The sequence below is a fragment of the Tachypleus tridentatus genome, chromosome 6, assembly GCF_004210375.1.
Source record: "Tachypleus tridentatus isolate NWPU-2018 chromosome 6, ASM421037v1, whole genome shotgun sequence".
Lineage (NCBI taxonomy): Eukaryota > Metazoa > Arthropoda > Merostomata > Xiphosura > Limulidae > Tachypleus > Tachypleus tridentatus.
Genome location: NC_134830.1, coordinates 7,882,903 through 8,027,081, shown reverse-complemented (window position 1 = coordinate 8,027,081; position 144,179 = coordinate 7,882,903). Strand labels below are relative to the sequence as shown.

The window sequence follows — 144,179 nt, the reverse complement described above, 5'->3', positions numbered from 1 at the left end:
GTATAGTGTATAATGTAAAGTTTTGTTACTTGGTAAGTTGAAGGTACAGTGTATAATGTAAAGTTTTGTTACTCGATAAGTTGAAGGTATAGTGTATAATGTAAAGTTTTGTTACTTGGTAAGTTGAAGGTACAGTGTATAATGTAAAGTTTTGTTACTTGATAAGTTGAAGGTACAGTGTATAATGTAAAGTTTTGTTACTGGATAAGTTGAAGGTACAGTGTATAATGTAAAGTTTTGTTACTTGGTAAGTTGAAGGTACAGTGTGTATAATGTAAAAGTTTTGTTACTTGGTAAGTTGAAGGTACAGTGTATAATGTAAAGTTTTGTTACTTGGTAAGTTGAAGGTACAGTGTATAATGTAAAGTTTTGTTACTGGATAAGTTGAAGGTATAGTGTATAATGTAAAGTTTTGTTACTTGGTAAGTTGAAAGTATAGTGTATAATGTAAAGTTTTGTTACTTGGTAAGTTGAAGGTACAGTGTATAATGTAAAGTTTTGTTACTCGATAAGTTGAAGGTATAGTGTATAATGTAAAGTTTTGTTACTTGGTAAGTTGAAGGTATAGTGTATAATGTAAAGTTTTGTTACTTGATAAGTTGAAGGTACAATGTATAATGTAAAGTTTTATTACTTGATAAGTTGAAGGTATAGTGTATAATGTAAAATTTTGTTACTTGGTAAGTTGAAGGTATAGTGTATAATGTAAAGTTTTGTTACTCGATAAGTTAAAAGTATAGTGTATAATGTATAGTTTTGTTACTTTGTAAGTTGAAACTATAGTATAACGTTTTATTACTCGGTAAGTTGATAGTATAGTGTAACGTTTTGTTACTCGGTAAGTTGAAATTATAGTGTAACGTTTTGTTACTCGGTAAGTTGATAGTATAGTGTAACGTTTTGTTACTCGGTAAGTTGAAACTATAGTGTAACGTTTTGTTACTCGGTAAGTTGATAGTATAGTGTAACGTTTTGTTGACTCTTCTCTGTTGTTATAACTCATCAGAAAACAAAATGTATTTACGTACAATAAGTGGGTTATGACACATTGTACTTGTAATGACTTTTATTTGTGACAAGTCGGTTACATGATCTGTAGACTTACCAGATGTCTCTGACCACAGATGGCCTATAGCATGCTGTTAAACAGTTAACGAACTAATTGACGTGTTAAACATGGATTGTGCCGTGTATTCCTATACAAAATTCTAGAACTGAGTGATAGTATTTATTTTACTTTGTCTGTCGAGCAAAAGTTTCGCACGTGCTCTGACCACCTGTGTAAGAAGCAAACAGATGGCAGGTAGGTGAATCTGTCCCATATCGAGACCTGCAAACGACAGTCTGGGGAAATCAAACAATACGGCGTAAGATAAGACAAATTGAAATACCTTAAAGAAATTTTAAACCCAAATCTCTACTCAAATCAGTATAGATGTTTATAACCACGTGATACTAGTGTGTGGGAGACAGAATTGTAAAAGGTCAACCTATCATAATAATACTCAGTTTTTGAATGTTCTGATAATGCGCGTGTACCATACTATCTAAAATATGTTTTTACGAATACTTTGTATTGTCAAGCCTTTAATTATAGTTTTAATACCAATACCAGCCGTCTTGAGAACACATTTTTACTTCAATCGGGTTTCTCGTCACGAATTACGAGTACTTTATTTCAACAGACGTAGACAAAATGGTGGATGTAAACATAGTTTAGTAGACATTTTTACAACAACAAATTAAAGGCTTATGAACGTTTTGAAAAGTCTAATATTAGGTCTTAAGAAAACATTATAAGTTGATTTATTGGTAGTTATTAAGTAAGTTTCGCAAATAACCATACTAAAGTGAGAAACGAACACAAATTAGGTGTTAATTTTTCCCTTAATCGAATATACGCTGTAATTAAAAAGGCTTAATTAACGTTAGGCATAAGACAATTGAGCATATATAGTTCGGTATCTTCGATTATTCCAGATACCCTGTATTTATAGGAATACTGTTGTAATAAAGATACAAATTTCATTCAAGTGTTTTGCTTGTCACTGCTAGTAATATATTAATATTTTCATTCCTTTCACGTGCTTCGTGCGAGAACACGGCGAATACGTGAAAATTAATGCGAACGAAAAATACGATATCCTTGTTTTGAGGTTCTCCGGGTCTCTAAATATTTGTTAATAATCATATAATGAGATTCAGTGTTTGTGTGTCACGTAACTCCTAAACTTCTAAATAGAGCCAAACGAATCGTCCCGGCCACTTTTTTGAACCCCTCAAGCAACCCCGGGTATTTTGCAGAAATTTTTTACGGGGATTCCCCGAAAGCGAACCACAAATTTAGAACACATAAATATGTATTCTTAGTTATTACCGTTTCCAACTTAGTTAAAGAACTTAAAATTGCTTTACAGGGACCTTGTAAATGTGGGCCATGGGCCTACAGGTTCACTAGTTATACAGAGAAACGATTGTTTAACAATATTAAATTTTCAGGTACCAAGTTATCATGCGTGAATTCTACAAGATGTATGCAGGTGGTACACTTACAGGAATATTTAATAGCCACATTAAGAAACCAGCTAGTTTTTACAACACAGATGTCAGGTGCTATACCTAAATAAAAGATATATACACAATGTTGTGATATCTTTAAGAATTAGTGACAACTAATAAACCAAATCAAATCAGATATTGTTAACTGCCTGTGTATGTTTGTACCCACCTGATCTTTAGAGAGTAATAAACATATTGGTGTAAACTACTGTCGTCATCTCTGATTTACACATTCACAGCGGTAATCATAAACGACTAATGATACTCACCCCTAACGACTGGTTGTTTGTGATTCGTGGTTTAACTCTGCTGTAGAAAACCGTTGGACATAATCCTCCGTATTTCCACAGGCGTGAGGTTGAGATAATCAAAAGGTGTTAAACACGGTGATGGTCAGTCACAGCATGAGGTGGAAGTTTGGAAAGAGGCCACATTAGCGTTGTGGAATTCCTTTCTATTATGGTATTTTGCTCGTATTATCCGCCAGTTCTGTCACTTACTCTCTGACCACTGGTCAATTACAACGATTTGATTAGCATTAGTTACCATAGAGCTTTAACGTTTAAAAATATTTTAAAATTAAGAAGGAATTGAAGTAAAGAATCTCACATAATAACATTCTGCTGCTTCTAATGGCTGACCTTGACGGCCTGGAAGCAGAAAGAAAAAGAACTGCGAAAGGTAAGACTGCAAACTCTCATCATTATAGTTGTATAAAATTACTTATAGGTTATCTGTTAAAGTACTTTGATGCCCAGAACTTCACTAAACGACAGAAAAATAATATTAAATATAGAAGTTTTGTTTATTGGCAATTAGTTAGCAAGAATTCATGATGAATCATATTGAACGAATGTCAAAACACTTACAATAAAACTACGAGTTGGCACGTGGTGAATTTTAAACTTTGTTACTGCGCATGCGCACCCGTTATATTCTGTGATAGCTTGGTTGTTTCGAATTTCAAACAAAGCTACACGAGAGCTATCCGCGATAGCTGTCCCTAATTTAACAGTGTAAGACTAGAGGGGAGGCAGCTAGTCATCACCACCCACTGCCAAATTTAGGGCTACTCTTTTACCAAAGAATAGTGGGATTGACCGTTACATTGTAACGCCCCCACGGTTAAAAGGGCAAGCATGTTTGGTGTGACGGGGATTCGAACCCGCGACACTCGGATTACGAGTCGAGTGCCTTAACCACCTGGTCATGCCGGGCCCTGTGATAGCCACGGGAGCTTAGTGAACTAAATTAACCTGATTCTTTTATTAAAATTCTTCAGATTTATTATTTTTTCTTATTCTCATATTTGTTATATGGTTTTCATGGGGAGTACACATTTTGCCTCGAAGTTCCTTTTATTAAATAGTATTGAATTTTAATTAGGTTGTTAAAATGAAACCACGAGTTTCACTAACAGTTAATAATTTCAGGTTTGATACTTCAGTTAAAGGAGCTTTATCGTTAACCCTAAAATTATGTTAAAGGAGTTTTATTACAAAAACCTGAGGCTCCCTCCTTAGGAGTTTTATTACACAATCCTGAGGCTACCTCCCAAGGAGTTTTATTACACAAACCTGAGGCTACCTCCTAAGCATAAACAGTTAAATATGTTGCTTTAAATATTTAACTTTTTGTTTACATGTTTACTGTTTTTTTGGGAAAAGAAAAGAAAATGAGAAACGGTAGGGGGCGCTTCTTGTAAAGTTATATGTGAAAAACAAAACATTCGGATACGAGACAGTTTCAATGTGAATGTACAGTTAAAATAAGAAATAAATATCAATTTAATATATTTAATTTACTTTTATTTATTTTATTCTAGATTAGAAAGAGCAGGACTGAAAAACGCCGACGAGAAAGAATAAACCAGAGTTTAGCGGAGTTGAAGGATATTTTGTGTTTGGTGAACCCTAACGAAATGTGTGAAGTAATGTCTTTATTACCTAGAAGTTTCTTGTTTCTGCCTAACACTGCGGCTTTAACAACATGTAGCTTTGCGCTTAACTTCAAACAAACAAAGAAACAAAAAATAATAACTTCTACTCACAGCAAGCTACCCATACTGGACATAACGAAACGTAGTAATAAATATAGCCGATTTAATATACATTTCTTACCTATAGTGGTTAGAATAGATCAATTCATCACTTGGGTACCTTCCTTCTTAGCGACGTTTTCGGCCGTAATCCCAGTAATATTACATAAGTTTTGACCAGCTTAGAAGATTTATGGTAGCCCTATATTCATAATTCCCATTTTAAAAATCCACAAACTTTTTTTTTTCATTTTTCTCTGTGAAATAAATGTAAACATCAAATAGTTTTAAAATAACATAACGTTTTGGGACAATATTGGACTTATTGGTTCATCTCAGCTGTCCCTTTCCCCAAGTTAAACCAAAACTATCCGTAAACGTATTTTAAAAAAAATTCTAAAGCGAGCCATTCTCAGTGATGTCGAGAAACCCACTTGTTGAGAAATTTATATGCAAAAACGGCTCGTTTGGGTTGAGAAAATATTTTACATAGAAGAGCGAACAACGTTTCGACCATCCTAACGATGACCGAAGAAGGTCGAAACGTTGCTCGCTCTTCTATGTAAAATATTTTCTCAACCCAATCGAGCCATTCTCATTGATATACTTGTCAAACATATTTCTTAAATTCACTTAAACTTACTATCTCCACAACATCCAAAGGAAATCCATTTCGAAGGCCAACCATCTTCTTATCAAAATGAAATATCTTAGCTGAAGATGCTCCTACCCTGAAGAAAGATAATGTATCAACACTATCAATATTCCTTAAACATTTCAGTCAGATCCCCATAACTCTCCTGTTCTCCTTATACGACAACCCTTTCATCCAAGGCAACATTCTAGCGACCCTCTTCTGAACCCCTTCCAACAGTTTAATGTTCTTCCTAAGCCAAGGAGCCCGAGACTGAACACAGTGGGCCTGGCATGGCCAAGCGCGTGAGGCGTGCGACTCGTAATCCGAGGGTCGCGGGTTCGCGTCCGCGTCGCGCTAAACATGCTCGCCCTCCCAGCCGTGGGGGCGTTATAATGTGACGGTCAATCCCACTATTCGTTGGTAAAAGAGTAGCCCAAGAGTTGGCGGTGGGTGGTGATGACTGGCTGCCTTCCCTCTAGTCTTACACTGCTAAAAGAGGGACGGCTAGCACAGATAGCCCTCGAGTAGCTTTGTGCAAAATTCCAAAACAAACCAAACAAACTGAACACAGTATTCCAAATATGACCTAAATAGTGACCTGTACAATGAAATTATAACCTATTGACACTTGTATCCGATATTTGTGTAGATACACCCATTTGCGTCACCACTAGCAACAGCACATTGCTTGGATGGCTTTAGAGACTGATCAACCATTACATTAAAATCACTTACTTTCATTACGCTGTTAAGACTATTGCCATTTAAATGATACTTGTAATTCAAATTAGGACAACCAATATGTCATGCATTTGTCATAATTAAACCAGATCTTCTATTTATTTGCCCAACTCACTAAATGATCTAAATCCTTTTGTAAATCACTAGCATCCTCTTCACAGCCAGCAACACCGAAAACCTTAACATCATCTGCAGAAGTAAGTAATTTATTGACAATTTCTTCCAGTTATGGATGTAAATCAAAAAGAACAAAGGTCCTAAGACTGAGCCCTGAAGTACCACACTTGTAACATTAATCTAGTTTGATTGAAGTCCATATGTAAAAACCGTCTGCTTCCTTCCATCCAGCCACTCTTTTACCTGATTTACTAACTTAACCCGCGCCTATAGAGACAATTTCTTTACAAGACTTTCATGTAACACCTTGAAAATCCAAATACACCAAATCTAATTCTTACCCTCAGCCACATAAGCATATGTCCATTCTGAAACATATTTTATAATAGAACGGGATTTTTTTACTTAAATTTAGAAATTTGATATGCAGGTGTGAATCCACCCGAACTTATTATTTTTTGTTTTTGAATTTCGCACAAAGCTATTCCAGGGCTATCTTCGCTAGCCGTCCCTAATTTAATAGTGTAAGACTAGAGGGAAGGAAGCTAGTCATCACCACCCATCGCCAACTCTTGGGCTACTCATTTACCAACGAATAGTGGGATTGACCGTAACGATATAATGCCCTCACGGCTGAAAGGTCGAGCATGTTTGGCGTGACGGGGATACGAACCCGCGCTCCTCAGATTACGAGTCAAGTGCCTTAACCATCTGGCTAGGCTATGCCTGGCCATGTATTTCTTATAACCTCATCTGTCCCTTAGAATAATGTTTATAATTTATAATTTAGTTACAATCCTTTGAATAATGTCATGCCATTACGTCATGATGTCTTCGTGACAGACGTCTTAAAGTTACACCACGAAATTAATTCAAATGAGATTATTTTTATATTTCTCAACAAAATGTTCTTTAATTCCCTTTAGACATCAACTTATACCAGTAAACGAAGGGCCGACATGCTGGAAAAGTTAGTTGCCCACTTGAAAGATCTTCATACAAAATCCTGTTCAGGTATAACAAACGAAAATAATTTGTTCGTGTTATCTGTCTTCTCGATTTCGGACTTAAACTTTAAAACGAAAAGGGTATTTTAAGAAGAATATATAACAATCTAATGTTTGCTGTCTTCTAACTTAATTTGTTTTAAATGTTTGAGACTTGTGGATTTATTAATGTTGTTTGTTCCATTACAACTCGTGGTAATAAGAAATTAGCCATGTCTCATTATTCTGATTTGCAATGATTTTGACATAAAACGTTTTATCTTAACAGTAAATATCACATTCGTGGTCATCACTTTGAGAGCATAATTTGCGACTATATTGTCTTATCATACATTTAATAAAGGGAACAGATTATTTTAATAACCAAACTTAGTTGGTATTGTGTCAATAAACTTGTTTGTTCCCTGTAGAGGTCAGCACCATGCCTGAAGCGCCAGCTGGTGAAGGTTTTATTATTGGCTACAGGGAATGTATGACTGAGATTACTCGTTTTTTGTCAGCTAATGAGTATAGATGCTCTTCTGAGTTCATGACCCGTCTGTTTTGTCACCTGAATAGAAGGCTTCATGAAAACAACAAACGTTGCAGTGGCGACTCGACGAACCAGATAGAGGACTTGCTCGTGATGTCAGATTCTCGCCAAACACAAGTAGAAATCTCCAGAGAAACAGAACCAAATCGTAATGAATTGCCGCTTAAGAACGCCGTTATTGGTCCTGGAGTTTTTTCTAGTGGTTATTATTTTTGGCCCGTGTACAACAGTGACACGTCATCTGGCGATTTTATTGGCCGTCATCCTGGAATTAAAATACCTTTCAAAAAGGACTTGGGTTCGAGTCAAAACGAAATTGTGAAGAATAATAATCAAGAAAATCCCCAAATAATAAAGATAAAAAATGTTGAGTGTAAGAATCAGGCTGATGGAGAAACAGTATGGCGCCCATGGTAAAAAACAAACGATATTCATATAGCTGCCATCATAAAGTGAACTGATAATGTAGCTAAAGAAACCCATGATGCAGTTCCAAATATAATTCATTATGTTCACCCGCTTGAGTTCGTTATTAAACCTTAATATTAGGTGTTGAAAACGATATCAGAGTTTCGATGAAAAAATTCAGAAATCTTACGAGAAACAAACTTGTTTATTAGTGTGGTATTCAAGGTGTGTGTGTTTTTGTGTTTTTCTTATAGCAAAGCCACATCGGGCTATCTGCTCAGCCCACCGAGGGGAATTGAACGCTGATTTTAGCGTTGTAAATCCGGAGACATACCGCTGTACTAGCAGGGGGCTTATTTAAGGTAAATATAGGTTTATTTACTGACGAAGAAATACGCACAGATACTCCTAGGATACGTTCTTGTACAATGAAGTGAAAAATGGATGAATATTTCTGTGAAATTTAATAAACTAAGAATGTCCTGAATATGTTTTCAGTTTTGTTTTTGAACAAAATTGCCACCTGATTCATATTAAACACTTCGAATACATACTGCATGTACTTTTACGAGAGAGTAAACTTTATAATGGTCTTAGTTTACAAAAACAAAGGATGAACTTCCGAGTAATAACAATCTTTTCTTTGTTACAGGAAGTAACAACATGTTCTGTACACTCTTTATTACATGTAGCAACAATATGTTATTTACACTCTTTATTACATGTAGCAACAATATGTTCTTTATTACATGTAGTAACAATATGTTCTTTATTACATGTAGTAACAATATGTTATTTACACTCTTGATTACATATAGTAACAATATGTTATTTACACTCTTGATTACATATAGTAACAATATGTTCTTTATTACATGTACCAACAATATGTTATTTACACTCTTTAATACATGTAGCAACAATATGTTATTTATATTCTTTATTACATATAGTAACAATCTTTTCTTTGTTAGAGGTAGTAACAATATGTTATTTACACTCTTTATTACATATAGTAACAATCTTTTCTTTGTTAGAGGTAGTAACAATATGTTATTTACACTCTTTAATACATGTAGCAACAATAATTTCTTTGTTACAGGTACTAACAATGTGTTATTTACACTCTTTAATACATGTAGCAACAATAATTTCTTTGTTACAGGTACTAACAATATGTTATTTATACTCTTTATTACATATAGTAACAATCTTTTCTTTGTTAGAGGTAGTAACAATATGTTATTTACACCTTTAATACATGTAGCAACAATAATTTCTTTGTTACAGGTACTAACAATGTGTTATTTACACTCTTTAATACATGTAGCAACAATAATTTCTTTGTTACAGGTACTAACAATATGTTATTTATACTCTTTATTACATATAGCAACAATAATTTCTTTGTTAGAGGTAGTAACAATATGTTATTTACACTCTTTAATACATGTAGCAACAATAATTTCTTTGTTACAGGAAGTAACAATATGTTATTTACACTCTTTAACACATGTAGCAACAATAATTTCTTTGTTACAGGTACTAACAATATGTTATTTATACTCTTTATTACATATAGTAACAATCTTTTCTTTGTTACAGGTAGTTTGTTTGTTTGTTTGTTTTTTTTAGAATTTCGCACAAAGCTACTCAAGGGCTATCTGTGCTAGCCGTCCCTAATTTAGCAGTGTAAGACTAGAGGGAAGGCAGCTAGTCATCACCACCCACCGCCAACTCTTGGGCTACTCTTTTACCAACGAATAGTGGGATTGACCGTCACATTATACACCCCCACGGCTGGGAGGGCGAGCATGTTTAGCGCGACGCGGGCGCGAACCCGCGACCCTCGGATTACGAGTCGCACGCCTTACCCGCTAGGCCATGCCGGGCCATTACAGGTAGTAACAATATGTTATTTGCACTCTTTATTACATGTAGTAACAATATGTTCTTTGTGCTCTTTATTCCATGTACTAACAATCATTTCTTTGTTAAAGGAAGTAACAATATGTTATTTATACTCTTTATTATATGTTGCAACAAGCTGCTAACAAAATGTTATTTACACACTTTATTACATGTAGTAACAATCTTTTATTTGTTACAAGTAGTAACAACCTTCTCTTTACGCTCGTTATTACAGGTTGTAACATTCTGTCCAAAGTGACTCGTTATCTAAAACAGATCTGTACATCACACAGTCAACTTCTGTAAGCTGTCAAAAGGTCTACTTGCTGAACTCTCAGTTCATGTAGTTTTAAAGGAGACTTTATTCTTGAATATATGTAAACGTATGCAATATTTTTTCTCATTTATTTCTTGTTAGTATGATGTTCCCTTCGATAAAAACTAACTTCACTACAGGGGTAACTGTTGTTTTCCAAGTATAAGCCAGAACACTATCCGAGTTAATTCTAAAGTTCCCGGCAATGTGTTAACCTAGCTGAATATAATGAAACGTCTAACTCAGTGTGGGGGCGGCCAATGTTTACGTTATGGTTAGCGAGCTAGCGCTACAAATCGGAATATCTCAGGTTTGAGACGTGAACTCTATTATCCTTTTGAAAGGGTCAGGTATAGATATATGTAATGGAGGGTGCTGCTGACTGTCTCTTTAGTCAGGGACCTATAAATGCAGAATTAAAGGCAACTATGCTCGAATCCGAAGAATCTTTCGAACGAAAAAGAACCTCGTGGACCCTCATAGTCATGAAGGCCTGTCTTCGGAAACAGATTACATCCATGTACAAAAGATTAGGGGCGTAAATATAAACACGTGTAAGTTACTGAAACTGAAAACAACGTAGTTTACAATTAACCTAACATTCAGTGTTGCTTATTTTGTCTTTAATGTGTAATGTGAAAACTATTTGTTTACTGGCGAGAACCCTATAAGGATGAACGTTACTCATTTGTAAAAACGGCTGGTATTGGTTGAAAAATATGTATGTAAAAACGGCTGGTATTGGCTGAAAAAATTTTTATGCAAAAGAGCGAACAACGTTTCGACCTTCTTCGGTCATCGTCAGGTTCACAAAGAAAGAAAGAGGTAAGTAACCGATAGCTGACCACATATTTGAAAGGGGTTGTGTAATTGAGTGTAGGAATGTAGAGGGCGTGCTTAAATGTTTGATTATATTTATTAATATAGATATAAAGGTGTTCCTTTGTATTGGTTTATTTTGAGCTTGAGTTGTTGTATAAGTAAGACTTCTTTAATTTTACGTTTGTTTATGTTTGTTTCTTTATTTAGTATTTGAATGTTTTCCATGGTTATGTTGTGTTTATTTGATTTGCGGTGTTCAAAAACGTGTGAAGGTGACTTTTTATGTTCTTTGAACCTGGTTTCCATTTTTCTACTTGTTTCTCCAATATAGAAGTCGTGGCAGTTATCACATTGTATTTTATAAATAATGTTGGTGTGGTGTTTGTCACTGTAGTTTTTACATAGTATAGACCTCAGTTTTGTGCCTGGTTTTTGAATAAATTTGGTATTAAGTGTAATTTTTACATATATATTTTTCTTTACAAGTGGGTTTTCTCGTTATCACGGATGAACGATGCTGATTTCGAGAAACAAATAATTCTAGCTTTTTCTGATCTGTGTGATTCTTAGCACTAAAAACTGAGAGGCTAAAATAGTTTTGGATGAGTAGAGAAACCCTTTGTTAGTATATGTCAGATTTTACTACTCTATGTGCTATACATACACAATATACCAACTACTTTATGTGGTATACATACACAATATACCTGTTAATCTATGTGGTATACATACACAATATACCTACTACTCTATGTGCTATACATACACAATATACCTACTAATCTATGTGCTATACATACACAATATACCTACTACTCTATGTGCTATACATACACAATATACCTACTACTCTATGTGCTATACATACACAATATACCTACTACTCTATGTGCTATACATACACAATATACCTACTACTCTCTGTGTGCTATACATACACAATATACCTACTACTCTATGTGCTATACATACACAATATACCTACTACTCTATGTGCTATACATACACAATATACCTACTAATCTATGTGCTATACATACACAATATACCTACTACTCTATGTGCTATACATACATAATATACCTACTAATCTCTGTGGTATACATACACAATATACCTACTAATCTCTGTGGTATACATACACAGTATATCTACTAATATTTGTGGTATACATACACAGTATATCTACTAATCTCTGTGGTATACATACACAATATACCTACTAATCTCTGTGGTATACATTCACAGTATACCTACTAATCTCTGTGGTATACATACACAATATACCTACTAATCTCTGTGGTATACATACACATTATACCTATTAATCTCTATGGTATACATACACAATATACCTACTAATCTCTGTGGTATACATACACAATATACCTACTAATCTATGTGGTATACATTCACAGTATACCTACTAATCTCTGTGGTATACATACACAGTATACTTACTAATCTCTGTGGTATACATACACAATATACCTACTAATCTCTGTGGTATACATTCACAGTATACCTACTAATCTCTGTGGTATACATTCACAGTATACCTACTAATCTCTGTGGTATACATACACAGTATACTTACTAATCTTTTTAGTATACATTCGCAGTATACCTACTAATCTCTGTGGTATACATACACAGTATACTTACTAATCTCTGTGGTATACATACACAGTATACCTACTAATCTCTGTGGTATACATACACAATACACCTACTAATCTCTGTGGTATACATACACAGTATACTTACTAATCTCTGTGGTATACATACACAGTATACCTACTAATCTCTGTGGTATACATACACAATACACCTACTAATCTCTGTGGTATACATACACAATGGCCCGGCATGGCCAAGCGCGTAAGGCGCGCCACTCGTATTCCGAGGGTCGCGGGTTCGCGCCCGCGTCGCGCTAAACATGCTCGCCCTCCCAGGCGTGGGGGCGTTATAATGTGACGGTCTATCCCACTTTTCGTTGCTAAAAGAGTAGCCCAAGAGTTGGCGGTGGGTGGTGATGACTAGCTGCCTTCCCTCTAGTCTTACACTGCTAAATTAGGGACGGCTAGCACAGATAGCCCTTGAGTACCTTTCTGCGAAATTCCAAAACAAACAAACAAACAAAATACATACACAGTATACCTACTAATCTCTGTGGTATACATACAGAGTATACCTGACTGAATCTGTAAGAGAATTCCCGCAATGTTAAAACTGACAGAAGTCGGGTTATTGTTGGTAAATCTAGGTTTTACCAGTAAACTCTAACCTGAGAGTGAACGACTTTAGAATCACGTGCATTTCTCTATCTCAACGTCTGATTGGCGTCACCTGCGCCAGTGTGCGCGTGGGGGTTATCTTGTTGCGGAATTAAACACTAGCACGTGGCGAAGCGAATTTGAAATGTCTTGGCGGCGTCTTTCAGTTTCCGCTGTCTTTTGTTGACTTCATTCTTAACAATACGCAGACTTCACAAGAAGTTCAACGGAAACTTCGTGTCTCTTCGTTGACTTCCTAACAAAATTTGTTATACTACTATTCGAACTCTGGCTGTACAATCCATTATCAACACGTTCACATTTTGTATTTACATATATGGTAATATCGTGGATAATTCTTTAACACGGTTCATCATTAGATAGCTTATCAAATGAATCTTTAACACGGTTCATCATTAGATAGCTTATAAAGTGAATCTTTAGTTCGGATTATCTTTAGATAGCTTATCAAATGAATCTTTAACACGGTTCATCATTAGATAGCTTATGAAGTGAATCTTTAGTTCGGTTTATCTTTAGACAGCCTTTCAAGTGAACCTTTAATATGGTTCATATCATTAGAATGCCCTTCAAGTGAATACTTAATATGATTCATCATTAGAATGCCCTTCAAGTGAATATTTACCACGGTTTATCTTTAGACAGCCTTTCAAGTGAATCTTTAATATGGTTCATCATTAGAATGCCCTTCACGTGAATGTTTAATATGGTTCATCGTTAAATAGCCCTTAAAGGAATCTTTAATATGGTTCATCATTAGAATGCCCTTCAAGTGAATGTATAATATGGTTCATCGTTAGATAGCCCTCAAAGGAATCTTTAATATGGTTCATCATTAGAATGCCCTTCAAGTGAATGCTTAATATGGTTCATCATCAGACAGCCCTTCAGGTGGATCTTTAGTACTGTTCATCATTAGACAGCTCTTCAAGTGGATCTTTAGTACTGTTCATCATTAGACAGCCCTTCAAGTGGATCTTTAGTATTGTTCATCATTAGACAGCCCTTCAAGTGGATCTTTAGTACTGTTCATCATTAGACAGCCCTTCAAGTGGATCTTTAGTATTGTTCATCATTAAACAGCCCATCAAGTGGATCTTTAGTACTGTTCATCATTAGACAGCCCTTCAAGTGGATCTTTAGTATTGTTCATCATTAGACAGCCCATCAAGTGGATCTTTAGTACTGTTCATCATTAGACAGCCCTTCAAGTCAATCTTTAGTACTGTTCATCATTAGAAAGCCCTTCAAGTGGATCTTTAGTACTGTTCATCATTAGACAGCCCTTCAAGTGGATCTTTAGTACTGTTCATCATCAGACAGTCATTCAAGTGAATCTTTAGTACTGTTCATCATTAGACACCCCTTCAAGTGAATCTTTAGTACTGTTCAGCATCAGACAGCCATTCAAGTGAATCTTTAGTACTGTTTATCATTAGACAGCTCTTCAAGTGGATCTTTAGTCCTGTTCATCATTAGACAGCCCTTCAAGTGGATCTTTAGTACTGTTCATCATTAGACAGTTCTTCAAGTTGATCTTTAGTACTGTTCATCATTAGACAGCCCTTCAAGTGGATCTTTAGTACTGTTTATCATTAGACAGCTCTTCAAGTGGATCTTTAGTCCTGTTCATCATTAGACAGCCCTTCAAGTGAATCTTAAGTACTGTTCATCATTAGACAGCTCTTCTAGTGGATCTTTAGTACTGTTCTTCATCAGACAGCCCTTCAAGGGAATCTTTAGTACTGTTCATCATCAGACAGTCATTCAAGTGAATCTTTAGTACTGTTCTTCATCAGACAGCCCTTCAAGGGAATCTTTAGTACTGTTCATCATCAGACAGCTCTTCTAGTGGATATTTAGTACTTTACATCATTAGACAGCCCTTCAAATGGATCTTTAGTACTGTTCTTCATCAGACAGCCCTTCAAGTGAATCTTTAGTACTGTTCAGCATCAGACAGCCATTCAAGTGAATCTTTAGTACTGTTTATCATTAGACAGCTCTTCAAGTGGATCTTTAGTCCTGTTCATCATTAGACAGCCCTTCAAGTGGATCTTCAGTACTGTTCATCATTAGACAGTTCTTCAAGTTGATCTTTAGTACTGTTCATCATTAGACAGCCCTTCAAGTGGATCTTTAGTACTGTTTATCATTAGACAGCTCTTCAAGTGGATCTTTAGTCCTGTTCATCATTAGACAGCCCTTCAAGTGAATCTTAAGTACTGTTCATCATTAGACAGCTCTTCTAGTGGATCTTTAATACTTTTCATCATTAGACAGCCCTTCAAGTGGATCTTTAGTACTGTTCTTCATCAGACAGCCCTTCAAGGGAATCTTTAGTACTGTTCATCATCAGATAGCTCTTTAAGTGGATCTTTAGTCCTGTTCATCATTAGACAGCCCTTCAAGTGGATCTTTAGTACTGTTCATCATTAGACAGTTCTTCAAGTTGATCTTTAGTACTGTTCATCATTAGACAGCCCTTCAAGTGGATCTTTAGTACTGTTTATCATCAAACAGCTCTTCAAGTTGATCTTTAGTACTGTTCATCATTAGACAGCCCTTCAAGTGGATCTTTAGTACTGTTTATCATTAGACAGCTCTTTAAGTGGATCTTTAGTACTGTTCATCATTAGACAGTTCTTCAAGTTGATCTTTAGTACTGTTCATCATTAGACAGCCCTTCTAGTGGATCTTTAATACTTTTCATCATTAGACAGCCCTTCAAGTGGATCTTTAGTACTGTTCTTCATCAGACAGCCCTTCAAGGGAATCTTTAGTACTGTTCATCATCAGACAGTCATTCAAGTGAATCTTTAGTACTGTTCATCATTAGACAGCCCTTCAAGTGGATCTTTAGTACTGTTCAGCATCAGACAGCCATTCAAGTGAATCTTTAGTACTGTTCATCATTAGACAGCCCTTCAAGTGAATCTTTAGTACTGTTCATCATTAGACAGCTCTTCTAGTGGATATTTAGTACTTTTCATCATTAGACAGCCCTTCAAATGGATCTTTAGTACTGTTCTTCATCAGACAGCCCTTCAAGTGAATCTTTAGTACTGTTCAGCATCAGACAGCCATTCAAGTGAATCTTTAGTACTGTTTATCATTAGACAGCTCTTCTAGTGGATCTTTAATACTTTTCATCATTAGACAGCCCTTCAAGTGGATCTTTAGTACTGTTCTTCATCAGACAGCCCTTCAAGTGAATCTTTAGTACTGTTCATCATCAGACAGCCATTCAAGTGAATCTTTAGTACTGTTCATCATTAGACAGCCCTTCAAGTGGATCTTTAGTACTGTTCATCATCAGACAGCCCTTCAAGTGAATCTTTAGTACTGTTCTTCATCAGACAGCCCTTCAAGGGAATCTTTAGTACTGTTCATCATCAGACAGTCATTCAAGTGAATCTTTAGTACTGTTCATCATTAGACACCCCTTCAAGTGAATCTTTAGTACTGTTCAGCATCAGACAGCCATTCAAGTGAATCTTTAGTACTGTTTATCATTAGACAGCTCTTCAAGTGGATCTTTAGTCCTGTTCATCATTAGACAGCCCTTCAAGTGGATCTTTAGTACTGTTCATCATTAGACAGTTCTTCAAGTTGATCTTTAGTACTGTTCATCATTAGACAGCCCTTCAAGTGGATCTTTAGTACTGTTTATCATTAGACAGCTCTTCAAGTGGATCTTTAGTCCTGTTCATCATTAGACAGCCCTTCAAGTGAATCTTAAGTACTGTTCATCATTAGACAGCTCTTCTAGTGGATCTTTAGTACTGTTCTTCATCAGACAGCCCTTCAAGGGAATCTTTAGTACTGTTCATCATCAGACAGTCATTCAAGTGAATCTTTAGTACTGTTCTTCATCAGACAGCCCTTCAAGGGAATCTTTAGTACTGTTCATCATCAGACAGCTCTTCTAGTGGATATTTAGTACTTTACATCATTAGACAGCCCTTCAAATGGATCTTTAGTACTGTTCTTCATCAGACAGCCCTTCAAGTGAATCTTTAGTACTGTTCAGCATCAGACAGCCATTCAAGTGAATCTTTAGTACTGTTTATCATTAGACAGCTCTTCAAGTGGATCTTTAGTCCTGTTCATCATTAGACAGCCCTTCAAGTGGATCTTCAGTACTGTTCATCATTAGACAGTTCTTCAAGTTGATCTTTAGTACTGTTCATCATTAGACAGCCCTTCAAGTGGATCTTTAGTACTGTTTATCATTAGACAGCTCTTCAAGTGGATCTTTAGTCCTGTTCATCATTAGACAGCCCTTCAAGTGAATCTTAAGTACTGTTCATCATTAGACAGCTCTTCTAGTGGATCTTTAATACTTTTCATCATTAGACAGCCCTTCAAGTGGATCTTTAGTACTGTTCTTCATCAGACAGCCCTTCAAGGGAATCTTTAGTACTGTTCATCATCAGACAGTCATTCAAGTGAATCTTTAGTACTGTTCTTCATCAGACAGCCCTTCAAGGGAATCTTTAGTACTGTTCATCATCAGACAGCTCTTCTAGTGGATATTTAGTACTTTTCATCATTAGACAGCCCTTCAAATGGATCTTTAGTACTGTTCTTCATCAGACAGCCCTTCAAGTGAATCTTTAGTACTGTTCAGCATCAAACAGCCATTCAAGTGAATCTTTAGTACTGTTTATCATTAGACAGCTCTTCAAGTGGATCTTTAGTCCTGTTCATCATCAGACAGCCCTTCAAGTGAATCTTTAGTACTGTTCTTCATCAGACAGCCCTTCAAGAGAATCTTTAGTACTGTTCATCATCAGACAGTCATTGAAGTGAATCTTTAGTACTGTTCATCATTAGACACCCCTTCAAGTGAATCTTTAGTACTGTTCTTCATCAGACAGCCCTTCAAGGGAATCTTTAGTACTGTTCATCATCAGACAGCTCTTCTAGTGGATATTTAGTACTTTTCATCATTAGACAGCCCTTCAAATGGATCTTTAGTACTGTTCTTCATCAGACAGCCCTTCAAGTGAATCTTTAGTACTGTTCAGCATCAGACAGCCATTCAAGTGAATCTTTAGTACTGTTTATCATTAGACAGCTCTTCAAGTGGATCTTTAGTCCTGTTCATCATTAGACAGCCCTTCAAGTGGATATTTAGTACTGTTTATCATTAGACAGCTCTTCAAGTGGATCTTTAGTCCTGTTCATCATTAGACAGCCTTTCAAGTGAATCTTAAGTACTGTTCATCATCAGACAGCCCTTCAAGTGAATCTTTAGTACTTTTCATCATTAGACAGCCCTTCAAATGGATCTTGAGTACTGTTCTTCATCAGACAGCCCTTCAAGTGAATCTTTAGTACTGTTCAGCATCAGACAGCCATTCAAGTGAATCTTTAGTACTGTTTATCATTAGACAGCTCTTCAAGTGGATCTTTAGTCCTGTTCATCATTAGACAGTCCTTCAAGTGAATCTTAAGTATTGTTCATCATTAGACAGCCCTTCAAGTGGATCTTTAGTACTGTTCTTCATCAGACAGCCCTTCAAGTGAATCTTTAGTACTGTTCATCATCAGACAGCCATTCAAGTGAATCTTTAGTACTGTTCATCATTAGACAGCCCTTCAAGTGAATCTTTAGTACTGTTCATCATTAGACAGCCCTTCAAGTGGATCTTTAATATGGTCACTGTCAGACAACCGTTCAAGTGAATCAGCACTTCTTTATGCAAGATTTAAAGAAATATAAGACGGAAGTTGTAAATTTTAAGTGTCTTAAGTTCTTATAGAGAAACAGTGAATTACTTGGAAGCACATAAAATACAAACTCTATCTTTGTTAAGTTATCACGCTAGATATATAACACAGAAACGCTCACTTCTGGCCTAGTTAGCATAGCTAATTATATAACACAGAAACGCTCAGTTGTGGCTTAGTTATCACGCTAGATATATAACACAGAAACGCTCACTTCTGGCTTTGTTTGCATAGCTAGATATATAACACAGAAACGCTCACTTCTGGCCTAGTTAGCATAGCTAGATATATAACACAGAAACGCTCACTTCTGGCCTAGTTATCATAAGTAGATATATAACACAGAAACGCTCACTTCTGGCCTAGTTATCATAAATAGATATATAACACAGAAATGCTCACTTCTGGCCTAGTTATCACGCTAGATATTTACCACAGAAACGCTCACTTCTGGCATAGTTAGCATAGGTAGATATATAACACAGAAACGCTCTCTTCTGGCCTAGTTAGCATTGCTAGATATATAACACAGAAACGCTCACTTCTGGCCTGCTTGGCATAGCAGCTGTAAAGGCTCAGTAACAAGTGGAATAAAAGTTGTTACGAAGCTATTTATGAAGTAATGATTTACTGAGTTATAAATTTCATATTTCTGAGAAGAATGAAAGATATAAGTAATGTAATTCTCTTAAAGGTTAAATTGTCCCTTTACAAAGAAACTTAAAATATGAGATGATGAGCAAGGTTATACCAGTACAGAAACAACAGTAACGAGTTGATGAAGTTGCTTCACCTCGAATTATAAAAAGTAAAAGCTTCTGAGAGATATATATATATATTGTAAATGCTTAATATTTCCTAAGATAGCGTTTATTTATAAATCCTCCCTCAGAGTGCTTTTTTTAAAACGATCTAACTGCCCTTAGTAGCACAATGGTACGTCTGCTGATTTACAACGCTATAAACCAGGTTTCGATACCCCTGGTGTGATTACTTACAAACAACAACATCTAACCACCTAGCGGTCAGGACTGTAACCACTACCACATTTTTTTATTTTTTTTAAATTTCGGAATTATAAATATGCTTCATGTTTTATACATTCCTTATTCAAGTGGTTATTGAAAAACTTATATTCACTTTTCGATTTCCATTATACCTATTTCAGTACAGTATATTTCCGTGGTTTGCTTAGTGTAGCAGACTCAAGTATTGATACAAAGTAAGAGACATTCCCAACTGTTACATTACAAGTCGTAAATATTCAGATTTAAATGTTTCATTTATACAACTATTTCTTGGAAATCAAAAGTTGTAAATATCTTATTTATTTTTTAACTTGGATGCAGTCTTTTGAAGGAAATATCAGTTTGTTTTTGTTTGGTGCCGTTTTTATGTTGATACAACTTAATGTAAGAGAAATATTTTCTTGTTTTTTTCTACCTCTTCTGAAAAACGGCTGTGTGTTTAAATGATTTCAGTTTATAAACAGAAGGAACGAAACATTTGAGAGTGGTAACTCATATTGTAGCGTGCTGCCATCTAGCGAATAATACTTTAACAAATAGCAAGGTAGGCACGATAAGCGAGCGCCCTGTACGCCGCAAGGAATGGAACTCCGGATTTTGACTCTCTGTGTTTTACAATTTACCACTTATCGTTCTGTACAATACATGTTCAATATCTTGTAACTATGTTTAATAAAAATTTAGGTTAATTTAAACAATAAAGTTGTGGAGAACCAATAAATATTCCACAGATTTTTTTTTATTTTTATGGTATGTGCTTCAAAGAAATTCGTCAAAAACACGTTTTAAAATTAAGTTTTTGTTTTGTTTGTTGTACATATAAACTAGGTTATCTGCGATGTACACACTGCAGAAATTGAGTTCAAATTTTAGCCTTATAAGCCTTCAAATTAGTGGGAAAGGTGGAACCATTAAGATAACTGTTTACCCTGAAGAATATTCAATCACCCTAAATAGCATAGGATTCAGTTCCACCATTAGCCTGTCGAAAACAAATATTTAAAAACCATTTCTTTACTGTTACTTTAATTAGTTACCAGCCATTTAATGTCAAATTTATGAATTAATCTTTCTCAGTGGAGCCCAGGCGGCTGAGTGGTAAGCTTCTGCATTTATAACACTAAAAATGAGGATTGGATACCTGCTGTAAACAATCGAGATATCTCATTGTATAGCTTTGTTCTTAAACACGTACAGATAATCTTTCTTATTAAGTAAATCTCCGGTTTCTTTTAATGTAAAGTATAAGATATGTAATGTAAGCTTTCACTACTCCTACCCAGTACGTCAGCAAGATAGTAATACAAAAAACTGAGTTTCGATACCTACACTGGGCAGGGCACAGACAGCCCATTGCGTGGCTTTGTGCTTTACAATAAATAAACACAACAAACACTTGTTAAATCTGTCTATATATATCATATCAGAATTCTATGTTATAATAAGTAAATTATAATAATAATTTGGATAACAGTTCTTAACAAAAACACATAGCAAGTTACAGTACATAGCAAGTTACAGTACATAGTATGTTACAGTGCATAGTATGTTACAGTACATAGCAAATTACAGTACATAGCAAGTTACAGTACATAGTATGTTACAGTACATAGCAAGTTACAGTACATAGTATGTTACAGTACATAGCAAGTTACAGTATATAGTATGTTACAGTACATAGCAAGTTACAGTATATAGTATGTTACAGTACATAGCAAGTTACAGTACATAGTATGTTACAGTGCATAGCAAGTTACAGTACATAGTATGTTACAGTACATAGCAAGTTACAGTATATAGTATGTTACAGTACATAGCAAGTTACAGTACATAGTATGTTACAGTACATAGCAAGTTACAGTATATAGTATGTTACAGTACATAGCAAGTTACAGTACATAGTATGTTACAGTACATAGCAAGATACAGTACATAGCATGTTACAGTACATAGCAAGTTACAGTACATAGCAAGTTACAGTACATAGTATGTCACAGTACATAGCAAGTTACAGTACATAGCATGTTACAGTACATAGAATGTTAGAGTACTAAATGCTAGTTATGGTAAATTAATGTAGTTCATGAGTCACTCTCGTCTCACCTACTTGTTCTAATGCACGTGGACATCTATCTTTCAGCTCCAGGTTACAATCTGGTGGTTCTGCAACACCATATTAATCACCACCTATGGTCTAAACTTGTTGACAAATTTGTTAAAATGATAAGGTTGCTACTGTTAAGCTCACAGATCAAGTTATAGTACAATCCTCACGTCTTTGTGATAATTCGAAGATATTAGTTATTTTGTGTTGTAATAATTACTAATTTAACTGTGTCTTGAAGATGTGTGTGTGTGTGTTTTTATGGCAAAGCCATAAAGGGCTATCTGAAGAAGAATCGAACCCCTAGTTTGAGCGCTGTAAATTCGAAGACTTACCGCTGTCCCACAGCGGAACATGTCTTAAAGAATGTGGCTAAGAAGAGTCATTAGGTGGCGTTATTCTTTGATTCAAAATGTGAATGACCGATACCTAAGCTTCCGAAACATTTAAAACAAGTATATAATAAATGTTTGTGTAAGAATGTTTTATTAAAATGATATTAAAATCATAAGTAAGCACATGGAAAGTTGTGGAAGCAGTTAGGGGCTCGAACTTCGAGACACTTCAACAAGTTCAATATTTAGCAAATTGTTAAACAACGAGTTACACGGCCCGGCATGACCAGGTAGGTTAAGGCGTGCGACTCGTAATCTGAGGATCGCGGGTTCGCATCTCCGTCGCACCAAACATGCACGCCTTTTCAGCCGTAGAGGCGTTATAATGTGACGGTCAATCCCACTATTCGTTGGTAAAAGAGTAGCCCAAGAGCTGGTGATGACTAGCTGCCTTCCCTCTAGTCTTACACTGCTAAATTACGACACGGCTAGCGTAGATAGCCCTCGTATAGCTTTGCGCGAAATTCGAAACAAACAAACGAGTTAGGAAAAGTCTTAGCTAAAACAATGTTCGTTAGGTTGCGATGACATAAGTTTTAGTTCACATTGTTTTGCAACAGTTTTAAGGCAAATATTCTAACTTTGATACTCACCTCAAAAAAAAAAAAAAAAAAAAGAAATCGTACATGAGAAATTTGTTCTGTTGAATGTAGGTAACCAATAGTTACCATCTTGTTATATCCCAGCTTCTGGGGTTCTTCTCGTATCTATAACCCTCAGTTTGCAGACTAAGCATTGTTTTGGATTAACGCAGGATCACGTTTTGCTGCTCATTGATGTCCTAAATACTGTACGATTTTTAGAGAACAATGGAAGCTCTCAAGCAATTCACGTTACATATTTACTGTATTGAGCTGCGAAAGGAGAGTCGTAGTTTAGTGACATGAAAGCGTTATAAAAGTGAGAGTCAGTCTTATTATTTGACTCGAACAGCCAGATGAAACTCTTGTGGTGATGGGTATTACTGCTTTTTTTCTCGAGTAAGTGAATCGTGGTCAATCATTTTTAGTACAATACACAAGTTGAATTGTCTTCACTTTCTTATATTTAGTTTCAATAGTAGAATTTTGTGACAAACTACTAGAGGAGTGACTGCTTTGGCCATTCCTAATTTTGAAATGGTAGACTATAGGTAACACAACCCACCACCAGCTCTTAACTTAATTAATTTTGTTAAACGAAACGATAGAATTTGATTGTTAATCTTATAACGTACTCCTAGACACAACTGCAGGGTTGTTTTTTTTTAACTTTTGGTGGCAGTGAGATACGGACCCGAGACCTTCAGATCCACAATCTATACCATAGGTCTACGCTTGGCCTGCTCAAGTTTAGATGATTGCTTTTAGAATTTTCCAAATGCACTACGTACGAGACAGATAGATGTGATTACTATTTCAGAATATTATTAATTGTAATTTTACCTACAGTAATGTACTTGGAGGTGTAGTACATTTGTCGATGTTATACAGAGAATTATGCAAAAGGACAGCAAGATTAATCTTATACAATCTTATAGCTTCATGCTGTAGCTCATGGGTTTAGAAGAGTCTCCTCGTATAAGTAGGTTTCAGTTTGAAAATGAGAACATTTTTCTTAGGGTATCGTTTTGGAAACCATTGCTGCCCTAACAGCTTCGCTATATCTTTTTTTCTTAGGAAGAAAATTGAAAGCTTTGAAAGAATTAACCTTACCTGGTTATTGTATTGAACTGTGAATCAAAAGTTGCGATTTATTGAAGCGTTATAAGTGTGAGAGTCAATCCGTTATTTGGTTCAAAAAGCTAGAGAAAGCTCTTTCGTTGATGGGTATTGTTCATTGGCCATTTTTCTTCATGTCAGTATTTTAAAATTAGGCATAGCCACACAAGAATTTAAGGGCCTCTGACCTGACTATTTAGACCAGGTATCATCCAAGTACCATATTCCTCTTCTTATCATATTTGAACGCTATGATGCTCTATACCACAAGTTGGGCTGATGTCTTAAGTGTTGTGACAGCTAAAATGGCCCAGATCAGGACATCAAATGAACAGACATAATATCAGCTTTCTGTGATACAGCTAATCTCTACTTCTGTTTCCACAGTCCCTCATTCCTTCTTGTGCAAATGGCACAGGTAATCTACAAACACATCCAAGTGCTTGGTTGGAGTAGGCCTAGTGGTTGGCTTGACTCTTCACCACGTTAAGCCATCTGTACTGTGGCTGTGTTTCATTCTCCAAGCTACACTTATATCAGGTATTCAATTACATCAAAAGGCAAACTATCTAAATTCAAATCAGGCACTGCATCACACATTTCTGGCACCACCAGTTTCAGGTAGTTAACTGCCTGAGATTCCTTAAGAAATGTTTCAGGTCCTTCATGACTAGGCCTGGCAAGGTTTGGCAATAAGGGCGTCCGACTATCAATCCTCGTCATCGAACATGCTCGTCCTTTCAGCCACAGGGCGATATAATGTGGTGATCAATCTCACTATATGTCGGAAAAAGAGTGGTCAAAGAATTGGTAGTGGATGGTGTTGACCACCTGCCTTCCCTCTAGTCTATCACTGATACATTAAGGACATTAAGTCCTCGTGTAGATTTGCGAAAAATTCATAAAAGACCAAACCTCTGTGACTACCCTTTCAGATAATGGGGGTGAACACTCTAGGCTTTGCTGAAAGTCTGCTTCCTTCCTTGGAGTCGCATGATCACTGATGATTAGTCACTGCTGTTTCATCTGCTGGTAAAACAACTCTTGCTGATGGCTGCCATCCACCAGCATAACCATATGTCTGGTCCTTGGAACCTCACAGTTTCATCGTCCACCACTTCCCCTTGGGAAGGTCCACTTCTCATCTACTAGTGAACCAACTTATACCGGTGAAGTTCATCCATCAATGGCGCCTTCCCCTCTCTCTTTTTGTCTTCCCTGTGAGAGGCGTCAAACAGACGTGGGGTTCTGGTTGACTAGTCAGCGAGTACCTACAAGTTATATAGATACTGTCCACTCAGTATCAGATACTCTATGTTGCGCGCCAACCCTCAGGCGTCCAATGAGAAGGAACGTTATTGGCCCTTTTGGCACATCAGACATCATCCATTTCCCTTCATGTGCTCGTGACTGTGAGATGATGACTTCTGTGTGTTTTTGCACTATTATAAAAAGTTTGAAGACACAGGAGAGAGTTCCTTCTGATGCTAACCATCCTACTTACAGGCCACGCCGTCTCAGTTTCCGACTAAACTTCCTTCAGCTTGTACATCATACACGCAGTAGATAAAACTGTTTCTTTGTAAATACAAACCTGTAGTCCTTCATGTGGTGTGAACTCAGAAAGAGCAACAGCTCTGCAACAGTAATACCCAGGACCAACATTTCTTCTGCTTACTCCTCTTTATCATTACTTAGAAATTTCCAGAAATATCCAAAAGATATTATGTCACAGAGTGCGGGCTTGTTTCTCTCTTTGAACTCTAGTCGAGACCGTCAACAAGAGAGATACAATTCTAAGAAAGGTACAGAGCAACAGCTTTTATTTATCAAACATTAAACAAGGGCACGTTTTTGCAAATGTGGATAAACTTTTAATATATCTTTTAACAATTCAATGTGAGCTAGATATAAGAAAAAAAAACTTTAATACTAAAAAAACAAACCTGTGTAATACCAAGATAACACGAAGTTAATTTTACAGTTAAACCTACAAGAGAACATGCCTAATAACCAATTAGTTGACTGGTATCTGGTGAACACCAGAGTAAAGGAAAGTTGGTTGTCTATTTGAGATTCTTTGCTTCCAAACTGAACTGAAAAATAAACCAGAAATCAACAAAAATTTCGAAAACTGTACTGGTTAAATAAGAGAATAGCTAGCATTAACACACGGGACCGTTTCTCTTTTTCAATTGTTTGGTTTTTTTCTAAATGAAGAAAATCATATCTGCTACTTCGATTTCCTTTGCTCTGTACTGGCTGGCCGTTACGTTTGTCTATTCATGGTCAACGTATTAGAATAGAAACAGCAACTTATCAGTTACACCATTCTAAGTTCCTGGACTTTGTTTGTTTAAGTGCAAATCCACACAATGGGCAAACTTGTGCTCTGTCCACCACGGGTATCGAACCCCGGTTTTTAACGTTGTAAGTCTACAGACATACCGCTGAGCCACTGGGGGCAGCACAAAGCTACATAATGGGCTTTCTGTGCTCTGTCCACCACGGATTCGAAATCAACGTTTTGGAGTTAAAACTTAATAGATTTACCACTGAACCACCAGAGGAGATCTAATCAAATTTATATTTTATAAATAAATATAATTTTAAGTAACTATTAATTAGCTAATTAATAATTAAGTGAATATTTTTTTATATTACTCATAGCTACATTATGTCGCGGTCTGAGTTCTTTAAGTTAGATAATATGCAATGGCCCGGCATGGCCCTATGGTTAAAGCGCTCGACAGGCCTAACTACTCTTACATTTATACTTCCATCCACCACCTAGCGACAGTTTAAACAATCATAACAGCAAAGAAAAAAATAAAATCAAACGCATTTTATTTTGAGAAAAGTGCAAAGTGAAAAACAATAAAGTTTTTGAACTAATATTCTCTTACCCCAATATCTGCACGAACTTATTAATGGTTGTTGTTATTGGTGTTTTGAATTAAGAACAAAGCTACACAATGGGCTATCTGTGCTCTGCTCACAACGGGTATCGAAACCCGGTTTTTAACGTTGTAAGTCCGCCGACATACCGCTGAGCTACTGGGGAGCGGTACAAAGCTACACAATGGGCTATCTGTGCTCTGCCCACCACGGGTATCGAAACCCGGTTTTCAACGTTGTAAGTCCACAGGCATACCGCTGAGCCACTAGGGAGCAGCACAAAGCTACACAATGGGCTTTCTGTGCTCTGCCCACCATGGGTAGCGAAACCCGGTTTTTAACGTTGTAAGTCCACAGACATACCGCTGAGCCACTGGGGGCAGCAAAAAGCTACATAATGGGCTTTCTGTGCTCTGCCCACCACGGGTATCGAAACCCGGTTTTTAACGTTGTAAGTCCACAGACTGAGCCACTGGAACCTGAGTTTGATGCGTCAAGATGTGATACTAATTAAAGGAAGCGGAACGAATCTTACTAATTCCAAAGACGGAAGTAAAAATTTTATTACCTCGTGAGTAATGAGCTGAGTATGAAAAACGCTGATTCAGCTTCAACACGCATGCGTAAACGTCCCCATAACAGGATTTATTAGAAGGCGGATTATTACTCTCTTAATTTGTTCTCGATTGTTAACTTCTTTTGTGGACTAAAACAAAAAGTCACTGAGGTTGGAAAGCTTTCATTAGTTCGCGATCGGATCGAAAGAAAATAACAAATCCTGGAAGTCGGTTAAGAACAGCCATTTCAGCGCCGATAGGTTGCAATTACATTGGTCTGGACTATTTCGGCGAGCTTTGGTCAGTAACTAAAGGCCCGGCATGGCCAGGTAATTAAGGCACTCGACTCGTAATCCGAGGTTCGCGGGTTCGAATCCCCATCACACCAAATATAGTCGCCCTTTCAGCGGTGGGGGCGTTAAAATGTGACGATCAATCTCACTATTCGCTGGTAAATGAGTACCCCAAAAGTTGACGGTGGATGGTGATGACTAGTTGCCTTCCCTTTTGTCTTACACTGCTAGCTCAGATAACTTTCGTGTAGCTTTGCGCGAAGTTCAAACCAAACCAAAAAAGAAAAACGAATGATATGTGAGTAACACTAAGTGTCATTAAACACGTGTCATCTAGTGTCATACTGTATAGAAACCGCAAAAGAGGATCATATACATGACCACGTCATTGTTACACACTTATAAAACAAATGTTTCTTTGATTTACATTTGTTTCTGAAACCCCTGTTTCACTTACTACAGTTTAATCATTTTAAAACACATACTGTATGACTTCTCAGTTTATTTTTGTTTTCTTACAATGGTTCATCTACACTGGAACTGAAAATTTGAACCTGAACTGCACCCTATTCGTTTGTTTGTTTGTTTGTTTTTGAATTTCGCGCAAAGCTGCACGAGGGTTATCTGCGCTAGCCGCCCCTAATTTAGCAGTCTAAGACTAGACGGAAGGCAGTTAATCATCACCACCGACCGCCAACTCTTGGATTACTCTTTTACCAACGAATAGTGAGATTGACCGTTACTTTATAACTGGCCCCACGGCTGAAAGGGCGAGCACGTAACTTTACAATCCGTGGAGCCGTTACAATGTGACACGTAACTTTACAATCCATGGGGGCGTTACAATGTGACACGTAACTTTACAATCCGTGGGGGCGTTACAATGTGACACGTAACTTTACAATCCGTGGGGGCGTTACAATGTGACACGTAACTTTACAATCCGTGGGGGCGTTACAATGTGACACGTAACTTTACAATCCGTGGGGTCGTTATAATGTGACACGTAACTTTACAATCCGTGGGGGCGGTATAATATGACACGTAACTTTACAATCCGTGGGGGCGGTATAATATGACACGTAACTTTACAATCCGTGGGGGCGTTATAATGTGACATGTGACTTCACAAACCATTAGCAAGTGAATTATCTTGATTTTAAATTGCTAGCACACGTGCACCATGGCGTGTTCCGCACACTTTGTTACGGATATAAAGTAGATTGAAGTCTTTTTTTTTTTATGCAAGAGGTCCATTAAATTTGTCTGGATGGCTGACCCTAATATAATCCTTCTTCCTCTCGGTCTGTTTCCGACTTGTTTAATGACCTGAACATGTTTATATTAAACATGTTTTAATATATATTAAAACATATATATATTAAACCTGAACAATATATATTAAACCGAAAGAAACATAAATAATCAAATAAATATAAAATATTAAATCCGTTACAGTATTTCTCAAATTACGTCGTATAATCTAAAACTTACGCTTTCAACGGCTAAATAGAAAGAAACACCAAAACCCGATTGGCCTAAGTTTTACTACTGAAACTTTACCATAAAGTTTAAAACCTGAAAATTAATTTCATTAACTGAGATTAATGTCAAAACGTTTGGAAAAAGAAAAGAAAAAATATAAAGAATATATAATAAAACTGAAATAGTTCACAAAAATCTAATAAAAACATACGAATTGTGATGACTCATGTTTTTGGAAACTTGCCAAGAACTTAGAAATATCTACGTGAAGCTAAGTATATACCTACACTAAAACGTAAAATGATAAAGACAAATGGGTGTCAAACCAGCCCCCGTGATCGTTGGGAGTAATACATAAATATTTAAGCCAACAATATTAGGTGATAGTGGCCCGGCATGGCCAGGTGGTTAAGGCACTCGACTCGTAATCTGAGGGTCGCGGGTTCGAATCCCCGTCACACCAAACATGCTCGCCCTTTCAGTCATAGGGGAGTTATAATGTGACAGTCAATCCCACTATTCCTTGGGAAAAGAGTAGCCCAAGAGTTAGCGGTGGGTGATGATGACTAGCTGGGACGGCTAACGCGGATAGCCCTCGTGTAGCTTTGCGCGAAATTCAAAACAAGCCAAACCAGGGTTATAGTCGTGTCGCTAAGCGATGCAGACTAGCGGAGTGTAACCATACATCTGGCTTTTACATATAGTGATTTGAGTAACAATAGACCTTAAACATTAGTTAAGTTTACACTACAAATAACTTCAGAACAGGTCAGATAGCGTTAATATTAACTTAACAACAAGTCACATGGTACCACCAATAACTTAACAACTAGTTAGATAGTACTATTAATAACTTTGCAACTATTCAGATAGTAGTACCAATAACTTGATAATTAATCAGGTGGATGGAGAGATAAGCAAACTGACAGACGCAGGTGAATATAGATAGACAGAATCAGGACTAAAATAGATCACTGACATTCCGGTTTAGTTATATATTTATAACACTAGTGAAAGACGTCTATCTCTCTATGGCTTTGGAACGCAACAAATATGAGAAGCAGTGTGTATGTTTCTAAAGTAAGACTAGGAATAGACAGGATATAATAAAACTGTTCACTAATTAAACCATAAAACTGTTCACTAATTAAACCATAAAACTGTTCACTAATTAAACCATAAAACTGTTCAATAATTAAACCATAAAACTGTTCACTAATTAAACCATAAAACTGTTCAATAATTAAACCATAAAACTGTTCAATAATTAAACCATAAAACTGTTCACTAATTAAACCATAAAACTGTTCAATAATTAAACCATAAAACTGTTCAATAATTAAACCATAAAACTGTTCACTAATTAAACCATAAAACTGTTCACCAATTAAACCATAAAACTGTTCAATAATTAAACCATAAAACTGTTCAATAATTAAACCATAAAACTGTTCACTAATTAAACCATAAAACTGTTCAATAATTAAACCATAAAACTGTTCAATAATTAAACCATAAAACTGTTCACTAATTAAACCATAAAACTGTTCACCAATTAAACCATAAAACTGTTCACTAATTAAACCAGCTGAGCTGCAACAGTTTTCAAATATTTGAACATTAGTTCTTTCAAACTTGATTACCTCAGTTCTGCTTCACAAGTTGATTTAAATCACTTATCAGTTGCAACAAACTTGATTACCTCAGTTCTGCTTCACAAGTTGATTTAAATCACTTATCAGTTGTAACAAACTTGATTACCTCAGTTCTGCTTCACAAGTTGATTTAAATCACTTATCAGTTGTAACAAACTTGATTATCTCAGTTCTACTTCACAAGTTGATTTAAATCACTTATCAGTTGTAACAAACTTGATTACCTCAGTTCTACTTCACAAGTTGATTTAAATCACTTATCAGTTGTAACAAACTTGATTACCTCAGTTCTACTTCACAAGTTGATTTAAATCACTTATCAGTTGTAACAAACTTGATTACCTCAGTTCTACTTCACAAGTTGATTTAAATCACTTATCAGTTGTAACAAACTTGATTACCTCAGTTCTGCTTCACAAGTTGATTTAAATCACTTATCAGTTGTAACAAACTTGATTACCTCAGTTCTGCTTCACAAGTTGATTTAAATCACTTATCAGTTGTAACAAACTTGATTACCTCAGTTCTGCTTCACAAGTTGATTTAAATCACTTATCAGTTGTAACAAACTTGATTACCTCAGTTCTGCTTCACAAGTTAATTTAAATCACTTATCAGTTGTAACAAACTTGATTACCTCAGTTCTACTTCACAAGTTGATTTACATCACTTATCAGTTGTAAGAAACTTCATTACCTCAGTTCTACACTACAAGTTGATTTAAATCACTTATCAGTTGTAACAAACTTCATTACCTCAGTTCTGCTTCACAAGTTGATTCACATCACTTATCAGTTGTAAGAAACTTCATTACCTCAGTTCTACTTCACAAGTTGATTTAAATCACTTATCAGTTGTAACAAAGTTCATTACCTCAGTTCTACTTCACAAGTTGATTTAAATCACTTATCAGTTGAAATAAACTTGATTACCTCAGTTCTACTTCACAAGTTGATTTAAATCACTTATCAGTTGTAACAAACTTGATTACCTGAGTTCTACTTCACAAGTTGATTTAAATCACTTGTCAGTTGTAACAAACTTGATTACCTGAGTTCTGCTTCACAAGTTGATTTAAATCACTTATCAGTTGTAACAAACTTGATTACCTCAGTTTTTCTTTACAAGTTGACTTAAATCACTTTTAAGTTCTATCAAACTTAGGTATGTCAGTTATTTCTTGGTAGGTTGAATTAAATGTCTTGTCAGCAGTATCAAAACTCGTCAAAAGTTTCTCTGAGTTTACATCGAAAGTAGGAAAAACAAGTGTTACTTGTACTTACATTGAGAGTTTGTTTGTCCTGTCTAGATGTTCTATACTTGTATAGTGTACACTATACAAGTATTACTTGTACTGACATTGAGAGATTTTTTGTCCTGTCTAGATGTTCTACACTTGTATAGTGTACACTATACAAGTATTACTTGTACTGACATTGAGAGTTTGTTTGTCCTGTCTAGATGTTCTATACTTGTATAGTGTACACTATACAAGTATTACTTGTACTGACATTGAGAGTTTGTTTGTCCTGTCCAGATGTTCTATACTTGTACTGACATTGAGAGATTTTTTGTCCTGTCTAGATGTTCTATACTTGAATAGTATACACTATACAAGTATTTCTTGTACTGACATTGAGAGTTTGTTTGTCCTGTCTAGATGTTCTATACTTGTACAGTGTACACTATACAAGTGTTACTTGTACTGACATTGAGAGTTTGTTTGTCCTGTCTAGATGTTCTATACTTGTATGGTGTACACTATACAAGTATTACTTGTACTGACATTGAGAGATTGTTTGTCCTGTCTAGATGTTCTATACTTGTATGGTGTACACTATACAAGTATTACTTGTACTGACATTGAGAGATTGTTTGTCCTGTCTAGATGTTCTATACTTGTATAGTGTACACTATACAACCTTTTCTCCAATATAGAAGTCGTGGCAGTTATCACATTGTATTTTATAAACAAGTAGAAAAATGGAAACCAGATTCAAAGAACATAAAAAGTCACCTTCACACGTTTTCGAACACTGCAAGTCAAATAAACACAGCATAACCATAGAAAACACTCAAATACTAAATAAAGAAACAAACATAAACAAACGCAAAATTAAAGAAGCCTTACTTATACAACAACTTAAACCCAAAATAAACCAATATAAAGGAACGCCTTTATACCTATATTAATATAATAAAATAAATAAAATTATATATTCAAACATCTAATACCACCCTCTACATTCCGACACTCAGTTACACAACCCCTTTCAAACATGTGGTCAGCTTCCGGTCAGTTACCTCTTTCTTTGTGAACCTGACGATGACCGAAGAAGGTCGAAACGTTGTTCGCTCTTCTATGTAAAATATTTTCTCAACCCAAACTAGCCGTTTTTGCATATAAATTTCTCAACAAGTAGGTTTCTCGACATCACTGATTATACAAGTATCACTTCTACTGGCATTGAGAATTTGTTTGTCCTGTCTAGATGTTCTATACTTGTATAGTGTACACGTAAGCTCTTGTTCTCGAACGAACTCAAGTTTAGTCGCTCATCGGTATGCTTGACAGTTTTTAAGCCCAAAATATGTGTTCGATCCTCGTTGTAGGCATACCCCCTATATTTCGTTGTGTAGCCTTGTACTCGAGAATCATTAAACAATATGTTAAGTGAATATTATCACACTATTCATTATTACTTTACTAAATGTTTAATATAAAGTTTATGAACTCAATATGTTTAAACTTAAAATATGGTATATACTGACTGACGGTTAGAATTACTTTGTAGGAAGAGGTAGTGGATAATGTAGCGATGGTAGGGTTACTTCCTGTTATCCAATTTCAACATCCAGCTCTTACTATCAACTTACAGTGTGTTTCACGTTATTAATGAATTAACGGTCATAAGCCGTAGAAGTTGAAAGATCACGGGTCAAAGTAGGAGATACGTACAACTCAAATAATTGTTGTTCATATCAACTTTATGGTGGCTGTTGGAGATGAAGCGTAAGGTGCGATTGTGCATTACTACAATAACGTAGTCTGTTTTTCATTACTTTCCTCCGTAGAGAGTATCAGAGCACTTTCTAAGATACATAAAACGTTTTTCTGTCCCTTCCCACGTGGTGTCTGTTGCGTTAGAGGATATTTAATAAGTTTTTGTTTTCGTATAAGAATGTGACGCCATCTATGAATAAAGTTAACACTCCTCAAAGATAATAAATGTCCAATAACAGCAGTAATTGGAATGGAGGGGGTTATGAGCCCCCATTAACATGCCCCTTGTTCAAAATCATCATCCCACAAAGTATGAATGAGAATAGCCCAGCAACCTAGGAGTAGTTAGATAACGGACAGACAAGCAGACATACAGGATTTGTTTCTGCTTTATATAGAAAGTTTGCAAGAAGTTATTTATCTTTAACTTATCTAATTTATATTATATTAGCTGACTTGATTTTTCCAGAGATCAGTCATGTTATTGAAATTATAAGTTGTCAGTTGTTTTTTTTTTGGGGGAGGGGTTTGGGTATTTCCAATAATGTGTTTAAAGTTTGACTGTGTGGGTATTTGGGTATTGATGTTGTTAAATACCCAGGAGGGTCAGGTACATTTGACCTCTTCCTCCCTCCCGAACGATTATAGCGTCTGTCTTTAGGGTTTTTTTTTGTTTTTTTTTAAAGCTTTGGGCCAGAGTAAAAGTATAACATCATACTCAGGTCCATTTCAGGGCTCAGTCCATGCATGGACGAACAAGAAGTTTTTTTTGTTGTTGTTTTTTTCTTCATTTAATTTTTTCCATATATATTTTTTTTGTATTTTCATATATATATTTTTTTGTATTTTTCTCCTTTTTCTCAAATGAGAGAATGCTACTACTACCTGTAGTAACACACACACACACACACACAAAAGAAAGTAATAATTATTATTATTATTCAATAATTCAAAAAGAGATTTAAAAAAATGATTAAAAAAGAAAATAATAATTATAAAAATATAAAGAAACAAGGACTAAGTGTCTAGTGCATAGTGGCCAGCTTGTGTTACATTTCTTAAATATATGTTAAACGGGGAGAGGTATTTAGGACCATTTACATCATGTACGTGATATCTGTCGAGATCACACATTAAGTCATTTTTATGCCAATTCTTATTGAAATATTTTAGAGAATTATGCAAGAGTCTTTCAGCTATTGTATCTATGTTTGCATACTTGTGCATGAATGTGGTTGAGGTGCTACGTGGTACTTTATATGCTGAAGTTAGTACAGAATTTTGTATACGTTGAAGTTTCTGTACATGTGTGGGTGCTATGTTAATCCAGGCAGGTGATGCATATTCTATTGTTGGTCTAATGTACGTTTTGTAGATTTTAAGTATGTTGTCTGGTGATGTTCCTTGGATTTTACCTGAAAGACTTCTTGCATAGTTTGCTCTTTTCCAGATTCGTATCAGTACATTTTTAATATGTGGTAACCACGTTAATTTTGAGTCATAGGTTAGACCTAGAAATTTAGCAGAAGTGTGTTTAAATCTTTTGATTATCTTTGTTTTTTGAATTTCGCGCAAAGCTACACGAGGGGTATCTGCGCTAGCCGTCCTTAATTTAGCAGAGTAACACTAGAGGGAGAGTAGCTAGTCATCATCACTTACGTGAACTACTCTTTTACCAATGAATAGTGGGATTGACCGTCACATTCGAACACACTCACGGCTTAAAGGTTGAGCATGCTTGGTGTGATAGGGACTCGAACCTGCGACCTTTAGATTACAAGTCGAGTGCCTTAACCACTTAGCCATGCCGGGTCACATGAGTGGTTATCTCATTACAAGTGCTTGTACTATTTTTCCAACGTTTGCTACACTGTATAATTTTTGTTACTTCTATAAAAATACACAATTAACTAAGGATAATAAGTTCTGTGTACGTGTTTGATGTTCCTGTGAACCGTAGGGTATGCAGATAGTACTAAAATTCATTACTTAACTTTAAGTTCCAAAATATATAAAATATCCCATTTAGATCCACAGGAGGGTACATCATGAAATCTATTTAAATACATCTTCACACACGTATCGTATCAGTTACTTGATATCCCTAGTTTGTGTTTTATAATTAACCAACTCTTTAAATTTACTATATTACGTGTTTCAACAGTCAAAAGTGGTTATTCAAAACTTAATTTAAAATCTAAATTTGCTGACAGATGACAACGCCCCCTACAGGCAATGTATACTTGATATTTCAGAGACCACTATATATTTGCTATACGTGTGTGCTATTTAAAATCTAAATTTGCTGACAGATAACAACGCCCTCTACAGACAATGTATACTTGATATTTCAGAGACTACCATATATTTGTTGTACGTGTGTGCATACATATATATATACATACATGTGTATGTGCTTTTTCCCATTTTTATTTTTTTAGGGGAAGAGGTAATTTTGTCATGATAGCATTCGTATCTCGTTCTTTGTCCAGATGGAGACATTTGGAAATGCCTGGAATATTTCTGGAAATAGTTAACATCTACAGATGTTATCCCTCATTCTACTATGGTTAGCTGTGCTTGAATATGTTAAAAAAGAAAATTCAGATAGGCATAAACATTTATAACCGTTTTATGAGTGCGTATATAATTTCCAGATGAAAGGTTCAATTCGGAAACGTCTATTTTGGCAATGAAAATGTTAAATCACTTTCCCTTTATCTGTTTTAAGTTGTTACGAGTTTTTTTTCCGTAATATTTGTAATAACTGTGCTGGAAAATTTTTAAACATTATTTTATGGTGTATCTACAGTTACATAATTATTGACTTTTGTTTTTTTCCTTTGTGATTCAATTTATATTATTCTCATATTTTGTAATAGGGTGACTATTCGTTCTAGTTTTGCTGGGACAGTTCCAATGTTTGGTAGTTTGTCGCAGAGTCCCGATTTTTCTCGGGACACGCAAAACGTCAGGGTTTTATGATAAGGGCTTTAAACTGTCAGTCACGTCGAACCACCCACTTACTCATTGTTGTAACATATAGTATCCAGGCTCCAAACTCTCTCGAAATGTTCAGTCCGCGCGTGGTGAGAAACCTAGGTCTGCACAGTTTTTTAGACATATTTAATACACTTTGAAATAGTGTAAAAATTAAATGAGTTTAAATGAAATAAAAGTTAAATTATTTTATATTTATAAAATCCGTTCTGAAATTAGGGTCAAGGACTAGGTTGTCCCGATTTTTGGTTTGGAAATCTGGTTGTCCTGCTTTATATAAAAAAAAACTCTAAAAGGGGACATCTCTGTGAGGTATCTTGAAAAACTTTTAAAATATTATTTTCACTTTAAAATAAGTATTTTGAGACCAATGAATTACATTCTTTTAAGTTTACAACTAAAATTCCATTAGATTTTTGCTAAGAAAAGTAAATGATTTTTTTTATGGAAAAGGTATAAAAAAATACAGTTACAAGAACCTGCGAGTATTGTAACAAAACTCCGTTTGATTGACGTACCGTTATCAAATAACATACAAACATGTACTCTTGATCTCTGTAATACAGTAACTTAGATGTGTCGGTAAACATAGACCGTGAAAGTTGTGTCAAGCCATCTTGGCTTGAAGTCAACGTTTAGCTAAAATTAGGTTTCAGATTTTAAATATATATGTTCTGTACAAAACTATGTTTTCACACTTTCACTTACACAGTTTGGAACATTTTAGTAATTATTGTTATATATAAAGGATGCAAACGTATCCTTTTCAACAGACTAAAAGTTTACAATGTCCAATATTATTTCATTTCTAACTGATTTCTCTAATACTAAGTAAACCGTTTCTAAAGAACTGTCCCACATCTCAGCAACCTTCCTAATTAATTGTTTCATATGAGAACCACCTTTATAAAGAACTGTCCCACAGCTCAGCAACCTTCCTAATTAATTGTTTCATATGAGAACCACCTTTATAAAGAACTGTCCTGCAGCTCAGCAACCTTCCTAATTAATTGTTTCACATGAGAACCACCTTTATAAAAAACTGTCCCACAGCTCAGCAACCTTCCTAATTAATTGTTCCATGGATGATGTGCTTTCATAAAAATTGCGCCACAAGTCACAACCTTTTTAAATAATTGTCCTATATGTCAACCATATTTTGAAATAGCTGTCTCACTTGTCAAGTGTCTTCTCAACAAACTTATCCAACGGTAAACTCTCTTCTTAACAATCTGTACCTTTGGTCAACTGTATTTCTAACAAGTTGCCTCTCTGAACAGCTGTATTTATAAAGAAGTATACTACGGATCAACAACCCAGTTTAAAACTGTAACAGTATAGCTAACATCTACAACAGGGATGAACGGTTTCTCTACAGAACCACTTGATTCGACCACGTTATTCATTGTTGTAAGAACTTTCAAGAAACATTCTGTTCTTTCTAACGTTTCATTGACCATGTGACATCTGTATATCTTTTGTAATTAATATCTTCTCAAGTCGTTTTTATTTATTTACAGATGCACTGGAGATATCGGGTGTACTTTACGCAGGATTGTTTCTATAAAAGTGCACGCTCAACTCTCTCATGCAAGAGACACAGCACGCTCATCTCCCTCGTGCGAGTTCAAACAATTAAAAAATCAAAATCAGGAATAGCATCAAAAATTGCGTTAACAATTAAGATAAATTATTTAAACTAATCAGCCTTATAAGTAAACATCACAAACAATGAACTATACAATTAAGAACTGGTTTTAACATGTTTATATATCAGCTAATGAAGAAAGTGTTATAATGTAGAAACAGAAAACTGTGAGACACAAACCCATCTAATCAGTTCATTAGTTTTCCTTCATATGAATCACAAAAATTAGTTATGGATTAGGCTTCTGAAGTGTCACACTTCTAAAACTCGTGTCACAGAGAGACTGTTAACAATAACAAAGGTTTACACTAAAGTGTTTATTTCCACTTCTATAAACCCTAGGAATGTTCGTGGGCTCTCCTATGTACGGTCTAACTGTAACTTAAACAGATACAGCGTCTACGGACAGCAGGACCCTCCACCTAGATATAAAGAGGTCACAGACTTGTATGGAGACACCAAAATGCTAGAAAACGACTTTTTAATGGAGCAGATAGTCACTAAAAAGTTGTCGTAGAGCACATAATAAGTGTAATACTTATCAAAGTCGCAAATCCACGTTTAATGATTAAACTGGACCAATAATCCCGTTAAAATATCAGATACATTTAATACTTTGTCTTACTTCGGGTAAGAAGCTAACTAAAATGTATGTGTACAGAAACTAGAACCTAACTACAATCTAAAATACAATATATCTGTACAGAAACTAGAACCTAGCTCACTAAGTTTTGTCAGAGTGTGTTGTTCCTATTAAACCTAGTTGGAGTAGTTATTTTGATTTCACGTTCGGTTGTTGCTTCTGTGAAAAATAGATTATATTTGATATTGTAGTTAGATTATGGTTGAAATACATTGGTTGATCTATTAGAACGTTGTTCAATAGATTTAGATAGCATGCACAATAGTATATTTATAAAAACATTTGTTTGGTTGGTTTAAATAAAAGCCACGCCACATTGAGGTGTCTGTTACATCCACAGCAGGGACTCGAACCCCACATTTTAACATTTTAACTTACCACTGCCCCACCAAGGAACCATTTGGTTGGTCGCTCACCTGTCTCATAGCTAGTGTGTCATTTATAATGCTGATTGGCTTAGAACGTAATTTCAGGATACTGCAAGTTTATGAAAAGTCTCATCCGGGTAATTAAAGTAAAGCATCACCGTCTGTGCTGACAATCGCCAGTGTTTACTTTGTAGATTAGACTGGGAGCACTTTATCTAATTATGAAGGCAGCTTTGTTTACAAGACAGCGAGAGACTGAAAAAACACACTGCTGAGTAATCAGAGTCTGGATTGTGTTTCAACCTGTGTTTACACAGAACATGGGGTAAACTTTCATAACAATATAATGTTCAAGGTATGGATCCCGTGTTGGTTTATAACAGTGAAACGTCGCTTTTAAAAATTATGGAGTGATTGTTGTTTTGTGAAATAACAATGTATAATAAGAACAGAGCAAATAAATGTGAGTAACAGATTACACGTAGTATTACACTTAATAAAAACTTAAGTTCCACAGATATGCAACAAGGTAAATATACAAGTGTCAAATATTTTTGTAACGGTTTCTATTGTTGGTTTATTTTGGGTTGTTTGGTAGCAGGAAGAATGTGGATCCTTGTTTATTTAATATCAATGAAAGGTTTAAATTTCTTCAATCACAAGTTTTACAAATCAGCTTAACTTATGTCTAATTTCACAGCAGAAGCTAAGAGAACAATTTCACTTACCTGCTAACTTCTTTCAATATAAAAACCACACAGCTTATTTTGTATTACTTCATCACAACACGTGTTCACTACTCAGGAACTGGTGGACAATATGGACAAATTAATTATCTCAACAGTCAACTCTCAATCAGTCACCTACTTTAGCCTCAGTAGCGAATTTTACTGTTCAAATCCTTTCCCAAACTTTGAAGAAATCTCTAATCATTAAATCATATGACATAAAAACCTATTCTGGCCTAGCAACAATATAATTCTTTAAACCGAAAAGCAAAGACTATAATGCTGCATGCCTGTCACAATGATATTACACGAAGAAAACAATGGTGCACTAAACTTAAACGTCCAAAATTAACAATAAAGTAACTCTTGATAATCTGTAGACATCAAAACAATCATCAAATCATAAATGAAATCAAAATGTTCGTTAACCAAACGAAATCTTTCTTTCTTTGTTTATTGTATCTGATTGTCCATTCATCCACATGTTTTGGTAGTATTCATTTCCCTAAGTCACCATTCATCCACATGTTTTTATTCATTTCCCTAAGTCACCATTCATCCACGTTTTTATTCATTTCCCTAAGTCACCATTCATCCACATGTTTTTATTCATTTCCCTAAGTCACCATTTATCCACATGTTTTTATTCATTTCCCTAAGTCACCATTCATCTACATGTTTTGGTAGTATTCATTTTCCTAAGTCACCATTCATCCACATGTTTTGGCAGTATTCATTTCCCTAAGTCACCATTCATCCACATGTTTTGGTAGTATTCATTTCCCTAAGTCACCATTCATCCACATGTTTTTATTCATTTCCCCAAGTCACCATTCATCCACATGTTTTGGTAGTATTCATTTCCCTAAGTCACCATTCATCCACATGTTTTGGTAGTATTCATTTCCTAAGTCACCATTCATCCACATGTTTTGGCAGTATTCATTTCCTAAGTCACCATTCATCCACATGTTTTGGTAGTATTCATTTCCCTAAGTCACCATTCATCCACATGTTTTATTCATTTCCCAAGTCACCATTCATCCACATGTTTTGGTAGTATTCATTTCCCTAAGTCACTATTCATTCACATGTTTTGGTAGTATTCATTTCCCTAAGTCACCATTCATCCACATGTTTTGGTAGTATTCATTTCCCTAAGTCACCATTCATCCACATGTTTTTATTCATTTCCCTAAGTCACCATTCATCCACATGTTTTTATTCATTTCCCTAAGTCACCATTCATCCACATGTTTTTATTCATTTCCCGAAGTCACCATTCATCCACGTTTTTATTCATTTCCCCAAGTCACCATTCATCCACATGTTTTTATTCATTTCCCGAAGTCACCATTCATCCACATGTTTTTATTCATTTCCCCAAGTCACCATTCATCCACATGTTTTTATTCATTTCCCCAAGTCACCATTCATCCACATGTTTTTATTCATTTCCCTAAGTCACAGAATGAAATTGTTCTCTTTATTAACACTTGAAGTTTTGTCGCTAGGAGAGTTATTTTCCGATAAATGACCGAGGCGATCTACCTACTAGTGGCTCCATCTCTGCTGATACTCTTGAAGTAGTCTCTCAAAAATAATTTCGGGTTTTTCAGTAAGTTTATTTACTTTCAGGAAAACCTTATTCAAAGTCTCTGGAAGTATAAAATAAAGTCATAACTTCCGTCTTCCTATTTTTGACGTAAAGGCCTTTGATAAGTCCTAACGAATCCTATCTTACACCGGCTATGTTTAAGTTAGCGAATGAATTATTTGAATAATTCGACAATAATAATGCAAAGCGTAGTGCATTTAACGATAACATACCCATTTTTTTTCTTCAACTACAGTTTAGTTTAACTAATGGTCGCTGATATTACTCAAGTTCAGAGTAGATGCTAATAAAACAACTCTACAAAAGTTGCAGCATGTGTAGCTCTAACTAGATGTCCACATGATAACAGCGCAGTCTCTCTGCATGTGTGTGACCCCTTGTGAAACTAAACAAGTTTTACTTTGTTTAATTCACTAGCGCAGTTAAGGTGACACTGACAAAGTGAACGTTCTTAGCAGCCAGACTTGAAAGAGAACTTGTAAAGAACAAACCAAAAGTGTCCAGTTCTAGAAAGTGGAAAGATAATTTATGCTAGTGATGAATAAGATGATAATTTTGAAAAGTGGAATACTTAGGTCTGTAAGGTTATATGTAGGGTAAAGAAAGCTTTGCACATAGGGTACGTGTGTTTGTGTTTTTCGTGAAGCATAGCCACTTCAGGCTATCTGCTGAACCAACCGAGGGGAATCGAACCCCTGATTTTAGCGTTGTAAATCCATAGACTTACTGTTGTACTAGCGGAGGCGAAAAGCGTATGTACTATATTAAATTTGAAATTATTTTTCATAATATTATTATTGAAGATTGTTGAAAAATTGTCAGTGTTCTACATTTCACTTGAAAATAAATTGTTTAAGACACAAAATAAAAATGTTGTGCTTAATTTGTAAAAATAAAAATCTCTACTCAAAGGTTTGCCCTCCATTGGTCCAGCAGTATATCCGTGGACTTACGCTGCTAGAAACCGGACTTAGATACTCGTGATGGGCAGTTCAGTGTACTTTAGTGCTTAATAGCAAACAACAACTCGTAAATTTATCAGTGTTCTAGTTTTCTGTATAAAATCTTCGAAATTTAGACATATCGTAACAAATCTAGTGAGTTGTGATGTGTACATATCGTAACAAATCTAGTGAGTTGTGGTGTGTACATATCGTAACAAATCTAGTGAGTTGTGATGTGTACATATTGTAACAAATCTAGTGAGTTGTGATGTGTACATATCGTAACAAATCTAGTGAGTTGTGATGTGTACAAGAGTTTAGTGATGTCGGAGTGCCACTTTCGCACCTAAATTTGAATCCAAGTCCTGACACTTCAAAAACCAAAAATATGTATACAAAAACAAGTTATTCAGTCTACATCCAAAAGTGAGTGTCTTTTACAACCAAACTCTCAGTGTAAGAAAACACTTTAACTGTTTGTGACCTTTTGAGTATAACTACTTAAACTTTCTTAGATCGTCACACATACACTCTGTTCCTCTCCCTCAGAAGCTGGCATAAGGCACCATACGATCATCTATCAGGGCGTTAAAATGGTTAAATTGTTCTTTTATCACATTTCGCATAATTGTTAAGATACACAAATATGAGTTTAAAACATTTAACAAAAACATTTACAATTATATTGTGTATTTAAAATGTACACATTTGTAAAAAGATTATTTTTAACGTTTTCCTCAGCCAATATTCTACTCTCTAATTATTCGTCATGACAGGACAGACGGTGTGCAAAGCATTATAAAAGTGAAATTTGTTAATACTGTTTTTAACACTGAAATTGATTCATTTGTTTGTTTTGAATTTCGCGCAAAGCTACACAAGAGCTATCTGTGCTAGCCGTCCCTAATTTAGCAGTGTAAGACTAGATGGAAGGCAGCTAGTCATCACCACCCACAGCTAACTCTTGGGCTACTCTTTTACCAACGAATAATGGGATTGACTGTCACATTATAACACCCCACGACTGAAAGGGCGAGCATGTTTGATGTGATAAGGGTTCGAATTCGACCCTCAGATTACGAGTCAAGTGTCCTAACAATATTACCATACCGGGCCAAATCTGATTTTAAGAACTATATCGTCCTTAAATGTGATTTAAAAATATATTTGGTCATTTGATCACAAAAAAAAAAAAATCTATATTTTCAGGATTTTATTATATTATGGGAAGGTAACACCACTCACAGCTACTACCAAGGAACAGTGGGATTAGGCGCACATTATAAAGTCCGCATGACTGAAAGGGAGAACATGTTTGGTATGATGGAGGATTCGAACCCGCGAATTGCAAGTTAAGCGCCCTAACCACCCGTCCATGCCGAGACCCACTGAAGTTAGAGATGAGTAAAAGTATAAATATATATATTACCTAGTTGTAATACTGAGCATGCTCAGATGGTACAGTAACGTAATACTGAGCATGCTCAGCTGGTACAATAACTTAATACTGTAGGCTTTCAGTCAGTAGAGTTACGTAATACTAAGCATGCTCAGCTGGTACAGTCAGTAGAGTTACGTAGCACTGTAGACCTTCAGTCGGTACTTTATCCCGCAGATTTTAATGTATTCTTTAGAGCTTTTAAAACCTACGTTAAAAATGTCCAATTACACATATTTATCAAGATAATTTCGTCCACTCATAATGGACGGTTAATTAACTACTAGACAGACGAGTTTGAAACGTTCCAGCTATAGCGGAAGTTAGCAGTAACTGTAAAAAGAAAGTATGGATTAGTTGTGAATATATGTATATATGTATGTGACTTGAACCTTCTGAGATAAACTGGCTCCTTGAAGCATCCAGTTCAAAATGCTATGGTTTGTAATAGAAAATTAAAGATTCGCCTCGGCAGGTTTGGACTCTATGGCGTATATGTAATAGTTATATCACTGTGGTGAAATTATTAAATACAATGTAAAGTTAGGTTCTAACTTAACGCTACTAATTTTTCACCTAGTTTCTATGGTGATTGAACGCCCTCTAACGGCTTCGTACTGTCCGAGTCACCACATCAATTTCCACAAAAACGAGTCATTCAGATTTCATAAAGTTAAGCGCAACATAAACATCTTTCGTGCGTAGAAGAAACTGAAAATATTGTCCTCGTGCGTGGAACCCACGTGACGTAATGAATAAGTCCAGCCTCTGTTTCCCATCCCTGAAGATCGAACGCTTTGGAAATAGTGGCACATCTATCGTGGGATCTAATGAGGAAAAAAAAGACGTGTCTACTTTTGTAGAATTGATATGTGGTAACGAGTGCGCTACATTTTAAGTATCGTGCGGAAACTGACGATTATTAATCTGTGACACTGACACGTTGTGCAGTAATAACAAGTTGTATAGAGCTGTTAAAATGTAGCTTATTGCAAATTGTAAACCTAAAACTGTACCTTTAACTGAAATGTATAACATTTAAGTAAAGTAACTCTCACGCCTCGACAGGCACATAAGAAATTAAGTGTCTCTATTGTTATTTTCAGTAATGATTTGAACAAATAGAAAATTGTATCAACAAATGACAGACACGTCAAATGTCCCAGTTCTGAAAGAGGTATATTTTTTGGAGTTGATACAAACGATCAACCTACGAGATATTCTCAAAATTATCACAGGCTAATCACAAACCGAGATATTCAAGAATCAACTGATGCATGAGAGTCCCCGTATAAACGACACACTAGAACGAGTCACTCGTGTAATGTTTTCGATATTCTAGTCAAATCGCTAGGAGGTGTGATGAAACAAGCGTTGATTCGAAACCCGAATGAATCTAATTAAACCCTAGTTTCTGCTGCCACCTTAACGTGTATAATTAATAATTGGACATTTCACAACTACAGCAGTGGTACTGAGGAAAAGGAATCAGAGAAAGGTTCTTACTTATAGGAAATTAAAATGTGCGCTTTGAACGACTACGAAATTTCTGTCTCCATCTATAAGCGTTATGTTCTGATATGGATCGTTGCGTGTATGTTGAACCAATCAGCTTACTGCCAAGGTAAGTACCATTTTCCAAGTTGCTTATTACATTTCTACAGGGTGTTCAGAAAGTCACTGTGCACTTATATATTTATTAACAGACATGTTTCAATATAGAATACAGGAGGTAAGTATGAATGACAATTATAAACAATGTTGAAAGTGACCCCCACTGGCATCAATACAGGCTTGGATCCTTCTTATTTTGTTTCTAAACACCACTATCAGTTGCTGGCTTGAAATAGACTAAATAAAATATGATTACAAAACTGCACAGTCACTTTCTGAGCACCCTGTACAAGTTCACGGCTAATCGGTCTAGTACCTAATACATCGACCTCAATACCTTCAATAATTTTACAATCACTGAACAAACTGAGAAATACATACGTCACTGGCAACTGAAAAACTAACTCAGTATTTCTCGTGTTCATAAAGTAAACTTTCTTCTTTTTCTCTCTATACATTCTGCAGAATCTCTCGATCACTAATATTCACAAATATTCCAGATATTCTACGACTATGTTTTAAACTTATTTGACCTTAATGTCATGCGCCCTCTATCTAACATCTAAATTACAAAATTGAAAATATAGTTCACAACAGTATTAATTATTCATTATTTTCTATTTATTATGATAATTACTTTAAAGTATCACTCTTGAATATAAATTTAGAATCAACCCAAATCTTTTAAGCAAGCTGATCTTTTAGAGGCATTAATAGGATTACGGCCAGGGATATCGATAGCAGCGAAGATTACCAGCCAATGAACATCGGAAGTCCCATTATAATCATTAAACGCCTTAAGCTATTACATGCTCCTAGACAGAGTGTTATAACAAACTGGCTCAGTAAGTTTATTTACTCAACTAATCTCAAGTTCTGATCTACGCAGCAACTTTGTTTTGATCAGAAGATGTTGATATTTGGTCACTAATTATTCCTAAGTAACCATTAATGTATCTTCAAATAAACAACAACAGTTTAGTAAATAAATAGAACTTAGAAGCATTATTCAAAATCTTAACTTATTCCAAAATTCATAACCGATCTAGAAAAATAAAGAAAACAATTAGATAGAAAAACAGACAGTGTAGCTGAGTATATCTTGCTCCAACTCGTATTTATATATACACTGAATGCCAGTGCTGGAAACCGTCAGATATTTCTGTCTTATGATTTACTGATGTCAAGTAGTTATGGTATTTATTATTTCTAGATAACACATTATGTTAGGATGGAAATAGCAGCATGTCACCTGGCGCGTGGAACAGGGAAGCAAGGTCGATGTGTTAAACCACATTCTACTATATATACATGTTAGTTACGACTTACCCGAGTATTCCATCTCAGATTCACAAGGCCCGGCATGGCCTAGCGCGTAAGGCGTGCGACTCGTAATTCGCGGGTTCGCGCCCGCGTCGCGCTAAACATGCTCGCCCTCCCAGCCGTGGGGGTGTATAATGTGACGGTCAATCCCACTATTCGTTGGTAAAAGAGTAGCCCAAGAGTTGGCGGTGGGTAGTGATAACTAGCTGCCTTCCCTCTAGTCTTACACTGCTAAATTAGGAACGGCTAGCACAGATAGCCCTCGAGTAGCTTTGTGCGAAATTCCCAAACAAACAAACAAACAAATCAGATTCACAAAATGTTTCTGGACTAAGTTGGGCAAAAATGTCATTTTTAAGTTACATGAAAGTGGATTGAAAAAATCTTTACGTCACTCTATGATATCAACTCCTAAAGTTATGTCACTCACATGTTACCAATTCCTAGCGCTATGTCACCTCTGTGTTATCAACTCCTAATATCACCTCTATGTTAGCCCGACGTGGCCAGATAGTTAAGACACTCGACTCGTAATCTGAGGGTCACGGGTTCGAATCCGTGTCACACCAACTATGCTCGCCCTTTCAATGGTGGGAGCGTTATAATGTTACAATCAATCCCACTATTCGTTGGTAAAAAGCATATCCCAAGAGTTGGCGGTGGGTGGTGATGACGAGCTACCTTCGCTCTAGCCTTACACTGCTAAATTAGGGACGGCTAGACTTGCAAATAGACTTGCGCGATATTCAAACCAAACCACGTCTATGTTATCAACTCCTAACGTTATGTCACCATTATGTCATCAACTCCAGAACTTATGTAATTTTTGTGTTATCAACTATCACTACGTTACCAACACTAAAAGCTATGCCACTTTTATGTTACCAACACTAGAAGCTATGCCACTTTTATGTTACCAACACTAGAAGCTATGCCACTTTTACGTTACCAACACTAGAAGCTATGCCACTTTTATGTTATCAACTACTAGTGTCAACTCTATGTTATCAACTCCTGACGTTATGTCACCACTATGTATGTGATCAACTCCAGGAGCTATACCAATTCTATGTTACCAACTTCAGAAACCACGTCATTTCCATGTTACCAATTCCTAAGGTTACATCACCTGTATTTTATCAACTACTGAAGTTAGTTCTCTTCTGTTATCTACTCCAGAAGTTATGTCAATTCTATATTATTAACACTAGAAGTTATGCCAATTCTATATTATTAACACTAGAATCTATGCCAATTCTATATTATTAACACTAGAATCTATGCCAATTCCATATTATTAACACTAGAAGTTATGCCAATTCTATATTATTAACACTAGAATCTATGCCAATTCTATATTATTAACACTAGAAGTTATGCCAATTCTATATTATTAACACTAGAATCTATGTCACTTTTACGTCATTAACACTAGAAGCTATGCCACTTTTATAGTATCAAGACTAAAAGTTATGCCCCTTGTATATAACCAACTCTTATGGTTACATCACCTTTATGTTATCAACTACTGAAGGTATTTCCCTTTTATGTTAACAACTCCAAAAGGTATGCAACTTCTACATTATCAACACTAGAAGCTAAGCTAGTCCTGTGTTATCAACTCCAGAAGCTATGCCATGTCTGTTAACAACTCCAGATTTCTTTGAAGCTGTAAAATACACTTCATGTTTTCTGCTGTTTATACACCTGATACTATTTAAACATCGTGTACTCGAGGGTGTTAGTTTATATCAGAGTTATCATGTGCGTATTGGCACCTCCCGAAAAATCACCTTATGTTCATAAAACATCTATTATAATTAATGTTTTAAATAAACACGACCCAGATTTCAAAACTAACACCTTCAACAATAAAAAATTCTCTGTATTTAATTACCCTTTGTAAAAAAGAGACATAGTTATACACATAATAGCTGTGTACCAGTTTTATTCCAATACATACAAACACGCACGAGAAACGCCCCTCATGTTTTTTTTAACATTTGTTGGTGACTTCAATTTAAAACTTTTTTAGATGAAGAATTACACAAGTGCTAGTGTTTTTCATAACTTGTTCTCCATGTTATCGTATCAGAAGTGGAAATGTAGAGAAGACTTTAAGGTCTTGTGAAATTTGTTTATTATTATTATCACTACATGGTAATAGGCTTGACCTCGGTTTAATTGCATGCTCCAGTGTGACTTCTAGCGAGGTCTGGGTCTGCTGGGTCTCGTGCTTCTTTGACCCCCACCCCAACAATGTAAACAGTGGTGAATTTCTATTACGATGTTATTGAAAGAAACTGTTAGTTTTTTTTTTTTTTAGTCGCACACGCCGTTGGAACTTGAGGGTTCCTCAAATTAAACAAACGCACGTGGTCGCCATCTGCATTGAATCATTTTCCAGTTAACAATGAACATGCGGTCATCTTTGGCTGTGACTGTAGGTCACAGAAAGAGGCGGAAAGCGACGTTCAGTGTGAAACCTTTTTTGAATTCATACTGAAGTACCACACGAAACCCCACCCCTTGTGATTCTCTTAAACAAAACCTTACCGTGGTTATGAGGATACCTTTCATATTATTTCACCCTGTTTGACTTCTCAGATGACTACCTAGCACCTAATTTCCTTTTTATGTAAAAGAAATGTTCCATATCTCTTGTGTAGGCAGATAATTTAAATCAGGCCTATACGCTAGAAAAGATGTAACTATGGAGACAAACAGCAAAATCGTAACTGTGGAGATAAGTAGCAAAACTGTAACTATGGAGACAAACAGCAAAACAGTAACTGCTGAGACAAACAGCACAACTGTAACTATGTAGAGAGACAGCAAAACTGTAACTGCTGAGACAAACAGCACAACTGTAACTATGGAGACAAACAGCAAAATCGTAACTATGGAGACAAACAGCAAAACAGTAACTGCTGAGACAAACAGCAAAACTGCAACTATAGAGACAAATAGCAAAACCGTATATATGAAGACAAACAGCAAAAACGTAACTGTGGAAAAAAACCTCGAAGAAACAGTTGCAGGTATTTAGTTTTTAGATAAACTTTCCTAAACTGAAGTGATTAGGAATATTAATATCCTGCTCACGAAAAAGAAAATTTTGGTAAGATGGTGAGGCTAAATGAAATCTCAGAGTTAATTTATATCTGATAATTTGGTTGGTATGGATACATGCCAGATGTTCTGAAGTCCAGTTGGTATGGAGATATGCCAGATGTTCTGGAGTCCAGTTGGTATGGAGATATGCCAGATGTTCTGAAGTCCAGTTGGTATGGAGATATGCGAGATGTTCTGGAGTCCAGAAGGCATAGAGAAGACCAAAACTGATGAGAAGGAATAACAGGACAGTGTTTGTACAAAGCATATTTTGGTAAACACTCTGTAAACATAATAGTTGGGATTTATAAATCCAATGCTATGGTTAGCATAAAAAAAATCCAAGCGTGTCTGGGAATTTGTTTATGGGTGGAAGGGTAGATCCCCGAGAAAACCCACTTTCACAAACGGAAGCCGAAAAATCTACCTGTCCTGTGCCAAGAACTAAAAATGGAACAACTTGAATGGGTTAGAAACGACTTTAGGGTGAATTCAAGTTTATTTCATAGCAAATAATTCATTGTACGGAGACGTTTCGTACGAGATACTTATCATTGTGTAGAGGGTGGCAGTTAGGGGGTTTCTTTTCTCTGATTTACTGTTGTATTTGAATGCTAATTTTCTTAATTTTTCGTTTATTGTTTGTATATTGTGTGTTTTATGTAAGTAACTTGTACGAACAAACTTAAGAAGTCTTAGGGCTAATTTAAGGACTGTTGAGGTTATAGTTTGTTTTGGATTGTACTAGACATGTTGAAGATGACCTGACACCCGTATTTTATTTATATAGCAGTAATGTCAAATGATTTCGAGATGGTGTTGTTAGCTTTAACTGTGGTTGCTTGATCACTAAGGAAATTAGATGTCCATCTAAGTACTGTGTTATTCACTTTCATATTTTATAAGTGGTGTCTAACAACATTGTGCCAGTCACAGTGAAATACTTTCTTTACGTCTAGGAATACAGATCGAGCAGCTTGGTTACTGTTAAATGCATTGTGAAGAGATTCAGTTAGTCTGGTTCGATGGTCTACAGTTTCTATGCTTTTACAGGACGATAGTTGGATGTTTGGTTGTTGTTATCATAATAAACCAGTAGTTTTTGTGACACTATGCGTTCAAGTAACTTACCTAAACAGCTTCTTAGACTAATCGGTCTGAAGATTACGGATTGGGATTATTTGCACTAAATATAGAAAAATTTGTGACGACAGATTTTCCCCAAGATTCCAGACTATAGCCTGATAAAAGTAATAGATTCATAATGTTAGCTAAATGCAGTTAATGAGTTGTTCGATCCGTTTTTCTGTTGTTTTTTTTAATATTATGTTACAAATACCACCATGGCTAGTGACCATTTTAGTGACCTAAGATTTGTTTCAGGTTAACCTGCAGGGACGTTTGTATTGAATAAGTAAGGGAAGACCTGTGATGTTTGTGATTCAATGGACGTGTGGAATATCGGGCTGAATAGTTTGGGTTGAGAGGTTATATGACTGTGAACTTTTTGTTTTGATTGTAGAGGAGATTCGATGTTTGAAAAATAATTTTGGAAGTATTCGGTTGTTAATTCCACCTTATCAGTGTCTGTTTTGGTGGTGATGTTGTTATATTTAATATGATGATATAACTGGTTGTTGTTTCTCTCAGATGTTAAAGATTTAAATTGATTCTAAAATTATTGTGGTTAATTTTGAAAGTAACTTAGTTTGTTAACAACATTTTTAGCCAGTACTATTTTTCTCCCGTTAAATAGTGTGTGTATTCTGTTTATTTGTGGTTTCATAATGTGCCTCGTGCTTTCCATGAAACTTCTTCTTGGGCGTTTTTTTTTAATTCAGTTATTTTTTCTGGGTAAAGTTTCCAGTGTTGTGTATTGCCACTTTATTTTGTGGGGGTTGTCTTTTGTGTTGCTTGAGTAATGACTTTCGTGACCTTTTCTACCCAAATATCTTGGTGACCTTTAAATGATGCCTTAGTTATGAATTAGGTAAGTGTCTAAGGTGTGTAGTGAAGTGTTAAAATTGTTTCAGTCGATTATTATGTAATTGTTGGGAGCTACAGGGATATATGGCTTGTCCGTTAATTTGTAGAGTAAAAGAGATAGAGAAATAGTCACTAGACACAGTGGAATGTGTAGAAAAGTTCCGGTAGAAAGGTAGGATTGATTTGGGGATTATAACAAGATTTAGAATGTCTAAGAGTCGCTGGCTGCATGATAGTGTCTTGGTGACAAACAGAAGAACCGTAATTATCGAGACAGACAGCAAAATCGTAACTATGGAAACACATCCATTGCTTCAAAAATGACGCCATTGTTAAATATGTTGGACTGGACGTGGCTTACTGATTATCATGCCCAGATTATATATCTGATGATTCTTGGTTCGTGTCCCTTTTGTCTCAAAATTTGTGTTTAATCCCAGTTTTCTGTGGCACAGTTGGATGGGAATGATAGTATATTCACCCTGGCTGTGATGTTCACGTTAGAACAGTAAAGATCCCACTATTCGATCAAACAAGATTAATTCAAGAACTAACAGTGAATACTGACGACAAACTTCCTTCCTTCTGGCCTGTCGCAGAGAAATTAGAGACAATTATGTGCAGATAAACCTTGTGTATCTTTTCACGAAATTCTGAAACAAAAAAACTCACGTGTAAAAACTTGTTTAGCAGCGTTCCTAAATTTAGAACATTTTAAACATTTTATTCAATCTCTCCCAGTACCTCTAGAAAACTTAGACAGATGTCAGTTATTGTTTAATACAATATTTGATTAATTTTTTACGTGTTTTGAAGCTAGGCCTACTGACTTGTCTTTTGATGTTCGATGTAATTTTCATTAATGTATTGTAGAAATTAAATAATTTTCACTTTGAAATATAATAAAAATTATGTCCCTTTTTATGTTGCAATTTTTTTTTAATTTATAATGCATACTTGATATATTTAGACAATTTGGATTAAATAATAATAACTTTCTGTTTCAGTCAACGTTTCGCCATTGTGGCTTCATCAGTGCTAATAGTCACGTTTTTGTACTAGTAATCCTGATCATTGGCGAAAAGTTGACTGAAATTTTAAAATTAATTATCATCTGAAGATTCAAAGTAATTTTCTTTCTAACTTCATTGACAAAAGTTTACAGTTTATTATTACATGCGCTTATTAAAGTTGGTAAAGGAGCTACTAATCGATGTTACTTTTGTTTTCTTCTTTTATAGATAGATGGCACTGGTATCAGAAGTCAAAGGGAAACCTTCTTCGTAACCTGAAACATGAGCGGAATTATAATGTTGCCAAAAACATAATTTTATTTGTTGGCGATGGAATGGGACTGACCACTATCACAGCTGCCCGCATTTTACGTGGTCAACATCGTGGTCAGTCCGGGGAAGAAACCAGCCTAGCTTTCGACAAGTTTGAACACGTAGCATTGGCGAAGGTGAGATCTGGAATAGGATAGGCGTTTGTAAACCACTATAGACAAACAAATAAACATACATGTCTTGAAAGTAATTAAACAATCCACTTATGTGTTGGACGGTTTCAAGCTACTCTCGTTTGGGAGCACCATTTCACAACAGGCTTTGGGGGGGGGCATAAAATACTAATATTGCGTGGTCCCCCAATTCATCTGTGGACCCAACTGTTTGACCTAATTTGTGATATATGTTAATACAGCCTGAGTAGAAATACCTCTCAAGTGCTAATCGGAGCCATTTTCACACTTGAAGGGGAAGTGCCCCTCATATGTCACTTCTGGTTTCATCAATGGGCAGTGTTAGTGGTGAGGCACTGGGGTTGTTTAATAAGTTCTTAATTATTTAATGAGTTGCATAGGCATGCATCCATGGTTTTAAGCACTTACCATAAAAAAGTTAAAACAATACTCTTAGTAATTTCTAATTACGAAATCGTCACTCAACCACGTGGTTTTTGAAAATCATGTGGAATGTATCTTTATTGCGTCATTGTTTTTTAAAGTATCGTGAAATGGAATAATGTAACCTATTGCAATAGTACTTAGTTTTGTCCGTCCTATATTTATGCGCGCGCACTTTACTACCTAAATGCACATGTACTTAATTTCATTAGATGCATGTGGGTGTGGGTGTTTTCGTATAGCAAAGCCACAAAGGGCTATCTGCTCAGCCCACCGAGGGAATCGAACCCTGATTTTAGCGTTGTAAATCCGGAGACTCATTAGATGCAAACAAAACACTGATGTAAATGTAATTTAGTATAAATTTTGTAAAAGAAATTTCAAAGTTTGGAAAAAGTTGTAGGGGAGAGCGGGTAGAACACGTCTGTTTTCTTTGTCTTTGTCAAGATCCAGCTATTAAAGATGGACAATTGTTTAACTTGAATTAGAAAGTTTAGGAAATTCTGAAATTGGGCAAATGTTCATGATTATTACTTTATATTTATATTTGGAATTATTACATAGTTTACAAGGTGCTTAGTTTTGGGGTGAACTGAAACTTATGAGGGAGAAATGAGACATAAACATAAAAGATTTCATAAAATACAATTACTCCATATCCAGGTACATGTAATCATAAAGGATTTGCTGTTTATTTGTAAAGACATATTATCTGAAAGGAACAAGTAATTCTCATGTAATTATACCATTAGATAAATGTAAACAGGTTTGGAATGAAACGTCACAATACAGAGTTATATTGATAAACACTATCTGAATGAAAATATAGAGAACATCCTAATTGTACGTATATAAAGCAAACGAATAAACACATCTGACATAACATATTAAATAATGCTTATAAATAACATGGTACTGTGATAGAATATAAATGGAATAATATTAAACAGAATTATAAGTAAATAATCCAAGGCAATATTTGTTACACAAAATAATCAACAGTTTCCTCAGCTTATTTACATCTAACTTATCGTTGTCTGTTACACAACATACGTAGCTGCAATAAAACTTTAATATTATACTTTGTCACCATTAAACATTTCAATAAAAATAACTTTGTCGGGATGTTTGTCAACTGCATCAACTTTTCTAACTTTGAACGAACAAGGATATTTCCAAAACTGACTTGAAAGTTTAGTTCATTCCTTGTGCCTTTGGCCACTGGTTTTGGCATGACTAGTTTGATTCGGTCTTTCCTGACTGTTTCCTTATCTTGAGCTCTCGGTTTTAAAACATATTTGCTAACTTTCTATGTTTTCTTAGAAATTATACCTCACAGTCACCATCTTTATCAAATTCTGACAGCACTTTTCCCACATAATAAACTGGTTTACGACTTTTCTGTATTTCCATTTCAGCAAACATATAGCTGTGAGTCGTAAGGTTGTTGTAATCACAATTTCCTAACTGTAAACTTGTTGTTTGTTCTGTCTCCCCATCATTGTTATCATCACTATTCACAAAAGAGATACTGTCATCATCATCATGAGAGGATGGACTGTCTTTCCAAGAGTTGCTGTCATCACCATCATCAGAGGATGGACTGTCTTTCCAAGAGTAACTGTCATCATCATCATCATCAGAAGATGGACTGTCTTTCCAAGAGTTACTGTCATCATCATCAGAGGATGGACTGTCTTTCCAAGAGATACTGTCATCATCATGAGAGGATGGACTGTCTTTCCAAGAGTTACTGTCATCACCATCATCAGAGGATGGACTGTCTTTCCAAGAGTTACTGTCATCATCACCATCATGAGAGGATGGACTGTCTTTCCAAGAGATACTGTCATCATCATCATCAGAGGATGGACTGTCTTTCCAAGAGTTACTGTCATCATCATCGTCATGAGAGGATGGACTGTCTTTCCAAGAGTTGCTGTCATCATCATCATCAGAGGATGGACTGTCTTTCCAAGAGATACTGTCATCATCATGAGAGGATGGACTGTCTTTCCAAGAGTTACTGTCATCACCATCATCAGAGGATGGACTGTCTATCCAAGAGTTACTGTCATCACCATCATCAGAGGATGGACTGTCTTTCCAAGAGATACTGTCATCATCATCATGAGAGGATGGACTGTCTTTCCAAGAGTTACTGTCATCATCATCGTCATGAGAGGATGGACTGTCTTTCCAAGAGTTACTGTCATCATCATCATCATCAGAGGATGGACTGTCTTTCCAAGAGATACTGTCATCATCATCAGAGGATGGACTGTCTTTCCAAGAGATACTGTCATCATCATCAGAGGATGGACTGTCTTTCCAAGAGATACTGTCATCATCATCAGAGGATGGACTGTCTTTCCAAGAGTTACTGTCATCGTCATCATCATCAGAGGATGGACTGTCTTTCAAGAGATACTGTCATCATCATCAGAGGATGGACTGTCTTTCCAAGAGATACTGTCATCATCATCAGAGGATGGACTGTCTTTCCAAGAGTTACTGTCATCATCATCATCATCAGAGGATGGACTGTCTTTCCAAGAGATACTGTCATCATCATCAGAGGATGAACTGTCTTTCCAAGAGTTACTGTCATCGTCATCATCATCAGAGGATGGACTGTCTTTCCAAGAGATACTGTCATCATCATCAGAGGATGGACTGTCTTTCCAAGAGTTACTGTCATCATCGTCATGAGAGGATGGACTGTCTTTCCAAGAGTTACTGTCATCATCATCATCATCAGAGGATGGACTGTCTTCCAAGAGATACTGTCATCATCATCAGAGGATGAACTGTCTTTCAAGAGTTACTGTCATCGTCATCATCATCAGAGGATGGACTGTCTTTCCAAGAGATACTGTCATCATCATCAGAATATGGACTGTCTTTCCAAGAGTTACTGTCATCATCATCATGAGAGGATGGACTGTCTTTCCAAGAGTTACTGTCATCATCATCATCATGAGAGGATGGACTGTCTTTCCAAGAGTTACTGTCATCGTCATCATCATCAGAGGATGGACTGTCTTTCCAAGAGTTACTGTCATCATCATCATCATCATCAGAGGATGGACTGTCTTTCCAAGAGATACTGTCATCATCATGAGAGGATGGACTGTCTTTCCAAGAGTTACTGTCATCATCATCATCATCAGAGGATGGACTGTCTTTCCAAGAGATACTGTCATCATCATCAGAGGATGAACTGTCTTTCCAAGAGTTACTGTCATCGTCATCATCATCAGAGGGTGGACTGTCTTTCCAAGAGTTACTGTCATCATCATCAGAGGATGTACTGTCTTTCCAAGAGATACTGTCATCATCATCATCAGAGGATGGACTGTCTTTCCAAGAGTTGCTGTCATCACCATCATCAGAGGATGGACTGTCTTTCCAAGAGTTACTGTCATCGTCATCATCATCAGAGGATGAACTGTCTTTCCAAGAGATACTGTCATCATCATCAGAGGATGGACTGTCTTTCCAAGAGATACTGTCATCATCATCAGAGGATGGACTGTCTTTCCAAGAGTTACTGTCATCATCATCAGAGGATGGACTGTCTTTCCAAGAGTTACTGTCATCATCATCATCATCAGACGATGGACTGTCTTTCCAAGTGATACTGTCATCATCATCGGAGGATGGACTGTCTTTCCAAGAGATACTGTCATCATCATCATCAGAGGATGGACTGTCTTTCCAAGAGTTACTGTCATCATCATCAGAGGATGGACTGTCTTTCAAGAGTTACTGTCATCATCATCATCATCAGACGATGGACTGTCTTTCCAAGTGATACTGTCATCATCATCGGAGGATGGACTGTCTTTCCAAGAGATACTGTCATCATCATCATCAGAGGATGGACTGTCTTTCCAAGAGTTGCTGTCATCACCATCATCAGAGGATGGACTGTCTTTCCAAGAGTTACTGTCATCGTCATCATCATCAGAGGATGAACTGTCTTTCCAAGAGATACTGTCATCATCATCAGAGGATGGACTGTCTTTCCAAGAGATACTGTCATCATCATCAGAGGATGGACTGTCTTTCCAAGAGTTACTGTCATCACCATCATCAGAGGATGGACTGTCTTTCCAAGAGTTGCTGTCATCACCATCATCAGAGGATGGACTGTCTTTCCAAGAGTTACTGTCATCGTCATCATCATCAGAGGATGAACTGTCTTTCAAGAGATACTGTCATCATCATCAGAGGATGGACTGTCTTTCAAGAGATACTGTCATCATCATCAGAGGATGGACTGTCTTTCCAAGAGTTACTGTCATCACCATCATCAGAGGATGGACTGTCTTTCCAAGAGTTACTGTCATCATCATCATGAGAGGATGGACTGTCTTTATTTGGCTCTACCGCCAACTGTCTCTAAGGGCTCTTAGTGAAGTATTGTTTTGCCCTTTTTGCTGGTCTAGGTTTGGGCTTCGTTCTTCATATGTTTCATTCCTGATGTTGTTATAGCTAATACTATTTGTTTCTTTTTTCGACCACGGTCTGATAAAATGTTCTCTGAACAACCTGCAAAATTTACCAATACACGAAATACTAATGAAACAATTTCAGATTTTCTTTTGTGAAATCCGATTCAAGCTGTTAAATAAATAGCAGCATCTTACCTTTGGCAATTCCCAAACTTGTTCAAGTGTAATAAAGACAGTAGGACCTGAAGTGGGGTTTGACTGTACAGATGAAGACATTTGTGTATTGACCTAATCATCGTGACGAGTTGCACAACTCAGACCTGGTTGTAACTGTGCAGACGAAAAGGTTTATGTATGAACTCATTATTCACGTGATCAGATGGATATGCTCAACAGGGACTTGGTGATGACTGGTTTCTCGTCATAGTCATTAGTAATGATGTAACAGTATCTGTCACAAGTGGGCCTGGTTCTGCAACATCTTGATTATTGTTAATGTAACGTTTATTAGTGATAGATGATGCAAGGAAATCGTCATCTGAAAAGACATGTCTCACAGAAGTTTTGAAGCCAGCAGTAATATTGGCTGGAGTAGCAGCTTTTATCCATACAGCATCCATCAACTGTGCCATTTTATTTATTGTAATGCATTTGCCAGTGTTTTCTGTCATCGAGCTGTTTGCCTCAGCATAAAGTAGGTCTTAATCGGGCCAAAATGAGACTGATCTAGTGTCTGGGTTTTATTTTTTGTGTAGATGCAACATGATAGTATGTACTCCATGGTCCTTTGCATACTCCAGAACACCTACAGGCAGATGGCTCTCATGGTTATTGTTGACTAGAATGACAAGATTTTCCTTGGAAGAATAAAATGTTTCATGACTTTTATGAATAGGTTACTATTCATCCAACCAGACTAAGACACCAATCCTAAGGAATCTTCAGAAGCACCAGTAAGGAAAATGTTTTTGTATTTTTCCTTTGTCTTATCAGAGCTGGGAACAGTGCTGCAGAAATGATATCCCAAACTGTCACAAGTTCACACGACATCACTTGACACACTTGTTTCTGGTCCTTCTTACAAACCTTGGACTCTTCGTTCATATGATGTATTCTTCTTCCAACATTCTTATCACTTATAAGTGTTTCCAAAAGATTGAAAAGTCATTCACTGTATGTCTGCTGAAAACAGATGCGCATATCAATTTTGTTGTCTCAGAAAAACGGACTGAGAGAGTTGAATGCCTGTGCATAACGCCTGTAAATCAATAATTTCCGTCCATCTTTGTCTCAATCCAGTTTGTTGGTATTCTGAATTTGTTCTTCAGAGCCAGTTTATTAGCTTGTTGTCTCACTTTGATAGGAATAAGATGATGAAACAACTTTGATGCAGTTGTTAGGTATTCTGCAATGTTTTTTGTGTTTTTTCGTTTTCATTGAAAACTTGACTTTGAGTGTAATGAGATGCCAGTCTGGTATTTGGATAACTGTTGTATTTCTTTACGTATCTTGCAAGTACATTTTCGATACCCCTCAATATTTTGCTACTTGTATTGATTTGCCTTTACTGTTTCCAGCATGGTGTCATGTTGCACAAGTGCTATGCCTATTTTTTCTTTTATGATATTTTGAAATTTTTTAGCTTTTGTGAAACACTGAATAAATGGTACTAGGAAGAACTATAATATCTCATAAAATGTTTATCACTATTTTTTACTCGCAAATAATTCACAAAAGATTCAGGAGTTTCACCAACGTTTGATATATACCTAACTTTGTTGATTCATAACACTAGTCGCTCTATTCTCTTAGTCACAAGAAAACACAGTATAGTTCCTTAAACTTAACTTTTAACGGGTGAATAATAATATTTTTTTACTGTAACACCTACCTCAAAAATATGATTGTCATATTCATTTTTGTAAAATGGACGACAATTTAAACTTAGTTTTTTTAATTGGTCAACAGATCTGAGAATTAGAGCAGGTGTTTCAGTTCTGCTCGCTCTCCCTTAATGTTAGGTTGTGGAATAACATTGTAAATTTGTTTATTGATACTAAGTACAGTAAGGCTTAGCCCTAACTAAACTAAAGCAAACAACGTACACAACTTGGAATTTTAATTCATCTCTTTATCGAATATAAGCCGTATTTAATAAAGTGCCTCCCATTGGCACAACAGTACGTCTGCAGGCTCACACCGATACAGGTGATGAGCGGAACACAGACAAGTCCATGGTGTAACTTTGTGCATAAATTCCAAACTTAGTAAAGGCTTAAGTATCGTTAGGCCTAACACAGGTTACACAGATGTCGGTATCTACGATTAGGATTTTTCATTATTATTCTAGAAATCCTATTTTTAAATAATTACTGTTGCAATAAAGATACTAAGTTGATCGAACATATTCCATTGTTTCACGTAACTGTTTGGACTAACTTAGTGTCAGTAAGTTTTAAAGACTCCAATAATATAATTACTTGTATATCAAATTATTCATAGAAAGTGTATTTTCACGACACACAGATACTGTCTTTTTCAGTCGAAAAATTTAAAATACGCATTGCTATTATTTAGAAGCCAGGAGCTTAATTTTATTTAATAAACGACTGTAGTTTAGACTATAAATAAAACTTCTAAAACAGTGCTTCTCGAAATACAAATAACTCACTTATTAGGTTGTACGGACACAGAAGACTTGCATTGAGGAACAAAAGCGAAGCCTGCTCCATTCACAGATTCTGCGCTACATACGCGCCATCTAAATTATGTTAATAGGAGAAAAGAAAAGCTGTTAAAGTTGTATTACAAAAAGAAAGAAATAGTCGAGGTGCTATGTCACTCAATATGATTCCTTTATATTTTTAATTGTGTTTATTTCGGTTATATGGTCTTCAATTTACAATAATTCGAGATTCCCACGAAAACTGTTGGTCTTGCATTAAAAAAAACGCATTTAACCAAAAGCTAGAAACGGGCTAATCCATTAAAAAAATAACCAACAAGGGCTGTAACACTGTACATTGGTTGAATGTTACACCTCATCTCAACTTCTCTGTATACATAGACATACAACATCGACAGTCAAGTGGGAGATTCGGGAGCTTGCGCCACTGCTTTACTGAGTGGAGTTAAAAGTCGCTACGAAACACTGGGTCTGGATGACAGTGGACTTTATGAAAACTGTTTATCTAGCATCACCGCCAGGATCCCTTGTTTAACCGACTGGACACAACAAGAAGGTAAGCTTTAATATGTTGCACAGAGAACAAGTAGTTGATTATTATGGTCTTCAACAGTAAATAAAGTTAGTATTTTCGGTATAAATAAATAAATAAATATTAAAACTAAGAAAATAGCATATAAAATCGTAAAAAACTTAAGAGGTTTGGTTGTCGAATTTCGCGCAAAGCTACTCGAAGGCTATTTGCACTGTCCGTTCATAATTTTTAAATCATAGCAGTAAAGGAAAGGCAGAGTCAATACCATTCACCGCCGACTCTTGGCACACTCTTTACTGTGAAATAGTTGGGGTTACCATCCCAATACAACGTCGCCATAGCTGAAAGGGCGAGCTTATTCGGTGACTGGGGTTCATCCCACAACCCACATATTGAGAATGTCGAGTGCCCTAACCATCAAGCCAACATCTTTGATTTGCCATTTTTTCACCTCCATCCCACCAACTAGCACAACGGTATGTATGCGGACTTGCAACGCTAGAAACCGGGTTTCAACACCCCTGGTGGGCAAACCACAGGTAACCCATTTTACAGCTTTGTGTATAATTCCAAACAAACCAACAAATTGTTTGTTGGTTTTATCACGTGAAATTTGACGTCATCATTATACGTATCGGTTATTGATTGTTAACACATGAAATTCGAAAAGATTGTTATTTATCTTGTCTTTGGTTTTATCCCATGAAAATAAAAGTCGTTGTTATCTTTCTTATCTGTTCTTCTTTTTTATCTCATGGAAACCAAAGTCATTGTTACCTATCTTGTATGTTGCTTTTTTTTTTCACATGAAAGTAGACTTCATTGTCATCAGTCTTTTTTGTTGGTTTTATTATATGGAATTCAATGTTATTGTTATCTGGATTACTTAATGTTTTGTTGTTGTTTATCACATGAAAATCGACAAAAAGTGGCGAAATAGGCAAATAAGAGAGATTTGAAAAACAAACCTGTAGTTAATTTTTTTATATACAAGTTCTAAACCAATTAGTTTTCTAGTATGTCATCGAATAAGAGAGATTTGAAAAACGAACCTGCAGTTAATTAGTTTTTATAACAAGTTTCAGGCCTATTGGTTTTCCAGTATGTCATCGAATAAGAGAGATTTGAAAAACGAACTTGCAGTTAATTTGTTTTTATAAAAAGTTTTAGGCCTATTAGTTTTCCAGTATGTCATCGACTTTCGAATGTTTAAATTGAAAGTTTTAAATTATTATACTGGATATATATAGATGGCATTTCATATATATTTTTTGTCTTCCAACTCAAGTGATGTATTCTCGCACTGAACGAAAACACTATTGAACGGTAACCAATTGGAGACAAAAATATAAATGAGATATTCTTTTTTAATTCACTTATATTTGTCTTTTTTTTAATTTCACGCAAAGCTACCCGAGGGCTACCTGCGCTAGCCGTCCCTAATTTAGCAGTGTAAAATAGCTATTCATCACCATCCCCGCCAACTCTTCGGCTACTCTTTTACCATTGAATAGTAGGATTGATCACCACTAAACGCCTCCACGGATGAAAGAGTTAGCATTTTTGATATGACGAGGATTCGAACCCGCGACCCTCAGATTACGAGTCGAGTGCTATTCATTTGTGATTTCGAGTCGCAATAGACAAGTTAAGAGAAGTTTAAAAATAAGCATTAGCAGTTAACGTGTTTTTGTTACAGTTCTCAGGCCAAATAGATTTATATTTCGTTAGATTTCGGGGGGTAAGATATAGTGTCAAATAACTAAAGATAATTGTACAATAAACATAATATATTGTTGGTTTTAATTTGTTGTTTGTTTGTTTTTTTTACTTAACAGCTATCACACTCAGTATTCTACTAGTCCAGGCGTGGTTTCCATGCCATACCTTAGAATTCAAGAACCCGTATTTTGCGGTACTTTCCCTAAAAACGCATTCCACACTTTATGGCCGTGGGTGTGACAGCTAACCCCAACTATTTGCTGTGATAAAAGATCCCCAAAGAATTGTCGAAGGGTCCTGTTAACTTATTATTTTTCCTGAGTTTCTTCTTGTCCTACGATTCAAAATCATGGACAACTATGCCCTAAAAAGCACAGTCTAGGTTTACTTGAAAAATCTATAACTACATAAACCATTGCTAAATTAAAAAATAATAAATACTACCTTCATAAATGAACCTCTGAATGTCACATGACAATAAGACAATGGCTAAATGCGAAAAACCACTTTATGTTAATAAAGTTAGATTCTGTTAAATTTTGAAAATGTCCTACTTCATCTCCCTGTAGGTAAAGCTACTGGGCTGGTCACTACAACAAGGGTAACTCATGCCACCCCAGCAGCCATGTACGCCCATTCCGCCAGCAGATACTGGGAATCTGATGATAAGATGCCAGAAGATGCCCGCAATACGTGTAAAGACATCGCCAGGCAACTGGTTGAAGATGAACCTGGCCGCCACATAAATGTAGGATACTTCATAAGAATCTAATTGGCAAAAATTCCAAAGGGAGTGGTTGAGACGAAGCTAGCCAGTATATATAAACCAGTTTCACGCATTATATAAGTTTCGCTGATCTACTAACCTTTTATATTTCTCTATTTGTGGAGCGTACTTCTTAAAATAGATGATGGGTAATTAACCCAACCAATAAATAACCTTATAACATACTTGGTGTAAAGATAACATCACCTTGGAAACTGATACATGATGAACCTGGTCAGTGGATAAGTTTATTAACAACTACAACTACAGACCTGTGATTGGCTGAAATAAACTTAAATTAACCACAGCCCTGTAACTGGTTGATGTATTCTCAAAGTAACAACTGCAGATTGATGATTGGCTAATTAGTCTTCAAAGTAACAACTAAAAAACGGTGACTAAATGATCTTTCCACATTCAAACGTTCACACAATATTTATTTTTCCGCTGTACTGTAAAGGTAAAAATTAGGATAAATTGTTATACTTCTTAAAACTGAAAACCTCAACAATAATTATAAACGAGAAATATATATGCAAAAACGGCTCGTTTGGGTTGAGAAAATATTTTACATAGAAGAGCGAACAACGTTTCGACCTTCTTCGGTCATCGTCAGGTTCACAAAGAAATAAAGAGGTAACTGACCGGAAGCTGACCACATGTTTGGAAGGGGTTGTGTAACTGAGTGTCGGAATGTAGAGGGCGGTATTAGATGTTTGAATATATAATTTTATTTATTTTATTATATTAATATAGGTATAAAGGCGTTCCTTTATATTGGTTTATTTTGGGTTTAAGTTGTTGTATAAGTAAGGCTTCTTTAATTTTGCGTTTGTTTATGTTTGTTTCTTTATTTAGTATTTGAGTGTTTTCCATGGTTATGTTGTGTTTTTTTGACTTGCAGTGTTCGAAGACGTGTGAAGGTGACTTTTTATGTTCTTTGAATCTGGTTTCCATTTTTCTACTTGTTTTTCCAATATAGAAGTCGTGGCAGTTATCACATTGTATTTTATAAATATTGTTGGTATGGTGTTTGCCAGTGTAGTTTTTACATAGTATAGACTTCAGTTTTGTGCCTGGTTTGATAAACCAATATAAGAAAGAAAATAGTCTCACAGAATAAGATATTTTAATCCTGCCTAAACGAATTTCAAGTTACGCTGCTATTTTGGGTTATTTCTTTAGTCTATTGTTTTTTGAAACAATCTAAACTTGCACTGTTTGTTCTTCAGGTAATACTTGGTGGAGGACGTCGTCATTTTCTGCCCCAAAGCATACGAGATCCTGAAAGTCCAGCTAACGTAGGACGACGTGAAGACGGTAGGAACCTGATTGAAGAGTGGCTTAAGGACAAAGAGGTGCGAGAACTGCGACATCGTTTTGTGTGGAAGAAAGAGGACTTTGAAGTAGTTGATACTGGGAAAATTGATTACTTATTAGGTAATTTCTGTTTATTTGATTAGTTTCTAAAGATCAAGTAAGGGGTAGTTCAATTAAATAAAAAAATAATTTCTTCAACTGAAATATGAAGCCATATTGGACATAAAGTCCAACAAGATGCAAAAATTATTCTAGAAGGAAAAGCGGAAGAAAGATAACGAAAGGACGACAAAAAATGAAATGGGTGGACATTCACATCTCAGAATGCACAAGCAGGGCTCAAGACAGACATTGTTGATCGTAATTTGCAGCCAACTTCTGTAACTGAGATGAAACAAAAAAATACAAACGTCCACTGGAATCTTCTATTTTTTAATTATTATTTAGTATTCCGGTACTGAAGTGAAACTATCATTAAACTGCTAGGTTCTGGTTTTCTTGCAGGTTTGTTTGACTACTCGCACATGACTTATGAAACTGACCGAGACAGCAGTCCTAGTGGAGAACCTTCCTTGGCTGAGATGACACAAAAAGCTATTGAAATACTCCGTAGGAACCCTCACGGGTTTTTCCTGTTAGTAGAAGGTAAACTTAGCCTTTGCTTTATACACGATGTCAGTTTGTCACTTGAATATAATAGAAACCACACATAGTAAATTAGTTTAGCTGGAGATATTTTAAGGACATTGTTTGGAAATTCTGGTACGTACGTGTACGGAGATCGGTTATCCTCTGGAAATCATTCAAGCCCCAACACCATTGGCCATAGACAAACCTAATGTATTGTTCACAATTAAACTACGGTCGTTTATCTTACATCATCAGTTAATGTAATAATTTACAGACGCCCTCAGTTTCCTGTTGGGAGAAGGAAACTGACCTGTTGTGTTATGATTCTTGTTAGTCGAAGGCGACTTTAACCCTTTTTCATATATTTTTAAAATTATTTTTGATAAAAGGTGTATTTCTCTTTTTTCCTCTCTCTTATTATGTAAGTTTACTTTTTTATAATCTTTGTTTGTAAAAGGTGTTCGATTTTCACACTTTAATGATATGGCTTTAGCTAATTTAATATTATGTAATATTATTACATTTCTTTACTGGTTATTACGTGAATAGCTTACTAATTCTGTGGCGAATTTAAAGTTGTGTGGGCTCGGAGTAATAATTTTTGTGAGTCCTACATCTCATGTAATTTTATGGATGATACAATAAAATTATCAAAGGGCCCTCATTAAACCATGGGCCCTGGATCTAGCCTCTACCTAAATAGGCCAGTGTACTCATTTCCAAAGCTATGAATACAATATAAAAAACTATTAATAAATTTAATTTTCAAAGCTATGAATACAATATAAAATAACTATTAATAAATTTAATTTCCAAAGCTACGAATACAATATAAAATAACTATTAATAAATTTAATTTCCAAAGCTATGAATACAATATAAAATAACTATCCACTTTTTTGCTTGCTAAATTATTTTCATAAACTAATTCATAATATAAAGTAACATAACATTAAACTGTTATGCACTAAGTCACGAAACCTACCAAAGACCTAATAATGTCTAGTAAAATAATGTTCTATTTTATTACCAGGTGGCCGAATAGACCATGCCCACCACTTTAACAATGCTTATCGAGCTCTCACGGACACATTGGCACTAGAGAGCGCTGTAAATAAAGCGTTAGAGATGACAAGAGAAGATGACACTTTAATTGTTGTGACTTCAGATCATTCGCACGTGTTTACTTTTGGTGGTCACCCTAAACGAGGAAATCCAATTTTAGGTATTTGGAAATTTTACCTTATAATTCTGTAAAATTGATTTGTATTGAGTGACAATACTAAAACAGAGTGACGAATATAACAACAAAAAAAACAAACAAAATAAAATGTGTTTAAGGAAATTATGTTGACTAATTGTTTTTTATCCCACATAATAAACTTTATTTTGCAGTTTTAAAATAATAATGAAAAAACAATTGGAGTACTTGAAAATTAAATTTTCAAGGATTTGAAAAGTTTCTTAAGTTCGTGTTATTCGATGTTACTGTTAAATTCGAGTATGAATGTCGTATTCGAGAAAACATCATTTTTAATACCGATAATTGCACATTACTTGTCTTGAGTTGAAGTTTGGAAAAGTTTTAATCCTGATTTGTACGTTTTGTTCTAAAAATTTCATTTTTAACCAAAAGAAAAATGATAACTTTACCATTGAAAACATAACTTTAGTTATAATTCACCATGATTTAATCAGAAAAGAAATTGTGTGTTTCTCGTCGCTAGCACTAACTGAAACTAGTGTTAGTTTTAAATGTTGGCTTACGGTTATGAAATTACATAAATCGTAATGCACTATATTTTATGTCATACATTAAAATACGTAAGATTCGAAATTAATAAGTTAAAGATTATAATACTTAAAAATGTAAACAAGAATAATAAATAACAGAAAGCATATAATTAAAATTAAACCAAATGTTGCGAATCTTGACTTGCATGTCATTACTTAAAAATACTGTATACGTATATTTGTCCTAAACTAGGAACGGATGACCACGTGTCTGATGTAGACAGTTTACCATACACGACTCTTCTGTATTCAAACGGACCTGGATATAGTAGAAATTTCCCGTTAGGGAGACAGAATCTTACAGGCATCGACACTGGTAAGAATTTAGAAGACATTATAGTACAATTAAGCTTACCTTAGTATCAGTTCATTATGAAATTTCTTATAATAAGATTAGGCTTACCGATGTTCTACCGGAGGACAACAAATTAATGCACCTCAAGCAACCGTTGCGAATTAAATTATAATAGTTGTTTTATTATTTGATGAATTAAAATATCCTAATGTTTTATTCTAATAATTATATATCTTTTTTCCAAAAATTTAAAAAATCTTAAATTATTTGCTTTCCTGGCCCAGGCATAGCCAAATGGTTACGGCGCTCGACTTATAATCTAAAGGTCGCAGGTTCGAATCCTTGTCACCACACATCCTTGCCCTTTCAGCCGTGGAGGCGTTATAGCATGACTGTCAATCCTACTATTCGCTGGTAAAACAGTAGCCCATGAGTTGGCGGTGTGTGATGATGACTAGCTGCCTTCCATCTAGTCTTATACTGCTAAATTAGGGACGGCAAGCGCAAATAGCCATCGTGTAGCTTTCCGCGAAATTAAAAAAACAAACACATATTTGCATTCCGTTTATGAATATAGAGAATACAAGACATATAAAACTACAAAATGAACCCTATTTTTGGTCTCAGTTTTGTTTGAAGAAATCAAATATTTAACTAATAAAATTCGGATATAAAATGATCGTAAAATACGTTAATTTAAAGCTATATTTACATGCCATTATATCAGATTAAATTGAAAGTTACAAAATATATGGAATATAATAATGAATATTAAAATATGTAATTTAGCAGTTCGTTATAGTTATCGTTGATTTTTAGTGACTTATATTTTCAGAACATAAAAATTACGTGCAACAGTCAGCGGTCCCTCGACGATGGGACACACACGGAGGGGAAGATGTCACGGTATACGCCCATGGACCTATGTCTCACCTTTTCAGGGGTGTGTTCGAGCAAACTTACATACCTCACGCTATGGCTTACGCTGCGTGCATCGGTCCTAACAAAGACACGTGCGATAGAGGGCGACACAACCACCAAACCCAGAGTCATGACTGTCCACCTGTTGAAGAAAGGGATACTTCAAATTGGAGTAACAGGAGTGTGAAGAAAAATAGCCCCATTTCCTTGTGGCGCATGGTTATTATAACAATTCTGTTTGGGTGGTGGAATGTGAAATGTTATATGTCTTCGAATGCAATGAATGTTACCCAAGTCAGTATAAAGACCTGATATAAACACGCGAAAGTAACTGATATAGAAGCCTAACTAATCACCACTGACCAACTAATTGTATTAATACGGTACGCTGTTGTTAGACTTTCTGTCGCATAGGAACCAAATAAATGCGTGGAGAAAAATAATAGTCAAAGTTGTTCTTTTGTTAATTCGAAGTGGATTATGCTTAGTTTTAAAGACAAATACAGTTGAAATCGTGTGGATGTTAATTAGAATAATAATGTTCGGTTATGTATGAATGTAGAATGAATGCTTATCTGGTGGGATGGTAACAACTCGGATAGAGGTGATAGGACAGTTCTGATGGATTCTGTAATTCTTATACGTGTGGTTTTAAGGGAATAATGGAGTCTTCATATTTTATTGGTGCAATTTGAGTTTAATAATATATTGTTATCAGATAAGGTGGGTGAGGTTTGAGAGGAATAAAGGATTTTTGTCAGATAATGTGGGTGTGGTTTGAGAGGAATAAAGGATTTTTGTCAGATAATGTGGGTGTGGTTTGAGAGGAATAAAAGGATTGTTGTCAGATTAGGTGGGTGTGGTTTGAAAGGAATATAGAATTGTTGTCAGATTAGGTGGGTGTGGTTTGAAAGGAATATAGAATTGTTGTCAGATTAGGTGGGTGTGGTTTGAAAGGAATATAGAATTGTTGTTAGATTATGTGGGTGTAGTTTGGAAAGAAGAATATATTGTTGCCAGATCAGGTGGATATTACTTGAAAGGAATAATATATTTTTATCAAATCAATGGGTGTGGTTTGAGCGAAATAAGAGAATGTTGTCCAATTAGGTGAGCACAGAGGAGTAACAAAGTGTTGACAAATCGATTATTAATTAATTTAATCTATAATAAAATCCGTAGTATAGAAATGAAAATTATTTCTTCATTTGAATAAACTTTATTTATAATTTATCCATATCATTGACACAATGTAACCACGAATTACGAAGAATTATATTAAAAAAAGATTATCAAAAATGTAGTTTAGAATGATTCAGACAATGTAAATGTAGCTTAATTTAAATCTACTAACTAAATTTATAGATTGGAAGTGAGATTGATATGTGTAGGAGAATGTAGGAGCAGGTAGGAACATACTACAATAATGATTAATTATTAATGTTTGTTAGTTTTTTATCATTGTAATACACTTGCACCGGAGAACGTTATCCTACTTAATCAGAATGGTTAGAATTGTTACTACCATCTTTAGATGTTACAAAAAAACGGATTACTAGCAAGTAGCTGAGATTTAGTGTGACTACGAACCAGGTGCGTAGCCAGCACTACAGAGGGTTGTATTTTCCAATACAATGTGCGCTTTATTTTCTACCCTATTAATGTACGTGATTTACATGAAAACGTTCGTGTTTATTTTAAAAACTGAAAATAATGGACCTTTTCCACTACTGAATATTGGGGTGTTTGCACACACATACACACTCGAGCTACGCCTCTACCAATAACATATCGTGGCTACCACAAAATAGCTACATAAATCACGTCTTCCCACTGAACGTCCTAATGTTAGTAGACATAGTCTGAACACTCAATAACTACGGATCATTTGGGTCAACAAACTGTACAGACGATCATATCAATCAAAGAAAAACCAACAACTATGTCTCCGCGTGACCGCTAAAATATGTCGTTAACCATTGCAGATTAATTGTAACCCAAGTGTCCAGCCACAAATATATTATTCTTCGCTACTACTAACAAGTCCATTATTGTCCGTCATAAAGCAACTGTGACCCACGTGACCAATGAAATACATTTTAATGTCTACTGCTGGATAAAAAGTATGTATATTATTGACCACTAACAAGAATATTACTATTTACAACCAAATAAGCGTAACCTGCGTGACCGGCTGTTGTAAAGTCGCAGCTAATCTTATTATAATGTTAAGAGTACCTATGTTAGCGACGAGTGTTGCTGACTGGTTATTATCCCTCTGGTCAGGATTTTTAATTGGACTTGTATAGAACCTTAACAACGTACCTGAAATGACTTATGGTTCTAACTGCAGTAGGATCTATACAGAGCAGTAACAATGTACCTGAGAGACCTAAAGCATAATCACTATTGGACCCTTTGTGTTAAAATGCAAAGCTCAGCAATGGGCTATCTGAAACTTGTCCACCATAAGTATACAAACCCATATTCTTAGAATATAAGCCATAGAGCTTACAGCCAAGTCCATGGAGGCTCCTTTAGTAATGCCACAGTGGCCCCATGGTTAAGGAACTCGATTTCCAACCTGGGGTCGTGAGTTCGAATCCCGTCACCAAAAACGTCTTCATCATCAGTGAGAAGAGCACGGCTACCTCATTGTGTAGCTCTGTGCTTAACAAGCTAACAAATAATGCATCAACAAAAATTCCATTGTGCAAGTATCAAAAAGTTGCAAATCGTCAGTAATTAGTTTTAACTTTAATCGTTTTTACCTGTTTTACTTGACTGTTACTGAGAAAAAGTAAAAAAAAAAGTGAAACTTGGAGTTTGTTATAGAAAAAGGCTTAAATACACCAACATTTCATCTGAATATACAGTAGTTGGGTTTGTTCAGCTTTCCATCCAAACTTATTCTTTATATTTCTGTCTGCTGGAAGGAATTCAATACCTCAAGTTGACTTTTAAAATTGCAGCTGGACCTGTAATCTGGCAAAAGTGAAACATTGTTCAAGCCAACATTCAAATTCGTAATAATTTTTTCACAGAGCGTTGTGTAGCCACATATAAACATTCAACACAGAAACACATCACGTGGCTCTTGCTACGGTGTTTCTAATTTGTCATATTCAACGGTTATCCAGTATTTTCAGCATAACTTACTTTCGCATAACTCGCACGAGTTGTTCAAATTGAAAAACGGAGAGCTTCACTCTAACAACACGTTTAAAATTATATGCGAAAAATACAACGTTTTTCAAATAAACAAAATTACAAATACGTAGTTAACATTCATAAACAATACGTTTTGCGCGTGCACAAGAACATTTAGCTTCTTCCTGTTGTTCTCAACGATGATGATGGAAAACTTCTCTACGGAACATGTGTGGTTCCCAGTGTGGTGCTAAGCCTGTGTAATGATCTGTGTCGTCTTGGATCTCTTGTAGACAAACTTCTGTGCTGTGGAAGGCTCTGGAAACATTACTTTTACAAGCTGTGAGAAGTGGCCCGCCACGGTTAAGGAAAGGTTGTGTTTGACAACGAAGTTGGCAAACGGAGTCTCGGCTGGACTACTTGGTCCACATTACCGTTGTTGCTGCCAAACGTCGTGCTTCTGTTTGTGGGATGGGGTCTGGGTGTGTTTAATGAAGTCATTCCTGCCACCATAAGGAATCTTGAAGTCCAGTTTACAGGAGCTGCAACGGGCATAGTCTGTCCCCTTCTCACTTGATGTGCACCACCTGAGATAAGATAGTTTTATTTAAAGCCGCTATGTATAAAACAATACAACAAAGCTCACACGAGCTTTTGACCGACAAACTAAAAGGGCAAAACAAAATCATCTGAATTCCGTTATCCGTGCGTTTTTTTAAATTTAGTGAAGAACTGGGTCTGTTTTCCGGGTGACGATTTTGAAGGAGATAACACGTGTTTGGGAATTTTGAAGCTCCGTTGACGACTAAACAGTACTAATGTTAGTTAGTTAGTTATCACCATTAGATTCCATCAAGGAACATAGGGCCGCAATCGCTTTCGGATTCTGCAACAGGTATTTAAGTGAGTGGGTTGTTAGCCCACTGCACCGAGCCGTCCCTAATTTAGTAGTGTAAGACTAGAGGGAAGGTAGTCATCACCACCCACCGCCAACTCTTGGGCTACTCTTTTTACCAACGAATAGTGGGATTGCCCGTCACATTATAACGCCCCCACGGCTGGGAGGGCGAGCATGTTTGGCGCGACGCGGGCTCGAACCCGCGAACCTCGGATTACGAGTCGCACGCCTTAAGCGCTTGGCCATGCCGGGCCAAGCAGTACTAATGACAAACTGTTAAATAAACACAGGTATACACAAACCACCAACTATAGTTCGTACGTCCAGACACTGCAGCGGATGATTTTGCGAAGGTGGGTGCTGTTAGGAGTTTGTACGGCCAGGTGGGTTAAGGCGTGCGACTCGTAATCTGAGGGTCGCGGGTTCGCATCCCCTTCGCGCGAAACATGTTCGTCCTTTCGCCGTGAGGGCGTTATAATGTGACGGTCAATCCCACTATTCGTTGGTAAAAGAGTAGCCCAAGAGTTGGTGGTGGGTGGTGATGACTAGTTGCCATCCCTCTAGTCTTACACTGCAAAATTAGGGACGGATAGCGCAGATAGCCCTCGAGTAGCTTTGCGCGAAATTCAAAAACAAACAAACAAGTTAGGAGTTTGTATCAATTTGTTGGAATACTCGAAGCGATCCCGAAGGGGGCGGAAAATATTATAAATTTATTATTAAAATTTTGTAATATCCAGTGTTTCTGTTAATGAAAAAAGAAAAAGAATGAATTCATATACAGTTTATATTAATTGAGTAAATTTAACGCGAGAAAGAAATTATAACAACAGTCATAAAGTTCAGAACATTATCATGAAAACACATGAAAATAATAAAAACCTAAAAATACAACATGTATTAAATATACAAAATCAGTAAGATAAGGAAAGTTAAAGAGCGAAAGAAGACAGAGATAAAAGGCAAGAGGCAAAAATAATAATTAGTTATTTCACTTTATAATTTATCAATAAAATTAATGTTTATTTGCTAATAATCAACTTCAGTTTTCCACTTTCACCTTTTGAATCACACTGAGCGTCGAAGAGATGCTGCTAGTTGTAAAGTGTGTATGTTTTTCTCAAAGCAAAGCCACATCGGGCTATCTGCTGAGCCCACCGCGCTAGATAGAACCTCTGATTTTAGCGTTGTAAATCCGTACTTACCGCTGTAGTAACGGGTGGCAGTTGTAAAGTAACTCGATGATACTGACATAAGATGTGCTCAGGATTGACGACGGACAGCAAGACAGAAACACAAATAACATTATTTGTTGTATACACCATCTGTGGGTACTGATAGGGGGTCAGAAACTGTATAAAAAACAATATTAGATAATCTTTATATCGTTATTAAATCACTAATGACCTCGTCAGATGATAATTTCGGCCCGGCATGGCCAGGTGGTTAAGGCACTCCACTCGTAATCCGAGAGTCGTACTAAACATGCTCACCCTTTCAGCTGTGTGGGCGTTATAATGTAATAATCAATCCCACTATTTGTTGGTAAAAGAACAGCCCGAGAGTTGGCGGTGGGTGGTGATGACTAGCTGCCTTTCCTTTACTCTTACACTGTAAAATTAGGGACGGCTAGCGCAGTTAGCCCCCGTGTAGCTTTGCGTGAAATTAAAAACAAACCAAACATCCACAAAGCAGGATAATAAATTATCATCTTAAAAAATAATAATTGTGTTTGGAATGCAGTAAAATTGCAAAATTGTTTTTCACTGTTTGTCAAGGAAATAACTGGTTTGGTTTGAATTTCCTGCAAAGCTACGCGAGGGCTATCTGCGCTAGCCAGGCCTAATTTAGTAGTGTAAGACTAGAGGGGAGGCATCTTGTCATTACCACCCCCTGCCAACTCTTGGGCTACTCTTTTACCAACGAATAGCGGGATTAACCGAACATTACAACGCCCCCACGACAGAAATGGCTGGCATGTTTAGTGTAACGGGATTCGAACTCGTGATCCTCGGATTACGTGTCGAGTGCCTTAACCACCTGGCGCTGCCGGGCCCTGCTTGTGGACGATAATGGGTCCCCCGCTAGTACAGTGGTAAGCCTACGGATTTACAACGCTAAAATCAGGGGTTCAATTCCTCTCGGTGGACTCAACAGATAGCCCGATGTGGCTTTGCCATAAGAAAACACACATACACACACACGATAATGGAGTCATTTAATTGATTAATTACTTGTATCTTTGACCTCGAGGCTTTAAAAAAGTTGAAATGTGCTCAGTGTGTTTTTATTCTCGGACAGAAAATCCTTAAATAAAATAACCTTGTACATTGTTCGACAGTTTCCAGTCATCAAACAAAAAATTACAGTATTCGAGACAGCCGATTCTCTGTAATGAAGCAGAAGTGTATGAAAATATTCCCTATTTCAAGGTTTTTTTGGACAAAACCTCTAAGACAAAGTAGTTCCCGTATGCCTTTGGGAGACTTCCAGCTACTAAAAAATCCATTTTAATTGCGTTTATATGGCGTTAATTCTGTTTATATGCATAAAGAAAGTTCACTGTTGAAATGACGTAACAATCAACTGAACTTGTTCTTCTCAAAACTAAACTTCATTAGATCAGCAATTATAGATTCTTTATCCGTAAAGCAATATTATGCATAAAACCTACCTCAAGTCATATTTCGGTATCAAATGTAGTAGAAAAATTATGGAGACATCAATAATAGAAAATTACTGAATACATATATGAGTATACATTTATATATATTTGTTTTTGTTATTTTATGAAACACTTTAATTACAGGCATTATGAGAAAGTGCTTCTGAGTATCATTTTTTTTTTTTTTTTTTTGAATAATAATAAAAGAGCCTACTTGCGTGTGGGACCGTAATATCACCAAGAGAAAATAACATCGGGACCTTAAACTTCGCACGCATAGTAAGGGGATACTGTGGACGTGTACCGGGGTATTAAGTATTAGATTTGACTCAAAAAAATAGCCAGTTTTGACCTGCAAGCTCTTAAGCCTAATTATACTGCTTTGTGAAGGTCTATAGAAAAGTGTCTTTTTTAATTTTTCACATTCTGAATAAACAACGTGTGAATGTTTCCTGCGAAATACTAGTGCTTGTATTTTTTGTTTTCTTATAGCAGAGCCATATTAGGCTATCTGCCGAGCCCACCGAGGGGAATCGAACCCCTGATTTTAGCGTTGTAAATCCGGAGACTTACCGCTGTACCTGCGGAGGGCACTAGTGCTTGTATGATCATGTTAATAAACTTTGAGCAACAATAGAAGATGTAAGACTTTTATTATAATCATCTACATCCCTCTTCAAAGGAATTTATTTAGTTTTTCACTTTTTTATTAGAAGTTTTTCTTGCTTTCTGGGTTTGAATTTATAATTACATGTTAAAAACTTTAGCTGGTGATTTGTAAATGTTCTTGTATTGTTGATAAAGTAAAAATGTACATTTAAACAGTAATATTTTAAAATACTGTTGTCAGCTAAACACATTAAACACATTTTTTGCTTTTCTTGTCTTCTGAACTTACGTGTGTATTTTTCTGTGAAAGTTTCTATTTTCTTTTTAAAATGTACTGTACAGAGCACAGATACAGCAAAGATTCTGTGAAGTTTTATGTTCAAGAAAAACGTCACAAGTTTTCATAATTAACACATCTACACACTAACAACTTTCTATTATTTTTCTAACCTATAAAATCTAGGGTAAAACAATACTCTCCTTCCAAAATAGTAGTAATATTTATGAAGAGAATATCTGTATAATGTGTTTACATACTGGTAAAAATGTTTAATTTTTATTGGACAAAAATGCCTACTGAAATAAGTAATAAAACCATAGGTATACAGTATACCCTCACCTGTTCGCGGTTCCCCATTCGCGGCCCCGCATATTCGCGGGTTAGGCTCTTAACCCTATCGCATCGTATGCCGGTATACCGGGCTAGCGTCATAACGTCATAAAAACGAAATTTTTTTTTCAATTATTATTGCAATACAGTACGTATTTTTTTATAAATGCATACACTGTATGTACAGTGCATATTTTTGTGATCGTGTATTAATAATGTTTTTAATTGCATATTATTACTGAATTGTACTGTACTGTATTATTATTACCTAACTGTGCGTACTGTATTTATCTGTCAAAGTTTGCCTTTAAATTTGTTCCACTTTCTGTCAATTCTAATACATGTGTTGTACGCATAGAAAATGACTTTACGGTACAGTATTACAGTATGGGTAACTATACTATGCGGTGTTACTGTCCTCCTGTACCTACGTTTCTTTTTTGATTAAAATATTGTTGCAGTACAAAATTAAAATGTGTTTATATTATCATTACTACATTAGGGAAATACATGACTGCATGCAATATTACTACATTATTACTGTATTAATGAGTAAGAGTGTCTTTTGAAAGTGACTGGGAAGCATTCAGTACCGTATATAATCTCATACATAGAAGTTTTAAAACTGCATCCAATATTCGCGGTGGTTAAAGAACGTAACCCCCGCGAATAGCGAGGGAATATTGTATCAAAAAACAAACTCATTTTAAATATGAAAGGCATTAAATAGGAATGTTTGATTATTGGTCAAACAAAAAATAAATTTAATAACTATATCTTAATAAAAATAATAAAACAGCTTTGTTTATAAAACAGTAAGTATATAATATGATTATAAAAGATAATTTCGTAAATAATTTCATAAACTTCTATTTTATTTTTATTTGTTGATATTATACAGTTAACTTATTAATTTATAAGAAGGTATGTTTGTTTGTTTGTATTCTTGTTTGATTCATCACTTGTAACATTACAAAATCTCTCCTGATCAACTTGTAATTGTGGATATTATAAATACTATCATATCTATATAGTTCTTTATAACTCACATGTGATTCCACTATTTCACAACATTCTATGTATCTCAGTTCCTTCATCTTTACATCACTAAGTTTTTTGTTTATGAATTTTTATTTTTATTTATTTTTGTTTGTTAGTGTTAATTATTAAAACTTTATAAACATATTTCCAGTAGGTTTTATTATCTTACTTTATGTAATGTTCTTAAACTGAGGTCATATCTTTAATTGCTTTAAATAAGGAGAAATATTAGGTTTCATGAAGGTGGATATATCAAATTTGTGCCTTGGGTTTTACTTTTTTATAACACAACTTGATAGCTAAGATGTTATAATTAACTCTTTACAAGATAGTACAATAATGATAAAATCAGTTTACCACTAATTCCAATTGGAAGGCCCGGCACGGCCAGATAATTAAGGCACTCGACTTGTAATCTGAGGGTCGCGGGTTCGAATCCTTGTCACACCAAAAATGATCGCCCTTTTAGCCGTGGGGCGTTACAAAGTTACGGTCAATCCCACTATTCGTTAGTAAAAGGGTAGGCTAAAAGTTGGCTGTGGATGGTGATGACTAGCTGCTTTCCCTTTAATCTTACACTACTAAATTAGGGACGACTAATGCGGATAGCCGCCGAGTAGTTTTGCGCGAAACTCAAAATAAAACAAACCACATGCAGTGAGGAAACTTTATTTTCCACTCTTCAGAAAGAAATTTCTAGAGTTTTAAGCTCTCAGACTTACGGCTCAAATACCGGAAAATATTGTAGTTTTTAATACTTACTTTGGTGGAACAGATCTGAAACCAAATTAAATATTCTTATTTAAGTTATTTCACTCTGCTACTGCTGGGAGGATTAATGTACACTTTGTTCTTTGTTTAAAAATAAACTGTTTAAATAAATAACATACATTAAGATGTTATATGAAATTAAACATTTTGTGATGTCCTCCGATGGGAAGTCAGCAAGTCCACGAATTTATAACTCTAAAATTCGGGATTCGATTCCCCATTTAAACATTGCAGATATAACTCAAAATGGCTCTGCTCTAAAACGAAAAAAGTTTCAGATTTTCGTTTTTATAAGTTTTGTATTTTATACTCCCCTCAAAAGAAAGACTAGGAATGATTCGAACCCAAGATATCACACAAATGAGAGACACGTTTACACGTAAGTAGTTGTAACGAATCTCAATTTTCAATATATGGTCAATAGAATAGGATATATTTTTTGAAACTCTTAACATAAATTGAAAAATTAAAAACTCATTGAATTTCTCTAACAGCACTAAATTGATTATCAGCATTGTTTTATTCTTAACATGAAAAATACAGTAAATGTTTTATGATATACGAGGAATATTTCAAAATTCCACCAGCAGAGGCAGCACAGGTACTACATACTGTTGTTTGTTTTTGAATTTCGCACAAATAGTGGGATTGACCGTCACATTATAACGCCTCCACGGCTGGGAGGGCGAGGATGTTTGGCGCGACGGGGATGCGAACCCGCGACCCTCAGGTTACTAGTCGCACGCCTTAACACGCTTGGCCATGCCAGGCCGCATACTGTTGTAACCTGAAGAAACATTGTTTTGGACCACTACTACGTGTGGGTTGAATATCCCGTACAAGAGACTGTTGTAGCGTTAAGAAATGTTGCGTATGATCACTAGTTGTTGCGGGTTGTGTGATACATGCCATACTCTGTTGTGGAGTTAAGAGACTGATTTTCAATTGAATCATTGTACTAGACCTAAATACTTTGTTTCACAGAACTTTATTCTGATAACTAAAGACGAAAGAAATTAGGGTACATTTATCCCATACGTGTGTGTTTTGTAACTTTATAGATTATTTGAGGACTATTTGAATGACATCTCAAGCTATGCTGATAGCATGAAATGCCAAATATTTTGTAAAAATTGATATTATTATGAAATGATACCTCTTGGCGACTATTTTAGCATTGTGAAATCTGATGTTGTTAAGGGCATTGTATATCACACCTCCCTAGTGTGTTCTTCCGCATGTGAATTTTGTTGTCAGTTTTATCAACATTAATAAAAGAATGAGTTTTAAGTGTAAACAAAAGATAAGAACGTTCGTGGACCACTCAAAGTATAGATAATGTTGATGTGTTTAATCACAGAGAAGGTGCAGAGAGAGAAGATAAAAGGGAAAGAAGCATCGTGGAACAACAGCACTTGATGATAAACTTATTAGAACAAGTAATCTATTCATGAGCAATTTTACATTTAAATTAATTCCACGTTTTAAAATTTTAAAAACTTATAAAATAAACAATCACGATATTTGTTTGTATCAGCTTGTTAATATCTCACGACATATGTGCTACTACACTTTCTAAGCCAATGGTAGATAAGACCCCGCAACTTTTAAGAGAGGAGAAAGACTCCTAATTAGAAGGAAGTAGTCAAAAATGTATTTGACCCTGTCCAGCTCCTCAATGACCTAAAAGTCCAGTATACCGAACCGAAACGTAACTTATTATCGTCGTGTGTTTGAAAAAGGAAAAGTCTTTCATTTATAGATTCAGAAATACTGTATTTGGTTGTGCCTTTCTACCATATTGTGGGCTGAAAAGCTAACAACAAGATGTGATTTATCATCTTACTTACCCCCAAATAGTAGTACCTTATTTTTTATTTCAATTAATTCTTTGCTGGGGAGGAGGGTCACCTTTCGACAACTGCCTGCAGGCAGTAAAGGGTGTTACAGATGTGGGGCGTTGTGGGCTTGAGCACCCACATCTCGCTCTCCTAAATTTTATTTCTAATTCTATATCTAATGCTACTCTTTATTTCCTATCTAAGACTGGCTAATAGAGGTTAATAAAATAGAGGTAGACGGCGTATCCCCACCGCAATGTGGTTCCTATTTTGGAGTCACCTCCAAACATAGGATACATTTTATAATCCCACATTGTAGCTTGTAACCTGGAATCTTTTCAATTGATGCATCATTTTTGTTTATTTTGTTTTTGTTTCGGCTTGTTTTTGAGTTATAACAAACTAATATATATGTATTTACACACACATACACACGTTAAATCAAGATAATTTTAGTTTTTGTACAAGACAGGCCTACAAACGTCTTACCTTGTCATAATTGTTGGCCAATACTAAAAACGTTACTCTGATTTAGTAATAATTATCCAATATTATTATGATCACCTTCAGATACACTTCAAGCTATGTGATAAGTTCAATATTCTCACGATAAAGGAATGTATCTTGTAGGCGTATTTAAAAATGACCAGAGTAGGCCTAATTGAAAACGACCAATTTAATTAGCAAGAAATACAAGTCTGTTTAGATTCTCAAACTATAGGGCATTACTAGCGACTTTATCAGTCTACGTAAACTTAGCAACCATCTCAGTATTTATTAAAGTATAAATGTTAACCAGTTACTTGAATTAACGGTTCACGTAATATCACATGAACTCCTTAAGGCAGTGATTCTTAACCTGGGTTCAATCGATACCCAGGGGAACCCCCGAGTCAATCTCAGGGGTTCGTCGGAGGTCAAGACACACACAATGTGTGTCTTAACATAAATTAGACCTTTATTATGTACGCTTATATTCGATAAAGAAATAAATTGATACTTGCGAACATTTTTACTTTTCTTTAGTTATTGTTAAATTTTACTGACTTCATGGTAGCAACAAATAAACATATACTGTTACTCTACAACCTGACGTTAGATATTTTAATTTTTTTTAACATATTGCTGTCTAAAATATATAATAAAGTGTACTCACGTTTGTGTATACGCATACACATTTAGATAGTAAGGTGGAGGTACATTTTCAGGACAAACGAAAACTTATTATTGTAAGAGAAAGACACACTTATGTACGAAATATTGACGTTTTAGTCTAAAGAAAAATATTTATTACCTTTCATTTTGCTCATAACTTACTTTTTACTATTTTATTAAAACTGCCTCCATTTTTGGATTATTCAAGTCGCCTTTTCCCCTTCTCCAACGGCTCAGCCACAAGTCTGTGAATTTACACGCTTATCGGAACTTAACTATGATATAAACTATTTTAGAACAGGAAAAATAACTTGATTTGTAGCTCGGACGCTCAATTCGGAATCCTTAAAAACAAAAACGAAAATAAACGATGAGGATTTTGGTGTAAGAGATTTTATTTTAGTTCCGGTCACAATTAATGAATCGTCAAAAGAATCAGGTAATCTTATATAAATTATTAAAGTAATATATGTGACGTGTTTGTATAGCTACGTAATGTGTAATATAACATTAGAACAACAACAATAATAATATTTTTTACATTGTTAAACGCACGTCATGGAAGACTCGAGAAACAGAACATCATAAGTAGTTTTATAATTTAACGCATATCAATTAAGAATATTAACGCCGAAGAAGCTGCAAAAAAAGCGAAACGTTGGTTTAAATAAAAATATATTTTATAGTTATCTGTTATTTGATGGTCGGTTTTTCTTGACTGTTATCAAAATATTAACATACAAAAGTGCAAAAATTATCTATTTTCTCATAACAACAATTATCTACCTGATATTGTTGATACGTCATGTTGCTAAGAGCAAAACCTTAGAAACCAGTTCTACAGAGGAGTATAAAAGATATTATAAGTTCTAAAGAAAATGGATTTCCTTTCTTTTCGCATTAGTCGTACAATTTTAATTTACTATCAGTCGATGGAAACATCACTGCCGCTATCAAAGTTATATCTTCTTATTCTTTATGGTATTTTAGTGGTGTTGGCTTTAATTTATTTAAAGCTTAGCAGATCAATCTACATAATATATTTGCCAAAGACTACCAAGTTCATGATATTTTCCCTGTGCGCTATAATTTCACTAATTGTGAGCACACTTGTCTTTGAAATCGTGTTCCTCACATATATACAAAAAATAACGCACGAAGGAAATAACCATGGCTGGAAATTGAAAAGCTATCTCATCTCAATTATGAACCAAATATACCCTGATTTTGGGTAAGTCATGAGACTTGACGATATTGGTTTTTTAACTATTATAAATAGCTTGATCATGTCATGCCAGAAGTATTTCACTGTGAAAGATATATGGAATTTATTGTACTGAGGTCGTCATTAATTAGCTGTATCTTTAAACATGTTATGCAATTAATAATTAACAAAACATCTTTTGTGTTTTTACAAATTACTGTACATTTACATCCATGTAATTGTAGTTGCTGGTCCTAGAGATTTCTACAATCACGTGTATCTATACTGTCGGTAGGTATATGAAACTTATGGTCTATTCTCCATGTTACAAAAACCACAGACCTGATTATTTAACACATTTAAATCTGCTTCCTATTGTCAGTTATCCTGATTATAAAAGATGTTATGAAGGGTGCTCAAAAAAAGGTTCGTATTTACATAACCTGAGGAACCTTATAATTTACTATGCCGGATTTACAGTATTCATAAGTCTTGGGTTATGTCTGCTACTCCTTCAGGTGTTAAAGGTGAGATTTTAACTCAAATCTTGTAACTATCATATTTACTGAAAATCTCTCAGCCAATTATACAATACAGTAAAAACCGTCATTATAACAACATTGAATGATTATCTGTTTAAATACTTATTGATGATTGAACACTAACTAAACGTTAGAATTATGTTTCACCAACAGCGGGGCTCGGCACGGCCAGGTGGGTTAAGCAGTTCGGTTCGTAATCTGAGGATCGCGGGTTCGAATCCCAGTCGCGCCAAATATGCTCGCCCTTACAGCCGTATGAGCGTTATAAATGTGACGGTCAATCCCACTGTTCGTTGGTAAAAGAGTAGCCCAAGAGTTGTCGGTGGGTAGTGATAACTAGATGCCTTCCCTCTTGTCTTACACTGCTAAATTAGAAACAGCTAGAGCAGATAGCCCTTGAGTGGGTTTGCGCGAAATTCGAAACAAACAATATAATTAATCTTGACAAACGTATATTTGTGTGGTATATTCATTGTTGTTTTATAATACTTCATATAATTCAAATTATGTAGTGCGTAGACATTTTCTTACTAATAATAAACGACTTTCTGCGCTCAGCCCACAACGAGTATCGAAACCTAATTTTTAGCAGCATAATCCCGCCGCTTTGCTAACGGGAGTCTCCAAATTTCTTATTTGTCTTTAATAGCCACACAACGTTTCGCTTTACAACTTCGTCAGAAGTGTTCCAGTCAAACACGAACCGTAATTGTCAGTACAAAGCTTCCTAGTGTTTAATTAATATATTTCAAACTGTAGTGTTCATTGTTACTTTTGAGTTATTTTACTGATATTTTCCCACGGCAGTCTTGGTTTTAGTGTTGTTGTTGTTTTTTATTTACAGTTTTAGGATTATATAATTCAAAAGTTTCTATTTGATTATTTCACTGGTGTCAGAACATTGGGTTCACAGTTGCTCTGTGAATACATCATTGGCTTTGAATTATTACTTCATTGTTACAAAATTAATAACTACGTGTCTCTACCAGTATACATAATTTATTAAAAAATAGGAACTGAAAAACTGCTCACTTGTTGGACTGGATGAAAAACTGACAGACAAAGAAATCATGATAAAGTTAAGAAGTATTGTTTCTCAGGGAGATCCCAATATGAAATATAGAAAAGTATCAGAAATCGGCCATGGGTAAGTCTCATAGTAATAAGTATCTCAGCAGATTTTATTGTATTTAAATTTATGATAAAATATGATAAATTGAGTGTGCTAAGTGTTCTTATTAGAACTTGAGTCTTTGGGTTGAGGTTCTGTATAAGAGTATTTTAGAAGACGGATCCCAAAGTAGAATCGCTTATGATTTTACGAAAGGATTCAGAAGAAATAAATGTAACAGATAAAAACATAGCACTAATTAATTATAAGGTATTGTTTTACTTTAGCTGTATCTCTTAATCAGCTTGTTTTCTAAGACCATGGCCCGGCATGGCCAAGCGTGTTATGGCGTGCGACTCGTAATCTGAGGGTACCGCGTTCGCATCCCCGTCGCGCCAAACATGCTCGCCCTTTCAGGCGTGGGGGCGTTATAATGTTACGGTCAATCCCACTATTCGTTGGTAAAGGAGTGGCCCAAGAGTTGGCGGTGGGTGGTGATGACTAGCTGCCTTCCCTCTAGTCTTACACTGCTAAATTAGGGACGGCTATCACAGATAACCCTCGAGTAGCTTTGTGCGAAATTCAAAATAAATAAAATCTAAAACCATATGTTGTTGGTTTTAAAAACTGCTGTTGTACCTTGATTTGTTTAAAAAACTTTTCAACTTAGTGAATGTATGGCATTAAACTGATCATTTTGTAAATTTTACGTCACAAATTCTTTCTTTATGTTCCAAATACTGTAAAAAAGCAGGCGTCATGATCGAAACTAAATATTAAAACAAGGGTTAATTAAATGTCATATAGTGACCACTGAAATAAAATGTTTTTATACTTTCTTCATAATACTTCGTACTTTTACAGTATTTCACTTTTCCTTGTATAGAAGAAAAATTACCAGCGTTGTAAACATGTTAACAGGCATGAAAAATGTATTAGTTCAAACCTTTAAACTATCAATTTATTTATTTTATTAGTATTATGATTTTGTTATTAAAACTACAAATGCATAGATATTTTATTAATTTCAGTGACTTCTTCCGATATAGTGCATTACCTTCGGTTACAAAAATGGATATTCGTCTTCAGTTCTGCCCACTACAAGCAGAAACGTTTTTTTACGCATGTCATATGCCTCCTGCCGCTTCTTTCATGTAAATTACCCCGGGAAAACCCTCCACTAATAAAAACGCCGCATGTGCTTGTTAAGAATATAACTCTCTTTATTCAGTTTTATCAAACTATCATTTCTTTTGTGGCAATGTTCGTATTTAGAAGTTTAAAATTGTTCTACCTAATTATAACTCGAATAGTTGTACTTCCAAAGAGATTTATTTTATCAATCGCTTTTATTATACAGCTTACGTCTTTATCTTTAATATACTATCCAATCATAATTGTTTTATTGTTATTATTTTTTCTTTCTCACACGTTTATATTCATCTATCAAAGAATTTGTTCAATTTATTATTTACCATTTATTTGAAAATTAATGTTACCATTTTATGTGTCACACCACTAACAGTCACTATTGCATTGGCGGCAGGTGGGAGTGATCTGCCATTGGACTTATACGTGGATATTTTCTGAGGTACTGGTTGTTACATGGATCAACCATATTCTGTTGAACTTGAACCACTTCCTCAAGAACATGCCATTCTATCCAGTCTGAAGAATATCGCACCCCGATTTTGCTATTTCTTCGTATGTCCCCGTCAGTAGAACCAGCTAGGCCTCATATGGTCTTTTTGTACACGATTCTGTGGAACCAGCTAGGCCTCGTATGGTTTTTGATTCTATGGCTTGTGTTGTTTCATCCCTCTCTCCAATTCTCTATGATCTCTGTCCTCCTGTTTTACATGGTATTTCTTCCTGTCCTTATTTAGTCTTCCTACTTTCCTCTGATATTAGAGTTTTTGCGTAATATTTTGCTTTCCAATTGGTTGAGGGTGCCAACTTGTCTCACTTGACATGGTCTATCATCAGTTTGCTTTGGGATACCATCAAGCTGGTTATCCTCAACATTTGAGGAATATTATGCTAATATGGTGGCACCACGTGATTTTCTGCTGCGTTTAAACCATGCTCAATTTCAAACCTTTGTTCTACCCTTTTGTCTGCCATCTATCGTGTTCTCCAGGCTATGCATTGATGGTTGAGTTTATTGAGGGACAGCCTCTCCTTATTATTTTCATAATGGCTCATTAGTCATCCTTTTATCTTGTCTTACACACGTCGTTCCTTTATTATTGATATCTTCTGGGTCTCCATGTGGCCTTGTCCCAGGTTTGTCTATCAACACTTATTTCAGAGAATTACACATTGCGCCCTTTCTTTATTGGTATGTATAAACCATGTTACTGATACTTTGCAATCTCGTATGGAATCCTTTACTATTTCTTTCTTGATAGATTGTTTGTTGCAGTGTAAACCACGACAAACCCCTATTCCTGTTCTAGTCCTTCTCAGACCTTACCTGTTCCTTCTTTTAGGGGTTCTGTATCTCGTTATTTTCCTAGAGGATCAACGTGTTTATCAGGTTCTATCAAATGGACTTTTACTACAATTTCTTTCCCCACCTTTTATATCCACAGACCCCCACTTCCTTTTCTCTGTTTCAGGATTCTGTTACCAATCAACAGCAGTCAAATGTGGTTCAAGCTTTTCTGTCATAATAGGCCATCAGATGTGTGACTGATGTTTCTCTCAGTTTGTATTACAGGTTTTTTATATTCCCTTTCCCCAAAAAATGTAAACTGGCAACCAGTCATAAAATTATCCTACTTCAAAAGTTCAAAAGATTTCTCAATCTCCTTTGTCTTACTATGGACTTTTTCTTCGCCTTCAGGTGAGTTTTTTTGCCGATTATGGATGACCAAGTTGGATGGTACGAACGTTAATTCACATATCCCGACAGTTATGATCATATCTTTGGTTTGTCCATCAATGGGTGAGTTAACAGTTATGCACACTAACCTTTGGCCAGGTTTTGGCCACATATATTTTGTTGCATAGCTTGAGTTTTTCTTGTCATCTCTATGATCTCAGGATGTATTTTCATGCAAACACCAAGATGTCCATATCACTGTGTGCTATGTTCTGAGTGTTTTAATCTTGTTGCATTTCATCTTTCTTGTTTACACAAAATCTATCGAATGAAGTGGTTTCTTGAGCCTCTATGTTTCTGGTGGCTTTGACTTCAGTGGGACACTCTAACATTGATGTCTTTACCACATCATACAACCACAAATTACTTCTGCTTTGTTCTGTGGTCCTTCGTAACTCTTTAGTCAGGATTGGACAAACAAATGATTGTATGTTCATTGGTACTTCATCCTGCTCTTCCTGTCTTCTGTCGTCGTGCGTGGTTCCTTTTCTGATTCTAAGTGAGCAAATCAGGCTTGTCCTGATAAAGTAGTTTCATTTCTGTTATGTTCCATTTGTCCTTTATCCATGAAAGTTTATCAACATAAATGGAATGTTTTTGGCTATTGGTCTCTGGGCCAGAGGTTTTCAGCTAATTGTCCAACTGTTCCTCATATTGCTGAGTTTCTTACTTGGTTTTTCATCAGAGATTTTCTATTTCTAGTTTTCAGGAGGCTTTGTCCCACATCTTTCATTTCCCCCAATATCATAGAGTGTTTGTCTCACTTATAATCTTCACATTGATAAATTTCTTCCAGATTCGTCTTCCTCTTATGTGGACTGCTTTTCTGGACTGTGGTGTTAATGTGGTCCTCCATTGCCTCACTCTGCCTCCATTCAACTCACATTCCACCTGTTCCTTGTATTACCTTTCCCATGAGAGTTATTTCCTTCTCCTCTTATCTTATGGATGCTGGTGGTTTGATTTATTTACCAGTGATGTTTCATGTACTCTTTATCATCCTACACATCTTCTCCTTCATCTGAAACACTCTCTCCTTCCCTAAACCTCAGTGGCTGGAGAGTGCAACTTCTACTTTTAACCCATGTGCCTTCTTTCCATTTCTCGCCTTTATCCCATGTCTGTTCTGGAAATACTCATGTATTGTATGTGATTTTCAATGTTATATTGTCCACATGGCTTCCAAATGTGTTTTTCGTTTTCGCCCCTTTATCACTCGGGAACTATCTTCTACTCATGATATTTCTCCTTCCACCCTCACAAACTGGGTTTTGATTTGATTGGCTTATTCCTATCTTTTTGTCCTCCCATATTTTGTTTTGGATGTAATCTCATTAAACTTGACACCTTACCTTCTTTCTGACATCGCATCTTTATCATTCACTGAAAGAATTTCTTCAACTGGCCATTAGGGCCACTCCTAATACATTCATATTTCATCATTTCCATAGTATCACCATTTGTCCTTCTTTGGGTTATCCTTTTCCACATATATCCACTCTTCAAGTTTCTGTGTGACTTTGGTAAGTTATATTTCATTCTTCTTCAAATGTTTTTAAGGGGTCTTACTTCCCATTTTATTGTAATTACCCATTGTTTGGATCGCACTTTGTGTCTGACCATGTATACCTTAACTTTCAGAACTTGCTCTTGTTAAACGTCTTGACTTGTATGGCTACGCATTGCATACTGTATTGAAGGGGTATTTAACAAGATCATTTGAAGGTTTTCCTGAAGGTGGAATTTCTTTATAAATATACTCGTACTGGACTATACCACTTATGGACTACATGTATAAAGAAGAAAGAGATATCTACCCATTCTTGCTATCCTTTGTATTAAATAAATCGGTATGGTCTGTTTTTAAAATAGGGTTTTGTGGTCACCCATTGCACTGTTTCAAGTGTTTTCGTGTCTCCAGACTCTCTATGAGGTTTAATACTCTTTCTGTTTTAGTGGAGTCTGTGGACCGTTAATACTCTCCAGTTCTATATTGCTTGTGTAAGTACTGTAAGGGCAACATCCTTAATGATACAATAAAATCCATTCAGTGTAGAGTGGGGTTGTCGTGTTGTGCTGGTGTAGACGACATGAAATCCTCCACATTAAATCATACAAAAACAAGAGGAGTAAGACGTCAAATTGTGGTTCATTCCTTGAATTGGGATCCCTCATTATACCCACACGTAGATAGATATGTGTTGTCGGTGGTCGGATTTTGGATTTAGAGTGGAACCAATGAACATAAATCTTGACACACTTGTTACAAATGTCTGTCTGAAAAGGTTCGCATAATATTATACTTGAGAGACATATAGAGGGCAGCACTGAATGAAAATAGTTATTTGTGTGAAAGGAGGAATGTACCTATCAGAATTGGCCCGGCATGGCTACTCGAGGGCTATCTCTGCTAGCCGTCCCTAATTTAGTAGTGTAAGACTAGAGGGAAGACAGCTAGTCATTACCACCCACCGCCAACTTTTGGGCTACTCTTTTACCAACATTATCGCCCCCACGGCTGGGAGGGCGAGCATGTTTGGCGCGACAGGGATGCAAACCCGCGACCCTCAGATTACGAGTCGCATGCCTTAACACGCTTGGCCATGCCGGGCCTAGAAAGTGTTGAAAAATTGAAACTAAATAATTGTACATTATCATTTCAAGAAGAAGTTAGACAAATTATTAAAAACAAAATAACAGTATAGAACGACATTATTGCTATTACAACGTTTAACGTACACATGATCACATACAAGGTTTAATTATCCAAATAATCTGTAGTGCAATTAATATTGTTATGCATTAAATCATTTATATTTTATCAGTATATTAGAATCGCGTTCATATAATAACAAACATTAAATTGTCGATAATTTTGTAATTACAGTATGATAAACTAAGCATACAGTTTTTAACCTTATAAAAATATAAGATTAGAAACATCTGATATTCTATTATTATTTTAAAAGGTAGAATAATTTTATTAGTAGCATGGTGTAATATGTTCATGTTCTTGCACATTACAGATCTAATGATATTTTGTTCTACCGTTTCAGTGCTTCAGGAACAATTTATACAGCCATTGATAAAGCGACTGGTGTGAAAGTTGCTGTTAAACAGATAAATTTAAACCAACAAGTAAAAAAAGAACTTCTAATTAGCGAATTATCAGTACTTCAAGAAAAGAAACATCCTAATATAGTGAAGTACGTGGATAGTTATCTTGTTGGTGATGAGCTCTGGGTAAGTGTTGTTAGTGTTACATATTAGTTCTCTTTTATTTTAAATATTACCTCTTATAGAGAGTAGGTTAAGGTTCTGTCTTTATTTAGTTAAATATGTTTATTTCAAGCAATTCTTCACATTTAAGAATATTTTTTACATATTACTCTTCTAGGTGTGAATTTTTTTTAAAATTCTGATTATAAATAATACTTGAAAGATCTCTTATAAGAGACTGTAGATTGGAGCCATATTTGTTTCAGACACAATAATTTTTAACTGATTCCATATATATGATTTTGAAATAACTTACAGTGTTCCTAGTAGTATACTATCTCTCATGAACACAATATATATCAGTAGCACTCTAATTTATTACGTTGATTTATCCATCTTCTATGTATGTTTGGTTCACATAATTTATATGTGGTTGTAGAAATTATTCTATTAAATGTAGCATTATTTGCAAAACTGTAAACTTTGTGTGAAATACAATAAATATTAACTTAGAAGTTTCTTACACAAAATACAATCTGAATTGTTTTGTTTATAAATGTTGGATATAAGATAACATCATTAGTAACTAATATATAAAACAATGTACATTTAAAAAAATATAACAAATATTTTGTGGTAAAAAATAAAAATTGTAAATAGATAAAACTACGAAAGAAGTTGAAAAGTAATCACTCTTTATTATTTATTAATACTCTTGAAATTGAATTTGTAATATTTTCTATGAACCACACATCTTTCTAGATAATAAAAATCTAAATATTAAAGAATGTTTATGAACTGTTGTTACTTTAGTTCCCACCTCATGAACAATTGTTTGTAAAACTTTTCTATTTTTATTTGATATATGATTACTGTCTCATTATTATGTATAATTTTAGTAAATAATAAAATGTATGTGTAGGTAATAATGGAATATATGGAAGGTGGCTGTTTGACTGACATTGTCAACAAAACTTGTCTCTGTGAAAATAAAATATCAGTGGTTTGTAAAGAAGTAAGTCATATTGATTATTGTCAGTATAGGTTTTTATTATAGCAGAGATCTGATGATTGTAATTTATTTAAATGTTTTCAATAATTATTGTAGTTCCTTGTCAAAACATAGGATACATTCATAAACATTCATTTCCTGAGAAAGGACAATGACTGTTATGTCATGTTGCTTAACAAGAAACATATATAGGCTATACCTTTATGCTAAAATAGATTCAAAACACTCACAATGACAAAGACATGTAGCAGAGGTGGACTAGGCCCTGTTTAGGGGCCGTGCTGTTTCATTACTGGTTAGGACCTATACCATCCTACCAGCACAGAGTTATATATGACCTTTGCACTTTATTTGAGGAGGCCAAAGTACAATGGCACATTGGCCAGTCTGCCTCTGTCACAATATAATATATCAACCTAATAATCTGAACATAGTTGAGTACTTTCATTTATAGAAAAACATATATAGGATAAACAATGTGTTTTGATAATAATGCTTTACAACCACTCATTTTATGTCATGTTGCTTAGTAACAAAAGTATAGTGTAATACTGTTGTTAGTCCATGTACTGAAAGTATAAATGAAATATATAAAATACCTTAATTCAGAAATGATTTAGGTTTAAAGTTACCATAGTTGTTTATCTCAACCTGTAAATCCCACACTTTACTCTTGACAGCAGATAATAAAACAAGTAATAAATTAACCTGATCAAAGCCAGGTACTTCTGGTAGTTATTAATATAAACAAACTTTAATATTTGTTTTGTTGTACTTCATGTTTGTATTGTTGTATCCAAATATCATTATATATAAAATATTGAATACAACAAACACACTAAAATTATACTGATATCTTAATATATTTAAAACAAATTCATATTTCATTTAGGTTCTCAAAGGAATAGAGTTTCTACATATTAATAACATAATTCACAGAGATATTAAAAGTAGTAACATTTTACTTGGAAAGGACTGCAGTATAAAACTAGGTCAGTTTTTAGACATATAATGACTGTGTGAACATGTGTAGTTCTAAGTACTTTAACTTGTTTCTAACACTTTTTATCATAGATTACTTGAAATTGTGACAACACATTAGTTTAATTAAAACAAGAGTTTAAGTTACTATTTGTCAGTTAGAAACTAATATTAATCTGATAGTTTATTTATCAAAAAGCAGTCTTATGTGAAGACCTTATTATAAATTATATGTATATATTAATGGAAAGTAACATTTGTCTCATAGTACTATAAGCCAGTAATATACAAACAGCAAACAAAAAATACAAAATTGTTTTTTAAAACCTGTCTGTCTGAAATTTAATATTTAAAGTTTTCATTATTATAAAACAAATCAACTACAGATGTGTTTACTTTTCTATATATTTCTTAATTTGTCTGTTGTGATTGAAAAATTACAGGTATGTAAGAAAACCATTTTGTTTTAATTTTATATACCTGTAATTTTGAACCACAATAGACAAGTTAAGAGGAATATAAACAATGAAATACATCTACAGTTAACTTGTTTTATAATAACTTTTAACTTGTACAATATTTCAGTATTTACACCATTTATATTGAAATATTTAATGTTTTATACCACATGTATAAATAGTGTTTCATAGAAACTTTTGTGTCTCACCATCTAACCAAACTGATGAGTTCTAATATTGAATGAAAAGCTTGTTTGGATCTGATTTGTAGGATACAAAAGATAGATTTGAAATACTGTTTCTCACACACTTTTGATTCTAAGCCACAATGGAGAAACTAAGAACAATGTGAAAACAACACCAACACTTGTTTTTATAACCAGTTTTAAGCCAGTTGGTTTTAAATATTTTGTTAATTTTCCATGTTTAACTCATGATTTTTGTTATTTAATTATATTTTACATTTTCTAACACTACTAATTTCTAAAATAAATATTTTATTACAAACTATTTGTTCTGGAACTAAGCAGATTTGTATGTTGACAAGTTTCATTTGTATATTTGGATGTTTAATTATTTCTATTTTACAATCAATATTATCAATAGGACCAGAATAAATTTAAATTATAGTTAACCAACTGCAGGCATGCCAATGACATTTATGAAAAAAAGAGGAAAAGGTATATAGCCTGCGCCACAGCGAGGTGCAGCAGCGCTATGACTAGGGGTCCGGAGGCATGAAAATGGATGCTATTTGGTGTGATTTGGTGTAATCTGGGACATAATTTCTTTATGTTTTTTGACATTGCAATGTTGGAAAAGTACACAATATATATCATATAAAATAACAAAAAGAAATTAAAAGACTAAATCAAACTAATAAAACTATAACTTTCATTTACAGTTTTAGCAGATTGATTTATTCTTTTAATTTGCATTCATTTTAGAAGATATATCAAAATATCTAAAATTAACAAATAAAATAAAAAGTAAATAAATGAAATTTAAGATTGTTTATTTGCTATTTATTCAGTTTAATTTTTCTAAATCAAAATATATTAGTAATATGAGTTAATAAAGCCAAAATAACTCAGTAAATATTTCAAATACAAATCATTTCATTATTATCCTTTTTGTCATCAATAACATAATCAACTACTGGTATGCTGCCAATTAAATGTTTTACAGTCATTGCCAATAACTACTTCTCTGCTGCATATATTCCATACAATTTTCAAATCACATAAAATTACTCTTTTGACAAATCATGACTACCAACAGTTCAAATTGTTCATCTATGCAATCTTGTCATTATACTACTGGTACCTTAATGTCAGTGAATTTTCCATTCTTTCACAAATTGACAATACAAACTAAAACAGCATATGAAGGAAAGCTATGACATTGCTTAAAAATTCAACTACTGATATGGTTCAATATTAAACTACTGATATCAGTGATATGCCTCAGAAATTAAATTTTGTACAGTCACTGACATCAACAACTACTGCTCTGCTGCATGTATTCCATTAAAATTTCAAATTACTTAAAATTACTCTACATGACTACCTGCAGTAAAACTTGTTCATCTATACAATCTTGTCAGTAAGTTACTGGTACCTCAATGTCAGTATATTTTTCATTCTTTCACAATACAAACTGAAACAGCAAATCAAGAAAAGCTTTGGCATTGCTTCAAAATAAAATTAATGATATGCTTTAAAATAAACCACTGGCACTGTATGCTGCAGATAATAATAAAATGTTTTTCAGTCACTGATATCAACTTCTGCTCTGCTGCATAAATTACAGTCAAATTTCAAATAACTAATTTCCTTTAATCAATCTTGGCTACTTTCCTCTTTTTCGAGACAAGGGTTTCCAGTGCTCTCTTCCGAGCTTTTTTTCTCTCCTTTTCTGAACGGGCATCTCTCTGTGCCTCTGCGGCTTTCTGGACTTTTTCTTTAGCCAAGGTGGCTGGGCCAGATTTCACAGAACCATAGGCCTCAAGCCTTTCTGCCCTTTTCTTCTGATTCTCCCTCAGCTTTGAGGTATACTTTGAAGCTGGTGATCTAATGTTCTTACGCATTCTCTTGTCTACAGGATCAAAATGAACATCTTTCCTTTTAAACATTTCAATCGCTGTTGTTTCTGTGGAGCGTAGAGAATATTTTATCGTCTGGTATGCACACGATACCAGACCACAAGACCTGCAACGAGACTGCCTCCAAGATGGCGGTCAGATTTTTTTTTTTTCTGCAATAAACATTGAAAAAATACGATTTCTCCTCAAAAACCACCTACCCGGCCCCCAAATGGCTCATATTTTCTCCTCGAATTTACACGAATCTCGTGGGTGATCGTTGGCCATTTGAAAATCGCGGAAATCCGTGTTTCAGCAGAAAAATGGCACGCATGCAATTGAATATTTTTTATTAATTTATCTGAAACAAATGACAAAATAATTTTATTTTGTTGTAAATCTAAACAAAAATAATGAGAAGTTAATGTTGTCATGCGCCCTCATAAAAAATGATATAATATATCTGGCTGGATAAGGTTAACTAGTTTTAGAAATATTGAACTTTTGTTATTTACATTTAACCTGATGAAGTGACTACAAACCTGTAACAATTATTAATATACCTTAAGTTGATTTTGTAAGGCTCATTAGAAGCTCTGTACAACTTAATTCTGTTTTCATTTGCTCTCACATGAAAACATTATTTTTGGTTTTCTCCATCACAGCTGATTTTGGATTATGTGCCAAAATGTCCCCTGAACGAAATAAACGAACGTCAGTGGTTGGCACTCGTCAATGGATGGCTCCAGAAGTAATAATAGGGAAAATGTATGGACCGGAGGTTGACATCTGGTCACTGGGTATTACAGCCATTGAAATGATTGATGGTCAACCTCCTTATTATGATGAAAATTCTGACATGGTAAGTGTTAGTAACCAGTGCTTACAGCCAAGGAATAAGAGTAGATTGAATTTCAATTTTCTCCTTATATGGATGTCTCCCATTTTTCTTCTTTTCAAATTCTTTAGGTTTTAAAAGTAATAAAAGATTTAAATTAGATAGAAAATTATAGTCTTTCATGAACAGTTTCAAGGTCTTAATCATTTCGGTGGATTAATGGTTTGCTTTAGTTAAACACAAATGCTTCTCTAATAATGTTAATCACAAAATTACCATTGTTTCACAATACCCAAATTCTTAAAGCTACACTTTTGTACTATAAAACACGTTTTGTACAGAGTGTCTTTCACCAACTACACGGAATAGATGTAATAAAGACAAAAAGATGGCTTTGCACATTATTCATACATATAGTTGTATTGAATATAATGAATATAACAACAATAAATATTTGACAAGATTGTTTACAGTAACAAACATGTAATTATTGAATGTACATATTATTGTTTTGTAACTTGTTAACTTTTAATGTTTTTGGCCATAGTATTACTATCATCTTCTGAAGCCACTATAATAAAACAGTTACAGTTTAGGTAATTTACCCATGGTGATATACTTTTGGAGCTATTTAGATATTATTTGGGAGGAATTATCCAAAAAGTTGTACATGGTGATGTCATTGTTGTCAAGTAATGATGATTCTGTAATAGTCCATGAAGCAGATAGTATTTTTGTGTTTTATAAGTAAGGTATATTCTATCTCTGTAATGCTAATGTAACTAACAGTATTGGTTATAATTTTTCATTATGTATACTTATATATTTTTATAATCTGAATTTCTTTTCAGATATATAACTTAATACTAACAAATGGGAAGCCAGAAATTGAAAATAAAGACAACCTGTCTCCAGTTTTCCAAGATTTTTTGAATAAATGTTTAGAAGTAGACGTAACTAAAAGATACACTGCCTCTGAACTCTTAATGGTATGGTATAAATTACTCTTAGTTTCATATTTGTTTACTTTGTAATCTCCATAATTCCACACAATATCAAGTTTTACTGCTGTTAAACTGACCAACTTTAAGGTGAATATTTTTACTTTGTAAAACTTGTTATTATATTTAAATCCATCCATTCACCTTCACTTCAGTTGATCTCTAACTGGTAAAAGTGGTTGTACTTCATAGCAATGTTCCTGTGATATAATTTTTGAGATAATAAAACTCAAAATGTTGTTGGATCTTATATTCAGATACTTTGAATTTTAATGTGTTTATTATTCATTAAAAACACACCTGATTTTCACAATATTTTGTATGGTTTATCTAAGAGCTAGTTCTCTGTTTATATTTAATGACAAAAAATTGTGACATTGTTTGTATTTACCTCTGTCCTTATTCATACATAAACATGGTGTACATTATAAACTAGTTATAGAAAACAACTGTTCCATTCTATAAGAATATTAATAACTGTTATATTATATATTTAATAAGGTACAATTTGTTTTCCCCTAGTAAGAGTTACTTGTCTGTTTGTTGTGTTTCCACAAATTTTTACATTAGCCATTATAACAGTTTGTAGTTTCATAATCTCAAATATCTAATATTTATAAAATAAGTATATTGTGAGGGATTTCAGATTTACTGTATAAAAAACCAATTGTCAGTTGGTCTTGAAGAGGAAGTTATACCAAAACGTTACCAATAAATCCATCATGTCACATGACGAAGTCTTCCAAGTTCAGAAAGAGAAAGAAATGACATACCTGCAGTGTCATGCATTAACAAAAATTCTAATAAGAGTCATGTCAGAAGGTTATGTGAATCTTGATAAAGAAAAACCATTGATACAAATCTGTACAAATTACAATATGATAAATATACAACATCATACCATGGTTTTGAATATTTTCTTAGATGTTTGAGAAAAATAAACAAATCTACCAACCAAAACATATACATTATAAAGGTAGATATTATCATTATTAGTGTTGTAACTTGTAATGGAAAACAAATATTTTGAGCCTGGTGATGAAAAAGTTTAATGTTTCTCATAATTAATGGAGAATTACATTTCATTAATGGTTTGAGAAACAATTACATGTATCTTCTAAATTTTTGTTTTTGTTGTTTATGTGATTTTGATACCTTCTGTGGGTTCTACAAGTTTTATTATATAGTGTTTTATATTACAAAAGGCTGGTAATTCTTATAGATAGACTCATGTAGGACTGGTAATGTGTAATGAATTTTCTGTTTTTATCTTTTTGTAATTTTCTGTTTCTTATGCTTTTATGGTAAAGTATATATAATATTTTGATCAGTACAAATTGTAAACTGTAAGATATCTTCTTACAGAGGATTGTTAAATGTCAATTGTTATATATTCTTCTAGAAGAATATAATTTAGAGAACACTTGATTTGACCTTGTTTATAAAATCATATTGTTAGAGGGTTTTAGTTTAATACATGGAATTACTTAATCTTCAGTTGTCAGCATGTTTTTGAAATGACATACTCTTTAAAAATATGAAACTTGTATTACAGTACTATACAAAAGTGTTAGAATAAAGTTAAAAATTAGATTTCAGGCTCCATGAAAAGAACAATGTAAGGTGAAACCTCAGGTATATTAATCTCTATATTTAGTAGAACAAACTCAGTGGAAGTGCTTGAGTTCAGTAAACAGTTAATATTTTCTGTGTCTCACTTTTTTGCTTTAATAACTGCAGACAGTCTTTTAGGTATTATTACAAGATATTTAATCAAAGTATCCTATAGGAGTTTGCTCCATGTGGCCTTCATACACTACCATAAAGTTTCTTTGGAAGTAACTTTTGATTTGTAAAGTTTTTAATCTGTCCTATCCCAGACCTGCTCAGTTAGGTTGAGATAGGGGCTCTGTGGGGTAACTGTGTTATTTGAATTACTCTTGTAGCTTGTTTCTTAGCTATGTAATTTCTGCAGAGGTTGGATGGGGTTTTGAGGTCATTATCTTCTTGGTAGTAGAATCAGTTACCAATAATATGTAAACCACTGGATACTCTGTGATGGATCAATACTTGTGCTGGTCTATTGTTCAATGTATTTTGAAAAATTTCCTGTCATCTCATCATAAACACCCCCCCCATACTATCACACTGCCTCTCCCATGCTTCATAGTAGATGCTGTGTGGTGAGATAAGTATCTTTCACCTTTCTTCTGTCTGACATACAACACACATTTTGAATGAAATATTTCAAACTTGGACTCATAAAATGTAAAGAATGACAGACTATTCCCTTGACCTAACATTTTTACACAGTACTGTTTACAGAGACTAATTTAACATAATGTGTATGATGTAGAATAATTACTTTTATTAAACAGATGTTTTTTATTACTTTTTCACACAGCATCCTTTCATTGAATTGGCAGATGGGTGGAATCTTTACGATCTTTTAGAGTGTCAACCAGAGATGCAGTAAAATGTTATTAATACAGTAAAAATGAAATATCCCCAAATATATGTTGAAATGTGTTACATGAAGTTGTTTATGACAGCCAGCATCTCTCTAGAACAAGAAAGTTAACAGATTGTGTTTGTCAGTTTTCCCCAAGAGTAATAATGTATTGGGTATTTAATAAACCCACAAAAGGAAATAAACATTTAATGTTTTGATAAAATGTTATATCAGTAACAAGGTGAAACTGCTTTAATAAATATTTGGTATTTTTCTGAAGATTTGTGACATCTATTAAGTGCAAGGGTACAAATAGTTTTTCCTATTTTGCTAATAAATTCATCTTTATAGATGTTTAAATAATATCCATTTTTTCTGTTGTATAAGGATATTTTTACAAATTGGAAGGAAACAAAACTCTTACTTAGATCAAATTATTATTTTGTTTACCACAATGAACATTTTTTATTATGTTTGTTAACAAAAATACGAACAAACTGAAGAAAATGGAAGATCACTGATGTGAGACAAACATGCATCCTCATTTATTCTCATTCTTTTGTCAAATCTAAGTGTTATAGTGATATACTGAGAGACTTGGCACAGCCAGGTGATTAGTGATATACTGAGAGTCTTGGCATGGCCAGGTGATTAGAGTGCTGAACTTGCAATCTGTGGGTTGTGGATTTCAACCCTTATCCCACTAAACATGGCACCATTTCATTCGTGTACTCTTGGTACACTTTCATCTGATTCTGAAATGAATAGATTTTTAGGGTCAGACATTTGGTTAAAAACTTACTTTCTCCAGGGACATGATATTAGCATGATATCTTAAGAAGGAGTTTATATCATACCTTCTTATTGACAAGAAACCAATCTGAAATAAAAATGTATCTCAGAATGGCCGCTATGGGTATTAACTTTTATTGGTAAGCAGATAAAAAGGTTTTGACCTTCCTAGGTCATCTTCAGGTTAATAAAACTTGCTGAATCTGCATGGCCATTGCTTCTTTAGCCAGTTTTGATGTCATATTCTGCTGTCCCATTTACACAAGAAACACAGAAACATTTTCTAACTTGGTTGTTGACCAAACAAATTACAAAGACGTTTTAATTTTCCATAGAGAACCCAAACCATATTCTTACTACTGACCATACTAAGAAGAAGTTTGAGATTTTCTTATGAATGAATAATAGCAACAGATGTTTATATGTTTACGTATGTGTTCAGAGAACAAACATAATAATAAAAATGTTAATTGTGGTAAGCAAAATAATAATTTGAGGAAAGCCTTCCATGAACTCCTTCTCTCTCAAACACACAATGGAGGTAAATGATGAATTAATTATAAAACATTTGAATTGTTTATAAACAAACATGTATGTATAAAACAAGAACAATGAACAACTACCGTTTTATATAGTTCTAATGTATATGAAGAGTGAAACAATGAATTGGAAAATAAGCTAAAAGGATTGATATAACACCATAAGTACAGAAAACTTACACTAACACATCTGTCTCACACTAACAGTTATGTCACAATAAACCTGCAGTATTAAATTCTGTTACTATAATATGTCTGTATATTTCATATGTCTGCAATAGTACAGTATTTAATGATAAATTTAAAACATTCACCAAAATTCAGGATAAACTACTTACAAAGTATCTGCATAATAAAACCAAACCTACCATGAAACAAGTTTAACAAAGTTCTTGTTTAAAGAAATGCCAGCACTTGCATCAAAAATACTGCTGTGAGAATCTCCAATAAAGCCTGACGAAACCACCTAAACAGCGTACGAGAAAAATAAAAAAATCACCAAAGTGTTTATTGTTCATTTCTGATATATAGGAATCAATTTTAAATTCTCATATTCTAATACATATTTTATTCTAATACAATGTTTATTAAAATCTTAAACAATAATAATTGTGTTTGGAATACAGTACAATTACAAAACTGATTTTCCTGTTTACTAAAGAAATAAACAACAACAAAATTAGTCTAAAACTTTGTTCAGGATGTGATAAAATTATATTTTAAAAATAAATACATACATACATATGATGAACCTATTATGAACTGATATCGTTAATTAAAATTAATGACAGGGTGTTAATTTTGTGGCATAATATTCATGGAAAATATGCAAGGTACAACATAAATAGTAGGCACTGTTTTATCTAAAGCCCAAAAGAAACAGAGGTAATATAGCCAATTTACTCGTAAGTGGGTGGGTGTTGTTTTTATAGCAAAGCCGCATTGGGCTATTTGCTGTGCCCACCAAGAGAAATTCAACACTTGATTTTAAGTGTTGTAAATCCTAAGACTTACTGCTGTTCCAACAGGGGTCCATAAGTGAGTAGAATGAGACATATTTGCATATAATTGAATATAAAAATGAATTAGATGCTTTAACAGTTTTTATTTTTGATGTCACCGTATTTGTTTTCAGAATCACATCATCTAATTATGACTCACAATAAAGTCTGCAACAAGTATTAAAATTATAATTATTTTTTTTTAAATACTTCAATAAAAGAAACATTTTCAAATACTTTGATAAATAAAATTATTTTCTACTCTTAAAAAAAAAGACTCGTTAAACTTTAATGCACATGATGACCACAGGTTTTTATGGCAAAGTTTTTCTTATCTAAATGAATTGCTATTTCATAATTTGGAAACTCTACTCTGCCATATAATACACAACATTTAAAATATAAATAAATAAAAATTTCAGTTAAATCTTACTTCACCTATATCCCATTATGGTGTATTGTAAAAGTTGATTTTGAGGTGTGGAATGGTTTAACTTAGAACTTGGACCATCAACAGTTTTCTGGGTTGCTGTTATGGCACAAACTGTAGTCTTCATTGTCAAACTTAAAACAGTTTAACTATAGACACATAAAAACATTTAGTAAAGGAACAGTATTTTTAGTTTGACAGCAAGTTGGACATTTCTTAACAATAAGTGATTCTGTTAACAATCAGTTTCTTCAAACAAATTTAATTTTACATACATTCTTTATAAAGTTCAACCTCACTTTCTATTTAAAACTATCAAATCAAAATAAATTTTAGGAACCGTTTTCAGAAAGTGGTTTAAGTACATAAGAGTAGAATTAGTCTGGTAATTTCAACCTTTCTAAATACACTGGAATATTTTAAAACCATAAACTGTAAAAATATAACTTTTTTTTCTGCTGGTTTTCATTATGTATAATTTTATTTTCATACAACTAACTAAGAAAATAAAAAATATATAAACATATTCATGTACATCTGTGGTAACATTGGAAATTCAGAAAACTATTTAATATCAAAGAAAATTTATAAGTATTAAAAGGTATAAACTCTTCTGTATGACAAACTTAGGTACAATTAATTAAATTATGCTAGTATGTACACAGAATGATGTATTTTCCATTAAACTTTGTAAAACGTACATACACAATGACAATGTAGTACTACATAAATTATACTAAAGATGATACAGCAGTTTGTTAATTAACAATGATATTGTAATAAGTTTGTGAAAAGTAGTTTAAGTTGTTACTACACATCATATTTAATCATTCTACATCAGTTTACTTTGTATAATAATAACAACAGATGATGAATACAAAAGATAAACAAAGGGTTTTTACTAACCAAATTTAGGATAAATAACTAAATTTTTAGAATACAGATGTATTCGTAAATTTATTTTCTTAACAAAATGTGAATTTTAGTGAAAAGAGAATGTCATAAAGGTCTAATGTATTCTCTGATTTCCTAAAGGACTACACATCAAAACAAACTGTTTAAACTGGTTACAGTCCCCCATTGAATGAGGCCTACTTTATTTACTTACTATTTTAAGCAGGGCCCGGCATGGCCTAGCGCGTAAGGCGTGCGACTCGTAATCCGAGGGTCGCGGGTTCGCGCCCGCGTCGCGCTAAACATGCTCGCCCTCCCAGCCGTGGGGGTGTATAATGTGACGGTCAATCCACTATTCGTTGGTAAAGAGTAGCCCAAGAGTTGGCGGTGGGTGGTGATGACTAGCTGCCTTCCCTCTAGTCTTACACTGCTAAATTAGGGACGGCTAGCACAGATAGCCCTCGAGTAGCTTTGTGCGAAATTACAAAACAAACAAACAAATTTTAAGCAGTGCCAGTGAATTAGCCATGAAATTCTTTCCTCTTATATGGCTATTCTGAAATTAACATAGCAAAATGTAATACATCTTTGACATTGTATAAATATGATGCAACTAATGCTAGTTGGCATACCTTCTGAATAATAGTGCATATTATGACTTATTTTACAGTAACGTAAATTTCAGGAAATTCTCACCTCCTTCGAAACTCACACGTACTACTTACTGTGTTGGTTGTTTGTTGTTCCCGTTTCGGCGACCATTTTGAAACGTCACAGTTTGTGATTGGTCAATGTAAGAGAGTGTTTTCTCTCTCTCTGTTTATAACTCTATGAAAATTAGTTTACACGGGTTTCTGGAAGATAATCTCACATGAGGGTGTACAACACTGTTTTCGCTTTGACATCAAACCCACAGTATACAGAAGTGAAATTAAATACGCCTACAGTAATTCGTCTGGTTGAGAAGCGTTGCCAAGTCCAAATAGAAATTGATTTTTTTTAATTTTTTTTATAAAAGTCACTATAGTTTTATTAGAGTTACAGGTTGTATTTTTTGGGATTGTTTTGTTTCGAGTTTTTATTTATTTATTTTTTTGTAGCAGTATTTGACTTCAGCACAAAATAACATGGAACGTAGAAGTCGTTTCTGTAATTGACTGCGTTATTGACTAGCCTACTACCCATCGTCACAATTTCAGAATCACCCATTTTCACTCTTGTTTGGTTAAAACCATTTGGCACATTGTACATTCAATTAATCGTGCAACTCGTCATTTTAAGTGTAAGCCATAAATGAGCAGATTTGAAAGTTAGTACTGTTTTTTATGTGCTTATTTCGAAAGGCAGTGCCAGTTATTTTTTCGTGGAACATTGAAACATTGGGTTTGAGATTAGAGAAGGAAAAAAGGCTCTTTCCCATTTCCAAATTAGCCAGCACGGACTTCCTAATATACTTAATCTTTTTCAGATGAATGGCAGGTTATGATTGTGTTCAGAGTATCATTAGTTAAATTATATTATCAGTATAGAGTGAAATGAGGTCCAATGTATCAATATCAAACTAGAAATATATAATTCGTGATGACGAGAAAACCCACTTGTAGAGAAAATTATATATTTAAAAACGACTGATGATCGAAGAAGGTCGAAACGTTGTTCGCTTCTCTATTAGTGCCTTCTCTACCTATACCAGCCGTTTTTAAATATATAATTTTCTAGAAATATATAACTTAAGAAGAATAGGTTATTTTATCAAAGAGAGTAACTAAACTTGCCTGTGTGGACTTTGACAAAAGATCGACAATTATTGAAGTAAGCTTAAATACGAAAAAGGAGAGACAACTGTAAAAGTATAGGATACAACTGTGGTAACACGACGAAACATAAGTGAACTATGTTCGGATAATTAGACGATAGTAATAGAGAAAAGTAATTAGATTTATTAACTGAAATTGTAAAGCAACTGGAAAGGTTTAAGTGAACTTTTGAGAAGAAGAAGAGAACGATATATGTAGTGTTTATGATATGCCTATGATCATTTACAATGCAAAGAAATTTTTGTAAATACGTTTAATTAGTTCCGTGAGGCCCGTCATGGCCAGATGGTTAAGGTACTCGACTTGTAGTCTGAGGGTCGCGGGTTCGAATCCTCGTCACACCAAACATGCTTGCCTTTCCAGCTGTGAGGGTGTTATAATGTAATGTAACGGTCAATCCCACTGTTTATTGGTAAAAGAGTAGCCCAAGAGTTGGCGCTGGGTAGTGATGACTTGTTGTCTTCCCTCTAGTCTTACACTGCTAAATTACGTACGGAGAACACAGATAGTCCTCGAGTAGTTTAGCGCGAATTTCAAAACAAACCAAAACCAATCTGTGAAGTGAATGCTGTTATATTAACTTACTAAACATAATATAAAAGTAAGTTTCCTGATAATCTTACATTAATCAATCTTCGTTTATTTTTAACAGGATTTCACATTAGCTGTGAAAACTAATACGCACTTTTCGTTTTTTACTTGGATTTCACATTAAAGGTATTAATAAATTAAATCACAGTATTGAATGTCACAGAGGTTAAAAACAATAGGCCTTCTGATTGTTCTGTGACGTTATTATAATAATATGTTATGTCATATTTTTACAATTAATTTAATTATAATCTATTCAACTAATCATCCAGTGTATGGAGTAGTCACCAGATAGGCGTGGTCAGATTTCAATGTGCACAGAAAAGCACGCCGTATTTTGAGACAGTGGGTGCGCATTCTGTTAATAAAAGATTACCCCAAACTTAGATTGCGATGTTATTGAAAACGTACATGTTCTTTAGTCTGCCTATTCAATATTAGGGACAATTATATATAGATAGTCATTCGAAATAAACTTTGTTATATATTACGATTTTCTGAACAGCACACAAGTTATCACAATTCAAAAGAAAAATTTGCTTTGTATTTCATCGTAAGGAAGATACTGTGCCAATTTGAAATTTAATACTTTATTTTATATGCTTTAAATGCTGCGGATCTGATTAAACGGGAAAACATCACATGACAAAATTTATCAAACAAAACAAATTCTCTATTCATTTACTGTGCATTTTTTTGAAACGAACTTTTAACCCTAAATTAGCACTCGGTGGTGAACTGCCTTCCATTTGGTAGAAATATTATATTTTACCAAGTAAAGTGCTATTTTTATTTGATAAAGTACGCTTTCCACTTTCTGAAGTACTACGTTTATTTATTTAATCTTTATCACTTGTACAGATACCAAACTTTTCTCAGTACAAAAAAAAACACTTAATGTTATGGATAACATGCTTGCAGTTGGAAACATATTTTTTTATCAAATTCTGTTTGAATAAATCTTAGAAAATAGAGAATAAAAAGAATTATTGAAAAATTAATAACATTTTTCGTATAAAGTTGTAAAAGGGTTTGAATAACCGTTAAACACGTGCCTGAACTTTACTGGAAACGTTGATTAGTGTTCTAAAGAACGTTATTCATCACGGAACACAAATAACATTTACTTTAATCTCAGCAGATCATTGAACAAAATCAATCCAATCAACTATGAGAATTTCTCCAAACTTTGGAAGTTCATTTTTCTACGTTTTAAAATTAATTCATAATTCCTCGAAACAACCGACTTCAAAATCTTTTGAAGTTTACTAAACGAGGTTCCGTCAAAAGGGTCGCATCGTCATAAATTTTTAAAGTAAAAATGAAAAATATTAAATAATCTGTATCGGCATTTTATAGATGGCGTAGCAACACTAAAATATCTATCCTAAATTTATTCGTATTCAAGTTCATTAACAAAAACTGTTTGATCTCTATGTTAAAAGAGTTTATGTATGTATACGTTTTAAAAACGAAAGCAGGTGTTGAGAAAGAATGAATTATTTATAAGAATAATATTATTTACGTTATCCTTCCATATTAGGAACCAGAATTCTATGTGTAAAAAAGGTGTTGCTAACACGGGAGGGAGGAAGTCTGATGTTGTACAGAATTGATAAACCTGGTAGCAGATGCACGTTTATTATTCGGTATTCATTCGCTTGCCTTTTAGATTGATAGAATTTAAAGAAAAATAAAACGTTCCAGTCGGGGAATTTTCTACAAGGAAGGAAAGACTTGCACAACCAGAACACAAGTCATGATAAATGTTTTAGAATATGTAGTTATGTAAAACAAAGATATATAACTTATTTTGAACGCGGAGTCACTAAATGTGATGTTATATTTCATTTCGTTTAAACTTTCTAACGGAACGTTTTAAGAAAATGAGCTCTCCTGCCCCTAATCAATGATATAGCAATATTTCACCACGCTGCTTAGTTTTGTTGTACTTAACACAGTTTCACATCTCAAGTTGTCAGTGTTGTTTGTTTTGTTGTACTTACCAAAGATTCACATCTCAGGTTGTCAGTGTTGTTTGTTGTACTTACCACAGTTTCACATCTCAAGTTATCAGTGTTGTTTCTCTTATTATACTTACCAAAGTTTTACATCTCAGGTTGTCAGTGTTGTTTGACACTATGTTTAACAAATAAAACATAGAGTAGACAAACAATATGTTTAACAAATAAAGCATAAAGTACACAAACAATATATTTAACAAATAAAACATGAAGTAGACAAACAATACGATTAACAAATAAAGCATAAAGTAGACAAACATTATGTTTAACAAATAAACATAGATTAGACAATCAATATGTTTAATAAATAAGACAAGGTAGACAAACAAAATGTTTAACAAATAAAATAGAGTAATAAAACAAACAAACAATATGTTTAACAAAAAAGCATAAAGTAGACAAACAATATGTGTAACAAATAAAACATAAAGTAGACAAACACTGTGATTAACAAATTAAACAAACGTAAGATATACAAGCAACATGATTAAGAAAAAAGACAAACATAAGGTCGATAAACAATATGATTAATGAAGAAAAGAAACGTAAGTTAAAAGAGCTTTATCACAAATAAATTAGGGAAACGGAAAGTAAAAATATAATGTGAAATATAGAACAGAATAACTATACAAACAATTTAATTAAAAATAAACAATAAAGTTATCAAGCCAGACAAACATTATATTGGTAATTAACATTATTTAAAAAGAAATGAAATTCACACGATTGGATGATAGCAAATGTTGAAGTCAGTAAAGTACGATTCGGCTTAAAATAACAGACGTAATAACCTATCAAAGTAAAGCTGTCTTGAGCCAGCTAGTCCGTTGGTTTCTGGAACTGTTTGGACAACACTGAACAAAAACACGTGTAGTTCCAACTTTAATGGCAAAGCAGTAAGTGACTTTTATTTGGCCTTATACTGACTAGTACTGAACCGTTGGGTCATTTATATGCTCTACTTCATATTAAAAATTGATTGTGTGTTGATGAAGGAAAATAAACGCCATTTATAGTTTTAGAAGAAGAGCTGGTATTGAACAAAAGGTTCTATTTATGACCCGTACAACAAATAAATATATCCTTCAAGTTTTATTTAATAGCAATACTTATTTCTTTCATATTTTACACTTAATTTTTGTACGACTTTCCGTCTGTAGATGGAGACACACAAGAGACCAAACAGCACACAAATAAACCACTAAAACTGACTTTATTCGTTTCACTAAGTCTTTCTGTGAGGTTTTTGTTTCAGTAAATTTCACGTAAGTTACGCCTTGTTTTTCTTTAATATAATATAACCTTTAATTACTCGTTAATTAACGCAACTTCTATCCATGAAACGGATACTCCACCTGTAGGAAAGCAACACATTTCGCTCATTAAACTAAACATTGGCTTTCAATATCGCAGTGTGCAAAATACAAATAACCAGTTGTGTCGAACAATAAAGAAGCAAGTAAAACTCCTGTAATAGAAAGAAAAACAGATAAAATAGATATATATAAATCAACATATACAGACAGAAAAAATCGTCACACGAACCCTGAGGCTACAGTCAAATCCAAATGTTATTATGTTATATTCAATTACGCATGTATTATAAATTTGTTTCTTTTTTTTTCTGAGAAATATGGACGATTTAAGCCCATTTACACTTGAAGAGCGTATTGTGACAATACGTGGGTACATGAGCGCAGCGAAAATGAGGGACAGCACACACACAGATACATAAGATATATGGATGGGTAGGGACTTACGATCCACCCTGTAGAATTAGATCAGAAGAAAGGAAGTTGTATGATATTGATTCTGGTGAATATGGAAACAATGAAATCTCTAAAACCCTTACTGTTATATACAGCTGTATTTTTTTTTCATACTTCATGGATTTCAAGTCTGAAAACAAGATTCGTAATAGCAAAGCCAAGTAGTTTATTTCTACCAATCAGTACCTTCTGAGGCTTGATATTTTAAAATTTGGCATGATTCCTAGAGGGGTAGGTTTTTCGTGAGAGGGGATTATAATTTATCCGACTACCCGATTCCTTAAGGATTTAGTAACAGTGGTACAAATAAAATTGGATATATCTTTCTATAAAATGTTATTGTATACAAGATATCTTATTCATAAGCCTGGTGGAACAGTTTATGGATTTATAACGTAAATCCAGACAGTCGAAAACCTGCGGTGGACACAGCATGCCACTACCTTTAGGATTTTTGTTAAAGTATCTATTTTGAAGTATCAGTATTATGTTTAATTTCAGAAAAATTCGTGATTAGAAATGTTATCTGTTTGGACCGTAAAAATTTAGCCGGAACTAATAAACAAAAAACAAAACAAATAGACAACAGTAAGAAACATAGAATAAGAAATCAAAAGAAAACAATTCTGTTTGTTTACTGTCAAACAGAAACCTACACGATGGGTTATGCATGATTAGCCAACTGCAGGTATCGAAACCCAATTTTAGCGATATAAGCCATCAGACGTATTGCTAAGCCATAGATGGGAAGAAGAAGATGTCTACATTTTGTATTTATTCAATCATAACAATAAGCTCGAACATTCCACATAGTACAAAAACGTCTAATGACATAAACTGATAAGTAATTCTTTTTGATTTCAGTCATTCACTTTTTACAGCATTTGTATTGAGATATTATTTAAAGATAAAGAAGTATTATTGTGTACAATGTTCAGTTGATATATATATATGCACATAGTTCACGATTTTTTCCTACATAACGAAAGACCAAGATTTGAAATACGACATGATGTCTAAGATGTTATGTGTAGCCGTTTTAAAGATGAGAGTCAGTTGTTTTACGTGGTTAAGTCTACAGTTCTGTATACAGATTAACGGTGGTTAGGCCTGATCCTGTTTACCGCCAGGTTTACTTGTCGGGTAGGTTTAAAGCTCCAAATACTGTTCCAAACACTTTCTTGTGGATAGAACAAGGGCTGACAAACACTAATTATATCATACACAGATTAATGTTTTGGGCCCAGCGTTACTTTTATTACAGCACTAGAAGTTGTTTATTTCTTTCGTTAGTTGAGAGAAATAAATACATATTTACGATCACGTTGTGTTTAAAGTCGCAAATAAGCACGGCTAAAAGTTTAAATCTGTTTTTTCGTGGTGTCTAAACTTACAGAAACGTTTTACAAAATGAATACAATCTTCGCCCTGAGAAGGCTATAATTTTAGCTTTAAACCTATGTTTAAAAACACTGACAAGGCGTCAGACTTAATAAAAATAGATCTCAGTTGGGAAAAATAACAGCGACTTCTTGACGTCAAATTGTAAAAGCTCTATTCAGTACGAAGAGCTCAAAGTTAACAATTTTTTTTCTCCTTACTGTCAGTCTTTATTAAGTTAAACCTAATGAGTACGCCGTAAATCTGCTATTTTGTTTATTATTTCTTTTATCTGTTATGCGTCTTTTCTCGGACTAATTTTAGTATTGTCTAAAATAAATTTTACACGTGAGAATATATTAAAATTAATGGCGCTAAACTGGAAAATTCTCGGTATGAAAAAAAAATCGTAAAGAGACGCGACGAACAAGAAAAAACGTTAATTACTAGGCTTAAGGAAGAAGGGTTTCGATACGTTTCACAATAAGGACACAGCGTTGGTTGCTAGGACTAATTAATGTACAAGGGTTACGGTAAGTTTCACAATAAACAAAACGTTGGTTACTAGGCCTAATGTACAAGGGTTACGGCAATTTGCATAATAAAAACAAAACGATAGTTACAAGGCTTAACATAGATGGATTACAGCAAGTTTCACAATAAAGACAAAACAATAAACTAAATTACAGCCCCTAAATAAAAGTCCAGAAAAACAGCTTTTTTTAGTAGGCCATTTTATTTTTAACTTTATAAAAACTTATCGACCATTTCTGTAGTCATTTATCGGGTAAACTATTATATATTGTATCCTAGAGAAAACTGTCTCTGCCGTATTATAGTGTACAGTGGATTTTCTCTCTTTACAATAAATCACAGCATGCTTTTAGAATAACAAAAAAAGTTAATTAGAATTCTCAAAACCAACCTGTGCCTTATTCTGAAAATTAACCTTAAATTTGGTTGACTGTAAGAATATAAAGGTTAAATAAGCGTTGCTACATATTCTTGATGTTAAAACATATTCACAAACATTTTGTGTGAACAAAGGTAAATTATTCTGGTAGATACAACGATAGCGACGTATGATCTATCTTACTAGATTTTTACGGTTGAAATATTAGTGAAACTTTTTTGTATCATTATTATTTATTTGATAAATGCCTATAGTTCCGAAGAGTTTCAGGTATCTTGCGTATTTGACATATTCCTCTTAGTTCTCTAAACCTTGATACGTTTATTCATAAATTTATTGTTTAATTCACATATCTTTTATAAAAAAATATGGCAAGTTCAAAAGCTTCTAATTGAACCACGCTGTTTTGAGAAATAATTTACGCATCACAAAAACCCGTATTTACACAGGATTAGATATATATTTAGCATTGACCATACTAATTTATTTCTCTGAGTTATTTAGTATGCATGCCGATTAAATACTACAAATAAATATGAAATCTAACTTACGTGGTACAACTAAACACAGATTCGTTTCCATATTAATTTAAGAATTATTGCTCCATGATGTTCTAACATGACAGGAGAGTTTATAGATTACTATCTGCCTAACTAACATCTTATTGGTAGGCTCTAGATATTCAACAAAATTTAGTAAATGGAACGAGAATCCTTACATATTAATCCCTAGAATTATTTTTGTGTATAAACGAGGCTCAGTTTGTTGTCACTATATTAGCTTCACAATGCTCTCGTGATAACATGCCAGTCTTTAAAATGTTATTCTATCTGATCTCATGTTGTTGGTTTCTACGTTTCCTGGACTAAATGATTGATTTCATGCTTATACAGTTACCCAGATTAGAGAAGCCAGACAACGTTAGAGATAAGTTTGTTTAATTTAGAGTTATATGTGACTAGTTGTCCTCAGATTTCGTTTGAAATAATAGAGATTTAAAAACACACATTGCAAATTCGTGTGTCTGACTGACTGGAGTGATTTGTTCGTCACTCGCATAGTGTATCCAAGTCTAAAAAATAGAGTCACTAACTAGTTATAATGTTTTACAGAGAGTCACTAACTAGTTATACTGTTTTACAGAGAATCACTAACTAGTTATAATGTTTTACAGAGAGTCACTAACTAGTTATACTGTTTTACAAAGAGTCACTAACTAGTTATACTGTTTTACAGAGAGTCACTAACTAGTTATAATGTTTTACAGAGAGTCACTAACTAGTTATAATGTTTTACAGAGTCACTAACTAGTTATACTGTTTTACAGAGAGTCACTAACTCCTTATACTCTTCTATAGAAACTCACTAACTAGTTATACTCTTCTATAGAGACTAACTAACTAGTTATACTCTTCTATAGAAACTCACTAACTAGTTATACTGTTTTACAAAGAGTCAATAAGTAGGTATACTGTCCTACAAAGAGTCACTAACTAGGTATACTGCTCTACTAAAGTCAGTAGCTGTGTATACTGTTCTAGAAAGAGTCACTAACTAGTTATATATGTTCTTGTACAGAGTCACAATCTAGTTACACTCTTTTAAAGAAAGTCACTAACTAGGTAACTCTTGTATAGAGACTAACTAACTAGGTATAGTCTTCTGTAGGGAGTCAGGAACTAGTTATACTCTTGTATAGAGACTAACTAACAAGGTATAGTCTTCTATAGGGAGTCAGGAACTAGTTATACTCTTGTATAGAGACTAACTAACTAGTTATACTCTTCTATAGAAACTCACTAACTAGTTATACTGTTTTACAAAGAGTAAATAAGTAGGTATACTGTTCTACAAAGAATCACTAACTGGGTATATTGTTCGACAAAGAGTCACTAGTTAGGCATACTGTTCTAAAATGTCACTAATTATTTGTACTCTTTTACATAGAGTCACTAACAAGGTTTACTCTTTTATGGAGACTCATTAACTAGGCATAGTCTTCTATAGGGAGTCAGGAACTAGTTATACTCTTCTGCAGAGAGTCACTAGTTATACTCTTATATACAGAGTCACTAACTCGTTATACTCTTGTATGCAGAGTCGCTAATTAGTTATGTTTTTCTACGGAGAGTAATTACTAGGTATACTCTTCTTCAGAGAGTCACCAATTAGGTATATTCTTCTAAAGATAGTTACTAACTAGATGTACTCCTCTAAAGATAGTCACTGACTAGTTACAATTTGTACTATAATAGACTGGTGTAGGTGGAAACTATTGTTAACAGACATATGTAGGTGGAGACTGTACTATTAATAGGTAGGTGCAATTATTTGAAGAGTAATGACTGCAATAGATTGTTCGGGGTTCGTCCTCTCTAAAAGTGGAGATGTACCCTGATCTTGAAATAACTTAACCTCAAATATTATTCAGTAACCAAGGTGTCCAAAGATGAGGTACTAGGACATTCTCTTCATCTTAATTTTATACAAGATATAAAAATGTCTGAAAATTGGGTAACATAAGTCAATTCATAACACTTTGGTAACATTGGAACGACCCTACATCATTCTGTAAGTGCATAACCGTTATGATGAAGTAACATGAATAGAACCTAGCTTCTCCAACTGTAGATTTGCTTGCCTTGTCTTTTTAAGGAATGATTCAGAACCTATCCTCTCCAACAGCAGTGTTTGCCTTGTCTTCAGAACAAGTTGTTCAGGACTTAGCCTTATCAATAATAAGGTTTGCTTTGTCTCTTTAACAAACGATCCAGAACGTAGCCTTTCCAACAGCAGTGTTTGACTCTCTTCGGAATTATTTGTTCAGGACCTAGCCTTATCAACAACAAAGCTTATCTTGCCTTGAGAACAACTTGTAAAGGACTTAGGCTCACCAAATGTAGAACGTGACTCATATGCTATTAGTGACCATGTTGCCATCAAAGTCGTGGACCCACAGTACATTTGGTGTACCAATAGTTTAGAAAAAGGCAATGAGGGTGTTCAGGGATAAACGTTTTCTAGTGATAAATATTTTAATAACATCTGGCGTTCAATATTAGAAAAGTGCAAAGCTAAGTACTGATGATTAAAAATTGAACACGAACTAGTGCCTAACTGTAAAATATTTTCTCCCGCTAGGGGGAACTTACACGTTCTTGCTGGATCTGACGCAACTTAACAATATAGTCATAATGATAATTAGGGCATAACCAACAGAGGAACACCGTCCATTTATAATTAGTTCATTGAATTTATGTAGAATATAGTAAAGATTCAAAATAAATACAGCGCATTTTCATCTCCAAATAAACCTCCGTAAAACGTAAGATTTATTTGTATTAAGTTAATTGAAATGTTTTTATGAAGCTTCAAAAACACTGAAGAATGAAGATGAACTATGTGAAACTAATCTTGACGATAACGTATCTCAAAAGTTCATTTTAATAATCGGAGAAAATGAAAATATATATCAGTACTCTTCATTGGTCATAAAATATTCGCCCTACGCTTGTACAGCGGTATGTCTCCGGATTTACAACGCTAAAATGAGGGGTTCGAGGCTCCTCGGTGGGCTTAGCAGATATCCTGACGTGGCTTTGTTTTAAGAAAAACACACACATAAATGTTCACAAAAATATAACATAGATCATTTAGTGGCGCCATCTAGCATTTATTTTAGTACTCTACTATGACAAGTAAATGTTCACAAAATATTACTTGGATCACCTCGTGGCGCCTTCTAAAATATGGTTTGCTACTCTTATATGACAAATAACTGTTCATCAAATGTAATTTAGATCGCCCAGTGGCGCTATCTTTCCAACACACTGAAGTGAAAAAAGGATAGTTAGAAAAAGAGAAGTCCTCGCAGACAACGATCCTTCAAGTATAATGGTTAGTAAAGTTCAAACACTTGATGTGTATCAAGGAATCTTCTCTCAAATTTAAATACGAAAATAAAATTAATTTAATATTACATATAATATATTTTATATGTGAATACAGTAACCTCGATAGTAGAAGTTGTGTTAAAAATGGAAAATTCATACACCAACTGAATTAGGTTTATGTCTTTGTAAACATGGAACATTGGAATCTCAAGTGAGTTAAGTTTATGTCCAGGTAAACATGGAATATTCAAATCTCAAATAAATTATATTTATGCCAGTCTAAACATGGAATATTCAGATTCTAGGTGAGTTATGTTTATGACGTGTAAACATGGAATATTCAGATTCTAGGTGAGTTATGTTTATGAAGTGTAAACATGGAACATTCAGATTCTAGCTGAGTTATGTTTATGACGTGTAAAATGGAACATTCAGATTCTAGCTGAGTTATGTTTATGACGTGTAAACATGGAACATTCAGATTCTAACTGAGTTATGTTTATGACGTGTAAACATGGAACATTCAGATTCTAGCTGAGCTATGTTTATGACGTGTAAACATGGAATATTCAGATTCTAGGTGAGTTATGTTTATGACGTGTAAACATGGAACATTCAGATTCTAGCTGAGTTATGTTTATGACGTGTAAACATGGAACATTCAGATTCCAGCTGAGCTATGTTTATGACGTGTAAACATGGAACATTCAGATTCTAACTGAGTTATGTTTATGACGTGTACACATGGAACATTCAGATTCTAGGTGAGTTATGTTTATGACGTGTAAACATGGAACATTCAGATTCTAGCTGAGTTATGTTTATGACGTGTAAATATTGAACATTCAGATCCTAGCTGTTTATGACGTGTAAACATGGAACATTCAGATCCTAGCTGAGTTATGTTTATGACGTGTACACATGGAACATTCAGATTTTAGCTGAGTTATGTTTATGACGTGTAAACACGGAACATTCAGATTCTAGGTGAGTTATGTTTATGACGTTTAAATATTGAACATTCAGATTCTAGCTGAGCTATGTTTATGACGTGTAAACATGGAATATTCAGATTCTAGGTGAGTTATGTTTATGACGTGTAAACATGGAACATTCAGATTCTAGCTGAGTTATGTTTATGACGTGTAAACATGGGACATTCAGATTCCAGCTGAGCTATGTTTATGACGTGTAAACATGGAACATTCAGATTCTAACTGAGTTATGTTTATGACGTGTACACATGGAACATTCAGATTCTAGCTGAGTTATGTTTATGACGTGTAAACATGGAACATTCATATTCTAGCTGAGATATGTTTATGACGTGTAAACATGGAACATTCAGATTCTAGCTGAGTTATGTTTATGACGTGTAAACATGGAACATTCAGATTCTAACTGAGTTATGTTTATGACGTGTACACATGGAACATTCAGATTTTAGCTGAGTTATGTTTATGACGTGTAAACACGGAACATTCAGATTCTAGGTGAGTTATGTTTATGACGTGTAAATATTGAACATTCAGATCCTAGCTTAGGCATATTTATTATATGGAACACTCAGTACCAGTTGATTTCTGTTTTTGCATCAATATGGAATCCCACGACGAAGGTAAACGATTTATTATTTACTTTGAAAAATCAGTCGGCAAGTAAATGTAGAGTGGAAGTAATAATACGACAAACTAGTTCATCTGTCGCCAAGAGATGTCAACCTCACAGTAAAGTGTAGACCTTTTAGAAGAGTATGAACAAATATATGTCCAAACAGATTATTTTATATTTTTATACGAATGATTCTCAAACTATCGTATTCCTACTAGGAGGTTCTACACCTACAAAGCATGTGAAATCAGAGAGATTAAAATTGGCTGGTTACGCCTAATTTTATAAAACATTCTTAACTGTGGGAAAAGTTACGAGAAACAACGAGATCTTCCATTACTCACATGTCAAAGTGACATAGCATTAAAGCAAATATAACTTAAAACTTGGATTGGTTTTTGCTTACATCAGTCGATACTACATTTTTTACAAATGAATTTTCCGTTTCAATAGTGAAGACATAAGTAGTTAAAAATGAATAATTTAGTAACGAAACCAAACCTGTTCTATTTTGTATTGATTATCACCGGAAAAAGATTTTTTATAAGGTTTCTTGTATCAACTATCCCCAGTAATTGAAGGTTTATCATATGGTTAATATCGATTGTCGCTGAGAATGAAAGTTTTATCAGAGTGATAGTGTCAAATATCTTTGAGAGTGGAAGTTTTATGAGAGTGGTGGTATCGAATATCTCTGAGAATAGAAGTTTTATCAGAGTGATGGTGTCGAATATCTCTGAGAATAGAAGTTTTATCAGAGTGATGGTATCGAATATCTCTGAGAATAGAAGTTTTATCAGAGTGGTGGTATCGAATATCTCTGAGAATGGAAGTTTTATGAGGTATCTTTGTTTTCTTGCTCTAAGTCATTGATTCTAAATGCAGATAAATTTGTAGCCATGACAATAAATTGATCTCGACAAAGAGAAAGGATCGATCAGTGATGAAACCAAACACTTTTAGGTTTTGGAAAACATGATAAAGTGTAGAAAAACAAAAGGTTTGGTTTGTTTTGAATTTCGCGCAAAGCTACACGAGGGCTATCTGCGCTAGCCGTCCCTAATTTAGCAGTGTAAGGCTAGAGGGAAGGCAGCACTAGCTGCACTCACCGCCAACTCTTGGGCTACTCTTTTACCAAGGAATACTGGGATTGACCGTAAAATTATAACGCCCTCACGGCTAACAGGGCGACAATGTTTGATGCGACGGAGAAAAATATAAAAGGAAAACATATAACTAAAGATTTATTGTGTTAATATCTGTTTATGGAAAAAAGACTTCTAATTCGAAGTTTGGCCCGGCATGGCCAAGCGTGTTAAGGCGTGCGACTCGTAATCTGAGGGTCGCGGGTTCGCATCCCGGTCGCGCCAAACATGCTCGCCCTTTCAGCCGTGAGGGCGTTATAATGTGACGGTCAATCCCACTATTCGTTGGTAAAAGAGTAGCCCAAGAGTTGGTGGTGGGTGGTGATGACTAGCTGCCGTCCCTCTAGTCTTACACTGCTAAATTAGGGACGATAGCGCAGATAGCCCTCGAGTAGCTTTGTGCAAAATTCCAAAACAAACAAAGAATACAATTCGAAGCAAGCACACAGAATATGACCTTAATACCAATATAGTGTGCCTTGTTGGTCATGAAGAAAGTCACGAGTTTATATTAAATACAACTTTATTTATTCTCAATTTGATACACTTGACTACAAGTGATAGAATATTTTAAATTGTATATGTAACACATAAACCATACTCTTATTGTTATTTTATGCGGTAGTAATATGTGTTTAATAACACTTACTAACTATGTTTTTTTTCACTCTACCAATCAATGTTGCTTAAAAAAATGAGTTAGAAAAATAACATTATCACAACGAACATGAAACGCTCGAAGGATGTCACGTGACTATTAATGAACGCTTATCACGAGAGTAGACTTGCAGTGGTTATCAAGTCAGGAGATATCAGGATATTATAAATCACTTACTTTTAATATAGATGTCGGGAATAATTTTATTAAATTTGTTTACGTGTAAAAATAAAACTTTCGTAGTATTTTAGAAAAAAAGAAAACCTGATAACGTTTAAGAACAAAATGTTTTCTTCCTAAGAAAATTAGGAAGTTAGGATTTTTTTTTGAATAGTTGAAAGTCGTGTCATCTCATTAAGCGTTTGTCAACTGTGTTATTACTGATAAGTTAAAATAGGCAATACTTTACTACCCCCGAAAAATTAAAGAAATAAAAATACAAATTAATATGTAGTTGGTAAACTTAACAAATTAGTTGTTCATATTTGATGAACCGTATTAATATAATATATATCTTAACAGTTATTACGTGATTTATATTTACTGCATTAATTACTCGGGGAAACGGTAAAAGCGAAATATTCAGGTAATGAAGATAGATTCTGTAGATATAGGTCGCGATTTTAATTTACGTTTATGACAAACTCGTCTTTGATCCTGTGTTTTACAGAACCACAACTAGCAGCTTTTAACGCTTGTTTGTCTATAGTTAAGCGCAAAGCTACACAATGGGCTATCTGTGCTGTGTCCACCAGGAGTATCGAAACCAGGTTTTTGACGGTATGGACATCCATACTTACGACGGAGGGGAGGGGGACGTCTTAAAAGAGAATAATGGGTGATTTGTTGTACTGTAGAACAAACTTGTCTTACAACGGCTCAATGACCTATCAACGAAGATAAATTAAACTGACGACCTTTCAATGGATATTAAATTAACCTAATGACCTTTAGAGAGGATTAGATTAAATTGATGGTATTTGAATGGATATTAAATTAACCTAATGATCTTTCAATGGATATTAAATAAACTTAATGTCCTTAACCCCTGGTGAGACAAATGTAAGTTTAGAGACTAAAATCACTAAAATCCTGAATTCGATTCTCCACGATGGACACAGCAGACAGTCAAATGTGGATTCAGTCTAAAACAAACGAACAAACGCTATCACATTTAAACAGGAATTAAATTTTAAAAAATCCTTTCAGAGAATTTATAAAAGAAAACCAGTTTTTAAGTGTAAATCCGTTTCTTTCTGTCGTGTATTAACTTCTTTCACCAACTCACACGCCGAGGATCAGAGAAGGTCAAGAAGTCTGATTTCTTTTTTTGATAGTTTGGCTGTGGCTCAGTGACTTAACGTGCCTGGTCTGTGACTCCGGACTTGAACTCTGGAGTGGCTATTACAGAAAACTTGGACCGCAATTTGAGGTCGTAGGAGAACTGTAGGAGTGTGAAATTCTATTATTGTAGCAGACTAGACTAATCCTAGAATTGATGGTTGGTGACGAGTTCTTTCTCTTGAGCTTATCATTTGAGAAATATGGACGGTTCTCTTCAGATATATTTATTTTGTAATTTCGTCATGAAGTTTTGAAACGAAGGAACATCCTGGGAATTATTTCTTTATATTTGTTCAATTCATGGAACGAGTACAAACGAGGTTAGAGCCTCAATTTGAAATTACAGAAATAGTGCATTGGTTTTCTTGAATACATGTTATGATAAAAATTATTAACCTAAACTTTGATTATGTTACATAATAATCCCATGACCAGTGGAGAACACCAGCTGGAAATGACAAATATACTGTGTTTGAAATACTATTACTATTAAACCTTCCAGTTCTAGAAAGCCCCAAGGAAAGTAAGTTAAACATTTATTGCTTAAAATGAAATAGGCCTATAACAAGTATCATTGTAATTATTCTTCGTAGGCTTGTAAAAGGCGTACACACATCACAATTACGGTTATTGTTGTATCAAATGGTTTATACAAACACTTTTATTGTTGTATCAAATGTCTTATACAAACACTTTTATTGTTATATCAAATGGTTTATACAAACATTTTTATTGTTGTATCAAATGGTTTATACAAACATTTTTATTGTTGTATCAAATGGCTTATACAAACACTTTTATTGTTGTATCAAATGTCTTATACAAACACTTTTATTGTTATATCAAATGGTTTATACAAACATTTTTATTGTTGTATCAAATGGCTTATACAAACACTTTTATTGTTGTATCAAAAGGTTTATACAAACACTTTTATTGTTGTATCAAATGGTTTATACAAACACTTTTATTGTTGTATCAAATGGTTTATACAAACACTTTTATTGTTGTATCAGATGGCTTATACAAACACTTTTATTGTTGTATCAAAAGGTATTAATAATGTAGTGTTTTAAAATGTAATAGGCCTAACGCTAACTCTTGATTTTTCGTAAACTTACGTTATATAAATCGTTGCATCCACGAACGAAAGTGCAAAGCACGCTTTTTGTGCCAATACAACGCCAGGAATTCTGAGATTCTCATCCAAGTACACTAGCTACTCACTGACGCCCTGCCCCAAAAATATAAAACATGAAAGCTGTTTAGAAAACTGGACAGCCTCAACCAATTAGAATAAAAGTCTAAAGATGGGTGTAAAAAAAAAAAGCATTTCTCTGTCATTAGTAATAAGGTTGGGCCCGGCATGGCCAGGTGATTAAGGCACTCCACTCGTAATCTGAGGGTCGCGGGTTCGAATCCCTGTCGCACCAAACATGCTCACCCTTTCAGCTGTGGGTGCGTTATAATATATAATATGACGGTCAGTTCCACTATTCGTTGGTAAAAGAATGGCCAAAGATTTGGCGGTGGGTGGTGATGACTAGCTGTCTTACCTCTAGTCTTACACTGATGAACTACGGACGGCTAGTGCAGATAGCCCTCGTGTAGCTTTGCGCGAAATTCAAAAAACAAACTTAATTAACCTTTGACTTGGCTGTGGTGAAGAACTTTGTACCATCGTTTTTTTTTTTTCTTATCGTCGATTTGACTCGTGTGACGAAACTTTATTATCGTTGTTAACTATTGAAACTGATATAACGAAAGTTGAAATAATTGTGAAATTAGTGGCCATGAAATGAAACGAGATAAAAAAGAATGTAACTCTAAATTACACAGAAGTTAACAGTTCTAACTAATGTATGTTATAAAACATTTATGTTGTATACAATTGTACTTTACTACTTTAGTTCATTTATTTTTACAGTACCCCTTAAAACATTATAATGATGACAGTCTTTCTTGTTTGTAGATGAGATATACAGTAAAAGTTTACATCATAATTTGTTTACAACAGCTCTGACTAAATGAATGAGTCATCACTTGGGCAAATAGGTAAGAAGCTTATGTTTTTTCTTGTAATTCTCTTTTTGCATTTAAACAAATATATTCTGAAAAAATGAATGATCTTGACCTCGATGTCAAAGTTAAAGGTGAAATGACACGATATTGTTTTGAAGTTCAGTGACGCTTTTGTTTAGTTATTTGTTCTAAAGTGCAAAACTACACAATGGGCTAGCTGTACTGTGTTCACTACGGGTACTGAAATCTAGTTATTATTGTTATAAGCTTTCAGACATATCACTGGGCCACGAGGAACCTTTTACAGACGCACCTAGATGATACATTTTTTTGAAATTGTAAACTACTTTTAGATCGCCACCTGTAATTTAGAAAGAATCAATGTACAAAATAAAATAAATAAAGAGAGTTGAGGTTTATCTGCAAATGTAACATAAGTATCACATAAATGCTTCAAATTTCAATAAATTATTATTGTTGTGTCTAGAAAAGGAATAATGTAATGAACATTTCAATTTATTCAGCAGAAACAGGTTCTAAGCCTTAAAAGCGCGCCAACGTTCAGATTTTAGTCTTAAACCAAGAGAATAATAGCAAGACTTCTGCTTTTCTTTATTGAAAATGAAATAAAACTGTTGTAATATTTCTCAGATGGAGAAAGAAGACGACAATTTTTCAGTTAACGTCAGAAGTGTTTTTTTTTAGTGAGTTTACAAACGTAATACGGAGGAAAACGTTCTGTCTTATATTTAAAACTTGCGTAGGCCTATTTAGGAGTAGATGACATCATTGAAATATGTCTTACAAAAATATTAAAACGAAAGGTTTTGATTTTTATCTCAAAATATTGTTCTGTATTTTCAGTGTGAAAACTTATATGTCCGCTAGAGAGTGCATGAGGCTAATATCAAGTAAATAAGTTCACAAAAGTAGTCCAAGAATTTTTATGTATATCGCTGATAGGACACTCTACAAAGTCTCTAAAAACAAGGTTCTTCATAAATACTGTAATCAGTGAAACATCGAGCCAGTTTTTCACTTGGTAGAGTACAAATCATTTTTCTGTCGTCATTAGTTTCGGTGTTAGTTATGGAATATATTGAGTTACTCGATCGAATAGTAGTGAAATTTTAAAGTGAGTTTATTTTTATGTTAGTCCTAGCATTTTAGTGATTCAATTGTTTTTTAAATTTGTGAACGTAAAGCATTACTTGTGAACGAGACTTATAAGTACAAATTATAGTAGCCTTCATATTTAGGAAAAAAAAAGGTTTGTTAGGTTGGTTTTGAAGTTTGATCAAATATACTTGAGGCCGTCCCTAATTTATCAGCAATTTACTACTTACTAGAAAAGGAATAATGTATTGAAGATTTCAAATTATGCAGCAGGAAACAGGTTCTAAGTCTTAAAAGCGCGCCAACGTTCAGATTTTAGTCTTAAACCAAGAGTATAATTGCAAGACTTCTGCTTTTCTTTATTGAAAACGAAATGAAACTGTTGTGATATTTCTCAGATGGAAAAAAGTTTATAGATTAATGGGATTGACCGTCATTTTATATTCCCACGGCTTAAAGGGCGAGCATGTTTGCTAGGCCTAATAAATAAATAAATAAATTTTATTTTCTTACGTGGACTGACTTGGCCTTATTTTAAGTGAGTAATTCAAAAGAACCAGCCCGACGAAAAGACCAACGTTACAACATTATTAAACTGTGAGATATACATCACCTCAAAAGACAAAACAAAACATTCCTACTTAGTAGATTGTAAACAAATATCTAACTATTAATAACCACTAAATGAATAAGGTGATAGTTTCAACGTGTGTGGATCGTCTTGTATGTAACCTATCACAACAACCATTTACAAAACTGGTACTTACTTCCTTATTTACATTACTTAGACTTATAATGAAATATAATATTTTCGTCGTGACAGTGAGTAGAACATATGTTTCCTTTTCTCTTTATATATGCAAAGCCAGTTTAATTCAAGTGTTATTATCACAGAACTCTATTCTATATGTATACCATAGAAAAAGCTATATACAAACTGAACTTCACAAGATACATACAAACCAATCTGAATTGTAATGACAAAATGTGAGTTTTTACCCCGATGTAGTCTTGAAAGAAACATTTCAATCTTTTTCGTTGAGTTTTATAAACGTAGCACTTCGAATGTCCAGACTTATTTTAGGTTAACATATTAAATGTTGTACAGCTTTCAAAGCTAATACGAAGAAGGTGTGTGAGATTGGTGTTAAACAGACTAATTAGACGTGTCAGATGTTTTTTTTTTTTTAAATTAAGCACAAAGCTACTCAATGGGCTATCTGTGCTTTGCCTGCCACGAGTATCGAAACCCGGTTTTTAGCGTTGCAAGTCCGTAGACATACCGCTGAGCCACTGGGGGACGACATGTCAGATTCATTTTAAACAGGACAAATAGATATGTTTTAAATGGTTTGATTTATTTATTGGTTTATTTTAAATTTCGCACAAAGCTACGCGAAGGCTACCTACGCTAGCCGTCCCTAATTTAGCAGTGTAAGACTAGAGGGAAGGCAAGCTAGTCATCACCACCCACCGCCAATTCTTGGGCTATTCTTTTACCAATGCACAGTGGGACTTACTGCACATTCTAGTCTCACCACTCACCGCCAACTCTTGGGCTACTCTTTTACCAACGCACAGTAGGACTGAACCGCACATTATAACGCCCCCACGACTGAAAGGACTAGTATGTTTGATGCGACAGGGATTTGAACCCGCGACTCTCAGACTACGAGTCGAGCTCTCTAACTATCTGGCCATGCCGGGCCTCCCAGTTATGTAATTGTCTCTATCTACTAGGTTCATTAAAATTTAAGGTTTATGAACATTCTAAGAAATTCTTTGTTTTAACGTGTATATAATTGTTCTCTTAATCTTGTTACCACGAGTTCAGCTTGTTGATTAAGGATTAAGTATATCACACCAGAGAAATAACCCAACGAATCTGATAACAAATAACTACCGAGAAGTTTATGATACATTGAATTCAACCTTTTGGAAATGTTCAATGATTGTGGTATAGAGTAGACCAGGCGAATACAAACCTAGGTAACCCACCTTCCTATTTCTGCCAGTGGAACCTTCCAGCGCTTTGATCTCTGACGGTTCCTTCGACTAATGTTGTTCTCGTCTCACAAACGTGGCACCGTCACAGTGAGGAGTCGACAATAACACACCAACAGCCCGACGAACGTTACTCGTCTGTTCGAGATTTACCGAAGATTCTAGATTGCTCTCTGTCATATATGGACCAAGAGATGGAAAAGGTAACTTGAATATAATTAGAAGAAATCAGCGATGATTCCTTCGCACATTCAGGGTCGTGCTGAACGCCACTAATCCTCGGAGCGAAAGGTAAGTGTCCATTTGTGTTATTAGGTCAACTTGGAACAACTTTGTTTCGAAATTTTCTGACTTCTGAGAGAAAACAAAACAAACAAAAACCTTTTATCATAATATATGGTTGGGGATTGTCCATACGTCTAAGTATGGCTAATTTTGCTGTATTAGTGCAAAGTCCCCCCCACGAGGCTGAACAGTAAACCTGAATGGTTATAATGTTAAAAATATGAGTTTCGATATCCGTGTCGGAAACAGCCCAGATAACTTATCGTGTAGCTCTGCGTTTAACAACAAACAAACGAACAAACCATTACGTTTGTCAAGGGTAAGCATTTGTTTTGCTCTAGGTTCCTTATGTTCTTTGTCTTTGTAAGAGTCAAACGTATCTAACATTGATATGTGGAGGTCTTTGTGTGTATTCAGTTTTTGTTGGAAAACAATTAATAATATTCTGACAAACTATAACATTGTTGGTAACCAACTAAAGATATGTTCATAAGTTGATATTTTTACACTTTGTTTTATTTTCATACAGAACCAATCATAGTTGTTATCAGTTAAATCAGAATATTGAAATAATTTCAAGAACAAATTTATTATACCTCTGTTGAAAAAGCTCCCTGGTGTCGAAGTTTGAGAGCTTTTAACCCTAAGAATTAGGTTTCAGTAACTGTAGTGGGCAAAGCACAGACAGCTCTTTTTGCTTCTTTGTTCTTAATAACAAATAGACAAAAATAATGGCGAATTTACAAATTTTAATGTAAAAATTGTTTCTCCAGGATCCTTTGGAAAGTAATTTTTTCCTAACTACATTTCCATTTATAATAACATTTTATATATTTCCTGCATCGTGAACTGTGTATTTCAGTAAGGTCACGCCATTTGACTTCAAGTTAAAAAACTGTAACACTTCTTCCACATGGAAGCCACTCGTTGTAATTGTTATTTCATTTATGGGCCACTTCTTTGGTCTTTTTTTTTCGGCATTCATGTCACGTTTTTGGATTTTCTGTTCACACTACACCATGACCAGTGAGATTAGGGTACAATATATAATGATCAAACATGGTGTGTTGAAAATGAACAACATATGTAACTGGTGCATGGGTTTAGATTATGCCATCAAAACGGTATATTTTGTGTTCTGAGGTGATCGTGTCTCGCCGCTTTCTACAAGTTTAATGGGAAAACCGAACTTTAACAAGATTACATTAACGTACTTAAACCCATTACAAACCTTTCTCGAAGCATCTAATCTTCCATTATTTTAAATTGCTGAGGACAAAAACTCTTGCGGGGGGGAGAGGAAATAGTAGTAGTATATAATATGTGTATATTTGTCTACTATTCTGAGATTACTTCTATCACGATTCAATAGCAGTGTTTAAAATGTTACTTGTTATCTGACATTAGATTAACATGTGTTAAAATAATCCATAACTTCCGCTGTTTTCATAATTTTGAATATATTTTTGCTGTTTGTAAGATTGTATAGCGTTAATTATTGTGTTCAATTTGGACCTTTTGATTCCAAAATCCATCTTGAGGAAACTCGCTTTCTTTGTTTTGTACACGATATTCTTAATATTTCTACTTAGTGGTTTATTCACATTTCATCAGAGACGCGATGGACCAAGTGTAGTTAGGCCATTGCATATCTGTGCGCTAAAACCATAGTTTCTTTTTATGACCTAGTATTTATACAAAGATGCTTTCAAGCATATATGTTTAGTTTCATTATCTAGGATATATCAACACACTTTCAAAAATGTATGTTTAGTTTCATTATTTTGTGTACATATATCATCACAGTTTTCCAACAGATATGTTCAGTTTTAATACCTGGTGTATATCATCATAGTTTCCAACGTATATATTTAGTATTATCACCTGGTGTATATCATTATAGTTTCCAACGTATATATTTAGTGTTATTACCTGGTGTATACCATTATAGTTTCCAACAGATATATTTAGTGTTATCACCTGGTGTATATCATTATAGTTTCCAACGTATATATTTAGTGTTATTACCTGGTGTATACCATGATAGTTTCCAACAGATATATTTAGTGTTATTATCTGGTGTATATCATTATAGTTTGCAACGTATATATTTAGTGTTATTACCTGGTGTTTATTATTATAGTTTCCAACAGATATATTTAGTGTTATTTCCTGGTGTATATCATCATAGTTTCCAACAGATATATTTAGTGTTATTATCTGTTGTATATCATTGTATATATTTTGTGTTATTATTGTATAGTAAATGTTCTTATAATATTTTTAGATAGTAATAAGTTATATATTTTTATTCTTTAAGCATATACATTTACGTTATTATGTTTTTGCACCATTGGTGTATTATACATGATGAGGGTGTACCTATCTATAATTTTTGAGCCTTCCGCGTCCTGACATCAGAACTTATATGCCGACAGACTTTTCTCCAACTGATTACCTCTGCGGTTGTACCAAACATTGCTTATTGTAAATGTTTACATTAGGAGTCTTTGCTGAAACGGACTATGATTCGTTATCAGTCTAACGACTGTCGTTATCGGAATAAAGATACGAGCGTGTTTGTTTGTTGAGTACCGCGCAAAGCTACACAAGGACTATCTGCGCTAGCCGTCTGTAATTTAGACGTGATGAGCTAGAGAGAAGAAAGTTACTACAACTCACCAACTCTTGGAATCTTCTTTATTAACTAATAGTGAAATTGACCGTCACATTATATTACTTTATGGCTGAAAAGGATAAGCGTGTTAGGTAACGTGACTCCAACACTTAACCCTCGGATTGTAAGACGATCGTTCTAACCACGAAGCTAGGATCGGGTAACAGATATTTCAGTTTTATTTTAAACTTCAGGGACAACTAGTTCCTGACTTACTGCTGAAAAGGCTATACATTTCAAGGAAGAAAATGCTCCACAACCTGTAGAATTTCGTATCCTGAACTGTTAGCTCTTCTGATTGGTTATCTAACCGACATAAAAGCCAGTGTGTGTCACGTCACGTGACGCTTGATTTATCGAACTATAATAGGAAGAGTCATAAAAGCCAGTGTGTGTCATGTCACGTGACTCTTGATTTATCGAACTATAATAGGAAGAGTCATAAAAGCCAGTGTGTGTCACGTCAAGTGACGCTTGATTTATCGAACTATAATAGGAAGAGTCATAAAAGCTAAAATGCATTTACCTTGGTAGTTCGAATACTGTCTGCCCATTACGATTTCAGGGACGGATGTGAAAGGTGACCGTGAAGGCGTGTGCGCCGTGAAACCTTATAAGTGTAGTAAGTGTTGATGTAATTAGCCTAAAGTAGAGGCATAGGTTAGGGATCACATAGCCTGGAGCCAAGCACATAAAGTTTATCGTAAAAGTAGTCCCCAAGTGCACAGCGGTATTTCTGTGAACTTCCAGTGCTACAAACCTGGTTTCGATATCCATAGTGGACAGAGCACAGATAGCCCAGTGTATAGCTTTGTGGTTAATTACAAACACACAAACAAGCGAACATTCATGAAAGTGATTGTTGATTCGATTTTAAACTTAAATCGTATCTGAATGAAACTGTTTTCTGTTGTACCACAAACCTCTTTAATCAATGGAGACTCTAAATTAATAAAATCAACAGATTTCTTGTCTATACATTTGATTTATATTTCAGCACATAGGCTAACGACAATATTAAGTTATATTTTTTGTTGCAAACTAGCGTCACCTAAACATACTGGTTTCTCTGTATATTAGTTGTTAATCTAAATGATTTTTACCAATAATTATTCTATGAATACGTCACGAATTCATTTCGTTAACGAGCTTAAATTTTGATTGGCTCACGAAATCAAAACGAAATTTGTGGTTGACGAAACAGACATAGATGTGACAAGAGACATCACGGACAGCTACACAAGAGACCACCCGCTAACTGCCAACTCTTCGTTTACTCTTGCCTAACGAAATAAATGGATTTGACTGACACTTTTATAACGCACACGTTGCACAAAAACATGGTCGCGTATCTTTTCGGAAACTAGATACGAACCATGAACCACAGGATTTGCATGCCAGGCACGCTAACAGTTGGGCCACACTCATCTTGAAGGTGATGACTTCATTGTGATTGAAGACAGCCTAATTTAATATTTTAAAATAAATTAAAGATTAAAGTAAAAGTTGGTGTGAAATTTACGTTCTTTTTTTTCTAAAAATCCAAACTAAGATTTCATCTAATACAAGAAAAACACAATATTTTTTATCTATGAGACTATTAATATTTTGGCTTTTTGTTGATAATAATACTAAGAGATGGAACACAGCTGTTTTAAATTCATTACCGTTATTATTTAGGTGCATAGTTATGACACCCACTTGATCTCCAAACCTCGTATTTTTGTGATGGAACTATGTTTTTGAGCGCAACATTACAACACCGTGTTTCCCGATCATGTTAAGATAAGAGAATATAACTCGACCAGCTCAGAAAAGACTTTTTGATGATGGCGCCTCTTCCGCACTTTTATAGTTATGTGCAGATTTACAGCGGCGAGGCTTTAATTATTCGTGTTTCTTGCGTAATTATTACCAGCTTACAAGTGGAGTGTTTCGTGCTGTTATCAGTTGATCGTTACACATATCCTGTTGAAGGTATCTTCCCGGGCTGAGGCATAATGGCAGGTGTTAAGATAACTTTAGTAAATAAAGTTTGAGGAGTTTTATCCCTTTCCTTCTAACATGAACCGTCAGTTTTAAAAATAACCGCAGAGGTTTTGTTGAAAGTGTTTTAACGTTTTTCTGGCTCCTAGCTATTTGAAACTTCACAAGCGTGTGACCTAGAAGATACATCAAATACTAAAACAAAACTCACATTCACTGGACTTAAGTTCTATGTTTATACACAGGAGAGAGAGTTTTCCTTCCGGGATAATATTATGTAATCCACATTCCACAGATCTGAAGGAATAATTCCTTCACCTTATTCTGCTCCTTTGGTTCTTAAAGAAATTCGAAAATACATATTTTGGAACACATAAAAAAGAACGACTTTTAAGACACAACAAAAGCTTCACACAAGTGAATGGACACATAATTTTGAGATAACACCAGTTTGTTGTGAAACCATTCAAAGGTGCGTGAATAATACTTTGTGGTTCAACCTTGTGTAAATTAGATCTGTACTATGTGGTTAAACCTTGTGTGAATGTGATCAGTACTTTGTGGTTAAAACTTGTGAAATGTGATCAGTACTTTGTGGTTAAATCTTGTGTGAATGTGATCAGTACTTTGTGGTTAAATCTTGTGTGAATGTGATCAGTACTTTGTGGTTAAACCTTGTGTGAATGTGATCAGTATTTTGTGGTTAAACCTTGTGTGAATGTGATCAGTATTTTGTGGTTAAACCTTGTGTGAATGTGATCAGTACTTTGTGGTTAAACCTTGTGTGAATGTGATCAGTAATTTGTGGTTAAAACGTGTGTGAATGTGATCAGTACTTTGTGGTTAAACCTTGTGTGAATGTGATCAGTACTTTGTGGTTAAACCTTGTGTGAATGTGATCAGTATTTTGTGGTTAAACCTTGTGTAAATGTGATCAGTATTTTGTGGTTAAACCTTATGTGAATGTGATCAGTACTTTGTGGTTAAACCTTGTGTGAATGTGATCAGTACTTTGTGGTTAAACCTTGTGTGAATGTGATCAGTATTTTGTGGTTAAACCTTGTGTGAATGTGATCAGTATTTTGTGGTTAAACCTTGTGTGAATGTGATCAGTACTTTGTGGTTAAACCTGTGTGAATGTGATCAGTAATTTGTGGTTAAAACGTGTGTGAATGTGATCAGTACTTTGTGGTTAAACCTTGTGTGAATGTGGTCAGTATTTTGTGGTTAAAACTTGTGAAATGTGATCAGTACTTTGTGGTTAAACCTTGTGTGAATGTGATCAGTACTTTGTGGTTAAACCTTGTGTGAATGTGATCAGTATTTTGTGGTTAAACCTTGTGTAAATGTGATCAGTATTTTGTGGTTAAACCTTATGTGAATGTGATCAGTACTTTGTGGTTAAACCTTGTGTGAATGTGATCAGTACTTTGTGGTTAAACCTTGTGTGAATGTGATCACTACTTTGTGGTTGAACCTTGTGTGAATGTGATCAGTATTTTGAGGTTAAAACTTGTGTGAATGTGATCAGTACTTTGTGGTTAAACCTTGTGTGAATGTGATCAGTACTTTGTGGTTAAACCTTGTGTGAATATGATCAGTACTTTGTGGTTAAACCTTGTGTGAATGTGATCAGTACTTTGTGGTTAAACCTTGTGTGAATGTGATCAGTATTTTGTGGTTAAACCTTGTGTAAATGTGATCAGTATTTTGTGGTTAAACCTTATGTGAATGTGATCAGTACTTTGTGGTTAAACCTTGTGTGAATGTGATCAGTACTTTGTGGTTAAACCTTGTGTGAATGTGATCACTACTTTGTGGTTGAACCTTGTGTGAATGTGATCAGTATTTTGAGGTTAAAACTTGTGTGAATGTGATCAGTACTTTGTGGTTAAACCTTGTGTGAATGTGATCAGTACTTTGTGGTTAAACCTTGTGTGAATGTGGTCAGTATTTTGTGGTTAAAACTTGTGAAATGTGATCAGTACTTTGTGGTTAAACCTTGTGTGAATGTGATCAGTACTTTGTGGTTAAACCTTGTGTGAATGTGATCAGTATTTTGTGGTTAAACCTTGTGTAAATGTGATCAGTATTTTGTGGTTAAACCTTGTGTGAATGTGATCAGTACTTTGTGGTTAAAACTTGTGTGAATGTGATCAGTACTTTGTGGTTAAACCTTGTGTGAATGTGATCAGTACTTTGTGGTTAAACCTTGTGTGAATGGGATCAGTATTTTGTAGTTAAACCTTGTGTGAATGTGATCAGTATTTTGTGGTTAAACCTTGTGTGAATGTGATCAGTACTTTGTGGTGAAACCTTGTGTGAATGTGATCAGTACTTTGTGGTTAAACCTTGTGTGAATGTGATCAGTACTTTGTGGTTAAACATTGTGTGAATGTGATCAGTACTTTGTGATTAAAACTTGTGTGAATGTGATCAGTACTTTGTGATTAAAACTTGTGTGAATGTGATCAGTACTTTGTGGTTAAACCTTGTGTGAATGTGATCAGTAATTTGTGGTTAAAACGTGTGTGAATGTGATCAGTACTTTGTGGTTAAACCTTGTGTGAATGTGGTCAGTATTTTGTGGTTAAAACTTGTGAAATGTGATCAGTACTTTGTGGTTAAACCTTGTGTGAATGTGATCAGTACCTTGTGGTTAAACCTTGTGTGAATGTGATCAGTATTTTGTGGTTAAACCTTGTGTAAATGTGATCAGTATTTTGTGGTTAAACCTTATGTGAATGTGATCAGTACTTTGTGGTTAAACCTTGTGTGAATGTGATCAGTACTTTGTGGTTAAACCTTGTGTGAATGTGATCACTACTTTGTGGTTGAACCTTGTGTGAATGTGATCAGTATTTTGAGGTTAAAACTTGTGTGAATGTGATTAGTACTTTGTGGTTAAACCTTGTGTGAATGTGATCAGTACTTTGTGGTTAAACCTTGTGTGAATATTAGCAGTACTTTGTGGTTAAACCTTGTGTGAATGTGATCAGTATTTTGTGGTTAAACCTTGTGTGAATGTGATCACTACTTTGTGGTTAAACCTTGTGTGAATGTGATCAGTAATTTGTGGTTAAAACTTGTGTGAATGTGATCAGTACTTTGTGGTTAAACCTTGTGTGAATGTGATCAGTAATTTGTGATTAAAACGTGTGTGAATGTGATCAGTACTTTGTGCTTAAACCTTGTGTGAATGTGATCAGTACTTTGTGGTTGAACCTTGTGTGAATGTGATCAGTATTTTGTGGTTAAAATTTGTGTGAATGTAATCAGTACTTTGTGGTTAAAACTTGTATGAATGTGATCAGTACTTTGTGGTTAAACCTTGTGTGAATGTGGTCAGTACTTTGTGGTTAAACCTTGTGTGAATGTGATCAGTATTTTGTGGTTAAACCTTGTGTGAATGTGATCAGTAATTTGTGGTTAAAACTTGTGTGAATGTGATCAGTACTTTGTGGTTAAACCTTGTGTGAATGTGATCAGTAATTTGTAGTTAAAACGTGTGTGAATGTGATCAGTATTTTGTGGTTAAACCTTGTGTGAATGTGATCAGTATTTTGTGGTTAAACCTTGTGTGAATGTGATCAGTACTTTGTGGTTAAACCTTGTGTGAATGTGATCAGTACTTTGTGGTTAAACCTTGTGTGAATGTGATCAGTACTTTGTGGTTAAACATTATGTGAATGTGATCAGTACTTTGTGATTAAAACTTGTGTGAATGTGATCAGTACTTTGTGATTAAAACTTGTGTGAATGTGATCAGTACTTTGTGGTTAAACCTTGTGTGAATGTGATCAAGAATTTGTGGTTAAAACGTGTGTGAATGTGATCAGTATTTTGTGGTTAAAACTTGTGTGAATGTGATCAGTACTTTGTGGTTAAACCTTGTGTGAATGTGGTCAGTACTTTATGGTTAAACCTTGTGTGAATGTGATCAGTATTTTGTGGTTAAACCTTGTGTGAATGTGATCAGTAATTTGTGGTTAAAACTTGTGTGAATGTGATCAGTACTTTGTGGTTAAACCTTGTGTGAATGTGATCAGTAATTTGTGATTAAAACGTGTGTGAATGTGATCAGTACTTTGTGGTTAAACCTTGTGTGAATGTGATCAGTACTTTGTGGTTGAACCTTGTGTGAATGTGATCAGTATTTTGTGGTTAAAATTTGTGTGAATGTAATCAGTACTTTGCGGTTAAAACTTGTATGAATGTGATCAGTACTTTGTGGTTAAACCTTGTGTGAATGTGGTCAGTACTTTGTGGTTAAACCTTGTGTGAATGTGATCAGTATTTTGTGGTTAAACCTTGTGTGAATGTGATCTGTAATTTGTGGTTAAAACGTGTGTGAATGTGATCAGTACTTTGTGGTTAAACCTTGTGTGAATGTGATCAGTAATTTGTAGTTAAAACGTGTGTGAATGTGATCAGTACTTTGTGGTTAAACCTTGTGTGAATGTGATCAGTATTTTGTGGTTAAACCTTGTGTGAATGTGATCAGTATTTTGTGGTTAAACCTTGTGTGAATGTGATCAGTACTTTGTGGTTAAACCTTGTGTGAATGTGATCAGTACTTTGTGGTTAAACCTTGTGTGAATGTGATCAGTACTTTGTGGTTAAACATTATGTGAATGTGATCAGTACTTTGTGATTAAAACTTGTGTGAATGTGATCAGTACTTTGTGATTAAAACTTGTGTGAATGTGATCAGTACTTTGTGGTTAAACCTTGTGTGAATGTGATCAGTAATTTGTGGTTAAAACGTGTGTGAATGTGATCAGTATTTTGTGGTTAAACCTTGTGTGAATGTGGTCAGTATTTTGTGGTTAAAACTTGTGAAATGTGATCAGTACTTTGTGGTTAAACCTTGTGTGAATGTGATCAGTACTTTGTGGTTAAACCTTGTGTGAATGTGATCAGTATTTTGTGGTTAAACCTTGTGTGAATGTGATCAGTACTTTGTGGTTAAACCTTGTGTGAATGTGATCAGTACTTTGTGGTTAAACCTTGTGTGAATGTGATCAGTACTTTGTGGTTAAACATTGTTTGAATGTGATCAGTAATTTGTGATTAAAACTTGTGTAAATTAGATCAGTACTTTGTGATTAAAACTTGTGTAAATTAGATCAGTACTTTGGGATTAAAACTTGTGTAAATTAGATCAGTACTTTGTGGTTAAAACTTGTGTAAATTAGATCAGTACTTTGTGATTAAAACTTGTGTAAATTAGATCAGTACTTTGTGGTTAAAATTTGTGTAAATTAGATCAGTACTTTGTGTGAATGTGATCAGTACTTTGTGGTTAAAACTTGTGTAAATTAGGTCAGAACTTTGTGGTTAAACATTGTGTGAACGTGATCAGTGTTTTGTGGTTAAACGTATCTTAGTATGGCTGGTATGGTTATTGACATTTATTGATAAGGAGAGAACAACGTTTCGACCTTCCTAGGTCATCTTCAGGTTAAGAAAAAGTGGGTTTCTGGTTATCAAGAATTTGTGGTTACACCTTGTGTAAATTAGATCAGTACTTTGTGGTTAAACCTTGTGTGCGTGTGGTCAGTACTTTGTGGTTCATCCTTGTGTGAGTTAGATCAGTACTTTGTGGTTAAACCTTGTGTGAATGATATACTTTCATAGGGATTGATCGATGATAGCTTACATGTGCTCAGACGTTCTCATGTGGTGTTAGTGGTCATAAGATAATTGAGATGCTGTGATTGGCTATGTCTATGTTAGAGGGTTGTACAAGTATCTGTATAAATATAATATCTTAACTTCCTATTTCTGCTGTATTTATGGAGTATTAGATGTCAGGAGTCAACAGGTGAGTTAGTTATCTTGGAGTAGCGATAAAAGTAACAGTGGTAATTGATGAGCCATATAGTAAGTAACTTGGAGCCATCCATGAGAGAATCGGAGACAATAGCGATCTGTAATTATTGTTCATAATTCCCCTGAGTTATTATAATTTACAATATTTGGTATACAATTGTGTCCATAGTTCCTCTGACCATGTTAACTCACAATGTGTAACAAATAATCCCCTCTGACAAACAAGTTTTTCCATAGTGTTAATAATTCTGATTGATTCCGTTAAGTTATAAAACGTATAGACACATAGTTCTGTAATGTTTATTCGCAGTCACAAATTACAGTACACAATCCCTTGGGACACAGTTACAATGAGTTGTACTATTTGTGTGGTATTACTTAACAGTACTTAACCAAATACTTCCTGGTATCGATTGATGAACAATACCTACTCATTATTGTGTAAAATTTCGAACACAACAACACGAAATACTTTTTCGAAAGATTAAGTTTGAAACCGTGCTCGAGCCTCAGTGTTTTTTTTTTAACTTTTTGTAAATTTTGTTCACCTAAGACACTCACGTTTCTAGCAGGTATGTCAAATTTCGACATATTGTAAAATAATTTAGAATACTAATGTTCCGTGGGACACATTAGTTTATAAACTGCTCTTGTAGACATCTTGTAATGGTGTAAAATAAAAAGCCGCTACAAACGGGGTTTACCATAAAACAATTAATTGAACTGTAAAAGCACATAAAATAAAATTTACCTCTTACCAGAAACACAATTAATAAACACGTGCATTATTAGGACTTGATACCAATGTTAGTGAAAAATAAAACATGAATATTAATTATTTCAGATATGGGATTACGACAAACTAGCCAGAAGATACAGAAATTTAATTTCATAACAAAACAACAATTCAGTAGTCCAAATCAACGTTTATATAATAATAAAACTATCCAATGACAAACAGTAATAATCTTCTAACTATATTGTGACTCAGCTTATAAAGCTTCTCGCAGGGTATTTATTCACTGCTTAGGTCACGACAATACATCTCATGTGATAATAAATCTAAATAATATATTATTACATTAATAACATCTATACGTTTACGCCAGGGAAGCTGGTGCTAGTTTCACCAACTATCCAAATTTACTGAAAATAAACGTGATTAACTAGAAAGTGAGCAAACATTATAATGTAAATAAAAATTTCTAGATAAACTAAATCATAAAAGGAATAATAAATGCTCTACAAACAACAGCGTAAAATAAAAATATAATTTACTTCTTGAGAATGTTGACTTACAAAGACATTCCGTGGGACTCGATCATTGTAACATCTACAGTAATGACAAAATATTAGGTCAGTTTATCTGACCCAGATACTAACCTGTCATACTTCGGTATTAGTTTATGGAGATGTGTTTCTGTTGGAAATTCTTCTCTTCTCACAACATTTACTGTTACATATGTTTAATATCCATTCTCACAATATTCACTGTTACACTGATTTTAATTCTCTTTTCATAAGATTCGCTGTTACACATCTTTAATATTCTCTTCTCACGTTATTCATTGTTATGCATGTTTAATATTCTCTTCTCACGTTATTCGTTGTTATGCATGTTTAATATTCTCTTCTCACGTTATTCATTGTTACGCATGATTAATATTCTCTTCTCACGTTATTCATTGTTACACATGTTTAATATTCTCTTCTCACGTTATTCATTGTTACGCATGTTTAATATTCTCTTGTCACGTTATTCATTCTTACGCATGTTTAATATTCTCTTGTCACGTTATTCATTGTTACACATGTTTAATATTCTCTACTGACGTTATCCATTGTTACGCATGTTTAATATTCACTACTCACGTTATTCATTGTTACGCATGTTTAATATTCTCTTCTCACGTTATTTATTGTTACACTTGTTTAATATTCTCTTCTCACGTTATTCATTGTTACACATGTTTAATATTCTCTTCTCACGTTATTCATTGTTACACATCTTTAATATTCTCTTCTCACGTTATTCATTGTTACGCATGTTTAATCTCTTCTCACGTTATTCATTGTTACGCATGTTTAATGTTCTCTTCTCACGTTATTCATTGTTACGCATGTTTAATATTCTCTTCTCACGTTATTCATTGTTACGCATGTTTAATATTGTTACACATGTTTAATATTCTCTACTCACGTTATTCATTGTTACACATGTTTAATATTCTCTACTCACGTCATTCATTGTTACGCATCTTTAATATTCTCTTCTCGTTCTCGATTTTACATATTATTTTTCGATAGATTCACTGTTGTTGTTCTCGTTGTTACATATTATTTGTCGATAGATTAACTGTTGCTAGGCTTAGTATTTTCCTGATACATGTTTTATGTGGTACGCGGGCCTGGCATGGCCAAGCGCGTAAGGCGTGCGACTCGTAATCCGAGGGTCGCGGGTTCGCGCCCGCGATGCGCTAAACATGCTCCCCTCCCAGCCTCAATCCCACTATTCGTTGGTAAAAGAGAAGCCCAAGAGTTGGCGGTGGATGGTGATGACTAGCTGCCTTCCCTCTAGTCTTACACTGATAAATTAGGGACGGGTAGCACAGATAGCCCTCGAGTAGCTTTGTGCGAAATTCCAAAAAAACAAAAAAGTGGTACGTGTATTTAGATGTTTTCAACATGTATATAGCTTTAGACTACCGATAAACCTTTGTAATATATATCTTATACCTGTTTCTCAGAATATTTTGGTCTTTCACTTGTTTACAATGATCTTCCTAGAAAATTCCCTTCGCTCGTGACAACGATATCCTTTATTCGTGATGTCATGTTAACATGTAGTAAAACAGTTACCCACACCATTCGTGACGTTTAAATCGTAAGTTATTGAAAAAACAAAACTACTTAACTGAATCCTTAAACGTCCATAATCCCTCTATATCTGCTCATTTTAAAGAAAATCGAATATGCTACAATGTATACTCAGTAAACTGGTTAGTGAAATACGTGGTTAAACCGACGGAGATCTGGTTTAGTTTAAACATTTTTATAAGTTACCACAGTTATCAATTTCAGATAAAATAGGCTTCGTGAAATCTAATATAAGTTTATTACCTGTTGTAATGGGTGCCCTTCCCTCTGTTGTTGATCGTACCCAGTATCATTGTATGCTTAGGCGTTCTTTATTTCTTAACGTAGCAGTTTCCATTGTAATATTAATCGTCAGGGAAGGACTTAGACATAAGTCTTACATCTCACATCTTGTCAACTTCCCACAAATATTCTATTGCACGTCAACGTTTGTTTCCAGGGAAGAACAGAGAGGCCGGTCTTATACTTCAAATCTTCCCACAAATCCTCTATTGCTCGTGGCCCTTGTTTTATAAGACCACGTTTAAGCAAACTTATTGCTTAGAAGTCTATAGGAACATAGTCACGTGACCTCGCTTACGTGTTGGAGAAGTGGACAGCAGGGACATTGGTTACATAGTTCTGTAGAAATAATGTTCTTCATTTAGAAGTGTAACTTGAGACTTTATCTTCGTGGCAGGAATTACTAGTCGTTCTACAATAGTAACTATAGCTCTCCTTTACTTTACTATGAATATCTGAAACGTTTAAAATATCTCATTATACGAAAAGCCCATGGCAGAAGAAAGAAAACTTTATTACATTTCTGCACATCACTCGAAAGTATACATATCACTCTAGTAAATTATCCGTTTGTTATTTCACCCATTTTAATATACCAATAAGTACAATACACTTCTTACCTCGCGTGCAGAATATTATTCAATGTTTTGTTTTTCTGTTTCCTGTTTTCATCACATCAAGTTCATTAGGGACCATAGACGGTTGTTTCAAAAGGGTAAGATTGTTGTAAGAATCGTATTATTTCTTACTGACTTGTTAATTGTTTAGACGAGAGACAATGTGTGAAAACGTTTCTGGTGCACCGTTCAATTGTTTATAGCTGATACCAAGAAAAGTGAACAGAGAAATGTTGCTTTAAGTTATATTTCTAACACTGCAATTTGATTTCTATAGTGAATACTGGAGTATAGAAAACATTTGAATACTAGAAATAAACGACCTTGTAACTCCAAAACATAAACTAAAATAGTTTGGTTTGTTTTGAAGTTATTCTATTTACATAGGGGGCGCTTCCCTATATTAGTATATTAGGTATGTTTGTTTGTTTTTGAATTTTGCGCAAAGCTACACGACAGCTATCTGCGTTAGCCATCCATGATTTAGCAGTGTAATACAAGAGGGAAAGCAGCTAGTCATCACCATCCACCGCCTACTCTTAGGCTACTCTTTTACCAACTGATAGTGGGATTGACCGTCACATTATAATGCTCTCACGGATGAACGGGGCGAGCATGTTTGGTGTGACGAGGATTCGAAACCGCGATCCTCGGGTTACGAGTCGAGTGCCTTAACCACCTGGTCATGCATGGCGGGCCTAACTGAAATAGAAGCCTTCCTATAAAAGCTATAAAGCGAAATATTATGTTAAATTAAATAAAAGCAACAATTTGATAGTAAAATATCTTTTATTTCTAGTAATTTTTGTGTTATCTAGAGGACGCATGATGTTAAGATAGGCTTAAAAAAACTGAAGTTTACGTCACAAATTCAACGATAGATTATACACAAAAGACAGTTGTGAAGGTTGAAGAGTTTCTAACTTAAGCACTTGTTTTAAGAAGATAGTGTTGTTTGAAGGTAGTTGGGATAACAAAAGTTCAAGATAAAATAAACCGAATCAATGTGTGAAGTATCCGGATCTGGGTCTGGTTATCGTATTTATCGGGTTACTTTATAGAAGTAAATCAGTTTTGTTACGACGAACAGTTGATGTCATCTGTAAACACGGCCTACCACTGCAGGCAGTGAAAATAGTTTGTAAGGACGGCAAGAAAAAATAAACTGGCTGTTTTTTTTTTTTTACGTAGAATGATCATTAAGTTACTTCGTCAGATAAATAAAACGATCTGCCAACGTTATGAGAAAGTTACAACAGCACTTTTACCATGTAATACCATCATAGAACAGAGCATGTCCAACTGTCTCACTTCTTTCTGATCTGTTACTCCAGTATTAGTAAACATTTCTGATGCAAATTAAGAACAGGTTAAACAAATTTTAACAAACAATATATTTTTTAAAATTTTTATATATGAGTATCAGATTACAAAATGCAGAGCGCGCACTTTAAGGAGAAAGTTATAGTAAGAAATTTACAGGCACCAGTACATGAAATGCTGAAACTGTCTTTAAAAATATTTGAAAGAAAAAACAAAGCATTTAGGGGTTGCCTAAAAGAAGGTGTAGCCCTCTGGTGGCACGCCAACCCAATGTGGTGGAGAAAATGTAATATGTTTGTTTGGTTTTGTTTTGAATTTCGCACATAGCTACACGATGGTTACGCTACCCGTCCCTAATTTAGCAGTGTAGAACAAGAGGGAAGGCAGCTAGTCATCACCACCCACCGCAAACTCTTGGGTTACTCTTTTACCAACGAATAGTGGGATTAATTTTCACAATTTATTATCGTGCCCCCAACTGAAAGGTCGAACATGTTTGGTGTGACGGGGATTCGAACCCACGACACTCAGATTACGAGTCGAGCGCCCTAACCACCTGGCCATGCCGGGCCAAGAGACAAATAAAACATCCTGTTATATCTTGGGTTAAAGAATAGAACGAACTGAATACTAGGGTTCATCGAGACGACACGATTTTGAAAGAGACGAAGATAAGATATTTTAGCTATTTTAGGCCACGGGCTTAAACGAACCATAAATCATCGGATTCACAGACCGGAAATGTTAACCAATAACCCACTTTCGATCAAATTAGCATCTCCAGTTCAGTGTTCATTCAGAGTGACTGCTTTCCTGGAATCTGTTGTTTGTTTGTCTGTAAGGGGTGTGTTGAGTCTCATTTGCTATTTCTCCACGTAAACATAATGACTTATCTAGAAGATGAACATCAGTGCAATGTTTCTTTATGAGTACTTAAATAACACTAGAGACCTTCTGGTCCTCAGAGTTAGTCCTCATATTTAATACTACTAATAAAATATAAATATCTTTTTGGCTTATTGCATTAATATTCAGCCAAAATAACAGTTAGACAACTCAAGCTTTGGATTTAAAGAGGGAAAATCTATTCAGTACATGTTGTTGTTTTTTTGTTTTAGGGGTAATTAGATTGAAAAAAATTAAACATCGGAGGTATATAAATCAATTGTTGTGTTACACCCAAATATTAAAAGTTGTTGAAGGGTAAGTACTTCGATTACAGTGTTGCACTTCCAATGTTAGACATTTGTTTAAGGATGTGTATTTTTGTGGTAGCGTGGCACTCTAATATTGAACAACTGTAGTTTACAATAGTATATGGACTACCTTTATACAAGTTTCATGGTGCTAATACTTGAAATATAGGCCGATGGTCACACACTCGCACAACTTTTGCGACACAGAAGGAGTGACTTAGACAAATAATTTTCTCAAACTATAGCTTCAATAAACATCATTTTACTCCTAAAATCTATCTGTTTTATAAAATAGAGACACGTTTATTTTCAGTTTTACAGATGGAGGGTAGTGATATGTGGGTTTAGACGTTCTATGTTACTTTGACATAGAACTTCCAATAGTCCTTTGTTTCAAACTTCCAGGAACTTACTTATACCTTACATTTCAGTATCTAAGAAGAATGAATAACACAGATGGATGGTAGTGATATGTGGGTTTAGACGTTCTATGATACTTTGACATAGAACTTCCAATAGTCCTTTGTTTCAAACTTCTAGGAACTTATACCTTACATTTCAGTATCTAAGAAGAATGAATAACACTCCTAAAGGAGACTAGAAATATAACAATAGGCTTAGTAAGTATTTGTTGACATTAGAAATATAACAGTAGGCCAAGTAACTAGGTAGAGGAGATTAGAAGTATAACAATAAGCCTAGAAACTATGCGTGGGAGACTAGAAGTATAACAGTAGGCCTAGAAACTATGCGTGGGAAACTAGAAGTATAACAGTAAGCCTAGAAACTATGCGTGGGAGACTAGAAGTATAACAGTAGGCCTAGAAACTATGCGTGGGAGACTAGAAGTATAACAGTAAGCCTAGAAACTATGCATGGGAGACTAGAAGTATAACAGTAAGCCTAGAAACTATGCGTGGGAGACTAGAAG

The 144,179-nt window shown here is 34.6% G+C and overlaps 3 protein-coding genes and 1 long non-coding RNA gene across 11 annotated transcripts; 3 read left to right on the top strand and 1 right to left on the bottom strand.

The window, feature by feature from the left end:
- Positions 1–7,021: 7,021 nt before the first annotated feature.
- On the top strand, positions 7,022–8,378 carry LOC143251893 (uncharacterized). The gene is made up of 2 exons (XM_076503228.1): positions 7,022–7,106; positions 7,510–8,378. Exons 1-2 carry the CDS (start codon positions 7,052–7,054, stop codon positions 8,046–8,048), a joined length of 594 nt encoding a protein of 197 aa, XP_076359343.1. The 5' UTR covers positions 7,022–7,051; the 3' UTR covers positions 8,049–8,378.
- Positions 8,379–45,528: 37,150 nt separating this feature from the next.
- On the top strand, positions 45,529–70,142 carry LOC143251891 (alkaline phosphatase-like). Of its 2 annotated transcripts, none has more exons than XM_076503224.1 (9): positions 45,529–46,254; positions 53,909–54,129; positions 62,098–62,272; positions 64,543–64,721; positions 65,972–66,179; positions 66,564–66,704; positions 67,723–67,914; positions 68,677–68,799; positions 69,614–70,142. In XM_076503224.1, the coding sequence occupies exons 1-9, from the start codon at positions 46,152–46,154 to the stop codon at positions 70,009–70,011; spliced, it is 1,740 nt and encodes a 579-aa protein (XP_076359339.1). In that variant the 5' UTR covers positions 45,529–46,151; the 3' UTR covers positions 70,012–70,142. The 2 variants fall into 2 exon arrangements, with proteins under 2 accessions (XP_076359339.1, XP_076359340.1); XM_076503225.1 differs by lacking the exon at positions 45,529–46,254 and adding an exon at positions 47,643–48,718.
- A 756-nt stretch (positions 70,143–70,898) lies between these two features.
- Positions 70,899–104,791, bottom strand: LOC143251896 (uncharacterized). Of its 7 annotated transcripts, none has more exons than XR_013028697.1 (5): positions 104,609–104,791; positions 102,993–103,138; positions 101,927–102,024; positions 82,602–82,783; positions 70,899–73,436 (listed from the first exon to the last, which is right to left on the bottom strand). It is a non-coding gene; the product is annotated as an uncharacterized LOC143251896 (long non-coding RNA). The 7 variants fall into 7 exon arrangements; XR_013028696.1 differs by having other exon boundaries at positions 102,998–103,138; XR_013028695.1 differs by lacking the exon at positions 82,602–82,783.
- On the top strand, positions 96,625–100,503 carry LOC143251894 (serine/threonine-protein kinase PAK 2-like). The gene is made up of 3 exons (XM_076503229.1): positions 96,625–96,798; positions 97,626–97,763; positions 100,180–100,503. Exons 1-3 carry the CDS (start codon positions 96,625–96,627, stop codon positions 100,249–100,251), a joined length of 384 nt encoding a protein of 127 aa, XP_076359344.1. The 3' UTR covers positions 100,252–100,503.
- Positions 104,792–144,179: the final 39,388 nt, after the last annotated feature.

Coding starts and splice junctions, on each gene's coding strand:
- LOC143251894 (XM_076503229.1), top strand. CDS start 96,625: ATGTCCCCTGAACGAAATAAACGAACGTCAGTGGTTGGCACTCGTCAA. Junction 96,799..97,625: donor ATGATGAAAATTCTGACATG/GTAAGTGTTAGT, acceptor ATTTCTTTTCAG/ATATATAACTTAATACTAAC. Junction 97,764..100,179: donor CTGCCTCTGAACTCTTAATG/GTATGGTATAAA, acceptor TTTTTCACACAG/CATCCTTTCATTGAATTGGC.
- LOC143251891 (XM_076503224.1), top strand. CDS start 46,152: ATGTGCGCTTTGAACGACTACGAAATTTCTGTCTCCATCTATAAGCGT. Junction 64,722..65,971: donor AACCTGGCCGCCACATAAAT/GTAGGATACTTC, acceptor TTTGTTCTTCAG/GTAATACTTGGTGGAGGACG. Junction 66,705..67,722: donor GTTTTTCCTGTTAGTAGAAG/GTAAACTTAGCC, acceptor TTTTATTACCAG/GTGGCCGAATAGACCATGCC.
- LOC143251893 (XM_076503228.1), top strand. CDS start 7,052: ATGCTGGAAAAGTTAGTTGCCCACTTGAAAGATCTTCATACAAAATCC. Junction 7,107..7,509: donor TCATACAAAATCCTGTTCAG/GTATAACAAACG, acceptor TGTTCCCTGTAG/AGGTCAGCACCATGCCTGAA.